A 144,179-nucleotide genomic window follows, 5' to 3' on the forward strand; every position below is an offset into this window, starting at 1 on the left:
TAATTTCAAGGTAACCAGAAGAAGAAGAATTAAGAAAACCTCGTACGTGTAGTAAACAACAGGGAAGTTGAAAACAACAAGAAAAATTAAAATCATATCATAAACATAAAATAAAGTGTCAGAATATATCCAAACATCTCAATAATTATAATAGATGTGATTACTTTGGTTGTTTACAATTATTTGCTATTATGCACAATGCTAAAATGATCATATAAATCCTGGCAAAAATTCGTGAGTATAGTCACAGGGCAATTGCTAGCAGTGGGGTTTTGTGTCAAAAATGTATGTGCAATTTTAGGTATGACAGCCATATCAATTACATTGTTCTTTAAAACAAACAACTTTTTATAAACCAATGTTACTGCAATAAACAAAATATTTAAAAAAAAATGAAGTAAAACAGACAACTTTTGTCTTCACTTATTGATTGATTTTCTGTTTTCTATTTTATTGATTTCTGGTCTAATATTTATCCTTTCATTTTTTTATGCTTATTTTGGATTTCATTTGTACGTTTTTTGTTTATTAAGGTAGAAGCTGAAAGGCATAGTTTTAATACCTCTTTACATATCAATATGTGTTTCATCCTATAAATTTCTCTCTAAATGCTGCTTTAACAGCATTACACAAAATTTAACGTGTTCTGTTTTTTTCATTCACTTTAAAATACTTTCTCATTTCACTTTTGATATCTTCTTTGACCCATGGGTTATTGAGAAGCAATTTAGTTTCTAAATATTTGGGGATATCTTTTTGTTATTGGTATCTTATTTAATTCTACTTTGGTCAGTGGACATACATTGTATGACCTGAATTATCTAAAATTTATTGAGACTTGGTTATGGTTTAATTGGTAAATATTCCATGTATAGTTGAAAACAAACTATATTCTATTGTTGGGGGAGTATTTTATAGCTATCAACTAGTTTAAGTTAGTTGAAGTGCCATTCAACTTTACTGATTTTCTGTCCATTTATTCTATCAATTATTGAAAGAGAGCTATTAAAATCTCTGACATATAAATGTGGATTTGTCTATTTCTCCTTGCAGTTCTATCAGTTTCTGCTTCATGTATTTTGAAGCTCTGTTATCAGATAGATAAATGTTTAAAATTATGTCCTCTTGATAAATTACCACATTTATCATTATGAAATGACTTTCTTTTTCCCAGGTAATATTTTGCTCTAAAATCTACTTTGATATTAATATAGCCTCTCTACTCTACTTTGATTAGTGTTAGCTTAGCATTGAATGTCTTTTTCCATCCATTTTTTTTTAACTTCTTTGTGGTTTTATATTTATAGAGTGTTTCTTGGGTAGCATATGGTTGAGAGTCACGTTTTTTTTTTTTTTCCTGCTGAGGAAGATTTGCTGAGCTAACATCCATTGCCAATCTTCCTCTTTTTGCTTGAGGAAGATTTGCCCTGAGCTAACATCTGTGCCAATATTCCTCTATTTTGTATGTGGGTCGCCACCACAGCATGGCCGCTGATGAGTAGTGTAGGTCTGCGCCCAGGAACTGAACCCAGGCCACTGAAGTGGAGAGTGCTGAACTTAACCACTAGGCCATGGGGCCCGATGCGCCTGTCATTTTTTATCCAGTTTGACAATCCTTGCTTTTTAATTTGAGTGATTAGACTATTCACATTTAATGTGATTGTTGCTATGATTGGGTTTAAATCTACCACCTTGCTGTTAATTTTCTATTTCCCATCTATTCTTGTTCCCTTTAGTTCCTCTCTGCCTTCTTTTGAATTAATTATTATTTTTTATTATTCTATTTCTCCTTTGTTATCTTATTAGTGATAATTCTTTTTGGTATTATGCTAGTCATTGTTTTAGGATTATATAGCATATATCACTAATTTATCACAATCAACCTTCAAGTGATGTTATGCCACTTCACATATAAGGACCTGACAACAGGGTGTATCCATTTCTCCTTGCCTGGCTTTTGCACTATTCTTGTCATGAATTTTACTCCTCCATGTGTTGTAAACCCTGCATTGTTATTCCTTTTGCTTTAAACTCTTATCTTTAAAAAATATTTAAGTAATAAGAAAAATATATTTTATTTATACCCATGGAGTTACCATTTATAGTGTTCACTCTTACTTTGTGTAGATTCATATTTTCATCTAGTATCATTTTCCTTCTGCCTGAAGGACACTTTTAATTATTTCTTGAAGTACAGGTCTTTTGGTGATAATTCTTTTGGATTTTGTATGATGAAAAGCCTTAGTTTTCCTTAATTTTAAAAAATACTTGCTGGAAATATAAGTCTAGGTAGACAAGTCCTCCCCTCGCACCCCACCCAATACTTTAAAGATGTTATCCTGCTGTTTTTTGGATTGCATTGTTTCCAATGAGAAATATACTATCATATATATTTCTTTTCATCTTTACATGGTGTATTTTTTCCCTCCCGTTGGTTTTAAGATTATTTCTAGGCCGCTAGTTTTAAGCAATTTGATTATGATGTGCTTTGATTTAGTTTCGTTTGCTTCTTGTGCTTGTGATCATTTAAGATTTTGGATCTTTTTTTTCTATCAAATTTGAAAATTTTTCAACTATTATTTCTTCAACTATGTTTTTTAACCTATTTCTCACCTCTTGCTCATGAACTCCAGGCACGTGCATATGAGGGAACTTGAAGTTGTCCAGCAGCTCACTCACGCTCTTTGTTTATTTTTAGTTGTTTTCTCCCTGTGTTTCATTTTGTGTAGTTATTGGCTTTCAAGTTCGCTAATCTTTTTGGCTTCAACGTTCAATCTGCTATTAATCACAGCCAGTGTATATTTTTTATCTTTGACATTATCATTTCCATCTCTAAAAGTACAACTTGAGTTTTTTTCTTATCTCTTTTTAACAAGTCAGTATTTCCTATAGATTTTTGAAGATATGGAGTACAGTTATAAAATCATTCTAATATTCTTGTCTACTTGTTCTATCATCTGTGTTATTTCTGTTAGTTTCTTTTGATTTATTTTTCTCTTTATTGTCAATCATATTTTCCTTTTTCTTTGCCTGTCTGGTAATTTCTTATTGGGTGCTAGACATTGTGAATTTTATCTTGTTTGTTGCTGCATATTTTTTTATTGTATTTTTGTATTTCATATATTTTTGTATATGAAGCTTATCACTTTGGCTGGAGTAAGCCCAGAGCTTAGTCTCTCTACTTTTTTCCCAGTGGTTCTCTCTTTATTCAGATATTTCCTCACACACATATGCTGATCAATCCTCAGCTGAAGACTTGAGGGGGAACCTCTGCAGGTCTCCAGAGGCTCTATTGGTGCAGCCATCTTGTCTCTGGGATTCTGCTCAAATGCTATAGCTATCTAGGACTCCCTGGACTCACAGCTCTGTGTCCTCACCTCAGGAAACCAAGATCCTACTAAATTCCCACTCCTAGTGTATGGCCTGGAAAACTCTCTTCAGAAAGTAAACTCTGGCATTTGTAGGCCTCGGTTCTTTTATTTCCTGCCTCTCAGGAATTATTGTCCTTTATTACCTAATGTCTAATATACTGTGTTTGATTTTTAACTTGTTTCACACTGTTTGGTGATTCTGGCTGGCAGTGGAAGTCCAATGTGTTTTTCTTTGATTTAGTCTGTTTACTGCATGTTGCTCTCTGCAACCGTGGCTTGATTTTTTTTTTCATCAATTTTGAAAATTCTCTACCGTTTCTTTTCCAATCCTCTTCCTACCTGTCCTCTATCTCCTCTCCTTCTGCCACTCTAATTGCACACACACGTATATTGTACTTTTTCTCGTATCCCCTGGGTCTTCTGCTCTTTTTCAGTATTTTTCTTTTTCTTTTTTGAAAATCTCTCTGTACTTACTTCTGGAAATTTTCTTATGACACATCTTCCAGTAAATGACTAATTATTTTTCTAATATGCTGTTAAACCCAAATTTAGAGTATATTTACTTCTGAGTTTGTGTTTTTCAGTTCTAGAATTTAGACTTTTTTGTTTTTTTGGGTTTCTCCTGTAAGTCTTATTTTGTTTTTTTGAATCTCCTTGGGGGCCGGCCTGGTGGCATAGTGGTTAAGTTCACACGTTCTGCTTTGGCAGCCCAGGGGTCGCTGGTTCAGATCCTGGGCACGGACCTGCTCACTGCTCATCAAGCCATGCTGAGGTGGCATCCCATATAGAAAAGCTACAACTCTACAACTATGATACACAACTATGTACTGGGGCTTGGGGGGGGTGGAAAGAAAAAGAGGAAGATTAGCAAGAGATGTTAGTGCAGGGCCAACCTTCCTCAAAAAAAAAAGAAAAAACATTTATTAAAAAAAAATCTCCTTGAGATAAATACATTTATTTTAAGTATATGTTTTAAACTCTCATTATCTGTACTCCTTCAGCATTGATTTTTATTGTCTGTTGTTTCTCTTGGTTTATATTTATGCTATTGTTTTATTCCTCATATGCCACTTTAGTTTTGAATGATAGACATCAAATATGAAAACAAAGTGTAGAAATAACTTTAAGCTTTGGATAATGTTCTTCCTTCAGAAAGGAGTTTATTTGTTTCTGTCAGGTGGCTAAGAGTACCAGCAAGTCAAAATTGTAGAGCCAGTATGCTTCCAAATTTACTCTTATTCTCAAGATATTGTCTTTTGGCATCCCAGAACAGAGAGTAGAGACACACTAGGTGCCTCCTTTTGGTATGTTCTGACTCCTTTTTTTGACCAGCACAAAGGTTGTCAAAATTACAGCTCAACTGTTTAGCTTCTCAACTCCTCTTTTCAATTCAGCAAACAATATTTGGAGAAATGCAGCTCCAAGTGTTGAACTCACCTCACTGAGGTTCTGCCTTCTTTTGGATTTTGGCTTCAAAATTCTTCACTGCCTTGTTAGCTCTCCAGTACCTTCAAACAGACATTTTTAATATTTTGTCCAGCTAATAATTGTTCTCACTGGGACTGTTGGTCTAAATTCCCTTGCTTGTGATTATTGGAAAAGGAATTTCCATTCTCATTCTCACCTTTTTATGTAAGTACACATATCCCTTTGATGAAAATAAAATTAAATGCTAGCTGAAATAATTAAATTTTATTTGACCAGAAGCAAAAAAACACTATAAATTCTAGTTTAAGGTAAGGACATGAAGAAAATATTATTAGAGAAATGAACAAAATCAGAGATATTAAAAATGATAATTGGCCATAGATGTCCATAATTTTGAGTAGAGCTAAACTTCTTTTTGGGGGGGTGGTGAGGAAGATTGGTTCTGAGCTAACGCCTGTTGCCAATCCTCCTCTTTTTGCTTGAAGATTAGCCCTGAGCTAATATCTGTGCCAGTCTTCCTCTATTTTGTATGTGGGTCACTGTCACAGCATGGCTTGGTGAGTGGTGTATGTCTGTGCCTGGGATCCAAACCCATGAACCCTGGGCCACCGAAGCAGAACATGCCAAACTTAATCACTATGCCACCAGGCTGGCCCAGGGCTAAACTTTTTATAGCAATAATTATATTAGTAAACCTGGTTTTGACCTAATAGTAAAAATAAGTTAATATCCTAATTAATTATTCACAGATCTTTTGTTCCTATGCTGTCAGCAGAGATATCAGTTTGAGCCTGGGCTGAATCCAGTGTAGTGGAAAGTTATGTGTGTGTATGGTTAGTGTAAACTCTAATGAGAATTGGGAGAAATTAAAGCTTCAGAGAATGGTCAAAATTAAAAAGATATAATGTAGAAAAATTACTTAAAATATTATATCCAAAAAAATTAAGTGTTTTAGTAGTTAAATTAGGAAATATCTATGTTTGCTCACTATTTTAGTAAGAAGTGTATTTTTCAGCACTGTCACCAAAGAGACCCAATATCAGGGTGTCAATGTCAGCAGTTAATATGGAGGAAAAAATATGTTATTTGTATTTTAGACTCTGTTCCACTCTACATTAAAAGTATTACTTAAAGAATAGTTGATTTCATGTCTTTGGCCAGGGAAACATGAAAAATAAAAAGTGTTTGAAATATTCTATTGCCAGAGAGCAAAAATGCTTTTAAAATGTCTGGGGTTAGTGTTGAAAGAAAGCAGCTTTAAGGCATTTCCATTAGCTAGATTGGTAAAAAGTGAGACTCAAAAAGAGAGTAATAATTATGGCTAACTGGAACAAATTGAGACTGTGAAAATGTGCCACTTCTTAATGATACTCAAAAGGGAAAAAGTTAATATGATATATATAAAAACATAGTTGTAATACAAAATGATATTGATCAAATATTCTTAACAGATGAGCTACAGGTATAGGTCTATCATCTGCTGAACAGTAAAATTTCTTAGGGAAACTAATAATAATTCTCTGTCTCCCTGGCCCCCAAAGGCTATCAAAAGCACTGCTTAGCTTCTTTAATCTATTGGCTTCCTCTTCTGGAATTATCAGATGTCAGCAGGAGAAAAGCAGACCAAAATCCTGGGATCACCTTATGGGGATTCTGACTTTTATTGGATATTGGCCTCATAGTTCACTACTTCCAGGGACTGAAATCCAGGTTCAAAAAAAAAATCTCATTTCTTGGAAAAGAATTAGGTGATTTTTGATTGCACATGCTTCTGGCCACTCATTAAAAACACAAAATCATTGTAATATGCTAATAACTAATTTACAAGTTTATAATACTGCTGACTAATGAGGTAAATATATATTAATGCAAAACAATCAATTATGTTAGGCAGACCAAGCAAAACTTGAAGAATTTGCCTTTTGGAAAGAAAACACAATAAAATAAAATAAAACCTATGTGAAAAAGATGGGGCTGAAAGTCCTGCTTGTATAGTAAGTGATATATAATTTTTTAAATTGTAGGGATGAAAATCCTGCACTATGTAGTTTGGAAGCATGGCGGTGGTAGCAGTGAATGTCCCAGAAGTTAATGTTAATCTGACCTCACTTGAACATAAATGCTCTTGATACTTGGGGTAATTTGTATTTCACACTGGACATTGCAATAAATTCTGAGGACATAAAATTGTAGTGCTATTGTTTTAGGGGATATTCTGGCTGTATTTAAAAATGAATCTTTTAATACTGAGTTTTTGAAACTCTTGAGTATAAATATTTCTTCTATAGTAAATATATAATACAAAAATAGCTTTTTAAAATGTAACAACATATGGTAAAATTCATTTTATTGCCATGACCAAACACAAATAAAAGTAATTTCATTTATAATTTTGAATAAATGGATGCGGTGGGAATGCAAATTTCCATTAGTCATGATGAAAATGCACTTATCCCATAACAAAGAAACATTTTTCTGAGAATTTGTTAGTCAGCCTCTACTATATTTTGACACTATTCTAAATGCTCAGCCTAATGCAGTAAACGAGACAGAGAATGTCTGTGCTCCCATAGAGAGCTGCGATTCCTGGGAATGAGAAATATCCAGACAAGAAACAAAAAAAATAACCCATTGTTAAAGACTGTACTTTTACTTTCTTTGAGAGCAAATGTCATATACAAAAAGTCTCAAGGACATTGCCCCTTTATAACAGTCACTATATAATTTATTGTCTACACCAGGGCACTTTAGAAAGTAAAAAAGGGTGCTAAAATAATGGAAATAATTTAATTTAAAATATTTATTTATTGACTGAGAAATTCCTTTTATTTATGGGTGGATTTATAAAGTACTTTTAGTCAAAGTTATTTTTAAGTATAATTTCCTTAAAATGAAAATAACATGCATCTGTGTACATTAAAGCAAAAATTTTTTAGAAGTCATTGATTATCCAGTATTAAAAATAACATAATTTAAATACTTATTCTTGGTACATATTTACATACTTTAATCATTTTTAAAACTTTATTAGTCTCTAATACTTTGTCACTGGTATTTTTCTGAAGGACTTATATTTTTTTCAACTGGTCTTGTTTTTATTTTTCCAAGTAATTCTAATACTTTAAAACGTTTAATTCTATTATTAGTAACTTTGAAACATTTGACATTTTTAATCAACTCTTCTCTGAAGACCATACTATTTATTTATTTATTTATTTATTTAATGAGGAAGATCAGCCCTGAGCTAACATCCATGCTAATCCTCCTCTTTGTGCTGAGGAAGACCGGCTCTGAGCTAACATCTATTACCAATCGTCCTCCTTTTTTTTTTCCCCCCCAAAGCCCCAGTAGATAGTTGTATGTCATAGTTGCACATCCTTCTAGTTGCTGTATGCGGGACGCGGCCTCAGCGTGGTCGGAGAAGCGGTGTGTCGGTGTGCGCCCGGGATCTGAACCCGGGCCACCAGTAGCGGAGCTCGAGCACTTAACCGCTAAGCCACGGGCTAGCCCTGAAGACCATACTATTTTTAATGGAGAAAATATTCTTTCTACACATGGTGAGGTACCAGTAATATCCAAGCAGTATTTTTTCTAAATGGAGGATATTCTCAACTTTTATTCTTTCCATATTGAAATGTATAGATATTTTAACTCATGTATTTTTCCAGATACTACCTTTTTTGCCTCCTTTAGGACACCTTTCTTTGATAAATATTTTTTCAAGCCCAAACTCATAAATTCTCCCTATTTATAATTCTTTTGAATATGTCACCAAATTTAGAGGCAACTCATAGGCCTTCTCAATTTAATTCCACTCTGATATAGAATGTAAATTTTTCCAGTTAGAAATAGGAGTTCTTTCAAAAGATTCTTCCAACAAGTCAAGATGTCACAAAGTGTAATTACAGAATTTCAGAATTAAATCTTGTAATCTGTTTCATCTTCCATCATTCAATTTGTTTGGTTCCTCACTTGTTCTTGTAGGAATAATTTTCGATATCTTCTGATTTGCAAATTTTATCTTCAGAGTGTTGATAGAAATCAAGCTGTGGTTGAGGATTGACTAATGGAGTCAAAAGAAAATTTTCTGGAGTGATAGAATTATTCTGTATCTCACTGAGGTAATGGTTATACAAATGAATGCTTTTATCAAAACTCATCAAAATGTACACTTAATATCTGTGCATTTCACCACGTGTAAATTTTACCCTGATAAAAAATTCAACCAAAAAACAAAACAAAACAAAAAACTAAGTGCTTATGTGAAAAAGTCAAAAAACAAACCCGAATAAGCTATATAGCCTAATATCATTTATATAAATTAAATTAGAAAATATGTTATTAAAATTGTATGAACAGCCTTTTTAAAGGAAATTTTACAAGCATATATGCATTAAAAATTTGCTTCTTGGTTATTTCAGTCTACTTGAGAGTAAAATTCCGTAAAACTTGGACTATGGAAACTCTTTTTTTATTTTTTTTTGTGAGGAAGATTGGCCCTGAGCTAACATCTCTACCAGTCTTCCTCTATTTTGTATGTGGGACACTGCCACAGCATGGCTTGATGAGCAATGTGTAGGTCCATGCCCAGGTTCCAAACCCAAGAAACCTAGGCTGTGGAAGTGGAGCACACAAACTTAACCACCACGCCACCGGTTCAGCCCTGAAAATTCTTCTTAATGCAGTCGAAAATAACAATGGATCAATAAATTAACTCTGAAAATTCTAAAATATACATAGCTAAGTTTCTTTTAGTAAGAAAACAGAACTGGGGAAAATAGGTCTATGGCAAAGCAATTGAACCCCAATTCTCTGTTTTTCACGCATATTGAATAAGAGATTCACACCTTCCATTTATAGAAGTGTAATTTTCACAGTCTTGAAGGTGAATATCCAACTTCTTCATAGAATGTTAAGGAATGCAGTTTTGCAAATAGGATGAACATTTAAAAATATAGGTTATTGATTTTCAGGAGAATATTTGCACAGGCGTTGTAGTCCATGTGTTAGCACAAAATTACAGTTGTTTAGGGCAGAGGTCATGCCCAAAATTGCTCTCAGTTGTGGATGGTGTTTCAGATACCATCTGAACAAACCATGGGTTTGTTGGTTCTAAACTAGAAAAGATTGTGGATTTTAAACTACAGAGTCAGTATCACAAGGTTATAAACGTGACACTGCAAAGTGCTGGTATATTAGCAGGTGTTATTCAACCGATAATGAACACACATTTGTAGACTTTTGGCTGAGATATATGAGAAAAACTAGGCATTCTGTCTTTTTGACGTGCTCTTTACGGGCTTCATAATATTGGTTTAGTAGCAGTATGAAGTATTTTTATCTGTCTGCTTTCATTATTACTTTTCATATGTGTCCTCCAAATGGCAAATATTATTGTGGTATAATTCTGGGTAAGAAAAACTCCTTGTCTAGGATTATTAAGTGATAGAGTCAAAGACTAACCTACAGGTTAATCAAATCTTGACTTGTAGCCTCAGTATACTACTCTTGAGAATGGGTGTTGGTGCCAGGCAGGTGATTCAAAGGGCCATTAATTTAACTTCTGCTGTGATCAATAACAGTTTCTAAAAGTTACACAACAACAACAAACAAACACACAGATACAGAGATGAGATTGGTGGTTACCAGAGGGGAAGGGGGGTGGGGGGAGGGCAAAAGGCACATGTGAATGGTGACAGATGGTAATCAGTCTTTGGGTGGTGAACATGATGTAGTCTACACAGAATTCGAAATATAATTATGTACACCTGAAATTGATATAATGTTATAAACCAATGTTACCTCAATTAAAAAAAAGGTAAAAATCACACACAGATTTCCCCCATGTGAAAGTATTTAAGTGAACAGATTTGTATAATTGTGTATGTATAGTTTTATTTTATCCTGTAATGTAGGTACCATTACTAAATTCCATTGAGAAATTGACTACTTCAAATATTTTTGTTTTGGAAAATAATTTTAAAGAATAAACACCTATCTATCTATCTATCTATCTATCTATCTATTTTTTGATCTAAGGATACGAAACACCGTATAGTGGAATCTGGACTTTTTATTTGCAGAAACCGTTCTTTAGTATCTCTCCTTTAGAACTGGAAGAGTTCATGCATGTCCTTTAGGACAATATTAAATTAAGTTAGTAAAAAGAAAATTAGAGTAATGTTACTCAGTACTCTGTATTTTTAATGCTTTCCTGTATGAAATATGTTTTCTTAGGTTAGAAGGGAAAAGGAGAATAAGAATAATCTTATTGCCTAGCTCTTCTCTCTATAAACTATTATATTTATTCTTCCTCATTTAGATAATCTTTTAAATTTATTTATTTATTTTTTTTTTTCCCCCAAAGCCCCACTAGATAGTTGTATGTCATAGCTGCACATCCTTCTAGTTGCTGTATGTGGGACGCGGCCTCAGCATGGCCGGAGAAGCGGTGCATCGGTGCGCGCCCGGGATCCGAACCTGGGCTGCCAGCAGCGGAGCGCACTCACTTAACTGCTAAGCCACGGGGCCGGCCCATAGATAATCTTTTGATATAATACATTCCCACCCAAGGGCCAAACAAAAGGTTGAAAAAGTTCATTCTTAGACGTGTTCTGCTTTACACTATTTTACAGTGAAAACATGGACATCATGGTAAAAACAATTTTTTTCTATTATTTAAAAGTGCAAAAATCATAGACAGCTTCTGTAAAGCTTGCAGCTCAACTACTTGTGTTCTTGTACAATATAAATGGCTCTGCCAAAGGTTGTGTTAGTCCCTTTAAGTAATAAGAATTCCTGTCTATTTTGTCCTTACATATTAAATTAAACCACATGTCTTAGTGACTCTCGAAATCTGTCTAATTGTTATAATAAAAAATGTGTGAAAATATGGAGTATCTATATGACAGTTTTATTTAAGCTTTCAGAGCACTACTGAAGCACATTTATTTCAACATTAAACGTTGATCAGGCAGAGGCCTTTGAAGTAAATTGTTTACATTGATTTGCAATCCCAGAAGCCTTTATAGTATGCTATTCTCTTTGAGTTTACAACCTTGTTTAATTCAGCAGAAAATTACTTTCTGCCTATTTCAGAGACCCACTTAGACACCTTGAGCGCAATGGAAAGGATATCCGTGATGATGATGAAGGAAGGTCTGAGAATCCCTTTGACAACTAGACAAATGGAATTGACTACACACAGAACAGCCTTTGTTTATGGAGAACTGAGCTCCACACCTCTGACTAAAGGAGGTGACAGAGGTAAAGAATACTTACCACAGTGCCTGGCACAGGATAGGCATCCAAATTATTGTTCCTATAAAATAGCAGCAAAGAAATTACCTCCTCAGAAACTCTCATCTCTAGAGAATGAGTATAGAACTTAGATTCTTCCTGTGCTTAAGCAACTTTTAAATGGTACTTTATGTACTTTCAAAATATTGATTACATCAGAGTACCTATGGCATGTGAAATTAAAAAAGGGAAGTAAGCAATATCTTAAGAATACTCAGAAGATAAGAAACACAGCTCTTATGAAACAAAATGTGCTAATGAAGAAATTTTTAAAGGGAATTAAAATCCTTCCTTCAAATTTACCCAAAAAAGGATATCATACTATGTAATGTTACATGATTAAGGAAATACACAAGGCCCTTCTTTTATCATGCCTATATTTCCTGGTGTACTCACCATTCTCAAAAGTCATGTTGAGAGTCTCCTATGTACTGAAAGAAAGACAGCATGTGGAGAGATGAAGATCATACACTCAGCAGCAGACAGGATGCTTGAGTCTGAATTCCAGCTCTGCCATTTACTAACCTCTTAAATAGAAATACTAATAATAGTTGCAACATAAGGTTATTGTGAGGATTAAATAAGTTAAAATAAAGTAAAGCGCTCAGAACAGAATCTGGCAAATAATGAACACTATATAAATGTTGACTATTATTAATATTTTGTTATTCATAGGCATGAATTTTCTGTAATCAGAGAATAGAAGCGCAAAGCAAAGAATCCTTGATGTTTTAAGCAAGTCCATATTTGATTTTATCCAATGGAATATCTATCAAATATGAGAGGTTAGGGAATAGATAATCTTCTTTATTTGTTCCCTAATGGAGTTTAGGCTCAAAGGAAATAACTGTCTTGCATCAGTTGATGTCAGTCCTTGATTCAGTCACTTTCAGAGCTCTTCTTTTTCTTTTTCTTCCCATCGATAACATTTACTGTTATCTGCCAAAGATCATTTCCACCTTCTTGTAAGTGCACACAATTTCCTTTGAAAACTGCTCCTCCCTCACCACAATGCCAGTGGTATTCCACCAAACCTAACAAGGGTAATGTGATCTGGGCCTGGCTGGACAGCTAATGTATTGGTTGAATGTTACAAAAGAAGATCTTTTATGTAGGAGTTAACATATAAACACTGGATGACAAAGGCATACTTTTCTCTGAGATAGTAAGCTGAAATCATGTAAGTCTGAGGCTGTCTAAAAATGTGTCCTCCCCATCTTTTGTTTTCAACATGGTGGAAGCTCACCTGCAATGGAGGGAATGAGCCCAATACATAGAGGGAAGCAGGGGGTGAGGGAAGATCTTATATACCTTGGAAATCCAGAGGTAGAAAAATGCAAAGACTAGTATGAATAATTATACACCAACAAACTGGACAACCTGGAAGAAATGGATAAACTCCTAGAAACATACAACCTACCAAGACTGAATCATGAAGAAATAGAAAATCTGAACAGACTGATTACTAGTAGGGAGATTAAATCAGTAATTAAAAACCTCCCAGTAAAGTCCAAGATCAAATGACTTCACTGGTAAATTCTACCAAATATTTAAAGAATTAATACCAATCCTTCTCAAACTCTTCCAAAAATAGAAGAAGAAGGAATACTTCCAAAGTCATTTTATGAGGGCAGTATTACCCTGATACCAAGACCAGGCAAGGACACTAAAGGAAAAGAAAATTACAGGCCAATATCCCTGATGAACACAGATGCAAATATTCTCAACAAAATATTAGCAAACCGAATTTAACAATATATTGAAAGTATCATACACCACAATCAATTGTGATTTATTCCAGGGATGCAGGGATAGTTCAACTACCACAGATGGATCAGTGTGATACATCACTTTAACAAAATGAAGGGTAAACATCATGTGATCATCTCAATAGATGCAGAAAAGGCATTTGATAAAATTCAACATCCATTCATGATAGAAACTCTCAACAAAGTGGTTCTAGAGGGAACATAGTTACACATAATAAAAGCTATATAGGACAAGCCCATAGCTAACATCATACTCAACAGTGAAAAGCTGAAAGCTTTTCCTCTAAGATAGGAACAGATAGGATGTCCATTCTCGCCACTGTTATTCAACATAGTATTGGAAGTCCTAGCTAGAGCAAGTAAAGAAAATGAAAAGCATCCAAATCAGAAGGGAAGAAGTAAACCTATCTCTATGTGCAGATGTCATGATATCATATATAGAAAACCCTAAAGACTCCGTCAAAAAACTGTTAGAACTAATAAACGAATTCAGTAAAGTTGCAGGATACAAAATCAATATACAAAAATCAGTTGCATTTCTATACAATGCATTAACAATGAATTCATTCTAACAATTCATTAACAATGAATTATCAGAGAAATTAAGAAAAGAATCTCATTTACAATTGCATCTAAAAGAATAAAATACCTAGGAATAAATTTAACCAAGGAGGTGAAACCTGTACCCTGAAAACTGTAAGACATTGATGAAAGAAACTGAAGAAGATCCAAATAAATGGAAAGATATTCCATGCTCATGGATAGGAAGAATTAATATTATTAAAAATTTCCATACTACCAAAGCAACCTACAGGTTCAATGCAATCCCTACTAACATTCCAATGGCATTTTTCACAGAAATAGAGCAAACAATCCTAAAATTTGTATGGAACCACAAAAGACCCCAAATAGCCAAAGCAGTCTTGAGAAAGAAGAACAAAGCTGGAGGCATCACACTTTCTGATTTCAAACTATACTACAAAGCTATGGTAATCAAAACAGTATGATATTGTCATAAAAACAGACACATAGATCAATGGAATAGAATAGAAAGCCCAGAAATAAACTCATGCATATGAGCAGGCATATATGGTCAATTAATTTACAACAAAAGAGCCAAGAATATACGAAGAGGAAAGGATAGGATCTTCAATAAATGATGCTGAGAAAACTGGATAGCCACATGCAAAAGGATGAAACTTGACCCCTATCTTACACCATACACAAAATCAACTCAAAATGAATTAAAGACTTGAACGTAACACCTGAAACCATAAAACACCTAGAAGAAAATATAGGCGGTAAGCTCCTTGACATTGGTCTTGGCAATGATTTTTTGGATTTGACACCAAAAGCAAGGACAACAAAAGCAAAAATAAACCAAGTGGGACTATATCAAACTAAAAATCTTCTGCACAGCAAAGGAAACCATCAAGAAAATGAAAAGGCAACCTGCAGAATGGGAGAAAATATTTGCAAATCACATATCTGATGAGGGGTTACTATCCAAAATATATAAAGAACTCACACAAGTCAATAGCAAATAAATAAAAAATCTGATTAAAAAATGGGCAGAGGATCTGAATAGACATTTTTCCAAAGAAGACATACAGATGGCCAACAGGCACATGAAAATGTGCTCAACATCACTAATCATCATGGAAATGCAAATCAAAACCACAATGAGATACCACTTCACACCTGTTAGAATGGTTATCATCAAAAAGACAAGAGATAAAAAGTGTTGCTGAGGATGTGGAGAAAAAGGAACTCTTGTGCACTGTGGGGGAGAGTGGAAATTGGTGCAGCCACTATGGAAAACAATATGGAGGTTCCCCCCAAAATTAAAATAGAACTACCATATGATACAGCTAATCCCACTTTGGGGTATATATCAAAAAGAAATGAAAACAGGGTATTGAACAGATATCTGCACTCCCATGTTCATTGCAGCAGCATTCACAACGACCTGATGATTCAGTTTCCTGTGCTGTGAGACAAAAGTAATAATTTCCTACATTAAAATGTGCTTTTCACTAGAATGAAGCTTGGGGGAAAAGGGCAGATTAGCTCTCCTTCAATGTCCCAGTGTATAATTTTATATTGCTGTTAGGCATAAGCCAACACTACCTTTTAAGTTGGTAGTTAGGGACAAGGATAAAATCCACATGCAAATAACTAAGGAACAGAAAAAGCTCAGACGCTTCCTGGATTCAAAGCTCTGACTAGTAAAAGTTTTGGCCTTGATTGTTAGTTAATGGAATCTATAAGAGCAAAATTGATAGGCAGCCAATTAGAGTTTTATAAGAGTTAAATTGTAGGAGAAATCTGAGCATGGCATCCAGGGCCTCTGATTGCTCAATACCTCTGTTAATTTTTAGTCCATAAAACTGGTGCCAAGAGCTACTGGACTGCTGAACTGGCATAGTCACCAGCAGTGGATGTCTTCCCAGCGTAACTTTCATGTGTGAGGAAGAGAGATCCTACTGTGAGCAGAGCCAGGGGCAGCCTGGTAGGCAGAATAAGAAACTTGCACTAGGTCCAGGGTGGGAAAATTTTGCTTCTCCTGCCCAGTTGGATGTGATGTAAGTTCTGGACCAATAATCACTACTACTACCAGTACCTTTTCCTCCATTTCTAAATAGGAAATTTCAGTCTTTCCTCGCATTGTGTTTTGGATAAATTAATCACACTTCATAGGATCCTGAGAAACCATTTCTGAATCTGATCAATCAGAGATCTTGAATTTGGAATTGGATAGAGGAGCTAAATATTATTGGATAATAACTACATGTTATTGGATAGAGAAACTAGATGTTATCCTTTGGTGAAGGAGTAATTCCACTTTCATTTATACATTGAAGAGTTAGTTGGGGCATTTTTGAAATTATAGATACGGCTATAAGGTTCAAAGATGAAACATAAAGAGAAAATTAAAAAACCACAATCTTAGATAATTCAACAACATTTTCAGAAACAAACAGGACACACACACACACACAAATTAAGAACAGAGTCAAAATTACACGTATATCAGTTTTTTCTTATATCATAAATCAGTGGAACTCAAATTTAAATTCCAATAGGGATTATAGTGAAACTTGACCAGCTGATTCTAAAACTTACAAGAAACTAGTGAATGTGAAAGAATTACCAAAACAAATATTTCTCCATTAAAAAAATTAATAACTTTATTGATATGTAATTGACAAACAATAAACTGCACATATTTAGGTGCATGTTTTGATAAATTTTGACATATGTATAAACCTGTGAAATCACCACAGTCAAGACAGTGAACGTACTTATCATCCCCAAAAGTTTCCTTTTGTCATTAGTAATCCCTCCCTTCTGACCCTCCCTGTCCCATGCTAGGTATAGATTTCTAAGCTGACATTTTTCTTTCCGCACTTTAAAGCTGTTACTCCACTATGACCAGCTTCACATTATTTCTGATAAGAAATCTTTTGTCATCCTCATTTTTATTCCTTTATACATAATGTGTCTTTTTTCTGTGGTTCCTTTTAAAATTTTGTCTTTATCACTGATTTTGAGCAGTTTGATCATGATATGCTTTGGTGCAGTTTTGAGTTTTGGGTTTGTGAAAGTTCTTCACACTGTGCACTTTTGGTTTCATCAAAGTTGTAAAATTTTATCCATTATTCTCCAAATTGTTTTCTGTACCCCTTCTTCCTCTCCTCCTTCTGGAACTTTAATTACACATATATTAGGCAGCTTGAAGTTGTCACATAGCTCACTAATTCTCTCTTCATTATTTTTTAAATCTTTTTGCTCCTGTTTCATATTCTACAATCTCTATTGCTATGTCTTCAAGTTCGTCAGTTATTTCTGCTGCAGTGTCTAATCAGCCATTAATCCCATCCAGAGGATTTTTCATTTCTGACATAATAACTTTAAGCTTTGGAATTTTGATTTGGATTTTTTCAGATCTCTTTTGTATTTTCCATGTCTTTACTCAACATGCTCAATCTTTAACTTTTCAACCATGTGGAATACAGTTATAATAACCAATTTAATATCATTTTTAATATCTGTCTTACTTCTGGTTTGCTTTTGATTGGTTAATTTTTCTCCTTATTTGGGGTTGTATTTTCCTGGATTTTCCATGCCTTTTTCATAGAAAGCCAGACTTTGTGAATTTTACCTTCTTAGGTACTGGACATTTTTGCATTGATATAAGTAGGATGGAGCTTCATTCTGAGATACAATTAAGTTACTGGGACAGTTCCTACTTTTGAGATTTGTTAGGTAGTAACAGAGCAGTGTTTAGCCTAGGGCTAAATATAGCCACCTTGGCTTCCTTGGATTCCCAGCTCCGATCTCGAGTCAGGAAGTCTATCAGGCTCTGCCCGGGTTTCCCCTTTCTGCTCCATTGCCTGAAATGGCAGTAAACTGTGGCAACTGTGGCACTAACCTTGTTTTTTTCCTGTCTCTCAGTGATCGCTGATCCTTTTTTTGTCTGACATTCAATGTCTTGAAAACTGTTGTTTCATATATTTTGTCCAGTGTTTTAGTTGTTTCTGCTGGGAGGGTAAATCTGGTCACTGTTGTTTCATCTCAGTTGAAAGTAGAAAGCAGCCAAGACAATTTAGCGTAAAAATATGAGAGAATTTGCTCTGTTAGAAAATATTTAATATGTGGTGCAGAATTGTGCAGAATTGACAAACTGATCAATTCGAAAGAAAATGACTTGTATGTATATGGAAAATTAGTACCCAGTAATTTATAACTGTTTTTTTTTTTTTTTTTGTGAGGAGATCAGCCCTGTGCTAACATCTGCCAATCCTCCTCCTTTTTTTTTTTTTTTTTTTTTGCTGAGGAAGACTTTTCCTGCGCTAACATCCATGCCCATCTTCCTCCACTTTATATGGGACACTGCCACAGCATGGCTTGCCAAACAGTGCATCGGTGCATGCCCAGGATCCGAACCGACAAACCCTGGGCTGCTGCAGCAGAGCATATGCACTTAACCGCTTGCACCACCAGGCCGGCCCCATAACTTTTTTTGAATTACTAGAGAACCTATAGACTACTTAAAAATGGTATTGGAAACATTGACAAGTATTTGGTAAAACTAGAGTTACAAATCTTCACTTCAGTCATAAAAAATAAATTCTAGTTGTATTAAAGTTCTAAAACACAATAAACAAAATTATAAAAGGTTTTTTTTTGAGGAAGATTGGCCCTGAGCTACCATCTGTTGCCAATCTTTCTCTTTTTCTTTTTTTCTCCCCAAAGCCCCAGTACCTAGTTGTCTATCCTAGCTGTAGGTCCTTATAGTTCTTCTATGCGGGATGCTGCCTCCGCATGGCTTAATGAGGGATGAGTAGATCTGCACCCAGCATCTGAAGCAGCAGACTCCAGGCTGCCGAAGCGGAATGCATGAACTTAACTGCTACGCCACCAGGCCGGCCCCTATAAAAGTTTTAAAAGAAAATAAATGAGAATAATTTATGACTGTGGGTTATGGAAGCTCTCGGTATACCAAACTTTTAAGCTATAAAGCTAGATTGATGACTTTGACTAAATAAAAATTAAAAAGTCTCTGCCACCAAAAAGCTCCGCCATAAACAGTATTATAAGGTAAGTGACAAATGGGGAAGAGTACGCATATAATAGACATTGAACTAATGTTAATATATATAAAGGGGTTACCAAATAATGAAAATAACAGACTAATGGAAAACAGGGCAAAGAATATAAACACTATTTATACAACAGGAAATGCATATAGTCAAGGAACACATGAAGCATGGTCAGGCATTTTCTTCAATATTACTGTGGCAAAAAAGAGTTTAATATCAAATGTGGTAGAGTTATGGGAAATAGGTAGTCTCAAAAAATTTAAAAATTATGTGTCTTATGACAGTTTTATTTCTTGTTATATACCCAGTTTTAACACCACACTTAAGAACAGGAAGGAATAAATAAAAATTTTCGTTGCAATATTATTATTGTAAAGAGATTGGAAACAACCTATATTTCCATTAGTGGGAAAATAATTAAACTAAAAATAAATCATGGTATATACACATTATGGCATACTATATATCAGGTTTGAAAATGACATGGAAAACTCCCCAAGGGAATTATTGTGGTGGGAGGGGGGAGAAAGAAGGAAGAAATTTTCATGAAAATACATGTAGTATGACTTGTCTGTCAAAAACACAAACATGCACATACACGTATCAGCACTGTATATTTCTCTAAATACTTGAGCATATGTGTGTATGTGTATTTAAAGCATAAAAAAGCCTGGAAATATATTCATTAATTTGATAATCTGGGATAAAAACTGGGATTACCTGTGGTCGTCAAAGTGGGTTTTATCTGAATCTGTAATATTTCATTTTTAAACAATGAGAATGCATTCTGCATTCCTTGCGTTAACTGTATAAATAATACGAACAAACACTAAAAAATGAATTGAATGCTGGGGAGAAATATGTATATGGGGGTTTGTGTGTGCATGTCAGGCAGCCAATTAGTAGAATATAGTGGGTGCCTACCATTTTTATAGCACAGCATTCCTTCCTCTTTTCCCAGTGATTAGAGCCATTAAGTTCCTTTTTGTTGTTTTGTTTTGTTTTGTTTTGCTCAAACTAGTTCAAATTTGGTTTGTATCACTTAAAACTAAACAAGTCCTTATTTTCTTAGTAGGACATTTTCTGTTCTATTGTCTGTTATATTTAAAAAATAAACAAAAACAGCACTTTGCTACATAACTTCTTGCTTCTCTTCAAGAAATGAGTCAGTAACCAAGTATGGAGCATGACTTTAATCTCTTGGGAGTGGAAGGGTAGACTGGGAAAGGAATGATGCTTTGGAAATTTGCTTTGAGAAATGTCTGCATGATTAAACAGAGCAAAGCCTCATTTCAGTGAGGCTACAGATCTAAACCACATGGAATTAAAATGATAAACCAATAAATTAAAAGGTAAGAAATATAGGATTCAATAAGTATATGAGATTCTAACAATAGGGATTTTGATAATAGTTTGACGTCTCCTCTTTCCCTTCTGTCAACAACCAAGATACCAGAGCCCACCCTGGGGACCTGAGATCTGGGAAAGCTCTCTTGACAGACCACTCTGCTCTCTTGCATGCTGCTGTAGATTGTAGGATTGTCAAATATCTGGGTACCACGGCTTAGCTAAAATGACACATAAAATTAACCATGATGCTTAGTATTACATTTTTTGAGTACATACAAATTGCTTTCAGTGGACTGGTGGACCTATGATATACTTCTATTCAAAAATATTTTTTAAATTCTTTTGAAAAATAAGGATAACATATATCTACGTACATTTAAACAAAAACTTCTTTATATTGATTATTCATGAAAAATTACATTACAGAATAATTGTTTTTGGTGCATATTAGCAATTTTAACCTTTCTTAGCCATATCTGTAGTTTCAGGTTACTGGAGTTCTTCTGAAGAATGTATTTTTTTTTTTTTGTATGGCCTTATTCTTTGTTTTTTCTCATAACATTTCCTCTGATTTTATTAAAGTTGCATTTTTATGGCTAATAAATTCCTGATAGGCTCAGAGTGAATTCTACTAAATGGAAAATATAGTCAATTATAATTTTTTTATAATGAAATATATAAATATTTTAACAAAAGTATTGTTGCAGGTACAGTCTTTTTGTTTTCACGAAGACTACCATTTTAGACAAATATTTTTAGAAAACATCAAATAATTTTCCACCATTTATGATTATTTTTAATGTTTGTGAGATACAAATGCTGCAAGAATACAGGGCTTTTCTATTTTATTCTATTCCAGTGGAGAATATAAATATATCCAATAAAAATAGTAGCGCCAGTCTTTTCACAAGTCAAGATATTCCAAGGTGCAATTAAATTTCAAATTTAAATTTTATACACTATTTGAGCTCTCATTGTTTAATTTGTTTGGTTCTTGTATGGCTTTTTAAAGTAAGCTTCTTTCTTGTATGACAAACACACTGAAGGGTGAACAAATCATAAGTTGTACAGCTTGGTAAACCTTCACTAAGTGATCAACACCAATGTAACTACCACCTAGATCAAGAAATAGATTATCGTCAGATTAGCAGAAATTCCCCTCATATCTCCTCCCCATCAGTAACTATTAGGGGTCCATAGTTGGTTTTTTCTTTTTTTTCAACTTGGAAAAATAATCCTTGTTCACTGTCCATTTTATTAGGCAGTGCAGTATTCAAGGGGTTCATTCTGTGTGTGTGTGTGTGTGAGAGAGAGAAAGAGAGAGAAAGGGAACACGGCATATTTAATTGCTATTTGTAGATAAGACTGTCTATTGGTGTGTAACACTTAATCTACTTCTGTTATGATTTGGAGATGATAAATTATGTGAACCCAACTTGACACATTCATTTAATGGATGGCCGGTGTAAGAATTGGATACCAATGTATGTGTAGATCCTTCACACAAAGCCCAGAACAACCATTTGGAAAATTCAGTGCTAATTGCTCACAGAGTAATGTAGTAAAGTGGGTTCCTTTGGGTGCATGGCAGCAGGATGGCAAGTGCATAGAAATATTATCAAGAGAACAAGAGGAGAGGCAGGAAGTGAAGGCACTGAGGTGTGAGGAAACCAATAAAGCATACCTGTTTTTTTAACCTTGAATTTAGAATCAATTGAGAAAAAGATATGGAAGAGAGGCTGATAGAGATGAAATATTGGCTTTAATACTGATGAAGCTAATCAGAGAATATGGCTTTAGTCTGCAGACCAAAGGACTTGCTAAAACTCACCCAAGGGAAGCTTTGGGTCAGCTAAGCAGATATACTGACGTAGGATAACTGCTCTGAATAGACAGAGGAAAAAAAAAAATTAATCCCCAGTGCTCACTGATGTTTAATAGATGAGCTTTGCTAATTTAAAACCGGGGATCAATGCCTGTCAGACTCTTGCCAATCAACAACAGATACTTCACTCCTTCTATATGGAATGAAATGGAGTAAAGAAGGGATAAGGAAAGAAGACTGGGTATTACAGGATCGTTGTTGATCTATGTGAAAAAAATGAAACCAGAAGAATGGAGGTTCCTCTCTAATATTACACATTAGCCGTCACATACAACCTCTTTACAGACTGAGTGTATGTCTAAATGCTGCCTTGGGCTATAATCAAGATAATTTTAACTTAACGGTTAAAAACCTTGTGGTAATCACATATGCCTATATATATATCCTCAGAATATAAAAAATGAGTTATTTGGACATATTAATCAGCACCTTGGTGCTCTATATAGCACTGAAATATTAATCATTCTTGTCTTTCAAATAAAATAGGTAGGCTTTGATTAATAATTTGACCCAAGAATTACAGGAATTGTACATTTCTCCTATTGATAATGCTAAATAACTCTAAGGGACTATGCAGAAACAAAAAAGACAGGAAAAACTAGTTCTAATATGTACCCTCTATAAACCAGCAAACTTGACATTATTCCAGGCTAAAATTTAAAATAAATTATTAAAATGTTGATATGTGAGCAATTGGGAAAGGAGGCAGTGATTATTAAAGCCAGCATGCCCTCATTAGAACAAATTATGTCAAAATAACTACAGTTTTCTTCTGACAAGGTTATGAGATTGGTTGGTTATGGAAATGCTAAGGACAATAATAATAGAAATAATAATTGCAAGGATAACAACAACAATGGCATTAGTGTTTACTTTCATCTAGTGAGCTCTTACTACATTAATTAATAGATTTAAAGCCATTGGAACACTGCTTAATACATGATAACAGCTCACAAAATATAAGCTCTTTTTATGGCTATTATTGTTGCTATTATTCTTTTAAGAAACTTTAGACAGATTATATTAGGTGGTATAGATCCCTCATGAATGAGATTAATGCTCTTATAAAATGAATCCCCTTGCCTCTTCCACCGTGGGAGGACAAAGGGAAAAGTTGGCAGTCTACAAACTGGAAGGCGGCTTTCATCAGACACAGAATCTGCCAGCATCCTGATCTTGAACTTCCTAGCCTCCAGAACTGTGAGAAATAAATTTCTGTTGTTTATAAGCTACCCAGTTTATGATATTTTTGTTATAGCGGCCCAAACAGACTAAGACACTGGGTATTTATACAAAAATTTGCAAAAATTCTTAATATTGTCTAAACTGATTCAATGGGACAGATTTGGACAGATTTTATTGTAATTAGGTGAATTTGTAACTAAGTGATTGATGATATTGAAAGAATGTAACATAAAGAAATGTCTTCAGTGGCATAAGAAAGGTCTATGATCTAGACCCTTCTTCAACATTTTCATTAATGGCTTCATGAAGGCACAGTTATTCATTACGAGACGAAATAAAACAGTAAATCAGGACCCTAAGGATTTTGTCATTCTAGAACAACAGACTGAATAGAATAAAATCAAATATGACAGGGTAGTTTGAAGAACAGTACACTCAAGTAAAACAAACACAAAGAAAACTGTCCATGTGCATTGGCAGGGGAGGCATTACTTAGAATCAATACTAGTGGAGAGAAAAGGCTTGGGAACTAGTTTAAAAAAAAAGCTTAGTATGAGTCAAAAGTATGAAGTGACTTTTCAATAAAACAAAGCAATCCTGAGCTTCATTATTAGTTTGTTATATGTGTCAGAGGTATAGAATGAGCATCAATTGGAAGAAGGTAGGGGAAAACCAATTCTTGCTCAATCACTAAAGTTAAACTTTCTAATGGAGCTATCCAAAGTGGGATGCTTAGACTTGGGAAGCATATTAGTCTCAATCCCTGGAGTATTTTAAGCAGTAGCTGGAGATCCTGTAGAGTCAGGGTGTCATAATCTAAGATCAGAAACAAATAGGGAGATTGTTTAGAAAATATGAATGACTGGAACTCACTCCTTGTTCTGATCCAAGAAACCTGGCATGGATCCAGGCCTCTCATCTGGTTTGTCTTGTCTTTACTTTTCTTTTTTTTTCAAAAGTGTTCCTGCTGATAACCCAGAATTGAGAATCTGACCTTGACTGTGGGTCAAGCAAGACTTTCCTGAAGTACTTAACACTTGATTGAGATCTGCAACATAAGTATGTAAAGAGGAGTAAGAAGGACGTTCCAGACAAATAGAACAGCATGTGCAAAGCCTCTGTGGTAGGCAAAAAGCAGAATAGGATGAGTAATTAAAAGAAAGGCAGAATGGCCAGAACCGGGAGCATGAAGGAGAAAATAGTGAGATGAGATTGGAGAAGTATACAGGAGTAAAACAGCCCGTGGCCTTATAGATCATATTAACAATTTTGATCTTTGTCTGAGAGCGCTGGAAAGCCCTGAACGGTACATTACCCAATTATAATTATGAAAGGATTATCCTGTCTGCAAGGTGGTTAATAGACTGGAGAGGGACAAAAGATGATACCAGAAATTCAGATGGGATTTTATCTCAAACTCAGAGACACTTAGTGTCAGTTGAGAGATTAATCGTAATTTAGTCTGGCTAGGTGACACAGGAGATGAGACAAGTAGATAGATTAGAAAGATATTTACAAATTAATATCAACAGGACTTAGTGAAAGGTCGAATATGGGGTTGGAGTAGAAGGACATGTCAAGAATCTATTCGTTTAGTGAATATTTATGGAGGCACTACAATGTGCTGGGCACTGTTCTAGTAGCTGAGGATATACGAGTAAACACAATGGACAAGATCTCTGCTTTTGTGAAGCTTACAATCCAGAGGAGAGGGAAAACAAATAAATAAACAAAAATGGACAAAATGATATAAAAAATTTGTGCTTTGAGGAAAATGCAGCGATATGATAGAGAGTGGCTGGAGAAATTTCTTACTTAGAAGTGTCTAGGGAACATTTCAAAGAGTAGGTAAGAGTTAAATGGACATCTCAACGATGAGAATGAGCTAGCTAAAAGAAGAACCTGACTTGGAGTGTTCGACCAAAGCAAAAAGCCAATGCAGATACTCTAACGCAAGAACAAACCTAATATCTTCAAGTGAAAAAAAGACCACTTTGTCTGGAAACTAGTGAGCAGGAGGGTAGTAGGAGGAATGAAGTTGGAGAGATAGGCAGGGTGAGGTTGTGTAGGGCCTGGCAGAGCCTATAAAAAGTCTCAATTTTGTTCAATGCCTCTGAAAAGGCACAAGCTTGTTTTAAACAGCAAGATGATCAGAATCCAATTGCGGCAATTCAGATGGGAGATGATGGTGATGATTTAGACTAGTATGCCATTGATGAAGATAGAGAAAATAAATACATTTGAGATTATTTTTGAGGTAAACGAGGAAGGATTTGCTGTTGGATTAGATATAGATGTTCAAGATAGTGATTCTCTCTTTCTAAGTTTTCAGTTGAACAACTGAGTAGATGGTAGTCACACCCTTAGTTGGGGAAGACCTGTGGAGGCATAGGTTTTTTGTGAAGGGAAGGGAAAATAAAGGATTTTAGATAATCCATGTTGTTTAAGATGTCTATTAAACATCCTAGTGTACATGCAATTTTGATGAGGGCTAGGGATAGTTGCCCTTCTGCGTAGATGGTGGTGCTATTTATTCTGATGAGAAATTCTGTCTAAAATGCAACTGAATGACAACATGTGGTCCAATGGGATAATAAGAATAGCAAAAACAAAGTAAACTGCTGAATTCATTAGTAGCAGCCTTCCAATGGTGCTATTAGCTTTCCTGGAGAAAGAAGACTGTCGTTCCTTGGAGATGTTAGCAGACACATTTTATTCTCTGTTTCATTAATTTCTGCTCTAACCTTTATTATTTCCCTCCTTCTGTTTACTTTAGGCTCTTCCTTTTATTCCAGTGTCTTTTGTAGAAGGTTAAGTTATTGATTTGGATCTTTCTTCTTTCTTAATATAGACACACAACTCTACATTTCCCTCTAAGCACAGAGTTAGCTGCATCAATAAGTTTTTATATGTTGTGTCTTTGTTTTCATTTTTCTCAGTGTATTTTCTGACTTCCCTTTTGATTCCTTTTTTTACCCATTGGTTATTTAGGAGTATGTTGTTTAATTTACACATATTTATGAGTTTCCCAAATTTTCTCTTACTATTGATCTTTAATTCCATTCCATTGTGGTAGGAGAACGTAGTTTGTATTATTTCTATCCTTTTAAATTTATTGAGCCTTGATTTATGGCCTAGCAGATAGTCTATCCTGGAGAATGTTCTGTGTGCACTAAAAAAGAATATGTATTCTCTCACGGTTGTGTGGAGTGCTTTACAGATATCTGTTAGGCCTAGTTGGCTTATAGTTGCTCAAGTCTTCTGTTTCCTTGCTGATCTTCTGTCTGGTTGTTCTATCTAGTTTTCTATACTTGTTTTCTCTTGTAAACTAGCCAGCCTACAGTTTAGCCTATATCTTAAATCTCCTCCCAGATGCCTTTCACTGCACCTCTACTGTTTTTGAGAGTGCCCTTAGGTTTGACTTTCTCCAATGGAATCAATTCTTTTGGGAAGAGATTAGAAGTTATCTATTTTACAGTCCCGTGCTACCCCCCACCCCTGCCCCGGCTCTGGAGCTGAGAATGGGGACAATGGCAAGCTTCTGTGAGAGAACCTCCACTCTCTGGTTCTGAATGTGCCTGGAGTGGAGATGAGGGGAGCCAGAGGTCCTCATGTGCTTGCTTCACTTGACATGGAACTACTGTCTCATGAACCAGGGCAAAGGTGATCAGAGTTCATCTTCTTACCTCACTGTGTCCTACGTGAAGTCTTAATTCCACGAGCGGGGGCTGGGCAGTAGCCCCTCAATGGCATTCACCCACAATTTAGCCTAAGCAACAGGTAGCTGGGGGTGGGATGAGAAATGCTGGTGTCCTAGTCCTCCCAAGAGGAAAAACACTTTCTGACTTAGAGCTGGGGTGGGAAGGAGCCCTGTGTTTTTGGCTACAGCAGCCTGGAGTGGAGTCCCCACCTTGCTGAGTTGGGAGGGGGTAGTGAGGGAATAGTCTTTCTTCAAATACCAGACTCTTGCCCTTTTCTTTTTTAAACCAAATTTTCATAGATTTTCTTTAATTGATGTTTCTTCATTTGCTGTTTGTCCTTAGGACCATTTCCAGATGTTAGGTTTGTTTCTAAATGTTTTTTTTTAATTATTATAATTTTCACCAGTTTCAATGGGGAGCGGGTCAGCAGAACTTCTCAGCTGTCCTGTAGACAGTAAATCTCTAATACGCAGTTTTAAACTTTTTAACTCTGGTGTTCAGTTTATGATTCTAGTTCTATAAGAGTTATTTGAATAAATGGTACTTGACCTGCAGATGAAATAAGAATTCTCTTTTGGCTAAAAAAAATGAATAATCTAAATCTGTTGTTAATCACTCAACATATGTCCTGGGGGAGGGGGAGGTCATATTATTTGAAATTCTGCCTCATCAATTTAATAGAACTGACACATATGTGCTTTCTTTCAGTGTTGGTATATAGGTTGGTAAGAGTCATGCAAATTGCAGCCAAAACAGACCTTTCCTCCCACCTTCTAAAACTTGTTGAGCTTGACTTGTCTTTCTAGATTTTTATGGTGGGTTCATGCAAAGTGTTCCCTTGAGAGAATAATGCTAATGTAGGCAAGTTTCTGCTTTAGTCCCTTATCATAAACCTTTTGTTGTTGTTAGTGCAGTCGCTAGCAAGCCTGTGTACGGCAGAGCAGTAGAACCCCACCCAGTCTTTTTGCACCATCCTCTCACCTTCTGGTGCTATCTCAGACAATGCTCCACTACCATTCATAGAGTTTTCATGGCAAATATTTTTGGAAGTGGATGGCCAGGTCCTTCTTCCTAGTTTGTCTTAGTCTGGAAGCTCCCCTGAAACCTGTCCACTGTGGGTGACCCTGCTGGTATTTGAAATACCAGTGGCATAGCTTTCAGCATTACCACATACAGCCGCCACAGTATGACAACTGACGGATGGGTGGTTTGGTTCCCTGACCTGGAAACGAACTCAGGCCACAGCGGAGAAAGCACCAAATCTTAACCACTAGACCGCCAGGGTTGGCTAAATGTTAAGTAAGCACTATAGAAAATAATTCTCTCATGGCCAAACAATTTTGTCCTGGATATAAATCACCTGTAAATTCTAGTTCTCTGTTTAGCTTTCATTACCCTCAAAGAGCTAAACTGCGGGAGAGAGAAGTCACTTCCCCGGTTTCAAAATGTGAGGTCTGAAGAAATCCCCAGATTAGGGGGACAGATTCCTAACAAACCCTAACATTTCAGAATACATGAGTAAATTAAGATATCTAATTGTAGAGCCTTTAGAAGCAGAATTTTAATTCAAGAATCTGCTAAATGCAGTAAAAAATCTAGCTGCAGTGTACTTCAGTATTGACACCTTAGCCAATAACATGTTTAAAATGAAGCAGCAGAAAAATTGATTTCTAGCTGCAACTACCTTGGGTTTCTCTTTTATTGGTTTAATGATGCAGGCAAGACAGAATCAAACAATTGCTGAAGACCTCTGTCAACTCCTTCCTATACCTCCAAGCTGTCAGAAGTGGACATAGTTGCTCTTATGGGTAATGGCATATATGGGACCATTTGTCTATTTTGAAAGCTTTATGAATCATTTTCAGTTGGTTTCCTTTGTACATTGTAGTGTCAGCTATCATAGCTCTCCTCTGCTTCTCCTTGTTAACCTCCATATCTGTGCTCCTTGGTCTTACTCATTTTGGATACAACTAAGTGTAACACACCTGAGTCACTTTTCATAATTAACTAGGTTAAAGGAATAGGTTCTATTTTAGTGGCTTTTTCTAAATTTATTCTCTGAACAGTGGGAGAAAAAGACTTGAATGTGCTACAAAATTTTTAGATGCTAAAGCTCAGTGTAGTTGACTCATGAATTTAGATGAATTTGGGGCTAGGATCTGATATATTTTTTATTGCACTTACACTATGATTTCCATAACAAAAATTTTTGCTGAACTATTGTCTGTAATATAGTATCCTGTGTGCTTAAACGCAATTAAAGGAGAACTAAAAGAAATGAGCTAGAAACAATGAATAAAATTTCTTTTTAAATAAAAACTTGCCAAAATCTATGTTTTATAAATATTTGCCATATAGCCTACAGCAAAAATACCCAACTCATTTGGAAGTAAAAAATTGAGTCAGATTAATTATTTACTATCTAGTAGATTTTTGGGGGGCATAAGGAAGATTAGGTCTGAGCTAACATCTGTTGCCAGTCTTCCTCTTTTTGCTGAGGAAGATTAGCCCTGAGCTAGCATCTGTGCCCGTCTTCCTCCACTTTGTGTATAGGATGCTGCCACAGCATGGTTTGATGAGCAGTGCATAGGTCTGCGCCCAGGATCCAAACCTGCGAACCCCGGGCCACCAAAGCGGAGTGCACAAACTTAACCACTATGCCACCTGGCCCCTATCTAGTAGATTTTTTAAATATTTTTTTTTAATTCAATGAGTTGAATTCAGTTAAGTTAGTATGTTCTGAATATGAAGGCACAGTTTTTGTGTCTGCAGAAATTCAAAGTGTATAGACTCATGTAATTGCATAGTTTCAATGGCCTGTAAGATCAAATGTCTAAAAATGGAATTTTGCATATTTTATAATTAAGCCTTATCTTACCTTATTGCAGGCAGCTCTATCTAGATATTTTCAAGAAATTCAGTGGATTTCTTAGCCAAACAAAAATTTTTTATTTTTGCACATCTTTTGGAACATTTATTTCTATGCCTTTTATTCTCTCTGATGCTTTAGTAAATAAAAGATTTTTTTTTTATGAGGAAGATTGGCCCTGAGCTAACATCTGTTGCCAATATTCCTCCTTTTGCTCAAGGAAGATTGTGCCTGAGCCAATATCTGTGCCAGTCTTCTGCTATTTTGTATATGGGATACCGCCACAGCATGGCTTGATGAGTAGTGTGTAGGTCCGCGCCTGGAATACGAACCCGTGAAACCCAGGCCGCCGAAGCAGAGCCTGTGAACCTAACCACTATGACACTGGGCTGGCCCCATAAATAAGATTTATTTTAATCATTATTTTTATTATTCTGGGAGTCATTCATGGAGGTCTAGCTTAGAGCCATCTCCTTCAGTTCTTTGAATGATATTATAAGTCCTTATATTAAACCCCTTCCTGCTTAAATACCTTGAGTGGTATCTATTCCCTGCAATGAACTCTGAATGATAGAAGATGGCATTGTTGAGTTGTAATTCATGAGCAACATTAGATTAACCTATAATATATGAGAAAATATTGATCATTAGGAATTTGGATTCCATGTTACATATGATAACGGGAAAATAATAATCCATTAATTTCATGCGTGAGGTCTAAGTATTGCCTGGGAGATGAGAAGTAAAGAAATTTGTTTCAAAATGCAGAAAATATCACACCATATCAAACCAGTGGTAAAATTCATTGAAGTATTCTAAAATTGACCTAAATTGGAAGAGATTAATAATGTAGCATCTGTTCCTATATGTTCTATGAATACAAGGGATATTTATACTCTTTGATGTTTAGGAACAGACTGGGCACTGCAAACTGAAGACACTTGATCTTATGAATAAGATTAGGAAAGCTGAACTTAACTTGAAGATGGAGCAGATGTTTGACTATTTAGAGTTTATTTGAAATCTTCCACTTTGCTCTGAAAATGAGAGAAAAAATATAGAATTAAAGGTTAGAAATCCCAAGATAAATTTTATTTAGTTAAAAAATTTTTCTAGAACAGAAAATTTTAAGCTAATAAGTTGGAGTGTATAGTTCTCAGGAGTCTTTGTAAGAGATCTAATAGAAATAACAAGTTCTCATTAAATGGTATAAATAACTGACGTTTTATCATTTATCCTGTCTTTTGATTCATTTAAAAAATGTTGATAAGATTGGTGAGGTTATCGTTTAGGTTGCATACTAAAATTTCTATTAAAATACTTTTTAAAGCAATAAAAGAACACTCACATATCGTTTGTAGGATGTCAAATGTTTCTCAAAGGAAAAAATATTACATCTTATAACAAAATTTTTAAAAATACTAACTAAAATGGTGTGGGTATTAGCTTGACTTTTATGCCACATATAGCTCATTAAAGATTTTATTAACCTGCCTATTTTAACATGAATCAGAAAAGTAAAGAACAGAAAGAGTTCATTGTATTCATTAAGTGTAAGAGATGTATTGTTTTCTTATAGTTTTCATTTTAGAACTGCTTTATTATAGATGATTTTATTTTTACCAATTGCTGTGTAGAATGTCTAGATTCTATATTCGTATTTTTTGTTTCATTCATTTACATAATAAAACATTTCTTACTGTTAGAAAAAGAAGAAAACATACTGTTAGACAAAGAAAGTCTTTGTATATGAATCAATTGGCCAGAAAACAGTAAGAGAATTTTAATAAATTCAAATTACTTACATGGAAAAAAGACAAATTTTCTGAAATCAAGCTGTAAAAATTCTGCTATAGTTATCTCTCTCATATGCTGCTTGGCCCCACATCTAACACATGGATAGTAAAATAGGATTTATTCCCAACTTGATTTTTCTGATTTGTATCCCTCCTCCCCTACCAATAAAATAAATTTCCAAGATACAGTCATGTTTAGCTTTGTTTGGCTTTTCCTATCTTATTCTTTATGTTATTTTTTCAATTTTTGCCTTTGACATTCATTTTAAATAATTTTTTCTTGAGATTTGTGGTTACCTCCTTACTTTTTCCTCCTATTTGTTGAATTCTAAATATTTAATGGCTTTCTATTATTTGTCATATACTGTCCTAGATGAAGGGATTTAATAATGGGAAAAGTGGTACAAAAATTGAATGTTTTTCATAGACTTTTAAAAAGTGAATATACCATAATAACATGAATATAATATAATTAAATAGGATTTAGAGTAAAAAGTGGACATTCTCCTTTACCAAACTCCTCTCCAGTTCCATCCCATGGACCCTTAACCACTTTAAAAAGTTTAACGTCCACCTTTCAGACTTTTCTATGTATTTACACAAATATATAATTTATATGGAGAGAAATATAGATTTCTACCTAAATAGAATCATGCTATATATGCTTCTTAAATTTCTTTGTACTCTTAACAGTAACTTAGCAGTCTTTCTATTTCAGAGCATATAGATCTTGTTTAACTACTGTATGAATTTCTATGGAGATAACTTAATTCATTTAACCACTCATCTACCGGTTAACACTTAAGTTGTGACTAATACTTTGGTAATATAATCAATGCTGTAATGAATATCTTTATACATATGTGTAGATATTTTTAAAGATATTTTACATGATATAGATAGATATATACAGATATTCTTGTGAAGCAGATTACAAAATTGGACCTCTGTGTCCAAATAATATATAAATCCCATGTTTGTTTCAATACATAATTCCAAAAACGATTGCATCAGTGTATACTGCTATCAGTAATTTTGTTAAATTCCTGTGCCTAACTCCCACATACCATCCCCACAATAGTTCTAATTTTAATAAATCTAAGGGATGAAATATATTGTTGTTTTAATATGTACTTCCCTGTTACCTGGTAGAGAATCTTTTCATGTGAATATTGGCTACTTTCGCTTCTTTTGTGGATTGTTACTTTTGTCTTTGTCCATATTTAATCAATTCATTTACCTTTTGCTTACTGAAGTGTAAACATTATATATATATATATGATGAATAGAAAACATTTGTGCCTTCTACATGGGACATGTAATATTCAATATATAGTAAGTATGGTCATTTTACATTCCTTTACATTCCTACTATATTAGGTTGCTAGGGCTGTTGCGTATCAGTTATATTTCTTAGCATATCAGTTATACTTCTTTTTTTACATTTTTTAGTGGTTGGCCTAGAATTTGCAGTTAACACTTACAACTAATCCAAGTCCACTTTCAAATAACACTATAGCACTTCATGGATAGTGTGAGTTTCTTATATTAACACAATAATCCTAATTCCTCCCTTCTCTCCCTTGTATCATTGCTGTCATTCATTCCACTTACATATAAGCATACATAAATATATATATATATACATGCACATATATATGTATATATATACATAAGCATACATAATTGAATACATTATTCCTTTTATTATTTTGAGCAAATTGTTATCTGTTAGGTCAATTAAGAGTAAGAAAAATAAATTTTCATTTTATCTTCATTTATTCATTCTTCATTACTCTTCCTTTCTTTATGTAGATCTGAGTTTTTGATCTATATTATGTTTTATCTTTCTAAGAATTTCTTTTAATATTTCTTGCAAGGCAACAAATTCCCTCAAATGTTTGTTTGAGAAAGGCTTTGTTTCTCTTTCACTTTTGAAGGGTAATTTTGCAGGGTACAGAATTCTAGGTTGGTGTTTTTTTTTTTTTTCTCAACACCTTAAATATTTCACTCCGCTCTCTTCTTGCTTGCATGGTTTCTGAGGAGAAGTCAGATGTAATTCTTATCTTTGTTCCTCTGTAGGTACGGTGTTTTTTCCCTCTGACTTCTTTCAGGATTTTTTTCTTTATCTTTGATTTTCAGTAATTTGAAAATGATATATCTAGGTGTAATTGAGGGGGGGGAGACATTTATCCACTTGTTCTCTGAGCTTCCCGGATCTGTGGTTTAGTGTCCGGCAATTTGGGGAAATTCTCAGTCATTATTGTTTCAAATATTCTGTTCCTTCCTCTCTTTCTTCTCCTTCTGGTAAGGTGTGACATTACACATACGTCACACCTTTTGAGATTGTCCCACACTCCTTGGCTATTATGATCTGTTTTTTTCAACTTTATTCTCTTTGCTTTTTGGTTTTAGAGGTTTCTATTAAGATATCTCCAAGCTTAGAGATTCTTTCCTCAGCTGTGTCCAGTCTACTAATAAACCCAGCAAAGGCATTCTTCATTGTGGTGACAGTTTTTTTTTATGTCTAGCATTTCTTTTTGGTTCTTTCTGAGATTTGCATCTTGCTGCTTAACATCACTCATCTGTTCTTGCATACTATCTACTTTATCCATTAGAGTCCTTAGCATAGTAATCATAGTTGCTTTAAATTTCTGATCTAAAAATTCTAATATCCCTGCCATGTCTGGTTCTGATGCTTGCTCTATCTCTTCAGATTGTGTTTTTTTGCCTTTTGGTATGCCATACAATTTTTTTTGATTGCTGGACATGATGTAAAAGAAATTGCTGTAAATAGGCCTTTAGTATTGTGGTGGTGAGGAGTGGGGGGAGGGGAAACCTTCTATAGTCCTATGATTAGGTTTCAGTCTTTTTATAAACCTATGCCTCAGGACTGTGAATTTCACAAGTGTTTCCTAGTTTTTTTCTTCCTCCTTCTTCCCTAGGTGGTAGAGAATGACTAGAATGGGCTGGAGTTGAAGTATTCTCCTTCTCCCAGGCTGGTTAGGCTCTGATAATACCCCAGCAGGTCAGGCTTTGGTTAAGTTAAGAACAGGTTTCTCTGGCATATTACAAAATTGTTCCTTTCCCCCTCCCTTTGCTGGGAGCACAAGGGGATTTTTCTTTGGTATTTACTGTGAGAACCTGGTCAAGCTCTAGGAGGTAAAACTCACAAAAGTTTGGGGCCCCCCTATTGTTGAACCCTCCTGGAGTTTTTAACTCTCAGACTTGTCCACTCTGAGCCTCCAGTGATTGGTCAAGTACAATTCTGGTTTTCCTACCAGAAACTGGTTTCCAAAGAGGTTTCAGCTCATGAATTTCTGTTCTGGTAATTTGTGATTTTCTTTATTTGCCTATTGGTCTCTCCAATTTTGGGAGCAGAAGTTGGTTTGCCTTGTAACCTCACTTCTCTCATGATTCTAACAAGATTTGTTGATTTTTAAGTTTGTTCAGCTTTTTACTAGTTGTTAGGATGGAGTTGTGACTTCCAAGCTCCTTACATGCAAAATCACAGCCTATTTCATATTTTAAATCCTCAGATTTAAGAGCCTATTCTAAAGAGTTGATTGCTGGAGTAAGCTCTTGACAAAGTAGGTCTGTAAACCACAATTCAAGGTTCCAGAAAAAACAATGAAAAGAGAAGGAAAGAAGCAGTGAACAATTGTGTCAGGCAGGAACAGCCTTCTCAGACAGAAAAGGAGTTCCTAGTTTGTCAAGATGCTGAGGGGTTCTCTGAGTCATCCCAACACACCTACATGTCTCCATTCTACTTCCCAGGGTGCCACTTTTTTCCACAGTGTTCTAATTGTCCCATAAGAGCCCAGATGATATTTCAAAGTAAAATGATATAATTTAGCAATTTACAAAATCAAATTATAATTGATTTTTTAGTTATTTCAGCACTGTGAAAGCAAAAGATTAGTTTTTTAGTAAAGTAACAGAAAGTCCCTGATTCTTTATCCATGACTTGAGCCAGTAATTTAGAATATTGAGCTTGTCAGTCTGTTTCTTTAGTCTCTCTAGTATAGAGAGAAAGATTCTTATGTCCTTTATGTCGTTCATAGGCAGTGGTTACAAGGTTTCAGAAGACTTGCCTTCAATCTATACTTTATTCTAGGAAATTACACTTGAAAATTCAGTTAACTGTTTTATCTCTGCCATTTGGGAGTTACCAGAGTTACATGCCCAAGTACTGGTGAGATTTTCACTAGTGTCAGATAACCAATTGTTAATTCTCGTTTCCTTCAAATTCTGTTTCTTGCAACCCCTGTTGGTACCTAGTACTATATTAGTGAATTTTCTTAATTTCAAATGGCACAACATATTATAGGTAGTTTAAACAGAAAATCATTTACTGACTCTGTCAGAGCCAGACAATTAAGTTTGGAGGCAATGTAAGGAGAAACATTGACAAATTATATCATAGCAGCAATCCAGTGAAACCCCATTGCTACCACCCAAAAACACAGTTGCCAGAGTACATCTGTGTATTCTGGGCACTTGATCTTTAAATTTCTGCCTCTTCTCTCACTGAATGCTGGAAATCTCTGCCAACCCCTTGTTAGAAGGTGGCGCTTTCTTCTTCACATTATCTACTTTTGAATCAGTCTTACAGGGGTGCATCTAATGGTATAGCCTGGAACACATATATGACTGAAAGGGAGGCTGGAGAAGTGAGTTTGAGATTTCTGCCTTGGGGATACATATTCAGGGACAAAAGATCTCCAAGCAAAGAAAGGATGTGCAAAAAGTTCAAGGCAGCCAAAAAGCATAATACTTGTCTCTTGTGCATATCATTTTCTAACACAAAATTAATTACTCAAAATTTTATATTTTGATCATAACTTCCTTATACAACTCTCCCCATTCTGCACCTCTGGAATTGTAGTGACCTTTCTTTTTTTTCTTGATGAAAAGAATAGGATAAAAATTAATTTTATTCCTAAGGTTGTTCAATATCTTTATCATATTATTTGTTGCAGTAAGTCTACTTTCTTCTTATGGGTATTCTTCTTGAAATTTTAAGAATTCCCTCATTCATTTTGGACTAGTTACTTTCCAGGCTTGCTACCTAGCTGTCTCTCCTCAGATTTCTTCCATTTGCTCTTGTGGTTCAGTTGTCCTATTTCTTGGATTCCATATACCTTCTTTCTTGGATTTCTTCTGTTTTTATAGAGTGCACTCAGTTAATTTTCTCAGAAAGAGTGCATGGGTGGAGAACATTCTGAGTTATTCTATGCCTGAAAATGATTTCATTTTTCTCTTTTACTTGGTTAAAACTTTGGCTATGTATAGAATTCTAGATTCAAGATTATTTTTCCTCAGAACTGTGAAGACATTTGTCTGTTTTCTTCTAGCACTTAGTTGCTAGAGTATTGATTATGATTATATGGATTATGATAATTCTAATTTCTTTGGAGGCAACCTATTTATGTAACTAGGTAATAACAGTATTGGCTCTCAAGCTTTGGTGTTAACTGCAGAAATAGTATTTTATTAGGTGTGAGAAAAAGAAGTGAAGATAAATTTCAATTATACAACTATTTTGTTGGTAAATTTTCATGGAAGGTGTGAGAGACAAACAGGATGCAAAAAAAAAATGGAAACAGGAGGGTACTGTATACTGATTTCACATATTTTTTACCTTCCACACTCACAGTGTCTTCTTTTCTTTTTCCTTTTTGGATACAGCCATCCCTCCTTATTCCAGTATAAAAATACCACACCTCCCACAGGAAATATAGGGTCCATTATATATTCTTCAACTAGGGTCAATGCTTGGTTAGAAATTCTGGGTTCAACCATAAAAGCAGGACCAGTAAGATATATTGTATATACATGTTCATATCTATATATACATACACATATTTGCGTACACAGATAATTGACTTATACAATCATAAGGGCTGGTTTATCAGTCCTTTTAAAGCTATTTCTATCTCCACATATGATGCTAGAGCTTCAGGTCCACAATCAGGCAATTAGGAATGGAAAATCATGAGCATGAGCTTAAAAGCCAAGAGCATGTGCTGAAACCCCATGAGGATGAACTGAAACTCAGGTCCATTCTTGTTGCCTCTGACCTTGGTGAAAAGAGTATCCTGCAGAAGGCTTTATTGCAGAGTTCAACACACACTTGACCCAGGAATCAGAAAAACTGAAGGTGAATCCAGAGAAGGTAGAGCAATTGCAGGTCCAAATGCTGCTTTATGCCTTTGAAATGAGTCCACTGATCAGCAACATGGGTCAGTGAAAAATTGGCTGCTTCCTGAGGCCAGCCTGGTGGCAGAGTGGTTAAGTTCGCACGCTCCACTTTGGTGGCCTGGGGTTCGCAGGTTCGAATCCTGGGCGCAGACCAATACACTGCTCATCCAGCCATGCTGTGGCAGCATTCCACATACAAGATAGAGGAGGATGGGCACAGATGTTAGCTCAGAACCAATCTTCCTCAGCAAAAATAGGAAGATTGGCAACAGATGTTAGCTCAGGGCCAATCTTCCTCACCAAAAAAAAAAAAAAAGGCTACTTCCTTTCCTAACTCTTCCAAATCTTGCAAGAATCTCCCTTGTGGCTCACCCTAATTAGAAACATACAAAAAGGGAATTCTGGGTAATGTAGTTTTCAACGTAGCCAAGTGACACATTACAAAGCCAACACAGTTCCCCAAAACTGATTAAAAAAAGAAAAGTTTTACTCTACAATTTTACTCATCACAACTAGAAAAAAATCTTCAACAATGGCCGTAAATATGATCTCTGCACGTGTCTAGCAGAATGAGTTAAGCTAAAAATGAACCTCACTGTAACAGTGATAGGATTTTCTATATGGATTTGTTTAATACTGGCTTTTTAAATTTTTCCCAGTGGGAATCCTTTTTGTTTAATCTTAGTTTTATTCTAGTAACTTTTGAATCATATAGTTCCCATTGGTTCATGAGCTATTCCATGATATTAGTATATACTAAGTTTTTCTCCTTTTTATTTGCTGTGGCAGAAGCATCATCTTTTGATTGATCTAAAAGTGGCGCCACATTATTATCAGATAATTTAAAATCACTTTAAGTTATAATCTGTTTATTTAAGATACCAGTCCTGATTTCTCCTGCTCTGATGGTGTCATAAGCACCAAGACTTTATAGAAGCATTAGCAATCAGATTCACAGCTGGGTCTTGTCAACACAATCAAAGACTAATGAAAGTGAATTAAAGCTGAAAGCAGTGGTTGGAACAGTTCTGGAATCATACTGCTATTGCTTGTATAGCCAAGGCCATTGCATGGTGCTCCAAATATATAATCCAAAATGGAAGGGAAATGAGATTCAGCTGGTCTCCAAGAGATGCAGGGGACCTAGTGAAAGCATTGTAAACAGGACAGTGGGCTCCATCTATCACAAATTGTAAGCCATTTTTTATTAAAACAAAGGACCTGGCAGAGAAAGTGCCAAAATGCTGTTCTTTAATAATGAGATGGAACTGATAGTTTGTTCAATTTACACATCAATTTGTCCAGAAGCTTTTTTGGAAAGGCAAAAATGTTTGAATACTAATCACTTTATATTTGAAAGGTGCCTAAATCTCTAGCCAGAGTGTACTGTGGAGAGATTAAAATGTTGTTAGTTTGGTAGGGATTGAATTTACAGCAGTATGTTTGGAAAGGTAAAGTAGAATCTCCTGTGGATAAGGCTGTTATTGAAATAGGTATGTCCTGGGTATCAACATGATCATTTTAAGGCCTTAACTTGTCACATCTTACATTGTTGTTTTGGTTGTGTTTTTGGTGAGGAAGATTGGCCTTGAGCTAGCATCTGTTACCAATCTTCCTCTTTTTTGCTTGAGGAAAATGATCCCTGAGCTAACATCCATGCCAATCTTCCTTTACTTTGTATGTGGGACTCTGCCTCAGCGTGGCTTGGTGAGTGGTGTGTGAGTCTGCGCCCGGGATCTAAACTTGCGAACACCGGGCTACCAAAGCAGAGTGCGCAAACTTAACTACTATGCCACCAGCCAGCCCCCTTACATGTTGGTTTTGATGGGACAAAAAAAACATTTGTTTTTTTCTCTTTTAAATCTGAGAGTTGTTTCCTCCAAAAAAAAGGCATTAGATGAATTTAATTGTGCAAAAAAAAATAACTTTTATGTTTTTACCAAAGTGATTTAATGGTTCAATCTCTCAAGAGATAACTATTTTATTTGGTATTATGAAGCTAAACTTCTTGGAAAACTTTGAATCTCCTAAAATAGTAACTGATGTATCCAGTTAGAGGGAAATGTGAGAGCAAACCAGGTATTGGGCCTCATTCAAAATATCTAGCTGAGGGCCGGCCCCATGGCTTAGCGGTTAAGTGCGCGCGCTCCGCTGCCGGCGGCCCGGGTTCGGATCCCGGTTGCGCACTGACGCACCGCTCCTCCGGCCATGCTGAGGCCGTGTCCCACATACAGCAACTAGAAGAATGTGCAGCTATGACAGACAACTATCTACTGGGACTTTGGGGGAAAAATAAATAAATAAAATCTTCAAAATATCTAGCTGAGATTGGGAACTATGTACACTTATCAGACTAATTCGAAGTTATATTTATTCGATGTATTTCAATACTTTTTTGGATAACTCTTGCTTTTAAACTAATGATTCAGGTGGATGCTTTGTTTCTAGCATTGGTTCAGGACTTCACAAAATTTAATTTAAATTTCACAAAGAACATTAATATTGTTAAAAATGTAATTAAAAACACAGATGTGTTATGTAGTATAGTTTAGCATATTAAAGATAATAAGTACACTGATTTTATGTCAGATTTCTTCATATTTACGCAGTTTTCAAGGAGAAAATCTTTTCTTGCCAATTCAGTTTAACTGAAGAATATCCTAAAATTTCAGGATAAACTATTAAAACATTTTACCAGGGGCCAGTCTGGTGGCATAGTGGTTAAGTTTGCATGCTCTGCTTCAGCAGCCTGGGGTTTGCAGATTTGGATCCTGGGCACGGACCTATGCACTGCTCATCAAGCCATGCTCTGGCAGGTGTCCCACATATAAAGTAGAAGAAGATGGGCATGGAAGCTAGCCCAGGGCCAATCTTCCTCAGCAAAAAAGAGGATTGGCAACAGATATTAGCTCAGGACTAATCTTCCTCACAAAAAAAAAAAAGTTGTTTAAAAAAAAAGCAAAACATTTTACCATAACTACCCACTTGTTCATGTAAGTGAAGTTTGGATGTACATATTAGATTTAACTATTGTCCAAGACTCCAAATTTTATTTAATTTTTTCATTTTTTTCAATTATTTTATTGAAATCATAAAGGTTGATAACATTGCATAATTTTGGGTGTATATTATTATTTATCAATTTCTGTACAGACTGCATTGTGCTCGCCACCAGTTGTCTAACTTTGATCCGTCACCATACATATGTGCTCCTTTACCCCTTCACCCACACCCCAGCCCCCTTCCCCTCTGGCAACCACTAATCTGTTCTCTTTATCCATATGTTTGTTTATCTTCCACATGTGAGTAAAATCATGCAGTATTTGTCTTTCTCTGTTGGCCTTATTTTGCTTGACATCCTATCCTCAGGGTCCATCCATGTTGTTGCAAATGGGACGATTTTGTCTTTTGTTATGGTGGAATAGTATTCTATTGTATATGTAGACCACATCTTTATCCATTCATCTGTAGCAAGGCGCTTGGGTTGCTTCCACATCCTGGCAACCATGAGTAATGCTGCAGTGAACATAGGAGTGCATAAATCTCTTTGGATTGTTGATTTCAAGTTCTTTGGATAAATATCCAGTAGTGGGATAGCTGGATCATATGGTATTTCTATTTTTCACTTTTTGAGAAATCTCCGCACTGTTTTTCCACAGTGGCTGCACCAGTTTGCATTCCCACCAGCAGTGCATGAGGATTCTCTTTTCTCAAAATCCTCTCCCAACATTTGTTATTTTTTGTCTTAGTAATTATAGCCATTCTGACAGGTGTAAAGTGATATCTCATTGTAGTTTTGATTTGCATTTCCCTAATAATTAGTATGTTGAACATCTTTTTTTGTGCCTGTTGGCCATCTGTATATCTTTTTTGGAAAAACATCTATTTAGATCCTCTGCCCATTTTTTGATCGGGTTCATTTTGTTGTTGTTGAGTTGTATAAGTTCTTTATATAGTTTGGAAATTAACCCCTTGTGGGATATATGATTTGCAAATATTTTCTCCCAGTTGATGGTTGTCTTTTCATTTTGTTCATGGTTTCCTTTGCCTTGCAGAAGCTTTTTAGTCTGATGTAGTCCCATATGTTTATTTTTTCTTTTGTTTCCCTTGCCTGAGTAGACATGGTATTTGAAAAGATCCTTCTAAGACCAATGTCAAAGAGTGTACTTCCTATATTTTCTTCTAGGAGTTTTATGGTGTCAGGTCATACATTCAAGTCTTTAATCCATTTTGAGTTAATTTTTGTGTATGGTGCAAGATAATGGTCTACTTTCATTCTTTTGCTTGTGGCTGTCCAGTTTTCCCAACACTATTTATTGAAGAGACTTTCCTTTCTCTGTTGTATGTTCTTGGCTCCTTTGTCAAAGATTAACTGACCATAGATGTGTGGTTTTATTTATGGGCTTTCCATTCTGTTCCATTGATCTGTGTGTCTGTTTTTGTGCCTGTATCATGCTGTTTTGATTACCATAGCTTTAAAGTATATTTTGAAGTCCAGGATTGTGATGCCTCCAGCTTTGTCTTTTTTTCTCAGGATTGCTTTGGCTAGTTGAGGTCTTTTGTGTTCCATATAAATTTTAGAATTCTTTGTTCTATTTCCATGAAGAATGTCATTGGGATTCTGATTGGGATTGCATTGAATCTGTAGATTGCTTTAGGTAATATGGACATTTTAACTATGTTTATTCTCCTCCATGAGCATGGAATATCTTTCCATTTCTTTATATCTTCTTCGATTTCTTTCAATAATGTCTTGTAGTTTTCAGTGTATAGGTCTTTCATCTATGTGCTTAAATTTATTCCTAGATATTTTATTCTTTTTGTTGCAATTGTAGATGGGATTGTATTCTTGACCTCTCTTACTGCTAGTTCATTATTAGTGTATAGAAATGCAACTAAATTTTGCAAGTTGACTTTGTACCCTGCAACTTTACTGTAGTTGTTGATTATTTCTAATAGTTTTGATGGATTCTTTAGGGTTTTCTATATATAGAATCGTGTCATCTGCATCAGCAAGAGTTCCATTTCTTCCTTTCCAATATGGATTCCTTTTATTTCTTTTTCTTGACTAATTGCTCTGGCCAAAACCTCCAGTATGATGTTGAATAGGAGTGGTGAGAGTGGGCACCCTTGTCTCCTTCCTGTTCTCAGAGGGATGGCTTTTAGTTTTTCACTGTTGAGTATTATGTTGGCTGTGGGTTTCTCATATACGGCCTTTATTATGTTGAGGTACTTTCCTTCTATATACATTTTACTGAGAGTTTTTATCATAAATAGATATCGGATCTTGTGAAATGCTTTCTCTGCATCTATTGAGATGATCATGTGATTTTTATTCCTCATTTTGTTAATGTGGTGTATCACATTGATTGATTTGCAGATGTTGAACCATCCCTGCATCCCTCGTATAAATCCCATTTGATCATGGTGTCTGATCCTTTTAATGTATTGCTGTATTCAGTTTGCCAATATTTTGTTGAGAATTTTTGCATCTATGTTCATCACCAGTATTGACTTGTAGTTTTACTTCTTTGTGTTGTCCTTGCCTGGTTTTGGTATCAGGGTGATGTTGGCCTCATAGAATGAGTTACAAAGCATTCTGTCTTCTTCAATTTTTGGAATAGTTTGAGAAGGATAGGTATTAAATTTTCTTTGAATATTTGGTAGAATTCTCCACAGAAGCTATCTGGTCCTGGACTTTTGTTTTTTGGGAGGTTTTTGGTTACTTTTTTGATCTCTTTGCTTGTGATTGGTCTATTTAGATTATTTCTTCTTGATTCAGTTTTGGGAAATTATATGAGTCTCAGAATTTATCCATTTCTTCTAGGCTTTCCAATTTGTAGGCATATAGTTTTTCATAGTATTCTCTTATAATCCTTTGTATTTTTGTGTATCTGTTGTAATTTCTCCTCTTTCATTTCTAATTTTATTTATTTGAAGCTTCTTTCTTTTTTTCTCAGTGAGTCTGCTAAGGGTTTGTCAATTTTGTTTATCTTCTCAAAGAACCAGCTCTTACTTTCATTGATCCTTTCTACTGTTTTTTTTAGTCTCTATTTCATTTATTTCTGCTCTGATTTTTATTATTTCCCTCCTTCTGCTGACCTTGGGCTTTGTTCTTCTTTTTCTACTTCTGTTAGGTGTAGTTTAAGATTACTTATGTGATATTTTCCTTGTTTGTTGAGGTGGACCTGTATTGCTATGAATTTCCATCTTATTACTGCTTTTCCTGCATCCTATAAGAGTTGGTATGTTGTATTTTCATTTTCGTTTGTCTCTAGGTAATTTTTAATTTCTCCTTTGATTTCTTCATAGATCCAATGTTTGTTCAGTAGCATGTTTTTTAGTCTCCACATATTTGTGACTTTTTCAACTTTTTTCTTGTAGTTGATTTCTAGTTTCATAGCGTTGTGGTCAAAAAATATGCTTGATATGATTTCAATCTTCTTAAATTTGTTAAGGCTTGCCTTGTTTGCCAACGTGGTCTATCTTTGAGAATGTTCCATGTGCACTTGAGAAGAATGTGTATTCTGCTATTTTTGGATGGAATGCTCTCTATTATATCTGTTAAGTCCATCTGATCAAGTGTTTCATTTAACTCCACTATTTCCTTGCTAACATTCTGTCTGGATTATCTATCCATGGATGTAAGTGGGATGTTGATGTCCCCTACTATTATTGTGTTGCTGTTAAATCCTCACTTTAGATCTGTTAATAGTTGCTCTATATACTTTGGTGCTCCTGCATTAGGTGCATATATATTTCTAAGTGTTATGTTCTCTTGGTGGAAAATCCTTTTTATCATTGTATACTGCCACTCTTTGTCTCTCATTGTCTTTTTTATCTTAAAGTCTGCTTTGTTTGATAAAAGTATGGTAACACCTGCTTTCTTTTGTCTGCCATTTGCTTGGAGTATCATCTTTCATCCCTTTACTCTGAGCCTATGTTTGGCTTTAGACCAGAGATGTGTTTCCTGGAGGCAGCATGTTATTGGGTCTTGTTCTCTATTCCATCCAGCTACTCTATGTCTTTTGATTAGAGAATTCAGTCCATTTACATTTAGAGTGATTATTGATATATGAGGGCTTAATACTACCATTTTATCTTTTGTTTTGTAGTTGTTCTATATTTCCGTTGTATCTCTTCCTTTATATTTCTGACTGGCATTTCGTTTGGATGGTTTTCTGTGGAGGTTTTCTCTTTTTTTATGAATTGTGGCTCTTTTCTGATTTTTTGTTTAGTGGTTACTGTGAAGTTTCTATAAAAGATGTCATAGATAGTCTATTTTCTGATAGCCTCTTATCTCCATTAACCTAAGCATGTTGCATCCCTTTCCTCTTCCCCTTCTGAGTTATTATTGCCACAAATTATTCTGTTTTGTGTTGTGAGTTTGTGACTAAGTTGAAGTGTTTATACTTACTTTTGATGCTTTCCTTTCCTATATCTTTTAAGTCATAATTAAGTATTTGCTACCCTGTTCTGAGAGAGAGCTGCAGTTTTCTGATTTTGTCTGTGTATTATTTATCTCCTTGCTCAAAGCTTTGTAGACCTTTGCCTTTTTGTTTCAGTTATAAGAGCATCCTTAATCATTTCTTGTAAGAGAGGTCTAGTGGAGATGAACTCCCTCAGCTTTTGTTTATCTGGGAAAGCTTTTATTTCTCCATCTTATTTGAAGGATAGTTTTGCTGGATAGAGTTTTCTTGGCTGCAGGTTTTTGTCCTTCAGTATTTTGAATATATCCTTCCATTCTCTCCTAACATGTAAAGTTTCTGCCAAGAAATCCACTGAAAGCCTGATAGAGGTTCCTTTGTAGGTTATTTTCTTATCCCTTGCTGCCCTTACTATTTTTCCTTTGTCATTGACTCTTGCCAGTTGTTTTGTTTTGGTTTTTTTTTTTTTTTGGCAAGGAAGATTGGCTCTGAGCTAACATCTGTTGCCAGTCTTCCTCTTTGTGATTGAGAAAGATTGTCCCTGAGCTAACATCCGTGCCAATATTCCTCCATTTTGTATGTGGGATGCCACCATGGTGGTGTTTAGGTCCGTGCCTGAGATCCAAATCTGTGAACCCTGGGTCACTGAAGCAGAGTACATGAACTTAACCACTACGCCACCAGGCCAGCCCCAACTGTTGCCAGTTTTACTATTATATGCTTTGGAGAAGGTCTTTTGGCATTGATGTAATTAGGAGTTCTATTGTCTTCATGTACTTGTAAGTCTGCATCCTTCTCCAAGTTTGGGAAGTTCTCAACTATTATTTCTTTGAACAAGCTCTCTGCTCCTTTCTCCCTCCTTGTCCCTCTGGAACACCTATAATCCTTATGTTGCTTTTTCTAATTGAGTCATATATTTCTTGAAGAATGCCTTCATTTTTTTTAAATCTTAGTTCTCTCTCCTACATTTCTATCCTCTAAATCACTAATTCTTTCCTCCATAATGTCAGCTCTATTTTGTTAAGGATTCTAGATTATTTTTTATCTCATTAATTGTGTTCTTCATATCCAGAATTTCTGCTTGTTTGTTTTCTTTAATAGTTTCCATCACTTCAGGGAAGTATTCCTTCTCTCATTAATTTTATTCCTGAGAGCATTGAACTGTCTGAGTTTTCTTATAACTCACTGAGTTTCTTTATGAAACCTATTTTGAATTCTCTGTCTTTTAGATTGTAAATTTCTACGATTTCAGGGTTGGTCTGGGGATTTGTCACTTTCCTTCTGCTCTGAATTGTTCCTGTAGTTTCTCACGGCATTTGATGAATTAACCTTCTGCTGACACATTTGTGGTAGTATCAGGTTGCAGATTCCATGTGCTACCACTGGAGGCAAGCAGGAGCTGTGTTTTTGAGCCCACTCCACCTGCTGGAAGTTTTGCAGGTACAGTGGATGCTCCCACCAGCCAGGAAAGTGTTCGCACGTGGGCTCAGTGCTGCTGCTGTGCCGAGGCACATTCCCGCTTGTGGGCCACAGCGGTGCTATGGGCGCTCGTGTCAGCTGGGCAGGTGTTTACCTGCATGCATATATCTGCCGCGGCCTCTTCTTATGGTTGGGCTGGCTGCTGTGCTTGGTGGACTGGGCTTCTTCATGGGATCCGAGCCTGGGCCACTTTTGGGACCGCAGCAGCTGCTCTCCAACCAGCTGGGAAAGCATTCACGTGCGGGTACACAGCTGCCGTCACCCTTCCTACAGTCACACTGAGGCTGGTTCCCACTTTTGGGGCTGCAGCAGTACTATGGGCACTCATGCCAGCTGGGAAAACATTCAGGTGTGCACACAGGGCTGCCAGGGAAGGGTAGGGGAGTGCTCACCTATCTCCACCACTTCCCAGGGTCATGACTCCAAATTTAAATGCCTGTGTTCATCAAAAACCAAACTTGTCACTTTATTTACTTTCTAATAAGTAAATATTATGTATTTAATCCTACATAATTAAATAATATTAATTAAATTCTGCTTTTTCTCTTGATTTTTGGGGTTCCACTTAACATTTCTTATGAAAAAGGATTTATGGTGCTGAAAACTTTGAAAATTCATGTCTTAAACTATGTTAATGTTGAGTAAGCCATTTATTCCTCTTTAAGCTCAAGGGTATGAGAAAGCCTCTCTTCCTAATTCCCTTGGCATTCACAGTAATGATTGTATTCTCTGTAGTAGACTATAACCCTAAAGCCCTTTACATCCTTTATAGCTTTGCAATAAGCAGGCCAACTAGCCAGGGCTAGCAGATCAGTTTAGAATAACTGAGAGTTGCAGTTGTGAGGGGAGGCCACCCTGCTTTGAAATTACTTTTCCATAGGCCTCCACCCAGCGCCCACAGAAAAGCAGGAAGCTGGAAAATGCCCCCTCCATGATGCAGGTGTGCAAATGGTTATCAGCTGTCACTTGAGTTACATACAAAACACCAACTGCTTTTCTGGACTCTACTTTCATATAAAATAAAAGCACAAGGGCCTTTGGTGAGGATTTAAGCTGTCTCAACTCCAGGACCCAGATAAAGATCCACTGCTTCTAGGGAAGGGTAGAAGCAAAAGCCTTCTGCTTTGGGGGATGGGGGTAGCAGGAAAGTCACTTGGTCCCAGGCTCTGGCTTTAACACAAAACAGAAGTCTGCTCAAGTGAAGGAGAAGCAGGAGGTTCCCTCTTGCTCAAGACCCAACATAAACAGAGGTAGAGTTTAGCTGCCAAATAAGAGGAGAAGCAAGAATGCTTAAAAGGCCTCACATCCAAGGCCCAGAACAGGCCTGCATAATATTGAAATTGAACAAATAGAACTGAGAACTTCCTTGCTGCACCACCAGGAACCCAGCAGTCTATTAATGAAGGAAGAACAAGACAATGCCTTCTCTGTGGCAATTCAGGAACTACTGAAAGCTGAGGGTGGAAGAGGAACACTGAGAAAAATACTCTGGCATCTCAGGCCATACACTAAGCACAAGGTAACAGAAGCCTATTACTGGAGGAAATTGAAAGCTGTGAGGCAGAGATAACTGTGGGACAATATTGAAGAGTCTAACATACATGTGATTAGAATCCAAGAAGAACAAGACAGAAAGAACAGGACAGAAGGAATATTTGAAGAAGCAATGGCCAAGAATTTCCAAAATTAGTGAAAGAAAATATTGAAGAAGCTTACAAAATACTTGCAGAATAAACAACATTTTAAAAAATAAAACACCAAAACAAAACACAACCTAGACACATTATAGTCAAACTTCTGAACACAAATAATGAAGAAAATACCTTTAAAACATATAGAGTAAAAAAAATAAAGAATTATTAGATACCAAGAAACAAAGATAAGAATTATAGCATACTTTTCATCAGAAATTGTGCAAGCCAGAAAAAAATAGAACAATATCTTTGTGTTCTGAAATTTAAAAAAACCTCATCCAGAATTCTATACTCAGCACATATATCCTTCAGTAATAAAGACAAAGTAAACATTTTCTTAGAAAAACAAAAGCTGAGAGAACTCATTGCAAGCACACCTGCAATCCAAGAAATATGAAAGGAATTTCTTTAGACTTAAGAAATATTATAACAACAACAACAACAACAACAAAAAGAAATATTGTAACAAATGGAATTTTGGGTCTACATAAAGAATATGAAACCACTAGACAAGGTAAAATTAAGGGTAAATATAAAAGACATTTTTCTTATTTTTAATCACTGTGAAACATAACTGACAATTTAAAGTTTAAAGAGAACAATGTATTTGAGGGTTATATAACACCAATGGATGGATTTCTTGTTTACTGACAAGGTTAGTAAGATGTGAAATGTATTTGTTGGGTGCCCTATCCCATGTAATTCCCCCAAATTTCAAATCCTGGGCCAGACCTTGAATTTTAGGTGGGTTTATCAACCAGCCTTTATTTGTCGTATGAATGATTACTGTCCTTAACTACTCTTTCCAGTACTTCTTCCGCTGAGAATACAATCACTAGGATGTTTTCAATATAGTATATTCGCTTTTTCTTGATAATTATCAATTCCAAGTTGCTGCATACTTGATTATGGCAGCATGCTGATGAATTCAAATATCCCTGTGGCAAAAACATACATGTATACTGAATATCGTTCCATAAAAATGCATATTGGGACTCTGAGACAGAAATGAAAAAGAAGACAATTGCCAAGCCTATCATAGCATATCAACCAAATTGCCCTGTTGTACTTTTTGTACTTTCTTTACCATGTAAATACAGCTGAAGTCATGGGGGAACACCATGTTTTATTCTCATAGTCTACTCTCTGTCTCCAGAAAATCTGCCACGTGTTCTGTCACCACAGGACTATTAGAGAGTTTTTGGAATCAGTACTCCATTTTCAACCATTTCCCTAACTAAGGCAGTTATCTCTTGTTGCCCTCCTGGAAATCCTTATTGCTTACAAAGAAATCAGGATAAGGTATTAGCATGTTTCCAAGGAAATCAGGAGCCCCTTCTTCACTTGCCACTGTGGAATAATGCACATGTCTCTGTTTCATCCTTTCTTCCTTTCTCCCTCCCCCCCTCCTTACTTTTCTCCTTCCTTCCTCCTCTCTCTGCCTCTCTCTTTTTCTTTCTCTCATCATTCTACTCCAGTGGGCAAACTTTGAGTCATCAGTCTAAAGATCACTGCCAGACACAGGGAAATCTCACCAATTTTCTCTATCCAAGTGATGTATATTCATGAAGCTGTGTTTTTCCTTGATTCTCTTCTTTTCGTCTATAGGTGGAAGGATTACAACAAATGGTATATTTTTTGTGTAACAAGGCTATGGATTTTTTTCTTTTTCTTTCTCTCTGCCAGACATACTACATCTTTCATAAATGCAACTGTAATTTTCTTTGACAAGTTTAAGATATTGTACGCACTTAGTCACACACTTTCAAATGCATTTTTATCACAGAAATATGGTTTTACTTTAGAGAGACCATCAGTCCCAGTGATCAGAAGCTGTGATCAAGACCCCATTTTCCTACAGCTGTCTCTGTCTGGAGCATTTTTCATCAGTTTATTCCTCACTTATTTGTCTGCATTTTGTCAAGAGCTTTAGAAACTGTTTTCAAAATTTATTTAAACTTCAGGGCACCTTAGAAAGTAGTCCACACTGTAATCTCCATTTTACAATTGAAATTGAGGCTTGGATGGGTTAAATAAGTTGCCCAAGATCATACAGTTAGTAAATGATTTTAGGAGGGAAAATAGTATTTTTGTCACCAAGAATCAATTTACCTCACTTCCAATAATACCCCTCAATTTTCAGATCATGTGTTTCAAGCTGTACTATACAAGCCCATGGGCGTCTTGGCTGGAATATAACCTGAGAGAATGTGGAGCTGTAGCCGTTTTCCACCAAATAAATAAAGTCATAGCGCGGAAGAGAGAAAACCATGCCAAGAGGTAGAGAGAAATTCAGTCCTAATAACACTGTTTGATCCCTGAATTCAGCTCTGCCTGAATCCAGATTCCCCTGGAATTTCTCCTGTTTTTCCTCCAGCTTTATTGAGGTATAATTGACAAATAAAAATTGTATATATTTAACATGTACAACATGATGTTTTGATATACGTATACATTGTGAAATGATTTCCACATTCAAACTAATTAACATATCCATCACCTCACAGTTACCCTTTTTTTTTGTGACGAGAACATTTAAGATCTACTCTCTTAGCAAATTTCAAGAGTACAATACTATTAACTATAGTCACCATACTGTACGTTAGATCTCCCGAACTTATTCATCTTGCATAACTGAAGCTATGAAAGTATGGTTCCATATATATTATTCAACCTTAAAAAAGAAGGAAATCCTTCCATTTGCGACACATGGATGAACCTGGAGGACATTATGCTAAGTGAGATAAGTCAGACAGAGAAAGACAAGTACTGTATGACTTTACTTATATGTGGAATCTAAAAAAGTCTAACTCCTAGAAGCAGAAGGCAGAACCACAGTTGCCAGAGGTTAAAGGGTGGGAGAAGTAGAGAGATGTTGGTCAAAGTTGCAGTTATGCTGGAGTTTTTCACTTATATGAACAAACAAATTCCCTCTAATTGCTTAAGCTAGTTTAAACTGTGTTTTCTGTCACTTGTAATAATACTCTAGTGGAGCCGGGACTTGAACTCAACTCTGCATGACTCCAAAGTTTATGCTATAATCCGCATGCTATAGTGCTTCTCAATGGGTGTTAAACTGAGGACAGATGAAGTTCAAGGGGATCTTCACCAATATCTAGTGACTTACAAGTAAAAGATATTCTGTAATTTCCTTCTCTTTTAATAATGAGAAAATTGTCTTATACGAATTCAAATACATCCAACGTAACAATTTATTGAGGAAGTACAAAAGTATTAGGTATCTTTCTCAAAGTGATAACCTATATTATGAATGAATTTTTCATTACAAATACCACTATAAATTTTCTGTAAACTTGAGGCATATTTTACTTAAAAGTCTCCAGTAAAGAGAGATCCTAATGTCATTCTCTTCTTTTTCCAAAAACAATCATCTGATAAGTGACCATTTTTTCCCTAGATCAAATTATGTAAATGTTTCTTAAAGGGAGTTAGACATATGGCCCATTTGTTTTAGTTCTCTTCTTTCTAGTGCCAAAACAATATATTCTAGTGATGGGACAAATGACTCTTTTCTCCTCCTCTCTCCACTAAAAGGAAGTCACTTCGCCAGATTCAAACTCTGGACTTGACTGCACATCTAAGCCAGGAGGAGAAATTGGAAACAAAAGAAAAAGGACTATTCTCAAATACACAGTCCTTAGCAGGATTGATGAAAGATTCCTTTTTCACTGGGCACATGGAGAATTTGCTACTCCTTATGCTGGATGAAAGCAGTGTGTGTGTTGATTTTGAGTGATACTTATACTTACTGACTCTGAAATGAATAAAGTCCCTCTGATTGTTTGTCAAGTGCCCGTTTAAAGACACTCATTCATTAGTGCCCTTGGCACAGAAATACGCAGTAGCAAACCTTGTGCCTCATGTACTATACCTACATTAGCCACACTGCTAGACAGTTCCCATAAATGGCTTCACTGAAGTTAGTGCCAGCCACTTACTGAGTAATGAATAAGCATAGGAATAATTCTGTCTGAAAACAAGGTAGCAACATAAAGCAGCTGTAGAGAGCTCTCAGAAAGAGTCCCAAGACACAGAATTGCCTGATAAAACAGACTTAGCAACTAGCTTTGATTTCATTTGTATTCTTTGTTTTTCAGGCCACCAAATTTCAGAAGTTCATTGCTGCTTTGAGTACCAGTTCTACCTCCAAGGAGGCCGAGAGGATATTAAATAGTATTTTTCACAGTTAAAGACTCTATTTTAGCTTCATATCTCTTAAGCATGATAACAGTGCTCCATTTAGACCAATTTCAGATATGGAAGTTGGAAGAGAATAGGGGGAAGCCACAGAAACTTTGCAGGGGGGAGTAGAGGCAAGAGGCCAAGACTTGTTTCTGCAAAAGGCAAGCAGACTCTTAATTGCCTGGAGGCTTGTGCCTCGATTTTAACTTGGTGCCCTTACCTAGGGGAAAAGGAGAATAGCATTCATTCACTTGCTTATTTATTGAGAGTCTCCTATGAGCAATCATTCTAAGTGGGGGTAGTAGGGTGGAGGTTTAGAGAGCTAGAGTGGAAAAGAAGAAGAAAAGCTCAACACAACATTAAAGTCTTGTCCCTATCCTTAAGAAATAGCAATGAAATGGGAAAGTGAAGCATGAATAAATTAAAAAAAAATTAATTGAGCAGCAAACGTTCAGAGGAGTTCAAAGTCAAAAGGACTCTTGGTCATTTCTCTCTATTACCCCAATCCCATCCCACACACATTCACCCTCTAATACTATCCAGTTGTGCCAGGCCTTGGATTCATACCTGTTATGTTCTTGATATGCTCTCTGACTCAATCTCTATCTTTTTCAGACCCTGAGTTCACTTCCTCCAGGAAAGCTTCGCTGAAATACCATCCCACACTGGGCTCTATCACAGCACATGTAACTTGACTGTAAGTAATTTGAAAATATATTTTTACATTTTGTCTTTTCAGGGCCTGAAGTACAGTGAACATTCAAGAAATATTTGATGAATAAATCCAACCCCTTCATATTATACATGGGTTGATCGTGTTATACATGGGAGATAAGATTTTTGCCCAAGGTTGAGCATCTAGAATGAAGACTTTAATGCTGATTTTTTGTTCTTGGGCTTACCCTCTCCCACCTGTCTGATGACTTTGCATCATAGGACTTTAGTCAAGGTGCACTCTGTTACATACTCCAGCCCAGATATACATCGTAACAGACTATCTTGCTACCCATATTTTGCAAATGACTTTTTGTGTGAAAACTAAGGGTGAGGATTTTTTTCCTCCAAGAATCAAAAGGACTAAATATTACAAAATATAATCTTAGACTTGAAGAGACTTTAGCAGTCACTTCGTGACTCAATAGATGAATAAACCCTCAATAGACGTCTTTGACATCTAAGACAAAATGGTCATTCACTGTCTATTTGAAAATTCTAGTGAAGGCAGTGATATTTTGAGGCACATTGAATGGCTAACATTTTAGAATTCTTCCTCACAATGTGCTGAAACATGCCTGAAGTTTCACAGGTCTACCCTTCTTCCCCACAGTAAAACTACAAACGTTTGTTAAATGTCCTCTGTGAAAATTTGGCCAAGATAGGACCTTCTGTAAGATTACCTAGTTTCAAATCCCTTCCTGGCTCTGCATCTCAGAAGGATGGGTCTGAGCATCAAGGAGATCGCTGTGTTATTCGGGTGCTAATGGCACTACAAAGTATATAAAAATCTATAGGTAAAAGGAGGGAGGTGGAGGTCATGAGGCCGCAGGAAGGATGAATTATCTAATGACCTATCTTGGGTGAAGCTGGTGAGACTCTGAGCGTTACTCGTACGTACTAAGAATCTGTAGTTTATTTAGAAAGAAATGTGGAATTTCTCATTAAAAAGTTACATTTAAATAGAGTGCTAACCTCTGGTGTATCTAGGAATGTCATCTTTTTAAATTCAAAACAAATAAAAACACAACCCATGACCACTCAGCACATATAAAGTCCAAGTAATTTCAAATAAAATTACTGCTTAGCTGAATGCTTAAGCAATTTTGGATTGCTGGAGTGAAATCAAAGAATACTTATAATATAAGCTCATTAGGTTTACAAGAGAGAGATGCTGATTTAATTCAAACCTTACCTTCTTTTCTTACTTTGTATTATTAGCTGTTTATGGTAATCCCATTTGGTAAACTACATATAGTCTTATAAATTTAACCTTTTTGTGAACTGTCTTTGCTATTAAAAATTCTGTAACTGTAAGTCACTTGAATCACAGGAAGTCATTAAAAATGTCTGGTCCTTGATAGTACCTCTTTCTTCTCTCCATCTGTAGTATCTTTTTATACACAAAATAAGTTAAAAACTTATGTATGATTTTAATATTTATAGTGGTTTACATATGATGGCTTACATATTTTTGTATTTATGATGGTTCCTAAATACGATAAAATTCATTCCAGGGTTAATATCAACAGGATATCATGGCTCAATCTTGATTTTATAGTTTGGGATTTTTATGGGAGATTTACAGGAAAACCTTATTCTCTTATCCTACCTTATAATGTTTGCCTTCTTATAGGAAAAGAGAATATTTTTTTAAATTACAAACATTGTTCTAAGAAAGAGTTCCCCTTTTTTTTCTGTAATATAGGTGCAAGTTTTCACTGAGGAATGTTGACTATTATGTATGTATTTCCTGGCTTCAAGTTTTTTAGTTCAGGAATCCCATGACTGCTTTATCTGAACCTGTTTGGGAAAAAATCTATTTCATTGTTTAGGAAATTACTTAGGACTTTACAGTAAACAAGAGCGTGGCAGTGTATGAATTTTACCACTTGCCTCACCTCTGTGCTCTTAGACCACGGATACCTTGAAAATATAGACTGGCACATCAAGTGCAATTATTCAGACAGACAAAGGTTGTAATTCACCCTCTCCCCAATTTGTCTTCCCCCAATGTATCAAAACAGCAACAGCTTGGGGTCTAAGGCTGCACGGACCATTGAATTTGCTACTGCCAGGCAGAGATGGTGGAGAGCATCATGAATAATAGCTGAATATGATTTACACATTCTTTGTGATAGGGAATAAAAAGAAATATAAATCTTTTAATTGTTTCCTATCTGTTAATGTCCTGAAATTTTTGGCTCATAGCAAGTAGAAAAATCACAATGAGGTTTCTCCTAGAATGAGGAGCTGCTTTGAAACAGAGAGATTAAAATTCAAAATGTGTGTCTTTAAATAATGTAATTCTGTTGTTATAAACACTGCCTTGCCTCATAAAGAATGCAGTTGTTCACTGAGGTTCTACAGAAGAGAGAAAAATAAACGTATAATTGTTAAGATTTATTCCATTTCATACCCCATCTAGCGAAGTTTGTTTTCAGATTACTACTAATATGGTCTTCTGGCTGGTATTCTTCCCCCAAGAGATTGAATTGTAGGGACTGCACTGATTGGAATGAATTTCCATTTTAACTTAAGGACAGATTCTTGGGTCTTAACATAATGATCAAATATTTACTGAATCTACCCCGAAAACAAGCAAACAAATGCAATCTTGGGGCTATTGGGCTTAAAAATTTTTTCTATTTCAATCACCTGATGATTTCAGACAAAAGGAGAATTTTATTAAGATCTGAGTTATCTCTCATTTGATCTGGCTATCTATCTATATATCATTGTCATTTCAAACATCCATTTCATTTTGTGTATTTAGGCACAGGTTTTGTTTACATGTACATGTCAAAATCTAGGACATTGTTAGAATATTAAACTGGCTGGCTTATTCTCACAAGACAGTTGATTTGATCTACTGTATTGTTTAACTTAACCAAAACCAAGCTATGAAAAATAAGCATGTGTAGAGTAGCTTTTTCGGTTCCCAGAAGACTATTATTTTCATGAAATTGAAAAAACTTGCAATATTCCTTCACATCTCAATTCCCTCATTTCAAAAATTAGCAAAGGGTATTTATAGACATGTTTTTGGTAGATACCTCCCTGACAAATGGAAGTCACCTTTAAATTATGAGGTGAAAAGTGAAATTAATAGATGAAATTTGACATTTTAAGAGGTTCATCTTCCTCAGATACAATTATAGGAATCAACCTAGTTTTAAAATAGCAAATGCCTTTTACCATCCTAAGGACAGATATTTTGGAAAGCCTTAGTATGTTCTTGATTGGTATGTCAAAGATTACAGAGGAGTGTAGAATAGGGATATATTGAATTATATATTACTTTCACCATTGTTTTCCCATTTTTATTCAGCTATAATTGACAAAAAAGTGTGTAAAGTGTTGAACAAGATGATTTGATATATGTATATATTGTGAAATAATTACTACAATCAAGTTAATTAACATGTCCATCACCTCATACAGTTAACCATTTCTTTGTGCGTGATGAGTATACTTAAGATCTACTTTCTTAGCAAATTTTAAGTATACAATAGAGTATTAACTATAGTCACCATGCTGTATATTAGATCCCCCAAATTTACTCATCTTAAACTGGAAGTTTGTATCCTTTGACCAGGATCTCCTCATTTCCCTCACCCCCTACCCCTTGGCAACCATAGTTCTATAAGTTCAATGTTTTTAGATTCCACATATAAGTGAGATCATACAGTATTTGTCTTTCTGTTCCTGGCTTATTTCACTTAGCATAATGTCCTCCAGGTTCATCTGTGTTGTTGCAAATGGCAAGATTTCCTTCTTTCTTATGGTTGAATAATATTCCATTGTGTGTGTGTGTGACAAATTTTCCTCATCCATTCATCTATTGATGGACAGATTGTTTCTCTATCTTGGCTATTGTGAATAATGCTGCAATGAATATGGGGGTGCAGATATCTTTTTGAGATACTGATTTCATTTCCTTTGGATTATATGCCCAGAAGTGGGACTGCTAGATCATATGGTATGATATCATAATTTTTTGAGGAATCTCCATACTGTTTTCCATTATGCCTGTACCAATTTACTGTCAGTAATTGAACCTAAAATTGTGTTGCTTGGTTGTTTCTTTGTTTATATACTTATATCCTATCTTGCCTTAGTAAAATTTTAAGAGGAACATATCAGTATGATTTACATTAAAATATTTTTTCAGAGTGCTTTAGAAGGCTATATATTGGTAAATCTACCCCAAATCTATGTATTTGTCAACAAATATTGCTTGAGTATTATAGACCAGGAACCATGCTGGATGATGGAAATACAATTGTGAATCAGCAGACATGGTTCTTGCTCTCACAGAATAAGAGACACAGATATAAAAGCTATCAAATGAAAAAATCTTTATAAATTGTGGTAAATGTTATGAAAACAATGAAAAGGAATGGAGAAAAATGGGTATGTGGGAGTAGAATGAAACTGCTGTATACATGGGAAAGCCTTTTTGAGGAATGGATGCTTAAAATGAGAATTGAATAATTAGAAGGTGCAACCCATGTGGAAACTGGAGTAAAGTGAATGATAAACAGAAGAACTCAGGAAAGAAAAACGTGGCAGGAGCATAATGATCAATGAAGCTTGTGTTATACGATAAGGTTGGAGCAATGGACCAGGGTGACAGCAAGATCAGGATGAAGGATCAGAAGATGTGGGAAGTCATTTGAATTTTTATTCCAAGTGCAAATGGGAAGACTTTAAAGGATTTTCAGTAGGAAAGAGATAGGATCTGCTTCACATTTTAAGACGATGTGTAGGGAAAGATTAGAGGTGGCACGAAGACCAGTTGAGAGGTGGCTGCAGAAGTTCAGATGAAAGAGGATATGATTGACAAATGTGTTAGGTGTAGACATAGGAAGGAAGAGAGAGTCATAATATATTTTAGAGGTAGATTGATTAAAATTTGAATCATTAAAATTTGATGACAAATTGGGTGTAGTGGTAAGCAGGGGTTGACAACAAACTAGAAGAAAACTATAACTTCTAGACTTCTGCCTTAAGAAAATAGGTATATGGTAGAACATTTTCTGAAATGTTGGAAACTAGTATTTGAGTGAAAATGAAGGAGTCTGTTCTGCAGGTCGAGTTTGACATGTTTGAAGTGTTCAATTATAAGTCTTAAGAATTTATTTAGAAAATGGGAATTTATAACTCAGAGGAGTGATTTGGGTTACAAATATATATTTACAAATTATTAATATATAGGTTTTATTTGGGGGAATTCTCCTTTCTGCTGATAATATGAGCATATGTTCAGGACTAGGTACAGCTCCAATAAAGCTCATGCAAATGAACCATAAAGTCCTATTTCACCCACTCATTTGTTTCCTTCCTGTTTTCTATAGCCAGCCTTACCAGTCTTTTTATATTATTAAATAATACACTGTCCACCTCGCTTCTTCTATTAGCCACCTAAAAGTCATCAGCTTTCCTCACATTCCTCATCTCCACACATATAAAAGCCCTATCCAGAGGTCTCAGGCCACGATTCAGACAGCTCCTATCAGACTTTTGGAGGGTCTGTCACAGAGCCCTTGCTTTTCTTTATTACCTTGGGTTAAATATTTGGTATAATAATGAGTAAGCAGTTTTTCTGAATTACTTGTTTTGTTTATTTCCAATCAGAATTATTGTCTCTTATGTCCCACTCTGAATTGACCTAATAAGGCAGTTGGTTAATGTTTGGTTCTAATGAGTTGAAGTATCATCTTAAACCAGGTATCTACTTGCTGTGATCTGCATCATTCTATAATGTTACTTCTTATAGATGACCATGATCCACCTCTAGTCCCCACTCCCCAAAGCTCCCCTCCCTCTTTTAACTATTTAATTCTAACTCACCCTCAAGACCCAGGTAAGCGTTCACCTCATGAAGCCAACTTGAAACCTTTAACTTGCACTGATATCATTCTTCCTAACTTTTCTAAGGCCCTTGCTGAGTACTTTACTTATTTTATTCTCTCTCCTTTTTGTTTTTCCAAGTGTATTTGATCTCATTTCCTAAGAAGTCCTAATAATTTAAATTATGATTTACAACCTATTGTTATTTCTCTTGAAACCTGTGTTGCACAGGGCTCAATTATAAAAATGTTTAACAAATAGCTGAATAGAACTTTAACAGATGCTTATTGAAGATATTCAATGGAGTGATGTATAGGCCGAAATTTCAAATCATTGTAATTGGTGGGAATAAATATTTAGGGGTTGATAGGCTTCTTGACACTTTCAATAAAACCATATTTGTGGTTACTTAGCATTTTCACAAGGACAGTTTTACACAGAATTATACAGAATAATGCAAGACACAGTTTGCCACAAAATAGTATAAGACACAAAGAAATGAAGTTTTTCTTCCTTTTGCTGTGGATGGTGAAATTTTGCTAACAAGTATAAAGTCTCCATGGAATAGCCTAAAAGATAAACTTCCATTACACCATTGCTTTTGTTTCTATTAGCAATCATCCACTTGATTTCTGAATACATATTGAGTTCAAAAATTAATCATAATTTTTTGGAATTATTAATTTTATCTTAATTATAGCCATTTTTTAATATTCCCTTGTACACAGATGCCAATTTAAGAAATAGAATAGCATATTAACAAAAACCTCACTTGCTCCAGGAGTCATATTTAGAATAGCAATTCCACAATGACAAGGATATTACACAGTAAATTCATTTGGGTCACCCACTGAACAGCTGGAATAGAGTCTTAGATTTTATTTAAATAGATAATATGTGATCATTATTTAGCTCAAAAGAATTCAGTAACGTCCATCACCTCATAATTTAATACATGTGCTCAGGGAAGGCACTAGGAATACAAAAAAATGAATAAAATATTTTATTAGCACTCATGAGCTCAAAGGGGAAATAGATAAGCAACCATAATGTCATGTGATAAGTGCAGTGATAGTAACATGTGTAAGTTGTTTGAGAAATCAGTGATATGCCTAGGAAGCTAGCCTTGAAGGGTAGGTCAGAATTCACCAGGAGAATAAGGAAAACAACATATGGCGAGAACAGCATGAGAAAAAGTACAGATGTGACCACAGGGGAAAAGCTGGTCCGTGGCATATCTTCCTTCTTTTCCCTCCCCCTGCCATACACTTTTTTCAGCTCCATTCTCTCATACAACTTCTATTCCTTGGCCATTCCTATAACCTAGGGATGATCACACTGGAGATGTGGTCTAAAATCGGGAAGGTGGACCTGGGGAAGGGGCTGGTATAGGCCTTAGCTATGGTCTTGGCACCATTTGGGCAGGGACTCCTTGGGTCTTAGGCACCAGACACATGGTTTAGAAGGGGGAGGCATACAGTATCCCGGTGAGCTTGTCCCTTGGCCTCCAGACTCATAGCCCTTAGTATGTGGTGAGTGGAAGAACAGAGAAGGGCCCTCTAAAGTACAGTATCCAAGCCAAAGACCCCTCTTGCCTAGGTTTAAGGATTGTACCAGCTGCAATCATCTATGTTTTCTCTGCTTATGGGAGTGTCAGTGTAAATGCAGACCCTCACTACTAAAGATATTTTTCTAGGTCCTAACATTGGTATTACAGTGTTCTCCATAGTAGAATGGTCAGTAATGGTTGACAATGAATAATGAGAAAAATTATTTAAAATAAATGAAGAAAATGTACCCTGCCAATAGTTTATCTTTGTTTTTCAATTATGTTTAGTTTCCTCTTGTAACTTAATAGAACTAAATATAATGATGTTTTTCCTAATTTTTACCAAGAACGCAACACTTTTCTCTAAAAGTTCTGATAGTTGATACTGTCTGTGACCTTCTCTGGGGGAAAACAGTTCAATTAACTGCTGTATTAAAAAGTCATTTGCTGTGAGAAGAGAGCACTCATCTTGATTCCATCTCATTTTCATAATCCTCTGAAACACCTTACACATAATGGAAAACAAATAAATGTGCCAGACAATTTATAGAGTCAAATAGCAGTTCGTCCACTTTTCTCTCATATATTTATCTTCCCGTTTCTGCTTGAATGTTTTATCCTCTGAGTGAATGCAATATTTTTAAAGTATTTTGAAGAAAGCTTAACAGAGATAGGAATAATCCAATTAAAAATAGTATTGTTTCTGCAGCTTTGTTACTATTGTAGAAATTTAATTCTTGCCACAACAGTGGTTGATACACATGTTAATAAGAGATTTTACTGAGAAAAATTAAAGCTTAAGAAAGAGATATTCCCTAGACACAATAGCGTCCTCTACAAATGATAATTTCTTACAATTTTTTTTTCAGTGAAAATTCTGTGTCCCCACTGATTAAATTCCATGGTCTTCTAATAAAATATCTTATCTTTATTTTGATATGAATAATCAGACAAACCCAGCCAGTGTCCTGTCTGTACTTTTTTACCCTGTCAGTGAACATTTACTTTTCAGATAATGGCATTTGTGATTATTTGTTTTAAATATATGAACATTGTTAGGCATTAAAAATTAACTAACATTAACAATTAATCATCTAAATAATTATTTACAAACCTTATTTCTATGTGAAATAGAATTTTTTATACAAACAGTGATTTTTGCCTTTGACCATCGCAGTGCAATGAAAATTATGGAAATATGTTGAAAAAGTATGCTGATGCATTTTGAATATAAACAGTAAACAGGAACATGCACTCGCGCGCACACAGGCAGAAGACAGGCTGCCCAAGCCAGAGAGTTACCTGGATTTGATTCATTTTTAACAATATTTTTGTTGCTTTCAGCTATCGTTGTGAAGGGCCCAGAGACCCTGGCAATGGTGTTCTGTGCCTGGTTGCTATTCTTTAACACAAAGTTGTTGAACCATCTATGAGCTGTGTCCTGGCAGAAGACACTGTGCGAAACAACTAGTTTATATTGCTTTGAGTTCATTCCTATATCCTTGGTGGAGATTTGCCCATGATGATCAAACTTCATCTGGGGAAATGGACCCTATTTTCAGTTCATAATGTGATGGATTTGGGGAATGAATAAATCTGGAAGGATGTATATACTGATTCTGTTTTATTTCATGCGCACGTAGCGAGGGATAAAGTAGCAATGAGTCTTGAGCTTCTGCATCACATTTGGCATGCTTATGAAAGCTAAAGCAGAAGGGAAGTTTGAGATTTCTCAGAGAGAGCAAAGAGAAGCAGTAGGCGGAGAGCCTGAGGATCAGCACCATGTAAAGGACAGGCCGAGGAGGAGGAGACCTCTAGGAGAGAACCAAGAAACCGAGGGAGGAGAGCTTTATGCGAAGGAAGGAGTGGTGAATGGTGTGAAATGCCGCTGAATGGTCAGGAAAGGGGGGCTGAGAATTTTCCTCTGTGTTTGTGAATTTGGAAATTTGGGTGACTTTATAAAGAGATTTCAATAGAGTAATAACCAGCAAATATGGAACTGCCAAGAGGCTTAAATGAGATGAGAAAGAGAATACAAGGTCAAGAGAGAGATTAATGTTGTTAAGTTTGAAAGAGTTAGTTCTTTAAGAGAATTAGTTGTATCATGCCTTTTTTTTTTTTTTTTTTTTTTTAGTGAGGAAGATTGGCCCTGAGCTAACATCTGTTGCCAATCTCCTCTTTTTGCTTAAGGAAGATTGTCCCTGAGTTAACATCTGTGCCAGTCTTCCTCTATTTTGTATATGAGACATTGCCACAGCATGGCTTGATGAGCAGTGTGTAGGTCCACGCCTGGGGTCTGAACCTGTGAACCCCGGGCCTTCAAAGTGAAGCGTGCAAACTTAATCACTACGCCATTGGGCTGGCCCCCATCGTATCTTTTTTTTTTTAACACAGACTCTAGTACAGGGCTTTAAAATTTTTTTTTTTTGCTGAGGAATATTTGCCCTGAGCTGCCAATCTTCCTTTTTTTGTATGTGAGCCACTGCCATAGTATGGCCACTGACAGACGAGTGGTGTAGGTCTAGGCCCGGGAACTGAACCTGGGCCACCGTAGCAGGGTGGGCCAAACTTAACCACTAGGCCACCAGGACTAGCCCCTAGGGTAACCACTAGGCCACCAGGACTAGCCCCTAGGGCTTTAAATTTTTTAATGGAAAAATTGAATTTTTACATAAATTTTACTCTATTTTACGTAGTTTTTAAAAGTCATACTATAAACAGACCAGTATCTTTTTCAATTTGAGTAAGTTATTTGGCAAAACCTTTCTTACATAGATATCTTATCCAACTTAATGTAATATCTAATGAACTTATAGTTATAAGTAAGATATAGCTCTGATTCAAAGTACTTTATGATTTGTTTGTTTGCTTACAATGATGTTAGTATAGTAAAGATCTTGAATAATAATAGAAATGTGTTTCTAGCTAACATACTTTTTATGTGGAGTGTGCTTAGAATTGCAGACATTAGCAGTATCCATAAATTCATTAGTGTACCAGTTTTTCTTAACAAAGATGGGTATTAGAATTTTTTCCATGCCCACAACTCCAAAAACTTCCTAGCATTTGATTTTGATGATGTATTGTAATCCATACTTATTCACTATAATTCTGTTAGTTTTGCCTTAATTTATAAAAGTGATAAAAACATAATTCTAAAGCCTAAGCTAGACCTTACATGCTGAAGTATTTATTGGTTCACACTGTATGCCTTAACTATATTTCCAGAAATTAAATTATTTGATAAAGTTAAAGACCATATCCTCTCACATGGTCATCATTGATGCATGTGGTCCAGAAGAGGGGGAAGGGAGGGCAACTAATGCAATCTGTGAATTCATTCAATCTGCACATGTCTGAGTCCAGTAAGCCTTATGGGAAAAAAAGGTCATGACAAGCTGTGACTAAAGACTAACCTCCAGAGCAAAGAATCTCAAGTGGTTCTATAACAAGACCGATCTCTTATTCTCTCAATGCATCAAATGAGGAAGGAAGTAAAACATCAAGGTGTACAAATTTGCGTAAGAAACTGGTGAAAAGGGATGACTTTGAGAGAGACTCTGTTTTTTAGGCTGTTGTGGCCTGGGGAACTGGAGCAAAGTCTTGGGTTTGTGATGAATGAACACTGGATTGGAGATATATGGACGAAATAGAATGCAAATTGTTTGCATTTGAACAATATTCCATCATAAATAACAGTATGAAAAATAAGTCTCTATGCAAAGTTAAACATGAGAGATTTCCTCAGGTATCCTGATATTAGGTGACAGGAGGTCAGTCATGTCTCCCATTTGTCCTGAATCACACAGTGCACTCATCAAAGGGCATTGATTCTTGTGTGATCAGCAAAGCCATGGGATTTTCAAAAGTGTTTTACATTAAATTTCTATATGTTTTAGGATATAATTTTGATCACGTTATCGCCTGACATTTTATATGCAATATAAATGATGCTACCCACTGTTTGTTACTTGTTACTGAGTTTTGTCATCATTTTGTCTAGCCTAAATGTTTATACAATTGAAAAAGAGAAGCTTTAGAGTATAGGAATGAAATGAGGGAACCACTCCCCGAGGAATGATGTGTGTCTCTCAGAGAATATGTGTATTCATAGAATTTCTAGGTAGTTACAACTTAAATGAGCCTCCTAGAACTTGACTCTGATGAATGTATTGAAATCCATAATCTTATCACTACTTCTTACCAGTCTTTTTCCCTTAATTTATTGAAGTGGAATAAAACCACAATTCTGGTGCCAATCATATTTTGGCTTTTTTTAGCATGGTACAAATAAGATATTTTTTATAAAAATGCAATGCATATGGCTTTATGCTTCTCTTCTATAAGCCTGGATTTACTGTGATACTTTATAATCTATCTCCAAAATCTGGACTTGGCTACCTATTGTATACTGAAATCTACAGAGTATACAGACTATTCCTCATTGTTATATCTCCATTTAATTGCTACAGATCATTTTGGAAGCTCAAAGCATTGAGGTTTAAGAGAGAGGAACTTTTTACTGATAGTGACGACAAGCCACAACGCTTGGAAAATTGTGTGTGTGTGTGTGTGTGTGTGTGTGTATTCTTCACATACTTCATAAGAAAACAAGGATTTAAGTGGCATTATCACTAGTGTTTTAATTAGAACAGATTCTTGGCCTTTCTGTATGACCTGATTTCTTCTGCAGAAGGAACTAGCTTTTAGCTTTTATTCTCTTTAAAGAAAATTTGCTGTAGAAAAATCGTGGAAAATTTAATTGGTTCTCATATACTCAGCTCTCTTATAGTTTTCTGTTAATGTCATTCTCCTGAACATAGCCCAGTGTTCTGTGTATGAATAAGGTGATTTTTGAATTTTAAGTAAAGGGTGTGATGAGATAGTTTTTTGCACTGAATATGGGTAGAAATCATCCAGCTCCAAGGATGTCTGAGGCATAGACAACTTGGTAGCAGATGACAGAACACTGGAGTGCTGGGAATTTCTCCAGATCTTATTTTAACTGCTGATTCGGGTATAACTTCTCTTGCTGGAAAATACCTATTTTTACCAATTCCCCAAAAATGTAATCTTCATTTTGTTATTCTATATATGTTTAAAATACTGGTTGTGAATGAGGGAAATAATACAAAATCTAATCACTCATGTAAAAATAGTTTAGTTTGCCTTGGTGCCACGGGTTGATTTTCTAGACCCTCCCCAACTTGCCCAGTAGCATATGGGTCCTTCAGCAGATATGGTCAATACTCTATTTAAAAGTGTTTGGAAAAAGAATCCACTGCTCAGAGAAATGCTCCCTGTACTCAGCCTTAAAGTTCCAAAAGAATTAAACCATTGCACAGCATAAATTCTGCCTAATGAAAAAGAAAAAAATCAGGAACTTGGCTTCATACACTTGAAAGAAACATATTAAGTTACAGTCTAGGGAAATATTTCTCATGTTTTGGTGATCAGGTAGCTATTCTTTTAAACTATCTTTCTACTAGATTTTGGTTCGTTGTTTAGCAAGTATGTTCCAGAGACCTGACAATATGTTGGACATAGTTCAGATTTATTATATATAGTTCCAAAATTCACATTGAAAACATTGGCCTTTTAATAATATGATTATCAAAGAAGCTTTATTCATCACCTTACTTCAAATGTATCAGAAAGATATTTCGAAACATAGCCATGTTTATTGTTTCCCAGGGAATAACTTCCTTATAAGTAAAAGTATTTTCTTTAAACTGCTTAGTATATAAGGAAGAAAAATGAGCAATAAATTTTCCTAATAGGCAGGTTTTTATATTAGAACAATATGATCGAAAACAGTTGTGCCATTTGAAGTAAGAGTAAGTAGTGAAAATATATCACTATTTTTGTTGTAGTTGGTTTTTTTTTCCTGCATTTTTCCAAAACATTTTTTATGATGACTCTTCTAGGACATTATAAGCGGTTTCATCTGAAAATACAAATTTCCAGGTTACAGTAAAGGCTGGTTACTAGAGGAGTCTGCATTGTCACCTTCATTTTCCACTGAAACATTCATGAAAATGCACATGTATATGCAACATCACTACAATTATAAAAATTCGGTTTAGATTTAATTATCTACAAGATATCAAAGGAATTTTCACTAATCAAATTGCAAAAGGGCTGTAAAATTCAACCACAGGAAGAAAAAGAATATTTCTGCTACCTGGGAGACATGTGGCCTTCAAGAATCAGAAATTAACAGCAACATTCTTCCAAATGGGGAGTCTTGGTATAAGAAAAACCTAGTAAACAAAAACTTCATCTAGATAATTGCCATATATACATTTATAAAATTTAATATAAAGATAGTAAATAATTATAAAAATGTTATCTTTATATAAAATCCCAGATTTTCTTATCAAAATGTAGAATGGAATGGGTGAGTGAGGTTAAGTAAAATCATGCTTGATTCTTCATCTCATCTAAATAAAATATAAATAGATAAGTTATTCTTTATATTATTGATTGGTGAAATCTATATATTTAAAAAAATAAAACCAACCACTAGGAATTAAGAAACAAGAATATTTTCCAAATCATTAGAGGGATAAAAGCAAAAATAATTCATAGAGAAAAAGACTAAAAAAGAGTAAAAATCAACAACTGAAAATCAGAAGGAATCTTGAAAATGTCAATTATGACCATAAAAATAAAGGGATTAATATATATAAATATAATATATAGATTGTGCCTATAATATGCATATATGGGAATATACACATGCATACAAACTGAACTTTGATTTAAAAATGAAATCTTGAGCCAGCCCCGTGGCTTAGCGGTTAAGTGTGCGCTCTCCACTACTGGCGGCCTGGGTTCAGATCCCGGGTGCGCACTGACGCACCACTTCTCCCGCCATGCTGAGGCCACGTCCCACATACAGCAACTAGAAGGATGTGCAACTATGACGTACAACTATCTACTGGGGCTTTAGGGGAAAAAAAAAAAGGAGGAGGATTGGCAATAGATGTTAGCTCAGAGCCGGTCTTCCTCAGCAAAAAGAGGAGGATTGGCATGGATGTTAGCTCAGGGCTGATCTTCCTCTCAAAAAAAAAAAAAAAAAATGAAATCTTGGTAGATGTTTCCTGGGGAAAAAGTACAATTAAAAGAGCAACTAAACATTAAAAGATATGTAGGAAAAGGCAGAAATTTGAGAGCTTTTTAAAAATACCTCTTCCTGGATAATTGTATTAATTTTTTGTTTTAATTTGAAAATTCTTAATGTAAAAACTAGGAAGGATTTGGGGCCGGCCCCGTGGCTTAGCAGTTAAGTGTGTGCGCTCCTCTACTGGCGGCCCGGGTTCGGATCCCGGGCGCGCACTGACGCACTGCTTCTCCGGCCATGCTGGGGCCGCATCCCACATACAGCAACTAGAAGGATGTGCAGCTATGACAAACAACTATCTACGGGGGCTTTGGGGAAAAAAAGAGGAGGATTGGCAATAGATGTTAGCTCAGAGCTGACCTTCCTCACCAAAAAGAGGAGGATTAGCACAGATGTTAGCTCAGGGCTGATCTTCCTCACACACACAAAAAAAAAATTAGGAAGGATTCTTTGGTAGGAATGAAATGTTCTTCATCTGTAGTGTTCTGCTATAAAAATGTGATACCATAGACCATGTAGTCATGATTCTCTAGGCACACCAAGCAAATATGAAAAACAACTCCTTCAGAGTCATTTGTGTCACCTTTTCTTCTTTCTTTTCCCCGAAATACCTTGAAAACATTTAGCCAAAAGAAAATGCTATAATAATTAAAGAAAATAACGTAATCACTAAAGGGAATATGTCCTCAGTTATTGTAATCAAATACTAGCTTTTACAATGTAAAAGGTCAAGAAATATATCTAATATTCCTTTTGTATAAAAGAGTTTATATGTTTTTCTGATTGAGCTTGTGTTTCTATATCTTTTTTTATTATGAAGCATGCAACTTGTATAGTCAGTATAGAGAATAACACAAAAAAGTACTTACCATTCATGTTTATCAAAAGAAATAATGTTCACACAAATTGCTTCAAGGATATAGAGATCCTACTGAGAAATGAGAAGGGTCATGAATATAACTGGAAATGATGCACCTAAATAAAGTCAACTTATAAATTATCGTGGTACAGTAGAAAAAGCAACATTCTACAAGTTAGGAGAATTTTGGGAGGCTCTGTTGATAGTTAAGCATAAGACAAATCCCTTTACTTTTCATCTTTCCCTGGTTCCATATTCCAAAGTTGCATGATACTCTCTAGCTGCAATGTATTGTACTACCATAAGCATATTGAGCTACCGTAAGCAAAATGTATAACCTTATGCTGATATATGATGTTATTGTGTAGAAATAAAAAGTTTGAGAAAAGGCTATGATCATTAATTTTCAGAGAATTAAGAGTTAAAGTACATAATTGTTAAAGTATGTTGGAAAAATGCTTTATGATAATAATATCATATTTGTCTTGTATTTGAGGTTTACTGCTATTTTTTGAAACAGAATAAGGAAGGACTAAATAGAATAAAAAGTTATTATATAAAATAAAGGCAAAATAGGAAAGAGATCTTCCAAGTGAACATAAAGAAAAGATACCCATGATATATAGCACTGATTGGCAAACTCTGGCCCCCAGACCAAGTCCAGCCCACCTATATTTTTTAAGTAAAGTTTTACAGGAACATAGATACACTCATTTGTTTATATATTGTCTATGACTGCTTTCCCATTACAACTATAGAATTGAGTATTTGTGACAGAGACTGGCCCACAACTCTAAAATTTTTACTATCTGGCCCTTTACAGAAAAAAGTTCGTCCACATCTGGTATAGAGGAATTCCGAGACAAAAATGCTGATTAATACCATACTGAAAATACAACCCACATCAACTAACTCTTGGTTTTATTACAGTCTTTGGGCTTCATTATAAATAAATAAATAAACCCCTTACAACATGAAGGATATAGGCATCTTGATATAGCATTAAAGATCACAAATTTACATCCCCAATAAATAGTAAAAAAAGGTATTCCTCATAGATACATAATTCACCATTATTCCACATTTAGAACAAATCTTAATACCTCATTTGATTTAAACCATTAAGTCTGAAGGTTTTATGTTATGAATGGTATAAAATTGGTACACTTCTGAAATGTTTTATAATCATAAATTATAATGAAATTATATTTTTTTAATTACAAAGTCTTCACTGTCATTTTTTTCTCCCATAGAGAAGCCTTCCATTTCAGGCAGAGTCCTGGTATTTTCACACATAGTAGGTGCCCTATAAATATAAGTTAAAAAAATGAATTTCTTCTGATAAAAGTTTTGTAACTTTTGTCTGTTATAACACGTGAAAGGAAAATTTTGGTAGTTGTTCATTTTTCTGCAGACAGCATTTGGCAGGGAAATAAAAACAGGCCATGTAAATTATATTAATCATAAGCACACAATTTCCAGAGATTGCCTTTCACTTGGAGATAATGAAACAGCCATGGCTGGTTAGCCTTTGATTTACTTTAAGTTTCTATGGCTGAACTTTCCATTTAAATAGATTTGTGAGTCTCTTCCTTAGACATTGAATTTATGCAGAAACAGTCTCTCTTTACATGATTTTAAATGAATATTGATATTTCTTTTAGTTTCAAAAGCCATCAGTTGAGTTTTTAAATGTATCAGTGATTATTATGAGAATTAAATAGTGCAAGTAAAATGACCCAGTTTAATTAATCTTGTTGAGCAGTTAATGACCACATTTTTTTTACGTGAAATCCTATTCTCTTCTTTAGTTAGTCCTTTGGCATTTTGTTAGGAAGAAGCACAGTAGGAATAGTGCAAACTGTCCATAAAGAGCTGATCATAACATAGGGGCTCTGAAACTAATCCTTTCAGAAGCTTGAAAATAATTTATAATTCAGGAGGTAAAACAAATCACATTCTTTGTCTTCTCACCCAAATGTTTTTACATTTGAAAATTAAAAGGGAAAGTTAACCAGTCTTTGATGGATGTATCATAATTATTTCCATTTTTAAAATGAAACAAAAATGGATTTTTAATTTTACTTTATTTTCTTATACTCCTTATTATTGATATATTCAAATATTTACCCATATTTTTTCCTGAAAATCAGCTTTTCTTGCCTTTTCGTTTATTTAACCACGGAAATTGGTTTAAGTCTACCAAGTAAGAGCTGGAAAAGGCTTTTATTCTAAAATCTATTTGAGATCAGATCAAGTCATGGATGCAACTGTAAGACTCTTTGATAAGACCTTGAGAAACTTGAGGTGGCCCCTATAGCTTCTCAGCTAGACAAAAGGGCTTCAAAGAAGTTGAAAGGGATTGTCTCATAGTTCCTTGCCTTTTTAGTCCAAAGTAGAAATAAGCCTGGATTGAAGATATGTATAGGTGTGGCTTTTATTCTAATGGAGTTGATTATAATCTAATATGCAGGAATCCCACAAAACTTTTAAAGGATTTGTACCATCTTGGACTGAAAAGGATAGAGATTGTTCAAAATGAAAAGAGGCCTCTGAGCCCCTAACCTTCTATGGGGAGAAAGCAGCCTGAGAAAACTATTCAGATGCAAATATGGGCCATTTCTCTAGAAGAATGACTCAGAGAATGAAACTAAAATTACAGAGGGCAGAGGCAAAATCCCTGGAGAACTATTCTCAGAAAGCCAAACTGGGTTCTAATCAACAACATTCCCTACCCCCAGGGCATGATAGACGCAGAAATGGCATGTGCTTTCAATATGCAATTCAATATGTGATTACAATACAAAAAAAGTAAACACTTAGTAAATTAGAAATAGATGAGAATTTCCAAATAACAAAAATGTTCATAAAAATCTAGAGCAAACATAAAGATAAGGTACCAGTAGAAGCAACCCCTGAAAAATAATGAACAAGTCAATTATATTCACTACCACCATATCCATTCTATGTTTTATTGGAGGTCCTAGGTAGTACATGAAGAAACAAAAGAGAGATTAGAGGCATAGTGTAGGAAAGTGTGGGGAGAGAGGGAGAATCCCCCTCTGCCCTTTCCCTTAAGGTTCTTATGGCTGGCCAAATAATCAACAAGACAGGTTAGCAGGAGAAAATAATACCAAGTTTAATAACATGTATACATGGGAGAAACTCAGAAATGAGCAACTCGTCCCTCTGCCTAAGCTGCTTGCTTCAGTATTGTAGCTAAAGGCGAGGAAAGTGTTGGGGGTGGGTAGTGGTCTGGGACTTCAGAGGGCAAGAAGACAACTCACATGGAGATAGAAATGCAAATGTTTGTCTGACAGTTCTTTTCAGGGTCATCTATAGATAATGTGGTCTGAGAGAGAGAGAGTTTTTGATAAAAGGGGCTTGGTGCCTTTCCTATTGTAACTTCTATTTTACATTATCTTTACAGCCATCATGATGATAACTCCTTCCTGAAACAGATCTTTTGTTTTAAATTCTTTAGGCAGTTTGGGAGGGGAAACTCAAATATTCTTCCTGAGTTTTCTGAGTCTTTATTGTCTTCAGCTCGAAATAATCCACATACCAGAGTGGTGCTTCCTGGGGTAACTTGCCCTGAGCACCATCAAAAGCAAGAAATTATTTGGAAATAATTTTTATCATTTATAAAGAAAATGCAAAAGAATCCATAAATCTAGCAAAAGACAATATAAAAAGTCAACTACACTTATATACACCAGAAGCAAACACCTAGAAAGCAAAAATAAAGAGAAGACACTATTTACAATAGTGTAAATATCATTTTCAAGAATATAAATCTATCATAAGATATATAAAATCTCTACAGGTAAATTATAAAACTTTTAAAGCTATTAAAAATAACTGAAAAAACTTCAGAGATATACTATATTTATAATAAGGAAACAATATTGTAAGAAATATCAATTTTCCCCAAGTGGGCCTACAGATTTAATGTAATTTCAATAGATATTTCTATAGGGTCATTTTTAATGGAATTTGTTCAGATTATTATAAAATTTATATCAAAGAATAAGGAACTAATACATAGCCAAGGCCCATTTGTATAAGTTCAGAATGGGTGCTTTGTCCTACTAGATATTTTGAAGCTGTAATAATTGACATAGTATGGTATTGGAGGAAGGATAGAAACTAAGACCTAAACTGTTAATAAAGATGCTAAAAACATACCAAACACATTTAGAACATTGTTATATGACAGAGGTGTCATGCCAGATCTCTGAGTAAAGGTGGAATTATTCAGTAAGTGGAGATTGAGAAACATAGTTATCCAAATGAATAAAGATGAAATTAGACCCATACCTCATAGTATATAAAAATTTATTCCAGAGGGGTTAGGATTTAAAACTTCTTAGTAGAAGATATAGGTAAATACCTTTTAGACCTTGAAGTAAGAGAAATTTCTTAAACTAATACAAAAAGCATTGATTGTACAAGAAAAAATTGATAAATTTGACTATGTTAAAACTAAGGTCATTAGTTAATCAAAAAATTAGATCAAACTGATATACACAACTGACAAAGGATTGGTATAGAGAGTATATAAAGTTCTCCTACAGATCAATAAGAAAAGCAAAGTAAAAATTAAATAGAAAATGATTGAAAGTTATGAATGGCAATTTCAAAAATGAGAACCGTATATGGCAATAAGCATATAAAGAAATGCTCAAAATTATTAGCGATTATGAAAATGCCAGCCGAATAATATAAGATACCATTTTACATTTATTTGTTTGTAAAAAAATGAAGAAATCAGACAATACCAAGTATTGAAATGCATTTGTAACCAGAGGATCTCTTATATATTGCTGAAGGAAGTGCAAATTGGTGCATCCACTTTGAATAACAACTTAGCATTTTTTCCTAAACCTGAACATGCCTTATGGTGCAGAAATTTCCCTCCTAAATATAAAACCAAGAAAAACCACCCCATATGTACAACAAAAGATATGTACAAGGATATTCATAGCAGCACTGTTGACAATAGCAAAAACTTAGAAATAACTCAAATGCCAATGAATAAATTGTAGTACATCACACAATAGAATATTGAATAATAGTCAAAATGAAATTTCCAAGCAACCATACAAATGAGTTTAGGAAAAATATTATTAAGTAAAATAAAAAGCAATTCCCCAAATATTATATGTATACTTTAACTTTTATTTTAACTGTATTGAAGTATACAGTTAAAATAAAAATATACTTGTTCAGAGAATATGTAAGTGCAAAAAGAGAGTATAAAAAGGAATAATAAATACGGAATTCATAATGATGTTTGTTTAGACTGAGATAGGTAGAAAAATGGGATAAAGAATAAATAAAAAATTGTTTTAAATAAGAGAGAGAAATACTTTAAATTGCCTGCCATTTCATCCAGTGAGAGTAAACAAGACGTTAGAGAATCCCTCATGGATGTCAGTTCCCAAGAAGCTCCCATGATGTGAGAATCCAACCTAACGAATGTGATTCTAATGTATAAAAATAAGTAGCTTCCTTATGACATGACATCTCAACTCAAAACAAGTACCTCTTCTGGGACTCAACCGGACAAGCAGTCCCTGGAGGAAGCATTGTAGTTACTGAGCAATGGCATCTCATCATCCAACATGGCACTTCCCTAAGATATTACCAAACAACATTAAATTAGCTGGAAGTAAATGATAATCTTATTCATAATAAGAAGGAGTTTCTGTCATTGTTTTTACATATACATGTGGTGACTGACTCTTGCCCTACTGTGAGCTTCCTAATAACATCTTATTCATCTCTGTATCTGGCACCAAGCACTGTGCCTCCAGCCTATGGTAGGCACTCAAGACAGTTTTGCTAAGAAAATGAGTGAATAAATGAATGAATGAGGAGGCAAATTTATGTGATGATTAAGAATATAAGCTTTGGACTTAGGAAGACCTGGGTTCAAGTCGTCTTTCCTCTTTTACTAGCTATGTGAATCTGTAAAATTTAGTCTTTCTTAATTGCTAAGTAAAAAAGTGGATAATAATAGCAACCACCTCACGGAGCTGTTGTGGTGATTAAATGAGTATGTACATGTATGTAAAGTACTTCATAGAGTGCCTGGTACATATTAAACAGTCAATAAATTTATTACTGCCATTATTATTATTATTATTATTAATTTTTTAAAGAATGCTTGCTTAACTGGACCTTCTTGTTACTTGATGATACCCCATTATGAGAATTTATTTTAATATCTAAAATTTAGGAAATTTATTATATTCAGGAAGTCATAAAGACTAAAATGCTATATAGTCTTTTCTTTATTGTGAAATTTTTGTTGTACATTATTGTTTTTCAGTCACCATGTAGATGCATCCCTTCACCCCTTGTGCCCACACCCCCACCCGCCTTGCCCCTGGTAACCACCAAACAGTTCTCTCTGTTCGTGTGTTAGTTTATCTTTCGCCTATGAGTGAAATCAGGTGGTGTTTGCCTTTCTCTTTCCGGCTTATTTCGCCTAACATAATACCCTCTAGGTCCATCCATGTTGTTGCAAATGGGACGATTTTGTCTTTTTTTAATGGCTGAGTAGTATTCCATTATATATATTAAAATGCTATATTAAGTCTTTATTAGGCATGAAAGTTTTTCATCATAGCAATGATCTTTAGGTTCCAGAAGAGATCATTTAAACAACATCTTTTATTTTTCTTTACTGAGCAAGGAATGTTGACTGTAGAATAAGTGTTTGGTATAGCTCTTCCTTTCTTAACAAAAATGATTAGCCAACTTTTCTAGTGAATTGCAGAGTGCTAGGCCTTTTCAAGATCATCTCCTTATTGCAAAATTGTTCCAATTGTTTTTCAAAATCTTCTGATTCAAATCTTTGAAGAAGAAAACATATCTACAGCATCTTGAATAACAGTGCCAGTTATTGAAACTGAGAAATTTATTTCCTTTGGTTCTGTAATAAGCAAGAACCAGTGTGTAATGTTAGGGAGGGGAGTTCTCTAGGTGGCCTGGCAGCTTTATTCTTAGGTTCACTGGAAAGATAACAAGCATGGCAATGAAGCGATAAGCATCCCAAGACCTTGACTCAATGCTTTCCTCTAGAGGACCGGCCAGGTAGGACCTGTGTTAGACACTGAAGGTCATAAAACAATCTACTAAACAGAATTCTGATATTTAATATCCTGTAGTTTATTTCAGATTTGAAAAGAAACATACAAACTCAAGCAGTGTAGTTTGATCAAGAAAGAGAGTGGTAGGAGACGGTCAGAGGGATGGTCAAGGGCAGCATCAGGTAATGGGCCGTGCAAGCCATGATTAAAAGGGTAGGCTTTTTTTTTTTTTTAATCCACAGATTTTTTTTTTGAAAATTGAGGTAAAATAGATACATATATACGGTGAAAATACACAGATTTTTAAGTATTCAATTTGATGAGCTTAAACATACACATTCATATAATCACTATCCTAATGAAAATACAGAACATTTCCATCACACCAAAAAGTTCCCTTGTCCCCTTGTTCAGGCGATGCCCAACTCCATAGAAACAGTTGCTTTGATTTCTAGCACCATTGATTAGTTTTTCCTATTTTTGAACTTCCTACAAATGGAATCATATAGTCTTAATAGAGTGTACTATTTTGTGTCCAGTTTCTTTCTCTCAACGTAATGTTTTGGAGGTTTATCTCTATTGTTGCGTGCATCAGTAGCTTGCTCCCTTGCATTACTTAGTACTGTTTCACTGAATAAAGGTTCCATGATTGTTTATCAAATCTCCTGTTGAAGGACATTTGGATTGTTTTCAGTTTGGTGCTGATATGAATAAAGCTGCTAGAAACAATAGTGTAACAGTCTTTGTGAGGACATATGTTTTCATTTCCCTTGAGTAAATATCTAAGAATGAAATTTCTAAGTCACAGGATAAATGTAGGTTTAAATTTATAAGGAATTGCCAAATAGTTTTCCAAAGTAGTTGTTCCCTTTTACACTCCCACCAAGAACGTATGATGTTTCTCTTGCTACACATTCTTACTAACATTTCATTTTGCCAGTTTTAAATTTTACCCAATCTAATGGGTTTGAAATTCTATGTCATTGTGGTTTTTAATTTTTATTTCCCTGAAAATTAATGAGAATGAACAATTTTGAATGCACTTAGTGACCGTGTGAAATGACTTTTCAAGTCTCTTGTCCATTTTTATTGGATTATTTGTTGTTTTATTATTGACATTTAGGAGTTCTTTATATATTTTAGATATATGTTCTTTGTCATATATATGTGTTGTCTTTTGTAAACACCTTTATTGAGGTGTAATTGGCATACTGTAAACTGAAAATATTTACGGTATACAAATTGATAAGTTTGACACATGCATGCACCCATGAAACCTTGACAACAATCAAGATAATGAACATATCCATCACCAGAAAATATTCCTCATGAAGCTTTGTAAACCCTCAGGCAGCCACTACAGATGTGCTCTCAGTCGCTATAGATTAGTTTGAATTTTTAGAATAGCACATAAATGGAATCATACAGTATGTAATCTTTCATTTCTGGATTTGTCAATTAGTATAATTCCTTTGAGATTCATACATGGTGTTGTGCATATCAGTTGTTCCCTCCTTTGTATTGATGAGCAGGATTTCATTGAATGGATATACCACAAATTATTTATGCATTCATATGTTTATGGGCATATTGGTTACTTCTTCTTTTGTTTTTTTTGTTTGCTATTACAAATAAAGTCACTGTGACCATTTATGGACAAGTCTTGTACAGACATATACTTTCTTTTCTCTTGGGTGAATACTTAGGTGTAGAATGGCTGAATCATATAGTAGGTGTATGTGTGATTTTTTTAGAAACTGCCAAACTGTTTTCCCAGGTGCTTTTACCATTTCACGTTCCCCCCAGCAGTGAATGAGAGTTCCAGTTCCAACACATTCTTGCTAACACTCGGTATGATTAGTCTTTTTAATTTTAGCCTTTCAAACAGTAGTGGTTTGTCATTGTGGTTTTAATGAGTATTTTCCTTATAATGAATGATGTTGAACATCTTTTCAAATGCTTATTTGTTGAATGTGTATCTTCCTTGGTGAACTGTGATAAAATCTTTTGCCTATTCTTTTCATTGGATTGCTGGTTATCTTGAGTTTTGAGAGTTCTTTATATATCCTAGATACAATTACTTTATCAGATATATGATTTGTAAATATTTTCCAAGTTTGTGCATGTGTGTGTGTTTATTATCTTAACCAGATTTTTTGTAGAGCAAAAGTTTTTAAATTTTACGAAAGCTAATTAATCATGTATTTCTTTTAAGGACTATGTGTTTGGTTTTGTATCTAAGAAATCTTTGACCCAAAGTCACAAATATTTCCCTTTATATTGTCTTCTATAAATTTATGGTTATAGGTTTTACATTTAGGTCTAGCATACATTTTTAATTTTTGTAAATATTGCAAAGTATACATTGAAATTCACCTTTTTGCATATGTATGTCTAAATGTGCCAGCACCATTTGTTGAAAGGACTATACTTTCTCCACTAAATTGTCTTTTCACCTTTGTCAAAAATCAGTTGTCCAAACATGTGTAGATCAATTTCTAGAACCTCTATTCTGTTCAGTTAATCTATTTATTTATGCCAAGACAACACTGTCTTGATAACTGCAGCATTATAATAAATATTGAGATCAGATAGTGTCATATTTTTGAAAGTTTCAAAGACTCTTTTTTGAAGGTGTCTTCAATATTATATTTTCTTTGCATTACCAATGAATTATAAAATCAGCTTGTTAAGTTCTGCCAAAAAAACTTTATGAAATTTTTAAATCAGAATTGAATTGGATCTATCAATTAGGGGAGAATTGAGATCTTAGGATATTGAATCATCTGATTCATGAATATAGCGTATGTCTATTTAGATTTTCTTTTATTTCCCTAAGCAGTATTTTAGAGTTACAGTGTCGTGTACATCTCTTGTCATATATTTCCCTAAATGGACAATGTCATCTATGAATAAAGGTGGTTTTAGTTTTTCCTTTATAATTTATATTTTTTCCTTTAGTTCTTGCCCTACTGCACTGGGCGGTACCATTAATACAATGTTTGATAGAATTCACCAGGGAAACCAACTGCTCCTGGGCTTTTCTTGGTTGGGAGGTTTTTGATTACTGATTCTATCTCTTTACTCATTATTGGTGTGTTCAAGTTTTCTATTTCTTCATGATTCAAGCTAGGTAGGTTGTCTCTTTCTAGGAATTTATCCATTTCTTGTAAGTTATCCAATTTGTTGGCATTTAATTGTTCACAGTAGTCTCTTATGATCTTTGTATTTCTGTGGTATCAATTGTAATGTTTCCTCTTTCATTCCTGTTAGTCTGGCTAAAGGTTTGTCAGTTTTGTTTATCTTTTTGAAAAAATCAGCTCTTAGTTTCATTGACTTTTTCTGTTGTTTTTCTCGTGTCTATTTCTTTTATTTCTGCTCTGATCTTTGTTATTACCTCCCTTCTGCTAACTTTGGGCTTAGCTTATTCTTGTTTTTCAGGTTCCTTGAGGTAAAAAGTCAGGTTGTTTATTTGAAATCTTTCTCTTTGTTTTAATGTAGGCATTTATCACTATAAACTTCCCCCTTAGAACTGCTTTTGCTGTACCCCATAAGTTTTGGTATGTTGTGTTTCCATTTATGTTTGTTTTAAAATATTTTTTGATTTCTCCTTTGACTTCTTCTCTGACCCATTGGTTGTTCAGGATTGTGTTATTTAATTTCCACATATTGTGAATTTTTCCAGTTTTCCTCCTCTTACTGATTGCTAGTTGCATACCATTTTGATAAGAACACATACTTGGTATGATTTCAATCTTCTTAAATTTGCCAAGACTTGTTTTGTAACATATCATGTATCTTTGAGAATGCTCCATGTGTACTTGAGAAGAATGTGTATTCTGCTGCTATTAAAATGTTCTGTATAGGTCTGTTAGGTCCATTTGACCTAATGTATAATTCAAGTCCAATGTTTCCGTATTGATTTTCTGTCTGGATGATCTACCCATGGTTGAAGGTAGGATATTGAAGTCCTCTACTATTATTGTGTTGTTGTCATTTACTCCATTCAGACCTGTTAGTATTTGCTTAATATATCCAGGTGCTCCAATGTTCAGTGCATAAATATTTACAATTGTTACCTCCTTTTGATAAATTGACCCCTTTATCATCACATAATAATGTGCTTTGTCTCTTGTTACAGTTTTTTTACTTAAAGTCTATTTTGTCTGTTATAAGTATAGCTACCTCTGTTGTCTTTTGTTTTGTGTTTGCATAGCATATCTTTTTCATCCCTTCACTTTGAGCCTATGTATGTCCTTAAAGCTGAAGTGAGTCTCTTATAGGCAACATATAGTTAGTCTTCTTTTTTTATCATCTGTTCAGCCACTCAATGTCTTTTGATTGGAGAATTTAATACATTTACATTTAAAATAATTATTGATAGATAAAAATCTACTAATGCCATTTTGTTAATTGTTTTCTGGATGTTTTTAAATTCTTTTATTCCTTTCTCCCTTTCTTGCTTTCCTCCTTTGTAAATTGGTGATTTTCATTGTGGTATGCTTTGATTCCCTTCTCTTTATCTGTTGTGTATCTACTGTAGGGTTTTGCTTTGTGGTTACCAAGAGGCTTACATAACACCTTATAGATATAACAGTCTATTTTAAGGTGATAGCAACTTAACTTTGATCTCATACAAAAACTCTACCTTTTATTTCCCCTTCCATTTTATGTTTTGTATATCACAATTTACATCTTTTTATATTGTGTATTCATTAACAAATTATTGTAGCTATAGTTATTTGTAATACTTTTGTCCTTTGACCTTTATACTAGAGTTGAATGACTAATACACCATCAAATTATAGTATTAATATTAGAATATTCTGAATTTGTCTATATCCCTTTACCAGATTTATATTTTCATCTATTCTACATTTTATGAGAAATAAAACGCACTTCCCATATTTGTGAATTCCAGGATGATTATAAGATTTTTTTCTTATGCTAATTTCTTACTGCTTATGATTTACTATTCACTCATATCTCACATTGTATAGCTGTTTTTTTCTCTTGTTCCACAAATCATGCAGCACAGAGCATAATCTTCCCCCTCCTCCACAGAACACCAAGCACACTAGCCATTTGTGTGTAGTAGGTTTTAATAAAGATGTGGTACAATGGAAGGGGGGCTGTGTTGCTGCACTTAGAAAATCTTTTAGCTAAGCCTAGCATGAGGAACATTTTACTAATAGGTTTCTAGAGTTGTGTAGAATAGTCTCTGTTCCACAGTCATGTTGGTAATTCTCTCCCTTTTGTTTTTCCTCTACTTTTAAAGCTCTTCTCCTTTATTCCTAGTCTTTCTTACTTTAGAAATCAAGATTATCACTTTCTTTTCTGTCACTTTTCAAAGCCTGAACTTGTGTCTGCTTATTCAGATATTCTCTCAAACAAAAGCCCATATTCTCTAGAAAGAAACTGTGCCACTACCTAGGGGTCAGAACTAGCAGTTATAATTTGTGATTTTAAAATAGCAATTATTGATGCTATACTTGATAATGTGGTGCATTTCACTTCCTATCCATCTGTCATACACAATAGGTAAATGTCATCATGTTTGTCATTATTATCATGTGACCCCTCCTAGCTTTCATCTAGTGAGCAATTTTAAGAAAACATGTTCCCATGGTCAAGCTCTGCACCAGGTGCTGAAATATGTGAATTCATGCCCAGTTAGTGCTGCCACTTAAACAGAATTTCCTCCTTTGTGACCTAGGAATGGCAATGGTTGAAACAAAGTTTGTTCTGTGGTTCAAATGTGCAAATTAATATGATTTATTAAATATGTATTGCAAACCATTAAAAGCTATGTAGATATCAAATATTGTTATATTTTTCATTTATTCTTTTATTCAAAATATTTAATGAGTGCCTGAAATGCTGCAATGATCCTGGTGATGTTCTAGGTATTGGGGATATAAAGGAAAAGTCTGTACTCTCATGGGCTTTATATTTATCATATGTTTAAGAGGGGTCTTTTTTGTAAAATATAAGATTATTCTTTTTTTCTTCTCTTCTGAGAAAAAACATAGACACATTATTTCTATGGGAGTCCATCTAGTTAGTAAATCCTACACACATCAGCTGAAAGTTGATATAACAGTTGAGACAACATCTTGTTTAACATGTAAACAATGAGAACATCATAGGAGGCAATAGACAAGAGCACATTGTTTAATTGCACCAGTACAAGGAAAGAAAGAAATGATGTGTGTTTATGTTGAGGTAGAGTGGTAAATTGTGGAGGTTTTTGTCTCTGAGATTTGCCCTTTAGTATATTCCTTTTAAAGACATTTCATTTATTAATGATCATAGAAATGGAGATTTCAAAGCAAGGCACCAAGGTTGTAGAACTGAGAGTTACGAATTGCCTCATAATGAATTGGAATCAGACCTATGAGACAAAAGACAGAAACACAATTTTCATGGTTTACATTCCTCCCAAATGTCAGTACTACATATATAATAAATTGGGATTTCAAAATTACAGTTTGTGCTGACTTCCCAAATGATTCCAGAATATCGTCATTCCAGTTTATAATAAGAAAGGACAGTTTATGAATGAGAAGCCAGACAGCATGATTCTGTTGAGTCTGTGGCACTAATGCTGTTATCTCTCACATAAATCAAATGACAGCTTCTTCATTAGCAGCCAGGAAGTCAATATTTTAGCTCTTTACTTCTCAGGCCCATGGAGATACCACCACCCTTTCCATGATATCATGGTTTGTAACCATGGAAATAGGATATACATATCTCAGTCTCCACTGCAAGAACTGTTAGTTACTAGGAAAATGATCACATTTGGACTGTTATTAAAGATGGAAAAGCAAATTCCTCATGCTTTGCTTCAGAAATACTGAATGCAAAAGGGAAAATGAAAACAGAGAAGTTAATTCCATTGCCTATGAAAATAGACGGCAGCCACACTTCCAAACCATAATCTGTGCAATACTTTTGCCAAAAGGAATAAAAGATAAAGTTAAGAAAGAGCAAACACACACCTCAGCAGATAAAAATCATTGTGCAGAATTGTCCAAGAGATGAGGGCACAATTTAAGTATCTGAGCCAGTGATTCCTTTTTTCGTAATAATATCTAAATATGTAAACAAGCCACAGTATGTGTTACCATTTATAACAAGATAGGCAAGTCAGGTCTTAAACACACACATATACACACATGCACATAAACATACATATACACATCATAACTTGGCAAGAATCAGAGTTTCAGTGTGATTAGATAGTGAATAAATGAAACATAGCAATTAGCTCTGCAGTAGACACTGAAATTGCTCAGCTGAGAAGGAGCAGACACTCAAACACTCTACAAAAAGATACTGCATGTGAGGTCTCCCTGGAAACAAGGGAGACTTCTGCCAGTTCATGGAAGACCATATCCCCAAGATGGGGTGTTAGTGAAAATGGCTATCTTCTCCTAAACCAAAACTTTCTACCTCATGGAATTGAGATCTGGTTGCTCACAAAAATAACCCACGTGTTCACAGACTGATTCCCTGGAATGGAGCCTTGTGTATCCAGTCCTGGTAAAATGCTACAACCAAGAGATCTGTGCATCCTAATTCTGGGCTCACCATTCTTGGATTGAATCAGTAGGCCTCATCTACTGCTTTATCCAGTGCATCTGATGTTCTGTTCCCAAATTTAACTTTTACCTACTTCTGAAGTTTTTGTAGTTTCCTGAGATTGGGACCACTCCATTAGAGCAAGTAGTTATCCTGGAGAAGGAAAAAATCCATGAACAGTATAATTTTGACAACATAATATGAAAATAAATCAGTTTTATTTTCAAATTAGTCCTTTCATTTCATTTATCTATGGGGGTCTTCATTTCCTCAAGATCCATGTTGTCCAATCAAGCTCATTATCTCTGGTTTTCTACCTTGAACACTGCTCTCATATTCTTTTGGGGCTTTTATTAGTTTCTTATGGCTGCTGTGACAAATTACCACAAACTTGGTGGCTTAAAACAACAGAAATTTATTTTCTCACAGTTCTGGAGTCCAGAAGTGTGAAATCAGTTTCATTGGGTTGAAATCAAGGTGTCAAGAGGGCCCGAAATCCATTTCTTGCCTCTTTCAGTTTCTGATGACTACCAGCATTCCTTGGCTTATAGCCGCGTCACTCCAATTTCTGCCTCTGTCTTAACATTGCCTTCTCCTCTGTGTCTGTGTCACATCTCCCTCTGCGTCCCTCTTATAAGGATATAGGTGATGGCATTTAGGGTTCACCCAGATAATTTGCCCTTCTAGAGATCCTTAATTTAGTCACATCTGCAAAGACGTTTTTTCCAAATAAGGTAACATTCACAGGTTTCAGGGATTAGAACCTGATTACCTTGGGGCTACCATTCACTTCGCTAGAGACCCCATAGATCTAAATGTTGTTCATTGTACAAATGTCAGGCATAGAGCTAGTCTTTATGCTTTAAATCCCATATGTTTGATTAATTAATGTATTTCTCCAAATTCAATCCAGTGGTGTCTTTTGTGTGTCATAGAAGAACCTGCCCATTGTATAAAAAAAAAATCCTTCCCACCATTAACTTCCTAGGAAATTACACTCAGAGATTTAGACTTCCATCAGCCAACATTTAAAACAGACTTCTATTGTGCTTAATGTGGACATGCTTGACTCTCTTTTACTTTGTATCCTGTACCTTAAGCCTTTATTTGGATTCCTGATTCCATAAATGTCTTCGTCATGCTTCCTACCTAAAATAACTACTACTATAAAACACACTGTATAAAGCCTCATGTGTTCTCATTGATCTTCTTGGCCGTCTTCTTTCACCTCTGTCAAAATTGTATGTCACTGCTTCACAAAGCTGTATTTTAACTGTTGAAAAGGAATTTTCCAATAGCTCATATCATTGACTTCCTATTTAAAGCTTTAAGAGGTTAACTCTTAAGAGTTATTTAATCCAATTTACTTTTTGGGAAATAATGTAATAGACTGTGGATCCAAGTTTTATCTTTTGGAATATATTCTTTTTAGCAAGGGTTGACCTCTTAAGACCTACCACCTTCCCTTCTACTTTTGTCACCTGATAATCTTCCAGTTTGCTCTCTTATCTCTCTGAAGTTAAATTGTATCCTGAGATTAGTTCTTTATTCATGTAAAATAATATCCTGTTGCCAAATATCCTAGTCCCTTGCTAATCAAAGTATTGTTTTTAGATTAACATAATCAGTATTACATGGACATCCATTAGAAAAGAAAAATATCAGATCTATTAAATTAGATCTACTGAATTGGAACCTGAATTTTAGCAAAATCTCTAGGTGATTTGTACTTATATTTAAGTTTGAAAAGTGCTGCCCTAACCAAATCAATTAAAATGTAATATTTAAACCAACAATTTATAAGCTTAGTAAACTTATGTTTTTCTTTTTAAATTTATAATAATTTCATTCAGGGTTTTTTTCCACCTCACTCTAGTTGGTAGTCACCAATTATATCAATCTTATAAGTCATATCTCTTACCTCGAGGAAGAAAGAGAAGAATAGGGTGGAGAGACTAATAGTTTCCTTCCTATACTCCAGGAGTTAGGAAAAAATGATTTTGAAGGGTGTCCTTTGCTATTGAATGAGTAAATTGATATAAAATCTCTGATAGATGGAGTTGTAATAAAAGTAATATACATTAAAAATCAGCTATTTATTGAGACATTATGGACACAGTATAGCAAATACCAATTTACTAACACATTCACTCATTGTTGCCTCATCTTGTTAAATGACTATATCAGTGTATCTTCTATTTTAGTTCTTAGCTCCAAAGCAATTTTTAAAATAAATTACTGAAGCTTGGTTAATATAGAGACACAATTCTCAGTTGCATTAAAATATTTTTGGGAATTTTGCTATCAAAGATGCCTCTGAGGACTTAGTTCATAATTTATATACCCTTGTGCCTAAATCATTGGGTATACAAGTCTCTTGTTAGTAGGACACTTCAAATAATCTTGTTATCCAAGAAGTAAATAAGTAAATAAGAAAAAAAAACTGTGTATTATTACAGTGTTAGAGAGAAAGCACCCTTGGTTTGTACCTGGTCTTTGTTTTCTTCTGTACTTTCTGTATTTAAGTCATCATCAGTTTCCCTGAAGAGAATCAAGAGTGAGAGAAAAGAAATGGGAAATACAGACAAATTTTAACAACTCCACTAAAGAGTTCAATGTTTTATTTCATCTCCATTCAAAACCTTTATACGTTTCAATAGCATGTTTAGTCTGAATTCGTGAGTCTGAATCAAATCAGAGAGTTGAAAAGATTTTTCCAGACTTGATTGTAACTCGTAAATAATAGGCTAACCATTAACATCTATGAGCATATATTTGAAGTTTTTCAAAGATGGCAACTATACTCAGGCTGAAATGTTGATCCTACTTTACATCTTTATCATATTTTGAAATAACTTTTATTTCATAGTTTTTGTTTAACATCTAGTGTTAAATCTTTTAAAAACCTGTTTTACAGTATTTGTATTTTATAGAGGGGCCAAGCACTGTTCATTTTATTCTCCCCATAATTTTATGAATTGTAGGTAATATCATTAGCTTCCTTTTACAAATGAGGGAACTGAGAGAGGTTATATCACTTGACAGTACAGATTAAATTGAGATTTTTATCTCAGGCAGTATGACATGTGATAATTATTAAAAATAAATTCAAATGAAACAGAGGAGTGTAGTAAATAAAATAAATGTTCTCTTTCATTTTCCTTTCCATAGTTCCATTTCCAATATTGGAAGTAGGCACTATTAGTTGTTTTCTGTGTACTTTTAGACCTATTTAATATTTAGACATAACTCTTTTAGATACACATTTATATATATTAACATTTTCTAATACGTTAACATTTCTAACATGTGTTTTTATGATACATGAAATAGTTCTGCCTGGAAAGCAACATGACACGATCAGAATAGATGACTTCTATTTAATATTTTGAAAAAATACTGAGTTATACAAAAATAAAAAGGGCATTATAAAACATATGCCAGGTATAAAGAAGCACAGTGTAAAGAACATCCATGTACCCACACCTAGTTATTTGAAAAGAACATTACCAACAATCTTTAGAGCTCCCTGCGTCCGTTCCAATCCTATACTTCCTCTACCCATTCAGACATAATGAGTAACCTAAATTTTGTGTTTATCATTTTATTTGTTTTACTTTGTAGGTTAACCATCTCTAAAACACATATCATTTCATTTTGAATGTCCATGAATTGGATATAAGTACAAAGTACAGTACATACTCTTCTGTGACTTGCTTTTTGGTGAACTTTATGTTCCTGAAATTTAGTCATATCATCTCATATATTCACTTCTGAATATTAGAGAGTCACAAATTCTTAGTAGAATCACTCTCCTAGGTAAAGTTGCATTGTTTGGAGGTTGTTCACATTGCAAACAGTTAGTATAAACACTCTTATGAATATCTCCCGATGGTTAGGTACAAGAGTTTCTTTAGTTTGTAAGCTTATTTAGGAGTCAAAGTGCTTCTTCAACTTTATAATTTAATGCCAAATTATTTTCATAGTGGCTACACCAATTTATTTTCCCACCAGCAATGTACAAAAGATCTCTCTGCTCTACATACCCGCTAACACTTGATATTATCTGAAACTTTTTAATTTTGCTGACTTGGTAGGTGTGAAATGGTTTTTCATTTTGGTTGCAATCAGTGTGTCCCTGATTATTAATGTAGTGGGGTACCTTTTCTTGGTTATTCACTATTTTGATTTCCTCTTCTGTGAAGTGTCTATTAAAATATTTCACCCTTTTCTTTTTTTATTGATATCTTGGAATTTTTATTATATTTAAGATACAATTTTTATCAATTCTTTGTACTATAAATATTATCTCAGTTTTTGGATTGTCATTTAACTCAATTGTGGTTTTGATGAACAAAAGTTTTTAATTTTTATGTAATCAATTTTAACATTTTTTCTAATGTGTTTTGAATTTTTTGTGTATTGGTTAAAATATTCTTCCCTTCCCCAAGTTCATAAGAATAGTCACCTATATTAACTTCAAAGTTTTTATGAATATTCTTTCACACTTAGCTCCTTAATCTTCTCAGAATAGATTTTTATGTATCTTATGTAGTGTGGGACACGATTTTATTTTTTCCCTATTGACTAATCATTGTTTCAGTAACATCTACCGAAAATTCCATTTTCCCACTTATCCGCAGTACCAGCTAAGCTCTAAATCATTTCCATATTCATATTTCGTTAGTCAGTGCTAATACCACATTTTCTTAATTAACATAACTTTTTAGAATTTTTTATATCTGGTAGAGCAAGGCTCCCACTCACTCCTACCTTATTATTCACCTTGAAGAATGTCTTGACTGTTCTTAACTTTTCCTTCATAATATTCATAAGTTATTACTTATGAATATTAAAATCAGCTTTTTAGGTTTCCCGCTGCAGCCCCAAACCTCAATAAAAATATTCTGTTTGGGTTTTGGCTGAAGTTGCAGAGTCTATGTAGATCAATTTCTCTCCCCAAATTGATCTGCATAGTGGTATTAGTGGATGCCACTATATAATGGCATTAGTGGATGCCATTCCAGTAATTGACATCTCTGCTTAGAATACTTCAAATCATTAAACATAAGATGGTACAACTCGTCACTTATTTAGGACTTCTTCAATGCATTGCAAGAAAGATTATAGTTATATCTGTACAGTTCTTGTGTGTATTTTATGCATATGTTCCAAAGAACTTTTATAGTCATGTTTCTGTTATAAATAGTAACATTTTCATTACAATTCTCAGTGTTTATTGATGAACTTTGACATTCAAATGATTTTTGTATATTGATTTTCTATTTTAATCTATTATAATTACAGTTATAGCTGAATTAATTTCTCCCAACTTATTTTGTGTTTTCTGCTTTTCCTGTGCTATGTTTCTTCTCAACTCTTTTTCCTTGTCTTCTTTTGCATCGATTACCTTTTTTTTTTACTGCATTTTCCTTTACTAACCTTATATTGTATGTTCTTTTCTTTAGTGATTACCTTAAGAATTTTAAAGGAGATGCTTGAGGTTTCAATATCTAAAATTAATAACTTTATCTTCCTCCTAAAATAATGCAGGGTTCTTAGAACTCTTTTATTCCAGAACCATTTGCCTATTTAAATGCCATATTGTTGTCATTTATGTTACCTCCAACTTTGTTTTTATCTCTTAAGGAATTTGACATTTTATTTTATATATAGACATCAGTGTGTGTATTTATCTATGTAGACGTACTGAATGGGCTGACTATCCCCGGAATTCATATGTTGGAATCCTAACCCCCAGTGTGATAGTGTTAGGAGGTGGGGCCTTTGGAACGTAATTGGGTCATGAGAGTGGGATTCGTGCCCTTAAAAGAAGAGATGAATGAGAACTTGTATCATCTCACTGCTCTTCATTACATGAAGATACAATCAGAAGATGGTTGTCTGCAAACCACCTAGCGGGCTCTCTTCAGACAGAAGATCTGCTGCCGCCTTGATCTTGGACTTCCCAGCCTTCAGAACCGAGAAATAATTATTTTTTATTTAAGCCATCCGGTCTGTGGTAATTTGTTACAGCAGCGCAAGCTAAGACACATATTAACCACTTTCTCAACTCTCCTTTCTTCTTATGACTCAGACCTTCCTTCTGGGAATCTTGTTTCTTCTGACAGAAGAATACGTTTAAATTATCTTTTAATGAGGATTCTCCAGTGAAACACAATTTTTGTTTGTCTGAAAATGTCTTTTTTCCCCCACATGGGATATTGAAAGATATCTTTGCTGGATATAGACTTTGAAGTTGACAAGTATTTCTTTTGGCACATTGAGGGATGCCATTCCAGTGATATTTAGCTTCCAATTGATATTTTAAAAGTTGTGTCTCATTTACCTGTGGCTATAATTTATATCTTTATTTTAGAAATTTTGCAGTTTTATTATGACATGCATTGGTATAGATTTATTTTTTCATTTTTATATCACTGGGCTTCTTAATTCTGTGGATTCAGAAAAATCTTCAGCCATTTTCTTTTCAAATATCGCCTCTGCGCCATTTTCTGTCTCTTCTCCTTCTGGATGTACTTCCAGTTCATAACCACTGACAAACATTCTCTCCTTGACCAAACTCTATTCAGGCTTCTCTGAGCTCTTTTTCAACTAGGTTCCATCTTTTGGCATGTCTTCAAGAGCCCAGTTTTAGCAAGAATCCTGCTAAGTCAGTTTAGCTGGAATCCCCTACTATTGATATTTGATGTTTTGTCTTAGTACTTTTTTACCCATCAACAGCACCCCCCTCCTTGGCTATAAATTTCCATTTTTCCTTGTTGTATTCAGAGTTGAGCATAATCTCTCTCCCGTACTGCAAAACCCCATTGTAGTGGTCCTTATACCTATTACAATAGTCCTGAATAAAGTCTGCCCTACCATTTTAATGTGTGACAATAATTTTTTCTTTAACATCATCTATGTAGTGTGAATTTTGATAGCAGTATATGTGAGGAGCAGCTTATGGTTATGAATTCTGAAAAAGAGATCTTTATTCCTCCCTGCACTCAGTGCCAGAATTTGAAACAGGCAATTTTCTTTAAGGATAAAGTGTACTACTAGACTGTAGGTACATCCCTTAGGAGTGTCATTTTATAGTGCCGATCTTCTATTAGACACTTAAATTTGGGTGGGCCCTAGGCTTGGTCTCCTAACCTCTGAATTCTGAAATGCTTTAAAACTAAAGCTCAAATTAACCCATTTTGGTAAATGTCCTTAAGGGGAAAAAAATTAGCTTTCATGTTCCATTTACCTTCGTCAGCATCTGATTGCTTACTTTTTTGACAGTTCTTGGATACAGTTGAGGTGATTATAAAATAAATATATTTTATTTTGCATTTTTAGTTGCATACAGTGGTTAAGTCTGTCCAGAGAATATGATAGCATACTGTTGGACAAGCATCCCTAACGATATCTTAACTTGGGGAAAGAAAGTTGTTTTATTGTTTGAGTCTTTGAGATAACATCTCTACAGGATTGATCTGAAATACCAAATATGTGACTCTGTATAGGTAATCTTTTATATAAATAAAGTTACATGTGGCTTGACTACTCATATATGTAAGCCTGACTTTGCTTTTGCATCTCAAACTCAATTTTGTTTTTATCAGTGTTTTGGGTATTTTACTGCTCTTAATCAACTCCATCCAAATATAAGTGGAAATAAAAAGGCAGCAAAGAGTCGCAAACTCCAGAGTCTTGGTTTTCTACTTACAAGTTGTGAGACTTTGGAAAGTTGTTTAATGTCTATATGCCTCATTTTCTTCATTTGTAAGAAGAAAAGAATAACAATAATATCTAAGCCGTAGGGTTATTCTAAAGATTAAATGGGTTAATATGGTTGTATTTAAGAGTTCCTGGCATACAGTAAGTGCTATGTAAATATATAATGTCGTTATTACAAAGGAGAGCATTTAAACCCCCAAAACATAATTTTTTAATCCTTAAGACTTAAAAGGAAAGGAAAAATGTAAATTAATAACTTAAAGTTTTCGGTTTATCTTTAGATTTTATTATTCATAGCTTCTCTTCCCCAAAATAAACACAACCGTAAGTTAACTATTGGAAACCATTTTGCATTTTTTTTTAGACTCTTCCCTGGTCTTTAACATAAAGAGGCAACATATTTGGGTATTCGAGGTGCCTTTGGTGATTATTTTATTATGGGACTTCCAAATGTGGTGATTGCTTTCAGGACTTCCCTGACAAATTCTCACTAAGCCTCAAATTTGTCATAACCTTTCAAGAAATGGGAATAACTCTGCTTTTAAGGCAGCCCACCCTGTTGTTGCTGGATAGCTATAATTTTTATGAACTTCTACTTCATATTGTATCATAAACAACTCTCCCTCTGACTTCTATGCATTATATTTTGTTCTACCAGCTAAATAATTTATCAACTCCATCTTTCTGTCAAAACGGAATCATACCACGTCTTCTACAAATAAATGAATCAAGTATTTTAAAAGCACCTAGCAGAGCTTGCTGGGAAAAAGTAAGCATTTAAAATGGTGGTTCTCCTTTTTTAACTTTCTTCTTCTTTTAAAAATATATCCTGGGGCCGGCCCAGTGGCGCAAGCGGTTAAGTGCGCGCGTTCTGCTGCGGCGTCGCGCACTGACGCACTGCTTGTCAAGCCACGCTGTGGCAGCATCCTATATGAAGTAGAGGAAGATGGGCAGGGATGTTAGCCCAGGACCAGTCTTCCTCAGCAAAAAAAAGAGGAGGATTGGCATCGGATGTTAGCTCACGGCTGGTCTTCCTCACACACACACACAAAAATATATATATATATATATCCTTGCACTCATTCCTCCCTGTCTCCTTCTCTTTTTCCCTCCCTTCCTATTCCCATCACAGCCCTTAGAAGACGCCTATCCTATGCCTTCAAGTCTTTCCCTCCTTACAATTTCCCTCAAGCCTTACCTTATGTGGTGGTTTCACAGCTATTCACCATTCTGACCGTTTCTTCTGAATTCTTCTGAATTCAGTGGTCCAGTTACAGTCTTTAAAATGTAGCTCTAAGTACTGAATAAAGTGCCAATCTCATTTCCTCCCATTGCTCTAGCTACCATGCTGCTGATACTATAAACCTTCACTTAGTTTTTATGTACCAAATACAAGTTGGCTCACAATGAACTTGAGGTCCTTCAAAATCCTCAAGGGCTTTCTACGTTAATTGCTTTTAATTAAAGATTCCAATATTCACATTGCAATTGTACAATTGGATATTTAGCCTGAAATCAGAGTTTTATATTTATTCTGGTTAAATTGTATCTTATTACTTTCTGTCCATAATTTGAGTCTGTCAGGGTGTTTCCATCTTGATTTGACAATTCTTCCCAAGATGTACCAACAGGAAAATTGAAAAATCTGTCTTCCATTGTTTTGTCCAAGTTACTGAGCAGATTTTTCATATATCTTTTTAGCAACACCCCACGAATACCAACCTATTGATAAACATTATTTCGATTCATTTATTCAACCCATTATGTTTTTCCAAACGCTGTTACTATGTGAAGACATTTTCCATCCTTTCAGTATTGATAGGCTTTATTAAATGACACACAAAATTTGAGATTTATTACATATATGGTGCTCATCTGATCTGTCAATCTGTAAACTACCCTCAAAAAACAAACTATTTTAATTTTCCATGACATTCTAAATCAATTCATCCTCATTCCTAGAAAATGTATCTTTATTTAAATGTTCATAAGCCATCTGTACAAAAATCTTTTCTAGAATTTTGCCAAAGTATATTTTAAATATATATATATATTTTTTAACTTTTTGTTTATTGCAGTAACATTGGTTTATAACATTGTATGAGTTTCAGGTGTACATCATTATACTTCTATTTCTGCATAGATTACATCATGTTCACCATGATATATATTTAAGAGTAGCATATGAAATCCCCCTTTTCCATGTCTGAAAATCTGGAACAACATGTGCTAGTGTTTAGCTATCTGGCAGATCTCCTATATTAAATGGATTCCCAAAGCTTACTGAAAAGGCTTTATGTTCGTTCACATCTGATGAATATATTTTCTCAGTACCCTGTAACTTAATTCTTCTGAATACAGGTGCTTTGAATTCATTTAGAAAGGTGCACTACCTCACTGTCTTATTTGGTATCTCATGTTTTAATCACTCTTTAATATTTATAATATCTGTTCCACTCCTTCCAATTTGAAGATAATTCTGCTAGTTGAAGAAGATAAAAGCAGACACAGCTTGTCTAATATTATTTCTTTTTTCTCATCTGTCATCACCGACTTTATGAAAAATGTAGTTAATCTCTTTTATTTTTGTTTTATTTATTCATATGTTTATAAAATTGTGGGGTTTTTTTTCCTCCCCAAAGCCCTAGTACGTAGCTGTATATTCTTTTTTTTTTTTGTGAGGAAGATTGGCCCTGAGCTAACATCTGTTGCTAATCCTTCTCTTTTTGCTGAGGAAGACTGGCCCTAGCTAACATCTGTGCCCATCTTCCTCTACTTTATATGTGGGACACCTGCCACAGCATGACTTGATAAGCGGTGGGTAGGTCCATGCCTATGATCTGAATCTGCAAAACCTGGGACACTGAAGCAGAGTGTGTGAACTTAACCACCATGCCACCGGGCGGGTCCTGTTATACCTGTATATTCTAGTTGCAAGTCGTTCTATGTGAGCGGCCACCACAGCATGGCTACTGACAGACTAGTGGTGTGGTTCTGCGCCTGGAACCGAACCCAGGCTGTCAAAGTGGAGCGTGCCAAACTTTAACCACTAGGTCATCAGTGGTTTTCACTGCTCTAAAATTGTTTTCACTCAGTATTTTTTCAAAGCCTCAAAACATTGTGGCCATTGGTCTAGTGAATTTCAGCCTTTAATATTGATGATGGTCTTTGATCACGTGCCCTCTATTTCTTAGTTCTTTAAATCTTAGTTTATCAGCAGTTTTCTTATTTGGGCAAATTTTATATTAATTGGCTGCTTCTTGTCCTCATGTATATTTTGTAAAACTTTATTTGAAGGCTTTCCCACCTTCAGTCACAGTATTGAGTTTCCTGTCGTGAGGTAAAACATAACTTTTCTCATATTAAAAATTAATCAAGGGGCCGGCCTGGTGGCACAAGCAGTTAAGTGCGCACGCTCCGCTGCGGCGGCCCGGGGTTCGCCTGTTTGGATCTCGGGCGCGCACCAATGCACCACTTGTCAAGCCGTGCTGTGGCGGCATCCCATATAAAGTGGAGGAAGATGGGCATGGATGTTAGCCTGGGGCCAGTCTTCCTCAGCAAAAAGAGAGGAGGATTGGCGGATGTTAACACAGGGCTGATCTCCTCACAAAAAAAAAAAAAAAAAAATTAATCTGGGGGCCGACCCAGTGGTATAGTGGTTAGGTTTGTGCACTCCACTTTGGCGGCCCGGCATTCACGGGTTTGGACCCTGGGCATGGACCTCTGCACCACTCATCAAGCCATGCTGTGGCAGATTCTCATATACAAAAGTGGAGGAAGATGGGCACAGATGTCAGCTCAGGGCTAATCTTCCTTAGCAAAATGAAGAAGATTGATGAAAGATGTTAGTCCAGGGCCAATCTTCCTCACCAAATAAAAAAAAATATTAATCTGATTTCCTAAAGCCTGGCATACATGTGCCTATCTGAAAGTGCTAATTTCTCAATTCGTTTATTATTAGAATCATCAAAATCCTGTCTTCATTTTCCCCCAACTTGTCTATTACTTCTGAATCATTTGCCATTTCTTCTTTAACTAGAGAAACAAGTCCAGATTAACAAAAACCCTTGCTCCTTCTTCTAACTTCTGAGATCAGTTTTGGTAGACGATTACCATTAGATGTCCAGATAGTAGATTTTTTTTAAATCACTGATTTATTTTGCTGTTGTAATTATCTGTATTCTCTACGTGTCTGTAGCATATTTATTTCCTCCAAAATATTGCTTCTTTCTGCCTCAGTGTTAACTTGCCTGTAGGCTATCAGCCCCCAACCCTACTCAAATCTACAAGTCTTGAATTTTTGTACAGATAAATGTAACCTCTAATGCCAGTTTATTTCCAATTCTCATATCCAAGCCATAATTAGTGCTATAGAAGTCTCGTATACTAGAGAACACACAAATTTTGTTTTTTTAAAACCAAGCTTATTTCATCATCTGCATCTATGCAATGAGACATAGATATATGAAGTCATATATATATTGCTTGTATATATATCTATGGCACATGAATGACATGTGAACATACATATTTATTGTTCCTGACCATCATCTTTAGTTTCCCCCAATTATTACTGAAACCTTTTCCACAATTTTTTTCTTTCTTTTTATAATACAACTTCATCCTACATAGTATATGATTGTCCAGTGTAATTCAGGATTGTGTTCTTCTCTTGGTTTCTAATTTCACTTTAATGCTTTGATAAATTCACTCTATTGCCTACCAAGAATGTTCATACTAATTTCCTGGAGAGCTTGCCTCTTGGCTATAGATTGCCATTTAATATTCCAGCCATCATCTATGAAATAATCTTTTCTACAACGTCAAGTATATATTTTTTAAATTATTAATTCAACAAACATGTAATAGGTTCTGGGGATGAAGTGGTGTCAAGACTAATAGAGTTCCTGCTCTCATGGAGCTTGCACTCCTGTGAGGGAGACAGACAGCACATGACTAAACACATAAGGCAATTTCAGAATGTGACCAGGGCTGTAAAGGAAATATGCAAGATGATGTGAAAGGGGGTAACCACAAAAGGGGAGACTATATTAGAGAGGCATGTGACTGCCAGAGTGGATCTCAAGTAGAAGAAAAGATAAAAACAAAATTAGTGTTCTTGTTCTACTCTGTTTCCTTTCAGTGATTTTAAAGAGACTAGGGATACATTTGTTCTCATGTGAGTCAGCTGAAGTCAATGGGTTTGAAAAATTTGGGGAGGGTTATTAAATATATTAATAATGAAGACAACAACCACCATTGGTGGATCTACATCTACTTCCATATCCACATTGGAGACTCACTAACAATGAAAAACCGTCTTTTCTCCATGGGGCTTTTAGAAGGATCCAGCCATTTTTACATGTGACTATTTGTTCGTCTTAAGGTTATATCGGGTACTTGTTGCTGTTATTTCCTCAGAACATCCAGATTTACTGTTCTGTTCAATGGGTAAAAATTGCTCAAATAGTGTTTTTTCCTCTTCTTTTTTCCTCCATTATGTTATTTCATTCATCAGCCTCTTGACACTGGTTTTGGCTTCCTTCTATATCCTTAGATTCTTGATTTTTGTGAAATCCCTTCCATCTTCTCGAGTAAAACTCTTCATCTTTGTTAAAAAGTAAAGGATAGATAGGTGCTCCTCAAGATCACTAGTTATATTCACAGGTATTTAGTGATTCTCATCTCAATCTAGAATGGGAGACTCAAAAAGGAACGTCTGTACCTATGCTTCTATTCATTTCAACCCTCCAGAGAGCAACCAGTCAAGTGACTGAACCAGGACTAAAATGGGTCTTCCAATTCCAAGTTGAAGGCTTTTTCCAACAAACATTAGAATGAAGTAGAGATTTGGTAAGTTTCCAGTTTAGCAAAGTGTGTACTGAAACTTGATGTTTGAGATCACCCAAACCCACTTCGGGTTCTTATTCATTAGCTTGTAGACAAATTGATTACAATGGGTGATTTCCAAACTTTATAAATTTTGTGCAACATGGAAAAAGTTCAAGACAAAAAAGAAAACAACATGTAATAATTAAAAGAATAAACTTAAGCATTTGATGAATGTTCTAAAATTATGGTTCAACAAATTGTGATGTCACTGTGTGAGTATGAGCAGTTAAAATAATTATAAATTAAAAAACTTTAATTATCTTTCTTAAGATGTTAACTCCTTTATATTTTATGTTTCTTGCAGCATATTTGTTAAATATTCCTGGAGGGGGATGTGTCATGTGGAACTGTGCATGTCAAACCCAAACCATGGCGATTTTTCCCAGTTTATCAATATTATAGAGAATTCTTTCAAAACTAAACTCTTTTATGATATTTTAGCAATAGAAATATGAAGTTCTATAGATCCTGAGATGATCATTTCTCCCCTACAATAAGCACCAGGTAAATTTATCCTTTTATGATTTTGGAGATTTGGCATAAAATCTTGATGGCTGTGTTATATTTTTGCTATGATGTATATTATTTTCTCAGGTTATGTTTCTAGCTTATTTGTAGGAAATTTTAATCATAAATACGACCTTCAGTGAAATAATAAAGTGGGTTATCTACTCTTGACAGATTAGTAATAGAAAGTTAGAAAGTTTGTTTCCCACTATGAAGGAAAAAATGATTAATTAGTACATTAAAATTGTATTTTGAAAATTAATTATTTAATTACTTTTGCCTAGAACTTTCCTATCTTTTCAGAAAATCAGGCATTATGACAGGCAAATATATGCTAGAATGAAATTGATTTATTATTTATTTTACATGCATATTTTACATTGTCTCTTCACAATATTTTACATTGTCTCTTCACATTCTCCCATTTTAGAATAGCAAACGGCACATCAAGTGACTAGTGTTCACACTAGCTGCATGTCAGGATACTTCTTGAAAAGTAGGATGACTAAAAACTCTTCAGTTATTTTAGGAGGCACAAATGCAGGCAACCTTTCTGTAGGCCACTATTTGCAAGTATGTAAGGGTGGCTTGTGTGAACTCGCCTTAACTTATTATCCTTGCTCTGCTTTATTCAGCTAAGTCCTGCCAGAAAGAACATGGTTCTGGTAAGTCAAAAAGTACAAAGCCTGGGGGCCCGGTGGCGCAAGCTGTTAAGTGCGCGCGCTCCGCTGGTGGCCCGGGGTTCGCCAGTTCGGATCCCGGGTGCGCACCGACGCACTGCTTGTCAGGCCATGCTGTGGCGGCGTCCCACATAAAGTGGAGGAAGATGGACATGGATATTAGCTCAGGGCCAGTCTTCCTCAGCAAAAAGAGGAGGATTGGCAGATGTTAGCTCAGGGCTGATCTTCCTCACAAAAAAAAAAAAAAATAAAGAAGCACAAAGCCTTAGGATCACCAGACCAGCAGGTACACTGAAATTTGCTGTTTCTTCTTGGGTACTGACAGTTTTCTCAGTATTGAATCAAATGCCAGTAGACTATCACATGTGCTCATTAAGCTCTATAATCTTTATAATGTTTTATTATTATATAACTAATTCATTGTATATTTCCATTAAGAAAATTAGAAAATATACTGTAAGCAAAATGAAAAAAATTAAAATGCTCGTAGTATTACCAACCAGAAATATCATTTTGATGTATAGCATTTTTCTATTTTTAAATATAATTTGGAATTTTTACATTAAAGTGTTTTTTTTCTTTATTTTCACTCTCTCCTTTTTTTCTCTTTCAGTAAAAATGTCTCCTTCATGTAAAAAAATTTTAAAAAAATTTAAATGCAGGTAAAAAAATGATGTGTAACGGTCAATGATAGAACCTAAAACATTTTTTAAAACTACATAATTGTGACATTTACTGAAAAAATATTTAAGAATTACTCTTCAGAGACTTCCTAGAAATAGGAGCCAATCAAAAGTCCATGCACTCCACTTATTCTCTAGTCATATTTGATTTAATAACTTTAAGAAACCTTTCTGAAATTAATTGATCTAAATCTTTAACACTTCAAATCTATCAAAATGATGATGGTGATGATAGTAACAGATCATTCTCAATTCCACCAGGTATGAAACGTAACTTAATAGTATGTTTATTTTACTTATAAATAATAAATGCATTCCTTTGTAATATAATAGTCAGTGTGGGGCCCTTCATTGTTCACTGAGTGTACAAAAAGTTTTTTGATCCAGAAGGCAAAATAGCCAATAAGCATGATTTGTGCTCTGCTGGCCAAATTGCTTTATCAACATTCATTCAATTTGCTCAGATGTCAGAAAGCTTGATGAGTTAACAGAATTATGAAAAAATGAACACATCCATGCAATTATAAACTAAGTTTTAAATAGAATGTTATCTGCACCCCATAAACCTTCTCACATCCCTTCCCAGGCACTAATAACGCTTCTCCATTCTTCAATCTTATTCTAGTATTCTGACATCTGACACCAAAGATTAGTTCTAAACTTTACATCAGTAAAGTCATACAGTATGTGTTTTTTTGTCTTACCTTTTTTGCTCGTATTATATGTGTGAGTTTCATTCAGCTTGCTCCAAATGGCAGTAGTCTATTCATTTTCATTGCTGGATCGTATTCCATTGTATGAATGAATATACCCCACAATTTATTATTTCAGTATGAATAATGCTGCTATGAATATTCTGGCATATGTCTTTTCACCCACACCTGTACCCATTTCTTTTGGCTATTTACTTATGAGTCAAATTGTTGGATTATAGGTTATGTTATATACTCAATTTTAGATTTTGCCAAACAGAATTAATGGCATAATGAATTGTACTAATTTGCACTTTCAACAGCAGTGTGGGAAATTTTCAGTTGCTCGGCATGTATGCTAATATTTTTGTCAGTATTTAAAAATTTTAGCCATTATGGTAGATGTAAAGTGGTATTTAATTTGGATTTTAATTATCATTCTTGGTGACTAGCAAGGTTGAGCACCCTTTCATATGTTTATTGGCCAGTTTGTCATGTTCTTTTGTAAAGTGCTTGTTCAAATATCTTCTTGTTCTTCTGTTGGATTGTCTATCTTTTTTTCTTATTGATCTGTAAGAATTCTCTATATAGTTGGATAAATGATTATTGTGGGTTGTATGTTTTGCAAATGTGTTCTCCCATTATTCAGCTTGACTTTTCACTTTCTTAAGAATGGCTTTACATGAACAAATTTCCCTAATTTTACTGTAGTTCAGTTTACCATCATAATTGTCATCTGTTTTCTACTTTGTATGACCTATTTAAGAAATTTTTAGTTATCTAAAAATCAAGATGATATTGTATATGTTCTTTCCTAGATGCATTATTGTTTTATCTTTCATATTTAGATTTATAATTCCCCAGCAATTAAGTGTGAGGAATGGGTAATGTTTAATTTTTCTTCCTATTTGGATATCCAATTGACCTAGGCTTTTATTTTTTTAAAAAGTTTACTTGCTCCACTGCTCTGTCTTTATCATAAATCAAATGTCCATAAATATGTTAATCACCTGAATCCATTCTGTTCCTTTGGACAATTTGATTATCCTTTTAGAAATACCAAAACATTTTAAAATAATGTGGCTTTACTATAAGACTTGCTATTCAGTAGCATACATCTCTGATTTAGTTTTCCTTCAATAATGTCTTTGCTATCCTTAACTCTTGGTATTTCCATATAAATTCTAGAAATTGCATGTTAGTTTCCACAAAACACCCTGCTAAGATTTTGAATGTGATTGCATTAAATCCATAGATCAATTTTGAGGGATTTTACAATCTTGAATCTTTCATTCCGTGAATAAGGTAGTCTGTCAGGTCAAGGCCAAAAATATCACCTTTGCTAATTTTCTGGGCAATCACCCTCCTTTCTACTGAGTACTAAAAATTCTCTTATCGGAGACATTGGTCCTGATTGGTCAGCATTGAAAATATGGGATACTAAAACTAAGCATCTTCAGCCTCTTCTGTTCAATATAATTGTGTTCTTAAGCAAACTTAAAAGAGCAAACATCAAGTGACAAAATCTGTCATTTTAGTGGGTTACAGACTAGAGAGTTTCAGACATGCAGTAACACAGTCATTTTCCCTGTATAAATTTCAAATGTTAAAGGTGTTTGTACAGTTCAAAATGTTTAGCTATAAAAAGCAAACGTGACTATTAGGAAATCTGTTACCTGATTATACAAAGCTTTTGCTCAAGAATTGTGGACTCCATTTTTCTACCACCATAAGCAATATTATTAGCACAGTGCCTCTTATCAACTTTGTCACCCATTGAAATGATAAACACAGACAAAGCCACTCATACAATGCAGCTTTGTTTCAAATGCAGCATTTTCCTTAACATACTGTTAGTCCCTGATCTTGAAGTGGGATTTCATTCATATATTCAACCAATATTTATTGAGCACTTACACAAATCCACGCAATATGTCATATAATGAAAACCTGGTTGCTGCCCTATAGTTTGGCTAAGATAAAATTCACATACATGAACTTTATATACATGAAAAAAAATAGCCCATCATTTCTTTGATTAAGTCATTTCACATTGGTCTCTCCATTATTATTATTCAGACTTCTTTACACACAGCCATAGAGACATATGGTAATCGTTCCTACCTCTACACTTGTACAAGATGCCTCTCATTTCAATTTCTAAAGTATACCCTACCATCATCTCTGAAATACTGAGTTCAATGAATCCACTTACAATCATCCTCTTTGCTGCATTCAACTTCCATATAGCCACATGCTTATCGGTCATCTCTACCTAGAAGCTCCACAATGACTTTAAGCTCAATAAATGCCAGAATGAACTTATTATATTTACACTTAGCCCTGCCCACATCCTATAATCTTAATATTGGTGCATTAGAACATAATTCAAATAACTGCAAACCAGAAACTTGGGATTGAACCTGTAGTCTTCTCATCCTCTTGTTCTAATACTACCACTCTAATGGTTTAAATCTTCACTATTACTTCTCTTTGTTACTAAATATTTTCATATGTTTAGACAGAAACTGGTGTAAGAGCTAGAGATAATCCTGACACCATTTTTTAGCTTCTGGTTTCCATTCCTTCTGGAATCCAAGCTGCATTTTCATTCATGGACTCTGAAGACATCCTAGATCCTTATCATCAATCCCTCTTTTTTAACATAAGCTAGCTGAGGTTAATATCTCTTATTTAAAACCAACTAACCCTACCTGCTCCATGTTTCAAATATAATGAACTATAGTCTTTCTCTATGACAACTGTGTTTTTATACAAATGACTATAGTACCTATAAAAGAGTTGCATTTTCTTTTTCCATGTTTCTCTATCTCTAGTAAAATTCTACTAAGATTCCTAAGGACAGGGATCAAGTCTGATTAATTTCTGTGTCCCCAGCACCTGCCACAGGGCTCGGTAAATATTTGTTTAATTCATGAATGAGTAGATGAATGTATAAATGAGTCATTCGGTTCAAAGCATCTTTTTCTGGAAGCCTTCCTGAACTTGCTAGTATGTTTTCATCTCTAGGACTTTGAACAGATAATATGTATTATCTGTGTTCTTCATCACATAATATCTTGAAGCATATTTTATTTTATTATATTGCCTCAACTCCTTTTTTGAACTAATTCTTCTGGGACAAAGGTAAGTACAAAATATTTCCATCTTTAAAGTGATTCAAACAGTATTATACATGGGAAATATACAATATTTATCAAATAATTCTTCAATGATTAGATAAGAGTCACTGAACTGAAAACTACATAAGCGTATAGTCACACTTCATCATTTTGTAAACATTGACAGTGATTTCCAGAAAATTTCAGTGTCTCGTTCAAGGAAACAGAGCTAGTTGCTAGAGCTGAGCAAAGATTGATAATCAGCTGAATGAAAGCAAAACATATTGTAGGGGCGGTAGCCAGCATGCCCCTTTAAAAACCATGTGTCCTTGAGGCTCCCTGGCTGGGCTATGTGCCAGTACTCATGATGGTAACAGTCCTGGACTTGGCCTTCCCAGCTGTTTTCTCATGGGATAATTAGCACAAAGACCCTTGAGGCCTGAGGGAACACAGAGGCCCTCAGGGGGGCACTGGTCCTTGGAATGCAGGTCATACAGGGATGATCCTCCTAGGCAAGCATGTAGCCTTTGTTCCTCTGCCTACTTAAGCAAGCTTCTCTCAGGGGGTGGTTGCGGGTGCACATTTCCTGTCCAGCCGGCTGCCACTGGACCTTCCCTGTAAATAACTCCCTAATAAACCCATATGTCTTGCCCACCGTCTCCGAGTGGTTTCTTTGGTCTCTCAGCAAGATACTCCACTGCCTTAGCCCAGCTGGGCTTGCGGCCCTACACATATGTTTTCTTTATAATATTATTTTTAATATTACTAGCTATGCTTGACATCTTAACTTGTGCTGCATATAAGTTATGTTTGATATAGTAACTTATGGCTTGATAAGAGACACGAAGGGGCTAGGGAAGGAGGGAGGCAGTGAATAGTCCAACAGTGGATTGTCTCAACTAACACAAAAGAAGAGGACAGAAAGGCAAGTGGAGTTCATGGAGGGAGGAAATCAGAAAACCAGAGTACGTAGAAGATAAACAAGTTAAAGCCAAGAAAAAATTTCCCCTCCAAGTGAATTAAAAATCCCAGGTAACATGCTCATAAGTAGTCCATGGAGATTGGCAATGGCCAGATATCACTAATTATTGATACTAGTTCTAGATAGGAGGAATTCAAAGGGCTCTGAGGTTGCTGCTTATAACAATTGAAATGCATTTCCAGTAAATTCCTCACAACTCATAAATTAGCATAGTCCTTGCAGGCTCAAAACAAGAAAACTTTAGGTCAGGTATGAAAGAAATCAAATTGCAAGCCTGAACAGTTTTCAATAATAATTGAAAATACAGTTCACAAAATGTAACAATCCTTTGGGCTACTGATGCTTACTGCCAAATTATCTGTCATTTTCATAGGACTGGTTTTGTCTTTTTTTTTAATTGGAAACATTTTTTATTGTTTTTGTTTTTACATGGTAGAGGATAGATGTGAGGACAAAGTTTTTTTGTTTTTAATGTATTGGAAAGGAATAGCTACTTAAAAGAATAAGCTACCCAATGTGTCACATGAACCATATGGATATTTTGAAGTGTATATTTGAAAAACTGTAGAAAAGGGTTAGGAATAAACATGGTCACAGGATTCTGGCACTGAAATTTCCTCTGAGGAGTCTTACTTTTTCCTTTGTGTACAATGCTCTACGTATGTCTACTATTCATAGCTGTGGGGTCCTTGGCTGTTATCAATTTTTGCTGTTTGATCCTTTGTCAGCAAAAACTATTAATTAACCGTTAATTGTTACTTCAAAATGATCTTATATACCTTAGATAAGATTCAAGAAAAATAAAATACTCTCTCACTACTTACCCCATTGCCCTTCCCCGTCAATATCTGCTGTGATTTCAGTTTTCCATTCATGATGGGCGTGGAAGTGGAGCACGGCACTGTGAAAGCAGCATTGTTGATTTCATGTACCAGTTTTCGCGTTACTTATATTTTGGTTAAATCCTGCCTCAAACTATAAATAGATGATTCTAAGCCAGTTTTTTTAAAGCTCTCAAACTCTGTTTTTTCATTTCTAAAATGAGAGTGTGATCAGCTGAAAAATGGCCCACCAAAAATATCAAGTCCTAATCTATAGAACCTATGAATATCATCTTATAATTGCAAAGACTTTGCAGATATGATTAAGTTAAGGATCTTGAGGATGAAATCTTATTTTGCCAGGGCTGCCATAACAAAGGACAACAAATTGGGTGGCTTAAAAAGGAGAAATTTGTTTTCTCACAATTCTGGAAGCTTATGTCCAAGATCAAAGTGCCAGCAGAGTTGGTTTCTTCTGAGACCTCTCTCCTTGGTTTGTAGATGGCCATCTTCTCCCTGTGTTTTCAACTGGTCTTCACTCTACGTGTGTCTGTGTACTAATTTCCTCTTTTTATAAGGACACAAGTCATATTGGGTTAGGGCATAAACTAATGACTTCATTTTAACTTAATTACTTCTTTAAAGACCCTATTTCCAAATATAGTCACATTCTGAAGTACTGGAGATTAGGACTTTAATATATGAATTTGGGTGGGGGCACAATTCAGCTCTTAACACTCTAACTTATAGCCCCTCAAAATTCATGTCCTTCTCACATGAAAAATACATTCACCTCATCCCAACAGTCGCCAAAATCTTAACCGATTCCAGCATCAACTCTAAGTCCAAACTTTTATCTAAATATCATCTAAATCAGATATAGGTGAAACTTGAGGTATAATTCATCTTGAGGCAAAATTCCTCTGCAGCTGTGAATCTGTGAAACCAGACAAGTTATCTACTTCCAGAATACAGTGGTGGGACACATGCACAGTATAGGTGTTACCATTACAAAAGGGAGAAATTGGAAAGAAGAAAAGGATGGGGCCTAAAGGCAATCACTAGTATCCTTACAAGAAAGAAGCAGAGGGGAAATTTGAAACACAAAGAGAGATGCAACGTGAAGACGGATCATGAAGAGATTTGAAGAAGCTGACCTTAAAGATTGGAGTGATGTGGCCACAAGCCAAGGATGCTAATAGCCACCAGAAGCTGGAATGGGCAAGGAACATATTTTCCCCTAGATCATCTGAAGAAAAATGTGACCTTCCTGACACTTTGATTTTGGCTTGGTGACACTGACTGTGGACTTCTATCCTCCAGATCTGTGAGAGAATAAATTTTTGTCATTTTAAGCCACCTAGTTTGTGGTAATTTGTTACAGCAGTAATTCAAAACTAATAAAGAGAGGGACCAGCTCCATGGCATAGCGGTTGGGTGAGGGCGCTCTGCTGTTGGCTGCCCAGGTTCGGAGCCCAGGCGCGCACCGACGCACCACTTGGACCATGCTGTGGCGGCGTCCCACTTAAAGTGGAGGAAGATCGGCATGGATGTTAGCTCAGGGCTGATCTTCCGCGCACACACACAAAAAAACACACTAATAAAGAGAGTAAAATCTATCGCATAAGATTTTGTAAGGGCAAAATATAGTAATTTATAGCACTATGCACTGTGACCTGCACATAAAGATGTGGTCAATGACTGTGATTCTTCTGCTCTTATATTTCCATATCTTTACAGTCATACAACCTGGCTCATCATATTTCTCTAGGACTCACCCCAAGATCTTGAACATAGTGAATATAATAAATTTTATAGGTCATTAAATAAAGGTGATAAACTGAACACATATTTCCACTTCTCCTGGCACAAATTCCTTTGTTACAAAGGAACAGAGAAGATATGTGAAAAGAAACAGAAATCTAACATTACTGGAAAAAAAGAAAGTGTCATCAGAGCTAACAAATAAATGGCAAGCAATAGGATATATTGGAGTATATGAGGAAGCCATCTGGTATAAAACTAATTCAGCCTGACCTTGTTTTTCCAAAAGGGCCTGATGTGGCCTTTGAGCATGCTTAAAGCTCAAAGCATTTACCATGTCCCAAAGACAAGAACAAACGCCCTTAAGATAAGGATGCAACTTCCCCCACATTGGCATTTCCTTAAGGATAAGCATTTCTCCCTAGGCTAGGATTTGATTGCTGAGCTCATCCTGTGACCACCCAACTTGACACAATAGACCTGCTACCTGCTGTGCCTATCGGGACAGCAGACCTGATACCTGCTGTGTCCATCAATCACTGTGCCAACAGGACAATCTCGGGACTGTCATAAAAGGGACATTGCAATCATATGTGATACATGCTCTTTGACTGTACATAACCACTCTGTACACCCACTTCTTTGGTGCCCTTCCTTCCTTGGGGAAGGAAGAACCTGTGCTATGTGGTCCTCAAATTTGGCTCATAATAAAATCACCCCAATTTTGATTTATGGATTGATTTTGGATTATTTGCGTCAACATTTCTTGGTATAGTCGTGGGGGGATTTCAGAGAAACCCACCTGAGGCCACCTGGAATCTACACTGAACTGGCATTCAGTACCAATAGGGGCCCCTTGAGCTCCCCTGGATCACTGCATTCTTCAGGTGACCCTGGTGAGTTTTCCTGAAACCTGGACCTCCTTATTTTAAGTCGATGGTCCAGAGTTTATATAAGCTGTTTCAAGGCTTAAGACTAGTTGTCTTAAGGGGGTATGAGTACAAGCCCTAGGTAAAAGGAACCTAGAGGGGGAATTCCTGGGAAAGGGAAACCTAGGGGGGAATTCCTAGGCCAAGAGAGCCTAGCGGGAACTTTTGGAGTGAATGGGGCAGGCTGACCTTTATAATTTGGCTTTAAATTGGAAATAATTGTGTTTATAAAGTCTGAACAAACTGCTTGGTAGAGATATGAGAGACTGAATGTGTTCAGCTCCAAAAAAAAGGCATATTGCTCCTCCCAGCTGAAAGGCGTTCTCAGGTGACTGAGAATCTCAGCAGAAGTGTCAGAGGCAATCCTCACACCGTGCAGTGGTTCCCTAGGGAACTCCACTATCATTCGTTAATTAATTAAAGGCTCATCTAGGGAAGCGCTTATAAGCGCTAGACACCCACGTGCTCAGGATCCCCCACGGCAGTCTTAGATGGCTAGCAGGAGAAACCAAGGCATGTAAGAGAGTCATTATGACCTTCCTTTAGGGAGTAACACTCACAAGCAGCACACTTCTGACCCACTACACTGTCCTTAGATGTTGTTCAGATTTTATAGCAAAACAAAACTAAAAGAAAAGCAGAAAATCGAGCTTCTAAAAAGCCCAACCATTTCCCGACTGGGTGGCCTCCCCCTGTGAACTCCAGAGACTTGCGCAAGTGCTGAACAAAAGGGGCCTAAGACTGAAAGAAAGAAAAAAAGTGGGAAAAGAAGCTTTTGCAGACACAAATTGCTAAAATTTTTTAAAACACAGGCTATAAAATCTTTGTTGCATCTGTCTGTTGTTTATGTGTGTCTATATGTATGTTATATATGTGTGATATTTTACCGCCAGATGGTATGGTTAAAATTAAGAGCTCTGTTTAATTGGCTTAAAGTAAGCGCTTACGAAAATGATTTCTAAATGCAACTAACCCAAATGTCTTTCAAGTTAACGTGATATAAAATAAGAGTATTTGGGTACAATAATTATGTTTTATGGTCTGTATACTTAGGAAAAAAAAAAAAAAACAGCTTCCAGATTCTTTTTGATGACTTAAAACTTTAGAGTTTTTCTAAATTAAGTTAAATGATAAAAATTCACTGAGTATCTAGATCGTTTCCAAATAAGATAAGATATTAGACATTGATTGCTAAATATAGGTTTATCTACTTTTGGCTTATTACAGCGAAACTAAAAGGTGTTTTGGGTCTATTGGTAAACATGTCTTGTATTTTATTAAAAGATTATACTATGAACTAACATATTTCTGAAAATTATAAGAGGTATTTATAAATTTGCCAAGCCATGAAATGCTAAAATAAAAGAAAGTTTATAATTTCTTACTTAGTTTTTACTTAGAAATTAAAGTTTCTAAGGGTTAAAAATTCTAATATATGATTAAAGCTACTAAAAATTAACGAGGGAAACATCTTTGTATTCAAGGAAAGTAAGATGTATGTTTTCAGTAAAAAAGGCTAAAAAAAATGGAAATATTTTTATTTGTTTGGTTAAGAAAGATAAATTTGTCCTAAAGTACTAGGAGGAAAAAGAAAGGCATGGGACAAATTCTAAAAGTAAAAAGAAAGTTATAGAAAGTTTGTTGAAGAGGAACTCTGAGGAAAGAGTTTTATACATGATCAAATTGGCTAAGATTAAAATAAATTTAATTAAGGGGATAAGTTTTAATATCAGAAGTAAGCTGGTACAAAAATTAGAATTTGGTTTTCTTTCTCTTGAAAGGATAATTTTCTTAAGTTTGCTTAAAAGAGAGAGATCTATGTTTTGTTAAGGTAATTTCCTATGTTCAAAAGACTGAGGTCTCTCTATTAAGGCTTTTTTGACTGTTTTAATCTTCTGTTTGCCCTTGACTGTTTCCCTTGTCACTTTGTTAGAATGGATAACTAAGCATTGTTTCACTGTGACCAGATCAGCAACCCCTTGATCTTGTCTGACCAAGTGTTTTAAAACCTTTTAATATTTTTGACAAGCTCCCCAAAATTCATATCCTAAATAAAGTCTTTCTTTTGACTTTTTTCTTTGAGAATTTTCAAAGGGCCCTGGGACTTCTCAAAGAAATTTATTTTCTCTTCCTGTAGAGAGGGAGATACTAAACTAATTGGGCTTGTTTGGTATGCTAAGTTGCATGGGAAGCATTGTCAAGTAAATGATAAACCTTCTTAAGTTAAATTGCATAGGTAAATATTCACTATTTTAACCCTGCTACCTTGCTTCCAACATCACAAGAGGAAAAGATCATGACTGCATTCTATTTAATTTGGTTTACAGATGAGCCTTACTTAAATGATAAGCAAGACATTATCAAGCTGGATATGCTGTCCAGCCTTGAAAATGCCTGCTTCTTTGTATTAACTTTGCTAACCCAGTAAAGGATTTCCTTCTACAGGCTCAAGAAATTGCCACGGAAGAAAAGAAACAGATATAGCAGTCAAAAGGGGGAATTTTTGACACCCCCTCACAGACATGCTTTGGGCCCAATAAAGGAAAAACCCATAGTACCTATCGGAGCACAATTGCCACTGCTCCAGGATGTATACCAATTAACCCACTGGGCACCTGAGAAGACAATTTTGTGAGAAAAACAATACTTTTGTATACTTTCTCCCACAGTGGCTCATAAAGCCTACAGTCATTGTGTCATATGCCCAAAATATAATCTAGGGAAACTATTTCATGAATCACAAGGCCAATTTCCTAAGGGACCCTTTGAGGTACAGCAATTGGACCTTGTCCAAATGCCACCATCTCAAGGGTATAAATATATCTTGTAATGAGCTGTGTGTTCTCACATTGGGTTGAGGCCTTTCCTCACAGAAGAGCAATGGCTTTAGACAAATTATTATTGGAAAGAATAATTCCTGTTTGGGGAATTCCTACTGAGTTACATAGGGACCAGGGAAGTCATTTCATCGGACAAATAATTAAATCTATTCATAATATTTGGCCAATGACGCAGCATTTCCACTGCACTTACCATCCCCAGTCCTCAGGATTGGTGGAAAGAACTAATGGCACAATCAAAACTCAATTGGCAAAGCTTTCAGAAGCATTTAATCTCTCATGGCCAAAAATTCTTCCACTAGTGCTCCTCAATCTTAGATCTACACCATTTGGTAAACATTGGCTGTCTCCTTTCGGGATAACAACTGGACAGCCTATGCAATTAGACAAAGAAATGTATGAACCAACTTTGCTTAAAGAAAATATCTTAATTATTGTCAAGGTCTCATTGAGACACTTAAAAGAATAATGATGAGAAGTTAGTAGCTGATGCTTTTCACAGAGAGCTCCCAGACCTTAAGGATCGTAGATTACACCTGGAGATTTTGTTTATTGGAAGAGGCATCAAATAAAAGACTCTTCCAGCCCTGTTGGAAAGGACCATACTAGGTACTTTTAACCAATTCACGCACTGCAGAATCCAAATGCATAGACTTATGGATACACAATTCTCATTTAAAAAAGGCTTCTCCACCTGAGTGGGTTTCAGTTCCTCTTTCTGATACCCGACTCCAACTGACCAATGCAAATATCTCCAAACCAGGATGAGAAGAAGACAGCATCTGTTGTAGAAAGCTGTCCCAATACTCCGGACCAGGCCTGTATTCCCAACCTTATATCTCCTCATTTAAACCTTTGTTATGCTTAAACTGTAAACCTATTTTATAATTGTTCCATTTAAGATTTTCAGAATACTACCATACTTAAAATGATTGATTTGGAACAGACTCATCTCGAAGGCCAAGCAACTATTGGGTGGCTCCTAATGGAGCTCAATGGTTATGTGGAACAAATCTCTAGCCTTGACTACTGCCTGGACAGCTAAACACTGCACCCTGAGTTCCCATGGATGTAGGGAAGGATTCACACTGAACTAACACCTATTGCCAACCTTCCTCTCTTTAAGCCCAGATGGGCTCGTTCAGTGTTCCACTAGTACGGCCATCGAGCAGCTGGCTATATTTGTTCCTTCTTTGGGGCTAAAATATGTCATATCACATACACAAGCCCTTAACAATAGTCAAGCAGGAATAGCTTTATTAAATACTGAAATGTCTTTAATGAGAAAGGCTGTCTTTCAAAACAGAATGGTCTTAGATATTCTTACAGCATCCCAAGGTGGCACGTGTGCAGTCATTCAAACTGCATGCTGTATTTTTATACCTGATGAGTCTTCCAATGTGTCATCTCTGCTAAAGCACATGAAAAATCAGGTGAACGCCTTAAGCAATCGTGCACCGGGTCTTGATTTAGCGGTTGGCTCCCTTCTGGTATCAATTCCCTTTTTAGATCCGGATTGCAATTCCTATTTCTATTACTTGGAATTGTTGTACAAGTCATAATATTCAAACTAATTGCTGTTCTCTTTACTCAGTGCTGTAAGACTGGCGTGTAAGCTGGAGTAATGAGACTTGAGATGGTCAATCGATCTTATAACCCTGGACAAATTTCCTTTTCTGATAAGGACTATGCCTAAGAACTCATTTGAAATTAATCTTTTCAAAATGTTGAATTATTATCATTGTTATTGTACTTCTTCTATAATTGTGAACAATGTAAACATAAGGAGTCATAGAAAAGTGTATATACAATGTCTGGGCAACAACCTAAAATTAACCTAAAAGCTATGAAATGCTTCCTCTGTTAATATGTATACTTCTATGCTTGTCCACTATATCCAGTTAAATCCCCCCAACGTGGACAACTGGGCAAATAAATAAGACAAAAGCCTCACATGGAGGGATACGATGGACCCAGGGCAGGCAGCAACCACCCTGGCACCAAGGGACAATATTTTGATCATCAGTGCTTTCTATCGAAAGATTATGGATCAAAAGGTAGAAAGTGATAAATAAATGGCAAGGAATAGGACATATTGGAATATATAAGGAAGCCACTTGGTGTGAAACTAATTGGGCCAGACCTTGTTTTTCCAAAAGGACCTGATGTGGCCTTTGAACATGTATTGTATATCTGCTTTAAGCATTTACTGTGTCCCAAAGACAAGAAAAAATGCCCTTAAGATAAGGATGCAACTTCCCCCACATTGGCATCTCCTTAAGGATAAGCATTTCTCCCTAGGCTAGGATGTGATTGCTGAGCTCATCCTGTGACCACCCAACTTGACACAACAGACCTGCTACCTGGTGTGCCCATCAGGACAGCAGACCTGATACCTGCTGTGTCCATTGATCACTGTGCCAACAAGACAATCTTGTGACTATTGTGAGAGGGACATTACACTCATATGTGATACATGCTCTTTGACAGTGTACAACAGCTCTGTACACCCCACTTCTTTGGTGCCCATCCTTCCTTAGGGAAGGAAGGCCCTGGGCTATATGGTCCTCAAATTGGGTTCATAATAAACCCTCCCCAATTTTGATTTATAGATTGATTATGGATTATTTGCATCAACAAAGCAATAGGAAATTTGGGGATACTGGAAAGATAGAAAATTAATAGAATACTCAGTTCTGGCAACATGACTGACTAAGCTAATGTGGAACTGCTTATCATGAAAAACACATAGAAATGGTGGTTAAAGTATTTCTAAAGAATTACATATGTCCATAGCTCAGCTCAATAAAAGAAAAAGAAATACCCAACTGCCAGAATAAAGGAGGAAACTGCTAGCCAGAAAGAACTGGTCTTCTTTCTCCTGATTACCAAATCAACGCACAGTCATTATATGATAATCATGAAACTATATAATACAATAATTGAAAATCTCCCAGTATCTCAGTCATCAGATATAAATTCCACTGGCAATTTTGGGAATATTGCACTTCACCTTATTCTTCCCTGCATTTGGTAACATTTCTATTTATTTATTCACATACAAGAATGCATGCTTTATAGTTCCATTTATATAAAGTTCAAATACAGGCAAAACTAACCTACTTAGAAAAACTAATTCTCCAAATAGGTCATACAATATATACCTCTTTGCAACTTACTTTTTTGCTTAATAAGGCTTGGATTTTTTCCATATTTCTTCCTAGATCTCCATAACTATTTTAATGTTTGTTTAATATTTATATAAAAGATTAGGGACAACTTATTTCTTTTAATTTAAAATTCACAGCATATTTCACTTGATATAGTTTCACAAACCAAATGAGACTTAATGTTCTGAAAATTATTCAGCAAAACAGTTCTCATTCTTATGTAATCACATTTATCTTTTCAGTTATCTCTCATGATTTTTCTAAGCCCGACAACTTCTTGGAAGGCACATGTAAAAATTTTAATTTTATATAATGTATTTTTTAAATAAACTTTTTATCAAAGTAGAATATAGATGCAAAAGAGTACATAAATTATAAGTGTTCAGTGAAGTGAATTTTTAAAATGTGAACATAGTCGTGAAAACCACCATTCCTATAAAGAAATAGAATATTATAAGCACCCCAGCACTTCTACCTAGTCACTATAAGGTTGACTATGAAAATGAAAACACTGAATCAGCCATGTCTGTAATCATTTTTAATTTGAACAGCTGGGAATAGAAAGCAGAAGGAAGCTTCTGGCTACATTTCTATTTTGATAAACATGCATTTATTAATGAACATCTTTGGTAATTGTTTGGAATTATTATTCTCAGGGCCCCCTATAAAGTAGGAGAGTCACAGTAGCCACTGGGAGAGAGATGCCAACCCATGAGGAATAACCTATGACCTGACATTTGGAAGCAGAAATAAGCATGTAGTCGAATGATTTTCAGGCTATTTTAGTTGATGCACTGTCCTTCCAATGAAATTATGAGTAGAAGATTGTATGGAGGCGTCCAGTTCAAGGTGGTACACAGAACACACATATCGATCTCTCATTCCTCTTGGAATTATCTTAAAAGCACAATAAAAGAGGGAAAAGAATGTGAAGAGCCACCCATTTGGAAGTCTTTTCCTTATCAGTACAATGATACAGTTGTGCTAGGTGTTTCTTAATATGCTACTTTGTTTAATATTGAATTTTATCATTTTTATAAATACTATATGGTTTGTGTTCAATATTGCTATGGAGATTTTGGGAGGAAGTCAAGACTGCGGCGTAGGCAGACTCTGAACTCACCTCCTCCCGCAGACACAGCCAATTTACAACTACTCGTGGAAAAATTAACTGTGAGACAGAACTGAAATCTGGATAAGAGGAACTCCTGCAACAACGGACAATCCTAACTGAGGTAGAAGAGCCAGAAACTCCCTTCTGGAGAGGAAAAACACTGCCTTCACAAGCCGCCAGCATCACTGACGCCCGGGAGCAGCCCACAGGTCAGCAGCCCTCCCTGGAGGCTGCGCAGGACCCCGAGCAGGGGAGCGACACTGCTGTGGGCATTTTGGGGACCCAGCACAATCGAGACGAGTGGCATAATATCTGACTTTGCCTGCTACTGAAACATTGGGGAGTACACCCAGAAAAACTGGTTCACAAAGAAATTAAAACTGGCTCTTAAAGGGCCCACGTGCAAACTCACCCGTTATAGAAAGCATCCTAAAATCACCAGAAAGAAAGGTGCACAGTGCTTTGGTGAAAAGAGACTCACCTGATAGGCCCTGTGTGCATCTCGGTGAGAGGTGAGACCTCTCCAGGGACTGGGACATTGGCGGCGGCCATTGTTGTGGCCTGGTGTGGGCGTGCTGACACAGACACCATTGCAGTTCTCCCTGGGGCCTGCTAGCCCAGGGTCTGCCACACGTGCTAGAACACCGATTTAATCCAGCTCAGTCAGGGCAGGCAGCCCACCCTAGAGACTGGCCCCACCCAACAACAAGCCCTCAGGCAACTTGTGGGCCTGCATAGGTTGGTGACTGGATTCTCTGCAGCCTGGCAACTGAGCTGAATTCAGTGGGGCAGGGTGTGCACAAGGAGCAAGTGGATAGTGTGGGGCGGTGGGGGTGTGTGGGGCTCCAGCCGTGGAGAGACTGGGTCTGCTTTGGGAGGTTGGGGCGCGCACACGGGGCAGGACTGTGTTGACTGTTTGTGTGGACTTGTGGGTGGCAGGGCTTGTCAGCTGCAGAAGACTTATGCTTCTCTAAGACTCACATGGGGGTTTGCCCCACCTTCTAAAGCCTGAAACAATTGAGTGTTCCCGTGCCTGAGGCCAGCCCCACCCAGCTGCAATCCTCAGAGAGCTGACAAGAGACCTAAAGTCTGGAGGCTTATAGCAATTGTAAGGCCCTGAGCCTAACAACCTGCCACGCTGGGGGCCTACTCACTTAAAAAAAATACTGCAATACAAATGTGGTATTAGAACTTGCAGCCAACTGTGCTGGGGCTCCCCGTAACTGATAAAGAGACTGAAGGGCCCACAACAACTACAAGCAGCTGAGCATTACAACAGCTGGCCAGGAGCATAACTCGGCCTCCCTGGGTGCCTACAGGGAGAGCAAACAGGCCACAACAGAAAGACACACATAGCCCACATAGGAGTCACCGCTGGAACATTGAGAACTAAGGAAAGCACACTGCAGGCCTCCTAAGCCATCACTTACATTAGATCACCTGTCCAAGAGCAGAAGACGTAGCTGACCTACCTAATACGTAGACACGAGCACAGGGCAAGAGGCAAAATGAGGAGGCAAAGGAATACATTCCAAGTAACGGAACAGGACAAAATCCCAGAAAAGGAACTAAGTGAAACAGAAGTGAGCAACCTACCCAACAGAGAGTTCAAACAAAGAGCGTTAAGGATGCTCACTGATCTGGGGAGAAGAATAGATGAACTCAGTGAGAATGTCAACAAAGAAATGGAAGATATACAAAGAACCAATCAGAAATGAAGAATACAATACTGGAAATGAAAAGTTCACTAGAGGAACTCAAAAGCAGAGTAGAGGATACAGAAGAACGGATCTGTGAGCTGGATGAAAGACTAGAAGAAATTACCCAAGGTGAACAGGTAAAGGAGAAAAGAATTAAAAAGAGTGAGGACAGTCTAAGGGACCTCTGGGACAACATCAAGCGCACTAACATCCGTGTTATAGGTGTCGCAGAAGGAGAAGAGCGAGACAAAGGGGCAGAGAATCTATTGGAAGAAATAATAGATGAAAACTTCCCTAACCTAAGGAAGGAAACAGACATCCAGGTACAGGAGGCACAGAGAGCCCCAAACAAGATAACACCCAAAGAGGCCCACACCAACACACATCATAATCAAAATGTCCAGAGTTAAAGATAAAGAGAGAAGCCTAAAAGCTGCAAGAGAAAGTCAAGTTACATACAAAGGAAGCCCAATAAGGCTACCAGCTGACTTCTCAGCAGAAACCTTACAGGCTAGAAGAGAATGGCATGATATATTTAAAGTGCTAAAAGGAAAAAGCTTACAGCCAAAAATACTCTACTCAGCAAGGTTATCATTCAAAATGGAAGGAGAGATAAAAAATTTCCCAGACAAGCAAAAATTAAAGGAGTTTGACACCAAGAAACCAGTGCTACAAGAAATGTTAAAGGGACTGATTTAAGGGGAAAAGAGAAGACCACAAATAGGAAAAATTATCTAATTCCATGGTAAGAGGGTAAGGGATACAAATGCACAAAAAGGAGGTTAGATATGATATCAAAAACAGAAAATGAGGGAGGAGGGGAGTTAAAGAGTAGAGCTTTCAGACAGATGTCAATCTAAAGAGACCATCAATTCTGTATAGAAGAAGAAAGAAACAGAGAAGGACTACTAAAACACTGAGAAAAACAAAAGTTAAAAAATGGCAGTAAGTACATACTTATCAATATCTACTTTAAACGTCAATGGACTAAATGCTCCAATTAAAAGGCCTAAGGTGGCTGATTTGATAAAGCAACAAGACCCATATATATGCTGCATACAAGAGAAACACTTCAGACGTAAGAAACTCACAAACTGAAAGTGAAGGGATGGAAAAAGATACTCCATGCAAATGGCAATGAAAAGAAAGCTGGGGTAGCAGTACTCATATCAGACAAAATAGACTTTAAAACAAAAACTGTAAAAAGAGACAAAGAAGGGCATTACATAATGATCAAGGGAACAATCCAACAAGAGGATATAACACTTGTAAATATCTACACACCCAATGTAGGCGCACCTAAATATATAAAGCAATTATTAACAGACATAAAAACAGAAATAGTAACACAATAATAGTAGGGGACTTTAACACACCACTTACACCACTGGATAGATCATCCAAACAGAAGATCAATAAGGAAACATTGGCCTTAAATGATACACTAGAACAGATGGACCTAGTAGATGTATACAGAGCATTCCATCCAAAAACCGAAGAATACACATTCTTTTCAAATGCACATGGAACATTCTCCAGGATTGATCACATATTACGCCACAAAACAAGTCTCCATATATTTAAGAATATTGAAATAATACCAAGGATCTTTTCTGACCACAACGGTATGAAACTAGAAATCAACTATAGGAAGAAAATCAGAAAAGCCACAAATATTTGGAGATTAAACAAAATGCTACTGAACAACGACTGGGTCAACGAAGAAATCAAAGAAGAAATCAAAAAATACCTGGAGACAAATGAAAATGAAAATACGACATGCCAGAATTTTTGGGATACAGCAAAAGTGGTTCTAAGAGGGAAGTTTATAGTAATACAGGCCTATCTCAACAAACAAGAAAAATCTCAAATAAACAATCTAACAATGCACCTAAAGGAATTGGAAAAAGAAGAACAAACAAAGCCCAAAATCAGTAGAAGAAGGGAAATAATAAAAATCAGAGCAGAAATAAATGAAATAGAGACCAAAAAAACAATAGAAAAAATTAATAGAACCAAGAGCTGGTTCTTTGAAAAGATCAACAAAATTGACAAACCTTTAGCTAGACTCACCAAGAAAAAAAGAGAGAAGGCACAAATAAGTAAAATCAGAAATGAAAGAGGAGAAATTACAACAGACACCTCAGAAATACAAAAAATTATAAGAGAATACTATGAAAAGCTATATGCCAACTAATTTGACAATCTGGAAGAAATGGATAAATTCTTAGACTCATACAACCTTCCAAAACTGGATCAAGAAGAAGTAGAGAATTTGAATAGACCAATCACAAGTAAGGAGATCAAAACAGTAATCAAAAACCTCCCCAAAAATAAAAGTCCAGGACCAGATGGCTTCCCTGGTGAATTCTACCAAACATTCAAAGAAGACTTAATACCTATCCTTCTCAAACTCTTCCAAAAAATTGAGGAGAGGGGAAGCTCCCTAACTCATTCTACGAAGCTGACATTACCCTGATACCAAAACCAGACAAGGACAACAGAAAAAAAGAAAATTACAGGCCAATATCACTGATGAACATTGATGCAAAAATCCTCAACAAAATACTAGCAAATCGCATACAACAATATGTTAAAAAGATTATACACCATGATCAAGTGGGATTTATTCCAGGGATGCAGGGATGGTTTAACATTCGCAAATCAATTAACGTGATACACCACATTAATAAAATGAAGAATAAAAATCACATGATCATCTCAATAGATGCAGAGAAAGCATTTGACAAGATACAGCATGCATTGATGATAAAAACTCTGAATAAAATGGGGATAGAAGGAAAGTACCTCAACATAATAAAGACCATATATGAGAAACCCACAGCTAATATCATCCTCAATGGTGAAAAACTGAAAGCTATCCCTCTAAGAACAGGAACCAGACAAGGATGACCACTGTCACTACTCCTATTTAACATAGTACTGAAAGTCCTAGCCAGAGCAATCAGGCAAGAGAAAGAAATAAAAGGGATCCAAATTGGAAAGGAAGAAGTGAAACTGTCACTATTTGCAGATGACATGATTTTATATATAGAAAACCCTAAAGAATCCACCAGAAAACTTTTAGAAGTAATAAACGAATATGGTAAAGTTGCAGGATACAAAATCCACATACAAAAATCACTTGCATTTCTATACACTAACAACGAAGTAGCAGAAAGAGAAATTAGGAATACAATCCCATTTACAATTGCAACAAAAAGAATAAAATACCTAGGAATAAACTTAACCAAAGAGGTGAAAGAGCTGTACACGGAAAACTATAAAACATTGCTCAAAGAAATTGAGGAAGACACAAAGAAATGGAAAGATATTCTGTGTTCTTGGATTGGAAGAATTAACCTGGTTAAGATGTCCATACTTCCTAAAGCAATCTATAGATTCAATGCAATCCCTATCAAAGTTCCAACAACATTTTTCACAGAAATAGAACAAAGAATCCTAAAATTTATATGGAACAACAAAAGACCCTGAATAGCTAAAGGAATCGTGAGAAAAAAGAACAAAGCTGGAGGTATCACACTCCCTGATTTCAAAATATACTACAAAGCTATAGTAACCAAAACAGCATGGTACTGGCACAAAAACAGACACACAGATCAATGGAATAGAATCGAAAGCCCAGAAATAAACCCACACATCTATGGACAGCTAATCTTTGACAAAGGAGCCAAGAACATACAATGGAGAAAAGAAAGTCTCTTCCACAAATGGTGTTGGGAAAACTGGATAGCCACATGCAAAAACATGAAAGTAGACCCTTACCTTACACCATACACAAAAATTAACTCCAAATGGATTAAAGACTTGAATGTAAGACCAGAAACTATGAAACTTCTAGAAGAAAACATAGGCTGTACGCTCTTCGACATCAGTCTTAGCAACATATTTTCAAGCACCACGTCTGACCAGGCAAGAGAAACAATAGAAAAAATAAACAAATGGGACTACATCAAACTAAAAAGCTTCTGCACAGCAAAGGAAACCATCAACAAAATGAAAAGACAACCTAACAATTGGGAGAAGATATTTGCAAACCATACCTCTGATAAGGGCTTAATCTCCAATATATACAAAGAACTGATGCATCTCAACCACAAAAAACTAACAACCCAATTAAAAAAGGGCAAAAGACCTGAACAGACATTTCTCCGAAGAAGATGTACAGATGGCCAACAGGCACATGAAAAGATGTTCAAAATCATTAACTATCAGGGAACTGCAAATCAAAACTACAATGAGATATCACCTCTCGCCCATCAGAATGGCTATAATTAACAAGACAGGAAACAACATGTGTTGAAGAGGATGTGGAGAGAAGGGAACTCTCATACACTGGTGGTGGGAGTGCGAACTGGTGCAGCCACTATGGAAAACAGTATGGAGATTCCTCAAAAAATCAAGAATAGAACTACCATGTGATCCAGCTATTCCACTGCTGGGTATTTATCCAAAGAACTAGAAAACACCAATGCATAAAGATACATGCACCCCTGTGTTCATTGCAGCGTTATTCACAATAGCCAAGACTTGGAAGCAACCTGAGTGCCCATCAAGGGACGAATGGATAAAGAAGATGTGGTATATATACACAATGGAATACTACTCAGCCATAAGAAACGATGAAATCCAGCCATTTGTGACAACATGGATGGACATTGAGGGTATTATGCAAAGTGAAATAAGTCAGAGGGAGAAGGTCAAATACCATATGATTTCCTTCATTAAGTAGTAGATAATAACAACAATAAACAAACACACAGAGACAGAGATTGGATTGGTGGTTGCCAGAGGGGAAGGGAGGAGGGAGGAGGGCGAAAGGGATAATTCAGCACATGTGTGTGGTGATGGGTTGTAGTTAGTATTTGGGTGGTGAACACGATGTAATCTATGCAGAAATAGAAGTATAATGATGTACACTTGAAATTTATACAATGTTATAAACCAATGTCACTGCAATAAACAAAAAATTAAAAAAATATTGCTATGGAATATAAGTAGGAATTTTCTATCTTTTGTGAATAGATAGAAGTGTTAGTGACAAAAGGGTGAATAAATATTATTGAGTCATTTTATGTGCATGGCCAGAAAAAAAAATCTTAATATGACTGTCTTCCACACAACGTAAAATCAAAATTAAAGGCATTCACAGTTACCTGATAATGAAAAGATAATTTCTAATTTAAAACTACCCTAAATCTATATCTATGCATTTATCCATTAATAGCTAAAAAAGAAATTTCAGTGTTCACTGTGTAGGGCACTTATCAATACAGAGACAGAGGCAAAATGAAGGGAGAGAAGGAGATAAGGGGAAAGAGGGAGAAAGAGAGAAAGAAACTAGCCCTCCCTGAAATATATTTTTAAAATTTGAACCAAACATCGACTCTAGTTCACAGTAGAGGGTATGTTATAATCTAAAAACCATAAATCATCAATTTTCTCAATGAACATATAAGCTCACTGCTTTATTGTATTACATCACTTATTCATCACAAGTGCCAATGAAAGAGGCCTTTCCATTTTGAAATTGAAGAAACTGAGGTGTAGAGTTCAGATAATTTTCCAAAGTCATCGGGATGAATGACAAAGCTGAGTATGAAACCTATGGCTGTCCTTTAAAGGTCAAATTGTCATCTGCTTTGGTAAACTATCTCTTGTTTTCCCTGTTAACAGACCACTACCAGTGATTTCTGAGGAGGCAGAAAGTGAGAGTATTTTACAAACTCTCTAGGAAAGGATATGAAATGTCAATGAGATGATACCAATTATTTCCAATTTAAAGGTTGTCTTTTCCTGTAGTGTATTATATTCTTTGAACATCCAATTTGACAAACTAAAAAGGTTGGGAAATTTTTCAAAATTGAAAACTGTAATAATCAGTGGTGCTCAAATAATCCACAATTCTATATCAATTCCATTGTATTTTAATATTGATTCAAAATAAAGTTAGGTCCAGAAAAATAAAATTTCATAATGTATTTTGTGGTTTATAATACCTCTTTGGTGCAGAATATTTATATTTATAAAGCTTGTTACCTAAATGTAATTTAATTTAATCATTACTATTTTGGTTGTGGTGAAACTTAAAAGGAGGAAATCCAGATGGAACTGTTGTATTTCACACTAAGCAGCTACCTTAAAGGACATTGGCAAACCATCAATAAACATCTCACAGCAGCCTTAGCCCACTTGCCTCCTTCTGTTTTCCACTGAAATGGGTTATTTCTTATCTGTTGTCACCCTGCATTCACTTTTGTCTTAGATTATTTTATTGTCTATTATTGGAGTATATTTGCAGAGGTAGTAGGATTTTTTGGAGTTGCACAGTGTTTTTATTTGCTATATATTTGAATCCACTGGAATTTTTGTGTGACAATAGTTCATAATCCATAATTTCCCAAGGTTATATAGGATTAATGGCAGAGCTAGGATTGAAATCCATAGCTGTCCTACTCTAAAAGGTTACACTTGATTACATGATAATGAGAGCTCACAGTGAGACAAAATCACCAGATGGGTTCCTTGAGTACCACAGCCTTTGATTAGGGATAATGTTTGAATTCAAAATCTTCTGTTTTCCTGAACATTCCTAATTCCTATGATGGAATGTAGGATTTTTTTTAATGTAGTGAAAAGGTTATTGAAAATATTTTACAAAGGAGAAGAGTTTACATCTTTGAGCTAAACTTGTCATATTGAATCACCTACATCTAGGATGTCAGGTGACAATACAAAGTTGATAAATTCTCCTAAGAATCTGAAAGTGAGAATGGTGTCTGCATTCTTTCCATATTATCCTGATGACCCTAAGAAGACCACAAATACCAAAGTAGGTAATAGTTTTCTAACACTTTTAAGGAAGAACTCTCAATGAGTAGCCTCCACATGCTTTGTTAAATGGCTTTTGTTAGATCTCACACACACACACACATAATTTAATTATACTGTTGTACATGTGTCTTTGACTTTTCTCACTAGAACTGATTGCCTTAGTTTCCTCCAGAAGCCGACCACGAGGTAAAGATTCAGGTGCAAACAATTTATCTGGGAGGTTTAGAGGACGTTGGTAGGATAGTGAGGATGAGAAACAGGGAAGGGGAAGCAATGACGACAGAGCAACTGGAGCTTAATCCTATAGGAAAACTCTGGGACGTAGTGCCTAGCATGCATCTCAGAATTATCCCACCCAACAGCACAGTCATTGCTTAAGAGCTGCTCTTTGGTGGGTATTAATTCTCTGGGACTCTGGCCTGCTGTGCTTCTGGGCAGAGTAACTGTGACAGATTGTATTTTTCAAAAATGGCCATAGTGAGATCTCCCATCCTGCATGCTGTTCTAACAGTGTTGACTTTGACACTCTTCCCATCAGGATAAGGGATCTATGTACCTTTTCCTTGAATCTGAGCATAGTTGTGACCACAATGGAAGTAATGCTTTGTAACTTCTAAATCTAGGTCATAAAAGGTGATAGAACTTTTGCTTAGTTCTTTTGAAATGCTTTCTCTTGGAACCTAAGCACCATGCTGTGACAAAGCCCACATTTCCTTGTGGAGAAGCACACATGGAGAGGAACAGCCAGCCAGTACCAATGTACCAGCCATGTGAATGAGCCATCTTGAAAGAGAATCCTCCGTTCTCAGTAGAGTCACCCAGTTGACGCTGCATGGAACACACATGAGCTAAGCCTGCTGAGCCCTGCTCAACTTCCTAAATGAAACAAAGTAAAGGATTGTCATTCAATCAAGCCATTAATTTGGGGTGGCTTCTTAGACGATAATAGGTAACTGGTAAGATTTTTGTTGCCATGAGTGGGGCCTAAGTCCCCTGCCGTTGAACCCCTGGAGTGAGCCTTTGTGACTGCCTTAACCATATATTTCAACTTAGTGGTTTCAAAGTGGTGACAGTTGTAGACCAGGATTTGGATTTTCAGGAATTTAGCAGATTGTATTTAACAAAGGTGGCCACGAATCTTGCCACTCTCTCATTGAGATGTGCCCTCTCCTTGAACTTCAGTGGATTTTTGTGACTGCCTTGAACAACAGCATATGGCTGAAGTGATGTTATATGACTTCCTAGTTTAGGTCATAAAAATGCTATGCAAATCTAACTTGTTAACTTTAGACACTTATCCTTAGAACCGAGCCACCAGGCCCAAGCAGCCTATGAAAAGTCCACATGGAGGAAAACTGAGATTCTGTGTACATAGCCCCAGGTGTCTACTTGTCAGCCATCTAGGTGATCATCTTAAAAGTGAATCCCCCAGTCCCTTGTTGAGCCACCCACCTGATACCATTTCATACTATGTTGAATAAGGATAAGCCTCCCCCACTGAGCCTTGGAAAAATTGCAGATTTGTGGTCAAAATTAATGATTTGTTATTTTAATTCACTAAGATTGGGGTGATAGTTTACACATAGATATGTGTACATTAGGTTAGACAAAGATTTATTTATGACAGCAAAAGCACAATCTATAAACGAAAAAAATAGGTAAATTTAATTTTATCAAAATTAAAATCTCTGTGATTCAAAAGACATTAAGAAACTGAAAAGACAAGCCACAAACTGTAAGAAAATATTTGCAAAGCATATATCTGATAAAGGGCTTGTATCCAGAATATATAAACACTTTCAAAACTCAACAATAAGAAAACAAATAATCAGGTTAAAAAAAAAAAGAAAGAAAGAGGCAAAAGATTTGAACAGACACTTCACCAAAGATGATGCATAGATGAAAATAAGCATGAAAAAAGATGCTCAACATCATTAGTGGTTAGAAAAATGCAAATAAAACTCACAATGAGATACCTATTAGAATGGCTAAAATTAAAAATATTGAACATACCAAGGTGGTGTTGGTTAGGATGCGAAGGCACTGGAACTCTCATACAATGTTAATAGGAATGTAAAATGGTACAGTCACTTTGGAAAACAGTTTCGAAGTTATCCAAGAGAAATTTAAGCATATGACTGTACAAAGACTCGTACATAAATGTTCATAGCAGCCATATTTGTAATAATCAAAACTGAAGAAATCCAAATGTCCATTAACATGTGAATGGATAAACAAACTGTGGCATATCCATATATACTGTTTAACAATGAAAACAAACTAAGAATACATGTTATATACAACTTGGATGGATTTCAAAATAATTATGCTGAGTGAAAGAAGTCAGACCAAAAAACAAAAGAGTACATGCCATATGATTCTATTTATTTAAATTCTAGGGAATGCAAATTTAATGTATAGTGACAGCAAATCAGGGGTTGCCTGGGGCTGGGGGTGGGGATAAGAAAGAAGGATTACAAATGGGTACGTGGAAACTTTTAGGGATGATAGGTACATTCATTATTTCGACTGTGGTGGTGGTGTCACAGCTCTATGCATATGTGACAACTTATCAAATTGAATACTTTAAATATGTGTAGCTTGTCCTATATCAGTTATACCTCAATAAAACTGCTTTTTTAAAACAACTTTCCAAGACCATGTTATCTACACCCCTTTTGTCTTTCTGGAAGAAATAGCTGAATATCTGGAACAAATAGTTTTTTTTCCCCTCTTAATATTATCCTAGACTGTCTGAATGCACATATCACAAGGAGTAATATTGGTTTGGTTAAAGTATAAGAACATCTTAATATGCCAAAAGTTATTTATTTATTGCTAGGGAAGATTCGCCCTGAGTTAACATCTGTTGCCAATCTTCCTCTTTTTCTTTTTTTTTTTTTTGCTTGTGGAAGATTAGCCCTGAGCTAACATCTGTGCCAGTCTTTCTCCACTTTGTATGTAGGTCACCACCACAACATGGCTAACGAGTGGTGTAGATCTGGGCCTGGGATCCGAACCCACAAACCTGGGCCACCGGAGTGGAGTGCGCTGAACTTCACCACTACACCACGGGATCGGCCCCCAAACGTTATTTTTAATCTTTATTAAATTTTTATCTATCAACTAATCTTAACACAGATTCTGCCCTATTCTAAACATGCTATTTATAGACCAGATGAATGAAAAGTAAAAAATTTTCAATAGAAATTTAACCCATTCATTTAAGGGTATTGTCCAGTCATCCAAGATGCTCTGACCTCTCACAACAGCTACTTTTTTGATAAACCTAGTGGCTTCCACTATTGCTAATTAAGTGAGCAGCAGTGTCCTTTCATCTTCCCCCTAGCCTCATTTTGAGCGCACCTGGATAGACAGTAACAACAGTGAGAAAACAGGGCATCTAGAGTATAATTCCAGTTCTCTCGTAAATTTTCATTCTTTTGGTGAAACTCCTCTTATCCCTAGAGGCCTTGTTTCCCACACAGGTAAAAGAGGAATAGTTATACAACTTCTTACAACTTCACTGGTTTAATTTGCTTTTAATGAAGGTACAGAGAGATAAAGTCTTTCTTCAGAGCTCCCTTCTCTTTCTTAGAGCACAAGGAAGGCCTAGGCCCTGCTGTACTATTTCTGGCAAATTTATCAGGGGTGGCTTAGCGGTTAAGTGCGCGCGCCACACTACTGGTGGCCTGGGTTCAGATCCCCGGCGTGCACCAACGCACCGCTTGTCCGGCCATACTGAGGCGGCGTCTCACATACAGCAACTAGAAGGATGTGCAACTGTGACATACAACTATCTACTGGGGCTTTGGGGAGAAAAAGGAGGAGGATTGGCAATACATGTTAGCTCAGGGCCAGTCTTCCTCAGCAAAAAGAGGAGGATTGGCATGGATGTTAGCTCAGGGTTGATCTTCCTCACAAAAAAAAAAAAAAAATTTATCATGGGTCTGTTCTTTTTTTATTGATGTATAATTGACATATAACATTATGTTTCAGGTGTACAACATAATGATTCTATATTTGTATATATTGCGAAATGGTCACCGCAATGTCTAGTTAACATCTATCACCATACATAGTTACAAAAATTTTTTTTCCTTATGATGAAGACTTTTAAAATCTACTCTCTTAGCAACTTTCAATGCAATATGGTATTGTTAACTATAGTCACCATGTTGTGCATTACATCCCCAGGACTTATTTATTTTATAACTGGAGGTTTGTACCTTTCGATCATGGGTCTATTCTTAATCTCTTGTATTATAACTTCTTTTCTACTTCCACAGGTAGATGTTTCACATGGTTCAGGCATGGTTGTATTCTCTGTAATTTTTCCTTTAAAGATCACATATATTTCCAGGGCCTCTACTATCACTGCTGTACGGTTGAATTGAAGTCTAAAACCCAGACTATCTAGAATTCTACTCATATTTTTCAGTTATTTAGGTTTCCCCTTGGATGTCTTGGTGCTATTCAGATGTGACAAATCATGCATATTTCAACCTAGTTCTGTTAGGCCCAAACAAGAGTCTCAATAAATATCTATTGATGTTATGCACTCCTCCTCTTCCTCGACAGCCTCAGCATTGTTCAAAGCACGACATCACTTTGGAGGCAGCTAAAATGCTGTCTAGGGAAAATGAAGAGTGAGAATCAAGAGCGACCATGATCAAAGGTTATGTTTATGGGGCAGTCTGTGTCGATGAATGGAGATCCTGGAATGTTGCATTAGTCTAGATAACCTACAGAGCTTGTGGGTGCAGTTGCAAAAAGTCACAAATGTTATAAGCCTAGATAATGTCCACCGAGTACAACTGAGTATTAAGAGGGGCACCCTCATCACCATACACTCCTCACGGTGGTCACAGAGAGAATGAGCAACAGACAGAGCTTGAGAGCAAAATTGAGGGATTCAGAGAGGTTGTCTGCTGCAGCAATAAGAAAAAGGATGCTGAAGGGGAAGAGTAAGTTTCTCAGAATGTAGAAGAAGCTGGAACATAGTTGAGGGCTCTGCTAATCTGGCAGGCTAGATAAATTTTGTTAGTCCAAGGGAATTTTTAAGGCTATTTGTAAAGCTGGCTTTAATGTACCTTAATAGAGATTCATTTAGGAAATGGCTTGTTACCATTCATGTGTTTAATGATTATGGCATATTTCCTTAACTAGACATGCAATTGATTACTTTAAATACCCAGCTCTGTGAGGCTATTTCTGTACTTTGCTGCATACATTAAGCTTACTTCATAGAAAAGTTTCTATTCACTGGGAAGAGATAAATTATTTAAACACCTGTAGTTTATAAGATAAAAAGATCACACATTAAACACAAAGACAGTGATTTTATTATTAAAACTGATTTTTTGGTGGCCTTATATTTCATTTTGGTTACTTAAGTGATACATGGGCATGCGCTGGTGGTAGATTACAAAAATCTAATTATGGACAAGGGAATGATTCAGAGACTTATCAAGGCCAATATATTTTTCTATGTTATTATTTTCTCCTTCTTGCCTTTATTAGCATGACTGTCCTAGTTTAATTATTTCCATTATGTTCCTGTGCACAGGAGTTTAGTGGTAGTTTTAGTCTTGGTGAGTCCATCAATGAGCCTGTGGTGAGTAGCACACCTCTAGCATCCCCTATATGTTATCTGGAACTGTCTTCCACATCCCATGTTTGCTTTTTTTACAAATATCAATGCTAGAGAGAGGCATTGTCATGGAGTAAAAGTAACCTAGACTGGGAGTCCAAAGATATAGATTTTTCTGCTACCTGAGTAAGCTTAAAAAATCATTTAAAACTATCTAAGCCTATATTTCCCTACCTGCAATATAGAGATAACACTTTCACTATCTCACAAAGTTGTTGTAAGAATCAGATACATCATTTCAGCCGATATTTATTCTTCTATGCCTACCATAAAGTCTAGCATCCACTATGACATAGAGGACACATAATATAAATAAAAAGATGTATTATGTCATCATATTAGGTCATTATTTTCCTCTGGGTTTAAATTTTATCATCTAGGGATCTGGTAGTGACATTAATTCTTTCTGGCCGGTAAAAGACATCCAGATTTGCAAATCTAAGTTTCCCATGTTTTTCCTATAGGACAAAGGATGATTAATAGTTAAAATATGGAAAAAAACACCAGACAAATATAAACAAAAATAAAACTTATCTAGCCATATTAACATAAGGAAAGCTTATTTTAAGGAAAAAACTATGACTGGAAAATAAATATCACCATAAAATTTTAAAAGGTTTAATTCAACAGAAGATATAATAATGATAAATTCATCAAGACATATAAAACAAAGCAATGCAAATACAAGGGCAAGTGGATAAATCCACCATTTGATATTTTCTGGGAAATCTTAAACACATTTCTCTTGGTAATTGATAGATGAAGCAGACAAAACAATCAGTAAGTATATAGATTTGAAGAAGTCTGCCTAAATGAGTACACAGAACCTTGTACTGAATACTTGGAAAATAAAGATTATTTTTCAAGTACATGTGGAACATTTACAAAAATTAACTGAATATTAGAACATAAAAAGAGTGAAGAATAATTTGAAAGAAGCAGTATCACTGATCACATTGTTTTGCAACAATAAATTAAGACAGAAATTGAGAGCAAAATGATAATCACCCTTCATATATTTTGAAAGATAAAGTGTCAAGTAAATCCCATGTCAAAGAAATCATATTAAATTTAAAATCACATTAAATTTAAAATATATGAGAATGTCAACATTGTACTGAGTACCTATTATGTGTCAGGCAATGTTCTAGGACAGGTGAACAAATAGACAAGTGTCCTGCTCTCATGTAAGTTTAGATTCTTGGTGGGAAAGGGCAGACAATAAATGAGATGTCAGAGGGTGTAAGTGTTAAGGAGGAAAATAAAGCATGGTAGGTGGAGAGGGAGTGCTGGGAGAGAACGGGGGAAGAAAAGCATTCAATTTTAAATGGAATGGTTAGAGAAAATATCACTGAGAAGGTGACATTGGAGGAATGACTTACAAGAGAGGAAAGAGCAAGCCATGCAGAAGTAGGTGAGGGAACAGCCAGTGTTTGATACATGAGTGTGTGTGTGTGTGTGTGTGTGTGTTTTATTTCTAATTTAAATCAAGTTTTCCTAAAATTAGGATAAAACTGCAATGAAGGAGGTTAATTCCTATAACATGTTGTATCCATTCAAGTTGAAAATGTCTTTAAGTCATGAATAGTTCACCTTTCTTCTATTTAGCATTCTATGGATGATTTAGCTTATTAAAATGGAAATTTTTGTGCATTTCCTATGATGCCATTTTATCATTTCACATTTCTAAAATAGAATATGCCATTCACTTTACATTTGAGCTAATATTGACTAGGAATATAAAGCAGCAATTGTCTGACCAGCTGCCAAGATAAAAACATATTTAGAAAAGTAATTCAGAGATGTACTCGATATTAAAGGTAAAATGATTTTTTTTATCAGTCCTATTATCTTCTTAATACATATTGTAAGGAAGAAGTGAACTGCCTCTTTTGCATTTCATGAATGCTGAGTCTATGCAATTTCTCAAGTTCTAAGTAATTTTATCCATGGCAAAAAACACCAAGTACAAAAATACGGGTCACCAAATCTACTAGATTTTTAGCACTCAAGACAGAGTTTTAATCTTTAGTAATGCCTGCTTAAATATTACAATGAAGTTCAAGGTTATAAATAAAACAAATGGATGCTGCTGGTTTAAGAGAAAATTGTGTAGGATTGTTCTCTGTATGTTAAAAAGCAGCTTTCTAAAATGACAGACTTGTTGATGTGGGATTATTGCTACTTGAAAACAAATTGAGACTGCAGATTTTGGCATCAGAGAACTGAATCCTGAAACTACCACTAATTAGTGTTATCGTAGACAAAGTATTGACTTCTTTTAGACTTGGTTTCCTCCTCTGTAAACTTGGCATGATAGTACCTACTATCAAACATAATTGTGAGAATTAAACATGAAAATATGTATAAAATACTTGGCACATTATATTGTAAGTATTTAATAAATGTTAGTGTAACATTTTTTATAACGGACTGGTAAATAATGCAAATAGGAAAGAACCTCTGTATTACTCGGGGTTCACCAGAGAAATAGAACCACTAGGAGGTGTGTATATGTATATACATTTATACATAAAGAGATTCATTATAAAACATTGGCTCATGCAATTATCAAGTCTGAGAAGTCCCAAGAAATATAGTTGGCATGCTGGAGACCCCGGAGAGCTGATGATGTAGTTCTAGTCTGAGTCCAAAGGTCCAAGAAGCAGGAGAGACAATTGTATAAGTTCCTGTTCAAGTCTGAGTTCGAAGGCAGGAGAAGACCAATGTCCCAGCTTGAAGACAGTAAGGCAGAAAGAGAATGAATTCTCCCTTACTCAGCCTTTTTGTTCCATTCAGCCTTTCAACTGATTGAATGACACCCACCCTCATTGGGGAGTGCCTTCTGCCTTCCTCAGTCTACTCAATTCAAATATTAATCTCACCCAGAAACACCCTGACAGGCACATCAGGGAAATGTTTAACCAAACATCTGGGCATCCTGTGGCTCAGTCAAGTTGACAAAGACAATTAACCATCACAACCCCTTTACCCATTATTGCCTTCACACCTACTGTGATAGATATCTCTTTCTTACATTTGGAACATCTTGGACAGAACCCATGGATTTTGTTCATTTTTAGGTATCAAAAAGTCAAGCCTATATCAAAATATTCATCTTATCTTCAGTTAGACACTTGCCTTCTTTTCTGGCTGAAACTTGAACTTTGTGGGAAGCAGCTTAGAGAAGAGAGCCAAGGCCTCTTCCACACTATCATGCTCCTCCTGGTGGCTACTACTTAGTTGGTGCTGTTTGTTGTTCCCTCTTGGCTCTTGAATGTCCTCTGTCTTGGCAGGCATCCAAGAAACCATAATGGAAAATATTGATACATTTGAATACATTAAAAATAAATGATATGTAAACCTCTCAAAACAAGTAAATGGCAAAGAAAATAAAAATATTTTGATCATAATGCAGGGGAGATTTAATCTTTACCATTTATAGAGCTTTTTTTAAAAAATCAAAGTAAAAGACAAACATTTTATTTTTTAAAAGAACATGGGCAGGGGCTGGCCCCGTGGCTTAGCGGTTAAGTGCACGCGCTCCGCTACTGGCGGCCCCGGTTCGGATCCGGGCACGGGCTGACGCGCCGCTTGTCTAGCCATGCTGAAGCGTTGTCCCACATACAGCAACTAGAAGGATGTGCAACTATGACGTACAACTATCTGCTGGGGCTGTGGTGAGAAAAGGGGAAAAAAAGGAGGAGGATTGGCAATAGGCGTTAGCTCAGGGCCAGTCTTCCTCCGCAAAAACAGAAGGATTGGCATGGATGTTAGCTCAGGGCTGATCTTCCTCACAAAAAAAAACAGAAAAGAACAAAGGCAAAGAACATGGGCCATTACCTCATAAAGGGAGACGTAGAAAAGTTCTATAAATAGCCTAGTTGATAAGAAGAAGGAATTTTAGAGTCATTTACTAGCTGTGAGAATGTTGGCTAGTTACTTATATGGCCCAAATATCAGGTCTTTTTTTTAATTGTAAAAATTGAAAAGTAATATTTGGTATTCATTTTGTAAGGTAGTGCTTGGCACACGCCTGATACATAGTAAGTGCTAACTAAGTGGTAGGTAGCACTATATAAAAAGGTTAAATAAAGCAAAAAACTAAAGGAATATAATTAATATGAATTTTTTTCAAATAATTCATTAGAAAAATAGAAAAATACTAACATACACATTTTATAATAATTCTTTGAATTAGGACTTTTTCACACAAATTTATGGTCATTGAGCCAAATTTTTGTAACCTTTAAGTCAGCGTCTTGACAACATATAAGAAGTTCTAAAATATTCATATCTAGTAAAGATGGAGTAGAAAGAATGGGAAAATGGGGATGGGATAAAAGTAATAAATGGGGGGCAACACTTTATTAATATACTTTTTTGTATTGTTCTGACTCTTACTACCATGGTAACAATTACATGTCAATCAATAAATCCAGGGTAACATTAGCATCATGGCAGAGTGAGTCATTCCCTTCGTCTCTCCTCTCTAAGTTACAACCAGTCAGACATCCAATAACCAATAAAGGACTCCCTGCACAGCACACCAGAACACCTGAGTGAGCCACGCATCTATACATCTGAAGGTGGATGGACCGGACCTCCAAGTGACAGGGGAAATAGGGGAGCAGTCCCCTCCTTCTCCCCCAGTGGCAGCAGCAATCCGAAATGTGGATCCTCACACTGATGCACACACCAGTGACCACAGGATCTCATGGTTTTGCCCCTGCCCCCCACCTCTGTGGTGGCAGGTGGTACACACACGTCCTGAGGGTCCAAGACATAGAGCAGAGCTGGTAACCTGGCCCCCTCCCCTTCCCTTGGCAGTGTCTCCAGTCTTCCCAGCCATGGGGACCACATCCAAGGTGTGAATCTTCCTGGCAGGGGCAGGGTCACCTGATCCAAGGTTCCAGAGGAGGTCATCAGCGTGTGCACACCAGTGCCAACAACCAGAGGCTGTGGCACTCCCCTCCCAGTGGTGGCAGGTAACACACACATCCTGAGGCTTTAGGACACAGAGCAGAGCTGGCGACTGGGCCCCCTCCCCCTCCTCCAACATTGGTGCCGGTCTTTCTAGCAGTGGGGCCTACATCCAAGGCGTAAATTTCCTCGGCAGGCATAGAGTACCCTGATCTGAGGTTTCAGAGCAGGCTACCAGCACACATGCCAGCACCAACAATCAGAGGCTGCATCCCCTGCCCCCCCTTAGTGGTAGTGGGTGGCATACACTTCCTGAGACTTCAGGACATAGAGCAGTGCCAGTGATCCGGCCCCCTCCTCCTCCCCTGGGAGTGGCACTGGTCTCTCTAGCAGTGCAGACAGCAACCAAAATGCGTATTTCACCAACAGGAGTGGGGTGTCCCGACCTGAGGTCTCAAAAAGCACACTGGTGGATGCCAGTGACCAGACTGCAGGGCCAGCACCACCACTTGTGGCTTAGGCCCTACTCCTGCTTCAGCAGGTGGCACCCATGACCTGAGGCTTTAGGAACCAGAGCAAAACCTGAGACCCAGCCCCCAGTGGTGGCACACCCAACACTGGCTCTACCAGCAGTGGGGGATGCGTACAAGAACCTGGGCCCCCAACAGCAACAGCGACACTTGTAAAACCAGTGGCCCTGGCAGTGGTGCTGTCAAAACCCCTAGATAACCCAGGAACAGCAGTGCAGGTAGTGCAGTGGGGCAGCAGCACCCAAGCCCATGAAGAGCCTGCAGAGAGCAAGTGCAGCAACACGAGACCCAGGTGATCCTGGAAGCAGCAGAAGTGCTCACAGTCTTATGACCCTGGTGGCAACACCTGAGACTGCAGTGACATCAAAAGCAGCAAGACACCAGCAACCTCAGAGGCACAAGCGGCACAAGGAGGCAGCTGATGATGCTTCTAGCAGAGGCAATGGAAGATGGAAAGTGCAGGCTCTCAAATACAACCAGAAGCAGCTCTGAACCAAAGTAACCAAAGCCATACCTAAATAAGAAAGGTGGTAACTACCACAAATGCACGGGCAGAGGATCAATTCATCAAAAATCATGAACAACTAAAGTAACACAGTAGAAGAGAAGGAGAATGACTGCTCTCCAGAAACCAAAATCGAAGTCACAGAAGATTACAATCTGACTGATGGAGAATTCAAAATAGCTATCATAAAGAAACTCGATAAGTTACAAGAAAACTCAGAAAGACAGTTCATTGAGCTTAGGAATAAAATTAATGAACAGAAAGAATACTTCACCAAAGAGATTAAAGCTCTAAGAAAAAAACAAACAGAAATTCTGGATATGAAGAACACAATTAATGAGATAAAAATAATGTAGAAAGCATAAAAAATAGAGCAGACATTATGGAGGAGAGAATCAGTGAGCCTGAAGATAGAAACCTAGAAGTGATCCAGGTGAAGGAGGGGAGATAACTAAGATTTTTTAAAAAAGAAGAAATTCTTTGAGAAATATCCAACTAAATTAGGAAAAGTAACATAGAATTATAGGTATCACAGAAGGATAACAGTGGGAGAAAGGAGAAGATAGATTATTCAAAGAAATAATAGCTGAGAACTCCCCAAACCTGGGGAAGGAACTGGACATATAAGTACCTGAAGCTAATAGATCTCCTAATTACATCAATGCAAAACGACCTTCTCCAAGGCATATAATATTAAAAATGTCAAAAGTCAATGACAAAGAAAAAATATTAATGGCAGCAAGACAGAAGAAAATAACTTATAAAGGAACCCCTATCAGGCTTTCAGCAGATTTCTTGGAAACCCTATAGGCTAGGAGAGAGTGGATTGATACATTCAAAATACTCAAAGACAAAAACTATCAGCCAAGAATATTCTATGCAGTGAAATTATCCTTCAATATGGCAGAGAAATAAAAGCTTTCCCAGACAAACAAAAGTTGAGGGAGTTTGTCACCACTGGAACTGCCTTACAAGAAATGATGAAGGCAGCCCTCCTACCTGAAACAAAAAGGCAAAGATTTACAAAGCTTGGAGCAAGGAGATAAGTAGACAGAAAAAATCAGAAAATTGTAGCTCTATATCAGAATAGGTTACCAAATAATTAAAAAATACAGCATAAAGGGAAAGAAAGCATCAAAAATAACTATAACCACTACAATTTGGTCCCAGACTCACAACACAATAAAGAATAATTTGTGACAACAAAAACATAGAAGGGAAAAAGGAAAGGGCTATAACCTTCATAGGCTAATGGAACTAAGAGGTTATCAGAAAATGGACTATCTCATCTATGAGATCTTTAATACAAACCTCATGGTAACCATAAAACAAAAATCAGAGCAGAGTCACAAATGATAAATAAAGAGAAAACCATCACAGAAAGCCACTAAACTGAAATGACCATCTGAAATACAAGAGAAAAGAAACAATGGAAATATAGAACAACCAGAAAACAAGAGATAAAATGGCAGTATTAAGCCCTCATATATCAATTAATCACTCTAAATGCAAATGGATTGAATTCACCAGTTAAAAGACACGGAGTGGCTGGACAGATTAAAAAAGAAGACCCAACAATATGCTGCCTCTAGAAGACCCCTCTCAGCTCTAAAGACAGAGGTTCAGAGTGAAGGGATGGAATATGATACTCCAGGAAAATGGCAAGCAAAAGAAAAGGAATGTAGCCATACTTATATCAGACAAAGCAGACTTCAAGATAAAAAATAATGAGAGACAAAAATGGGCATTATAGTGATAAAAGGGATATTCCACCAAGAAGACGTAACACTTATTAATATATATACACCTAACAGGAGCACCAAGTATATAAAGCAAATATTCACAGACCTAAAGGGAGAAATCGACAGCAACACAATAGTAGTAGGGGGCCATAACATCCACTTATGTCAATGGATAGATCATCCAGACAGAATTTCAGCAAGGAAACAGGGGCCTTAAATGAAACCTTAGACCAGATGGACTTAGATATATAGAGAACATTCCAGCCAAAAACAGCAGAGTACACTTTCTTCTCAAGTGCACATGGAAAATTCTCAAAGATAGACCATATATTGGGAAACAAAGCAAGCCTCAATAAATTTAAGAAGATTGAAATCATATCAAGCATCTTTTCTGACCACAATGCTATGAAACTAGAAATAAACTATAAGAAAAATGCTAGGAAAGTCACAAATATGTGGAGACTAAGCAATATGCTACTGAACAACTATTGGACCAACGAAGAAATTAAAGGAGAAATAAAAAAATACCTGGAGACAAATGAAAATGAAAACACAACATACCAACACTTTGGGATGCAGCAAAAGTGGTACTAGCAAGTAAATTTACAGAAATACATGCCTACCTCAACAAACAAGAAAAATCTCAAATAAACAATCTAACACTATGTTATGAGAGGTTTGGGGATTCGATCGGAGACATAAAAGACACTTTCCACTCCAAACAAATGGACTGAAGGTATATTTTATTATATAGAGGATAGTAAAGGTGATAGTCTGCAAACAGATCCAAATAGGTCAAATATTAAGAGGGAAAAAACATCAGCCCGACTGGAAAGGGAAAACACCCACATCGGCTGAAGAGAAATGACACAAATCAACCAGAAAGAGAAACACCAGGTTAACCGAAAAGAGAACACATCAAATCACTTACTACACATCAAATCAATTACTTCACATCAAATCAGTTACTCACAACATCCACGCCCCACTGCCGGGAGAGCTCTGTCAATCGACGCGGCTGGGCAAGGATCACACGTCCTGGGCAAGGTGTCCCTTCCACAGGTGGAACTCTCTCTAGGGCTCAGTTTCCAGCAGTTTTTATACCATCAGTAATTTTCAGAGTAAGCAATTACAGAGTTTGCAGAGCAAGCATTTAGTGTTTCCATGCACAAATGGTTATCAGTGGCGTACGTGCACTGAGCCCCCTGGCTAATGTCCCAGCCCAGTAGTTGTGTACGTGCATTGTTCTCTTTGGTTATCGTCCTAGCCCGGCACAGATGGCCAGTCCATCCCATGCTACGACGCTCCAAGAGCCTTGAAATGTTACAACTTGCAACTCTCTCCGTGGGGGAAAGGCCAGTTCCCACCACACAGAAAGCGGCTTTGTATTTCTTTTTTGTGCTGGTGGCTGTAGGTCAATGGAGCGGCCAAACATGGCTGTACTCATGTCAAGACACACTATACCTAAAAGAACTAGAAAAAGAAAAACAAACAAAGCCCAAAGTCAGTAGAAGGAGGGAAATAATAAAAGACAAGAAATAAATGAAACAGAAGACTAAAAAAGACAATAGAAAGGATCAATGAAACTGAGAGCTGGTTCTTGGAGAAGATAAACAAAATTGACAGACCCTTAGCCAGATTCACTAAGAAGAAAAGAGAGAAAACTCATATATATAGATCAGAAATGAAAACGGAGAAATTACAAAAGATATCACAGAAATACAAAGGATTATAAAAGAATACTGTGAAAAGCTATGTGCTAACAAATTGGAAAACCTAGAAGAAATGGATAAATTCTTAGAATCATAAAACTTCCCAAAACTTAATCGGGAAGAAATAGAGAATCTGAATAGACCAATCACAAGCAAAGAAATGGAAACAGTAATCAAAAACCTCCCAAGAAACAAAAGTCCAGGACCAGATGGCCTCTCTGTTGAATTCTACCAAACATTCAAAGAAGATTTAATTCCTATCCTTCTCAAACTATTCTGAAAAATAAGAGAGGAGGGGAAATTTCCTAATTCATTTTATGAGGCAAACATTACCTTGACACCAAAACCAGGCAAGGACAACAGAAAAAAAAAGGAAAATTACAGGCTAATATCGCTGACGAATATAGATGCAAAAATCCTCTACAAAATATTAGCAAATTGAATACAACAATACATTAAAAGGATCATACATCACAATCAAGTGGGATTTATTCCTGGAGTGCAGGGATGGTTCAACATCTACAAATCAATCAATGTGATATACCACATTAATGAAATGAAGAATAAAAATCACATGATCATCTCAATAGATGCAGAGAAAGCATTTGACAAGATTTAACATCCATTTTTGATAAAAACTCTACAATAAAGGGATATAGAAGGAAAGTAACTCAACATAATAAAGGCCATGTTTGAGAAACCCACAGCCAACATCATACTCAACAGAGAAACCTGAAAGCCATTCCTCTGAGAACAGGAACAAGACAAGGATGCCCACCCTTGCTACTCTTATCCAATGTAGTACTGAAAGTTTTAGCCAGAGCAATTAGGCAAGGAAAAGAAATAAAAGGTATCCAAATTGGAAAGGAAGAAGTAAAACTCTATTTTCAATGACATGATTCTATACATGAAAAAATGCTAAAGAATCCATCAAAAAACTATTAGAAATAATCAACAAATACAGTAAAGTTGTAGGATACAAAATAAACATACAAAAGTCATTTGCATTTCTATACACTAATAACGAACTAGCAGAAAGAGAAGTCAAGAATACAATCCCATAGCAGAAAGAGAAGTCAAGAATACAATCCCATTTATAATCACAACAAAAAGATTTAAGTACCTAGGAATAAATTTAACCTAGCAGAATAAAGATCTATACACTGAAAACTACAAGCATTATTGAAAGAAATCAAAGAAGACATAAAGAAATGGAAAGATATTCCATGCTCATGGATTGGAAGAATAAACATAGTTAAAATGTCCATATTACCTAAAGCTTTCTACAGTTTCAGTGCAATACCAATCAGAATCCTAATGACATTCTTCATGGAAATAGAACAAGGAATTCTAAAATTTATATGGAACAACAAAAGACCCTGAACAGCCAAAACAATCCTGAGAAAAAAGAACAAAGCTGGGGGTATCACACTCCATAAATTCAAATTATACTACAAAGCTATAGTAATCAAAACAGCATGGTACTGGCACAAAAACAGATACATACATCAATGGAACAGAATTGAGAGCCCAGAAATAAAACCACACATCTATGGTCAGTTAATCTTTGACAAAGGAGCCAAGAACATACAATGGAGACAGGAAAGTCTCTTCAATAAATCATGTTGGGAAAACTGGACAGCCACATGCAAAAGAATGAAAGTAGACCATTATCTTACACCATACACAAAAATTAACAAAATGGATTAAAGACTTGAATGTAAGACCTGAAACCAGAAAACTCAGAAGAAAATACAGGTAGTACACTCTTTCACATCGGTCTTAGCAGTATCTTTTCGAATACCATGTCTACTTGGACAAGTGAAACAAAAGAAAAATAACAAGTGGGACTACATCAGATTAAAGTCTTCTGCAAAGCAAAGTAAACCATGAATAAAATAAAAAGACAACCCACCAACTGAGAGAAAATATTTGCAAATCATATATCTGACAAGGGATTAATTTTCAAAATATATAAAGAACTCATACAACTCAACAACAACAAAATGAACCCAATCGAAAAGTGGGCAGAGGATCTAAACAGATGTTTTTCCAAAGAAGATATACAGATGGCCAATAGGCACATGAAAAGATGTTCAACATACTAATTATTAGGGAAATACAAATCAAAACTACAATGAGCTATCACCTCACACCCATCAGTATGGCTATAATTACCAAGACAAGAAATAAGAAGTGTTGGAGAGGATGTAGAGAAATGGGAACCCTCATTTACACTGCTCATGGGAAGGCAAACTGGTGCAGCCACTATGGAAAAACAGTTTGGAGATTTCTCAAAAAACTAAAAATAGAAATACCATATGATCTAGCTATTCCACAACCGAGTATTTAGCCAAATGTGAAATCAGCAATTCAAAAATATTTATGCACCCCTATGTTCATTGCAGCATTATATATATATATATATATATACACACACACACACACACAGTGGAATATTAGCCATAAAAAAGACAAAATTTTGCCATTTGCGACAACATGGATGGACCTTGAATGTATTATACTAAGTGAAATAAGTCAGACAGAGAAAGACAAATGCCACATGATTTCACTCATACGTGGAAGATAAGTAATCACATAGATAAGGAGAAAAGATCAGTGGTTACTAGAGGAAAAGGGGATGGGAGAGGGCAAAAGGGGTACATGTGTATGGTGACAGATAAAAAGCAGACTATTGGTGGTGAACACGATGCCATCTATGCAGAAACTGAAATATAATAATGCACACGTGAAATTTACACAATGTTAAGAGCCAGTGTGACCTCAAAATAAAGGAAGGAAGGAAGGAAGGAAGGAAGGAAGGAAGGAAGGAAGGAAGGAAGGAAGAAAATTGCAACCCTTCCCCTTACCACATAAAAAAAAAATCCATCAATCAATAAATAAACCAGATGTTTATGTGGTAGTTGGGGAGGAGAGTGGAAGGAGATAAAATACAAAGATCAACAAATGAATATAACTCTATTGCAAATGAATAATAGACCCACACTGAGGAAAGTAGGGAAGAAAACAGCTAAGTAACTTTGGAAAACATCATTTTGACTCCAAATCTCTAGTTTTGGCAAAACTGTACAGTTGATTTAAAAACACCGTACACAAATACTGTTTGCTGTTTAGTAAATTGGTTTCTCACAAGGTTATGTAATAATAATTCAATTCAGAATCCATTTTATGTATAATCCAGGATTGAGAAAATGAGTAAATATTTTGTAGATAATGAAAGCCAGTTTTCTCACCAATACAGAATTCACAAATAAGGAAAGGGGGAAGGCTAAAATAAACTCTGCTGTTGTACTTCAACTGAAGTAATTACTATGAATTAGCAATATATAGGCAGATAGATGCGTAGATATAGATGTGTGTGTTTGTGTATTGTGTGCATGTGTGATCAATGCATATTTTTCCTGCTGTGAGAGCCTAGAAGCAATGACATCCCAGTAGGAATAGGCACACTTAGCACACAGGTATTGTGTATACCTATCTTAAATACCATTTTCCAATAAAAGGAATCAAAGCTTATTAGAGTATTGAATCCAGGGCTGGGGCAGGGAAAGTACCAAATAAAACCAGAATATCTTGTGGGACCAGAAAGTAAGGAAATATTCAAAACATGATTGGAGTGTGTCAAAAGAACATAGAAGCTAATTTGAAGGTGTGCCCAAGGACCAAATCTGGGACAATTTAAGACAAAATAAATAATGATGATGATGAGATATAACTCATAAATAAATGGAGAAGAGGGACACCTCTTCCTTACAGTCTAATTCCAATAAATAAATGTAGAAATAAGGAAAGAAATAGAAAAATCACTATTTAGCACACCACATCGATTTTATTTTTTAGTGTTCATAAGTTACATACAGTTATATATAGTTATATAAAATGCTATCATTGGGGAAAGGCTGGGGAAGAGCACACTGTATTATTTTGCAACATTTTTGTAAAACTAAAGTTACTTCAAAATAAAAAGAAACAAAAGATATGCGGGGGGGAGATGATTTTAAAAAAATAAAAGAAGCAGCCAGTGTAGGGTAGGGCTGAGTTTTGAAGGCTGACTAGGAGTTAGTTTTGGATATAATGAGTTTGGGTTCAATGAATCAATAAAGTGAAGAAGACTAGTGCCAGCCCTGGTGACCTAGTGGTTAAGTTCAGCACACTCCACTTTGGTGGCCCGGGGTTCAGTTCCCAGGCATGGACATACACCACTCATGTGTCAGTGGCAATATTGTGGCAGTAGCTCACATACAAAAAGAGGAAGACTGGCCACAGATGTTATCTCAGGTCGAATCTTCCTCAGCAAAAAAAAAAAAGTGAAAAAGACTAGACAGCAGTTGCAGTCAGGATTAGAGACACATTTAAGAACCCCTGACTACGTGGGGATAGTAGAAGCCAGAGTCAAATAAAATCAACCAGAAAAATGTATGCAAGGAGAATCATGGAAGATGGAGTCCTAGAGAATACAGATTGAGAAGAAATAACGAGAAAAATGTTATGAAAACCAGCAGAGGTGGCATCAAAGAGCAGAGAGCTTAAAGGGGAAGTTATCTGTTCACCAAATGTTTCAGTGGAGAAGGAGGAGAAGGAGGAAAAGGAAGAGGAAGCAGGAGGAGGAGGAGACATGCTTTTAAGACTTCACATGCTGTGAAGACTATACTTTCAGGGATCATTCTACAGTTCATTACTAGATATCCTGTGGCTAAATTTCTGAACTTCAAGAAAAAGAAGAAAATTTTATAAGCATCCAGACAGAAACACTTTAAAACAAAATCCTTTTGAGATTCAGAATTTGCATTTGCCACAATGGATGCTAATATACTGGGTAATTATCTACAGATTATTAAGAGTGAGGTATTGTGTGTCAAGAAAACTATATCCAGCTGAGATATAATTATCTGTCAAATAAAAGAAGAACATTTTGGCCTTGAAAGTATTTAGTAAGTCTACCAGGCAAATTATTCATTTGAGAAAATGTTCAAGAAAACATTCTAACCATTAAAAATTAAATTAAACACAGATCTCACAATAGGAAGACACAAAATATGTTAAATAGTGTTATAATTTTTTTGCAATCTAATTCTAAATGGATTATAAAGTTAATAGGATTAGTTAATATGTGTTAATTATTTGTGAAATTGAAAAAGGGATAAAAGGAACAGTATAGTATAGAATCAAAACTTCTTTACTATCTCTAGAAAGCAAAAGATTTGAGTAAGGATGAGGAGATGAAGAGGAGGGAACACTCCCCAACTTATTTCACAAGGCCAGCATTATCCTGATATTCAAACCAGAAAAGGACACTACTAGAAAAGAAAACTACAAGCCGATATCTCTGATGAATATATATGCAAAAATTCCCAAGAAAATACTAGCAAACTGAATTCAGCAGCACACTAAAAGGATTATTCACCATGATGAGATGGGATTTATCCCTGGGATACAAGGATGGCTCAACATATGGGCAAATGAATCAATGTGATATATCACATTAGTAGAATGAAAGAAAAGAATCATATGATCATCTCAATAGATGCAGAAAAAGCATTTGACAAAATTCAACACC

General features: G+C 35.8%; 1 long non-coding RNA gene across 1 annotated transcript; it reads right to left on the bottom strand.

Moving 5' to 3' along the window:
- Positions 1-31,452: 31,452 nt before the first annotated feature.
- LOC131405138 (uncharacterized) lies at positions 31,453-115,595 on the bottom strand. The gene is made up of 3 exons (XR_009219952.1): positions 115,463-115,595; positions 69,381-69,439; positions 31,453-31,500 (listed from the first exon to the last, which is right to left on the bottom strand). It is a non-coding gene; the product is annotated as an uncharacterized LOC131405138 (long non-coding RNA).
- Between the last annotated feature and the right edge of the window lie 28,584 nt (positions 115,596-144,179).

Source organism: Diceros bicornis, chromosome 1, assembly GCF_020826845.1.
Source record: "Diceros bicornis minor isolate mBicDic1 chromosome 1, mDicBic1.mat.cur, whole genome shotgun sequence".
In the NCBI taxonomy this organism is placed as follows: Eukaryota; Metazoa; Chordata; class Mammalia; order Perissodactyla; family Rhinocerotidae; genus Diceros; species Diceros bicornis.